This window comes from Manis javanica, chromosome 17 (genome assembly GCF_040802235.1).
Source record: "Manis javanica isolate MJ-LG chromosome 17, MJ_LKY, whole genome shotgun sequence".
In the NCBI taxonomy this organism is placed as follows: Eukaryota; Metazoa; Chordata; class Mammalia; order Pholidota; family Manidae; genus Manis; species Manis javanica.
This window is the reverse complement of record NC_133172.1, coordinates 4,979,770-5,110,698: the sequence shown is the minus strand read 5'-3', so window position 1 is coordinate 5,110,698 and position 130,929 is coordinate 4,979,770. Positions and strand designations below refer to the sequence as shown.

Here is a 130,929-nt window from a genome sequence, read left to right as displayed (position 1 = left end):
CTTTAAAGTAGCAAAGGGCTCTTCCAGGAACACAGCTTTCAGATGCAAACCATTCCTGGGCAGGACCCCCCAACCACACACTTTCCCTACTCCCACTCCAAGCCACCGTCTCCCCTGCCTGTCACCCAGGAGCAGGTACCAGGCAGCCAGCGACCACCCCTGCAGGCCAGGGCCCTCAGGATTCTGCAGCCCAGCTGATCCTGAACCGCTTGCCCGCCAGCCCTCCCCCATCTTCCCACCCCACAAGGCTCCTGCTAGGATCCTCTGTGACCCTGTGTGGAGTGGCAGGAAAAAGAAGTAATAAATTCTTGTTTCAGCTGCAGTGACCTCTCCAGTCATCTCCATACATTAAAATCCCACGGGAACAACTGAGATGGACCTTGAGGGGAGAGTTTCCAGGGAGAAGCTGACCGTGGTGTCCCCACATCTGTCCCTCTGGGCTCCACCTCCACGCTTCAGTCCCGTCTTGAGTAGGAGGGAGACCCACCTTGACGTCTCCGCCCTGCTCCCCAAGAGCCTCAGCACCTGCAGGGTCAGCACGGTGACCGATCAGAGAGCCAGCCACCTGAACGCCAACTCCAGGCAGGGCAGGACCGCTCAGCCCCACCCAGAACTTGGGGGCCAATCACCGGACTTCCCTGGAGAGGCACAGGCCCGCTCCCCTGCTGTAGTAGATCCAGGTGAGGCCGTAGGTGAGCAGGAAGCCAGCCCCCATGAGGGTCCCTCTGATCAGGGTGAGGACCAGGGGCCAGGAGCCTTGCTGCTCCGCAGTCACACATCTGCAGGAGGGGGGGCTTCCTGAAGAAGGGGAGAGGGGTGACTCTCTGTCCCCAGGCCCCAGACCCCCCCCAAACATGGGACTGGGCTACCCAACCCCAGCACCTGTCTTGCAGCTCAGTCTGCACAGAGAGGCTGAAGGAGCTGTGCTGGAAGCCCAGAGGGTGCTGAGCCCAGCAGGTGAATTCCCCGCCATCTGCAGCCCCCATGAGTTGCAGCTCCGGGATCCTGGGGGCTGAGGGCTCCCACCCCAGGAGCCACAGTGAGGCCCCGTGGCTCCGGGTCTTCAGGGCTAGGGGAGGGGTGCACAGCAAGGTGGGGGAGCCAAGGGCTCGTCTCTCCCCCACTCTTCCCAAAAAGCCGGGAGGAAAAAGACAGGGCCGGGGACAAGGGCTAGGGGCTGGCTTAGTCACAGCTGAAGGGACAATGACATCAGAGGTCAGGTGAGGCTGCCAGAAAGAAGGGGGGCTGAGCTGAGGTCCAGTGGGGCCTGGATGGAGGGATCAGACAGGACACAGGGAGGCTGCGGTGGGGGCGGAGGCATCCTGGGTAGGAGCTGGGACTGGGGTCAAGGGCACGGGGAAGAGGTACATGGCCTGGGAAGAGAAGCTCTCAAGCCGCACTGATTCATGGGAGTGGTCTGGCACCGTGGTTACATGGCAGCCTCCGAGCAGCCGAGAGGCACGGGCCAGAGGGGTGGCTACGTGTGCAGCTCTGTGGCTGGAGACAAAGTTGCAAAAGGAATCCGGATGGGGGCAGGATAGGGACGGGGTCGCAGGTGGAGACCCGGGATCATTGATGGCTTTGGAAGAAATGATCAAGTAGGAGATGAAGGAGAGTGGGTATCACAGGAGGCGAGGACAGACAGAAATGCAAGCAAAGGGGAGCAGAACCTGGACAGTCCGACCGTGGGACAGAAAGGGGAGTGTGGCTGCCCGGGGCTGGGGCAGGGATGGGGAGTCAGCCTTTGATGCAACGGGAAGCGGGGAGCTCCACAAATGGGTTTCAGAACACTGTGAGTGTGCTTAACACTGCTGAGCTGTCCCCTTAAAAATGGAGAAGATGGTAACCTTTCTGTTACATGTATTTTACTACAATTCCAAGTAAATTTGAAACTACCGAAAAGATGAAAGTACAGCTTCCAGTTATAAAAATAAACAGGTTAGTCCCTGTGGATAACAATACTGTACTGTGTGTCTGAAAGTTGCTAGGAGAGGGGATCTTAAAAGTTCTCACCACAAAGAAAAAACAAATGTAACTCTACGTGGCAACAGATGTTACTTAGACTTACTGTCGCAATCATTCAGCAGTAGATGGAGACTTCGAATCATTATGCTGTACTGCCCGAAATTAATATAACGTTATATGTCAATGGCAAAATTAGAATAAGTAAATAAATACATAGATAAGTGAAAACTAGAGAAAAGAAAAGGGGGTTGCCAAAAGAAACACTGGGCTGGTGGCTGTAGACTTTGATAGGGTGGGTGGGGGTGACGAGTGGGGACGAGGGTGGCATCTCCAAGCCCTGAGCCCTGTCACTGTCCCAGGGCAGAGGCTCTGTCCTACCTGTGCCGTTGCCCTGGTACAGGGGGGTGGTCACCAACCGTGGAGGGTCTGCAGGGGAAGAGGTGGTGAGGCGCAGCCTGGGCTTTCGCCCTTCACCCCAGGAGCCCCCTAAGTGGAAGGGGTGGTGCTTTGGGGTTTCCTCCACCTCCTCTGGGAAAAGGACCTCAGGACAGACACCCCTCCTGCTGACACTGCCTTCAGGCGCCCAGCCACCCCGCCAGCACTCACAGGAGACGCTGAGCCGGATGGTCCTCTCCGTGGCCACCTGAGGTCCTTGGAGTGTCACCTGGCACGTGAGGTTGGTGCCATGATCCTGGGGCCTCGGGGTGAGGGTGAGCACTGAGGAGGGGTCAGTCGTGGCGTCCAGAGAGTCAACAGCATCGCCCACCCAGGTGACCAGGAGAGGCCCGCCCCCTTCACAGGATCCTGGCAGGCTGCAGGTCAGGTTCGCGGGGCTGCCCGCCTGCAGAGACTCCGGAAGGTGGATGTCAGGTTTCTGGGTCAGGGCTGAGGAGGAGAGAGGGAGATGCCTGAAGCCCGGCGGGGCGGGGACCCGGAGGGTGACCCTGAGAGGGACCAGTGCCTCAGGGCCTGAGTGGACCCAGGTCCCGTATCCCTTCCGACCACCCCAGCCCCCGGATCTGGAACCAGGCGTGATCTGATGCACCACTCCCGTCCTAAGACGGCGGTCCCACGTCCCAGGGCCCTGTCCCGGGCCCCTGCATACCTGTCACCTGCAAATTCAGCCTCTTATCTCTGTAACTGTATCTCACACGCTCTCCTCTCTCCACTCGGAAGTAGTAGGTGCCTGTGTCGCTCCTCCTGGCGTCTCGGATGCTCAGGGAGCAGTTGTTGGCCTCGGGGTCCCCGAGGAGGCGGAACCGGCCCCGGGTCTCTGCCTTCACTGCTCTCCGCTGGTTGTTTGTAGCCACAGCACCGAGGAACAGGCTGTCCCCCTCCCGGTACCAGTAGGCGTAGAGCTCTCCAGCGGGAGCCCACCAACTCCAGGGGTAGGAGAAGGAGCAGTTAACGAGGACGCACAGGCCCTCCTGCACCGTCACCGGGTCCTGCAGATGCAGCTCATACCCTGAGTCCTCCTGCAGGGACCCTGGGGGGACACGGCGCTCAGCTGCAGCTCCAGCCCCGCTGCCCCCCACTCCGTGCCGCCCCTCCTCCTGGCCACTCACCGCCCCACAGCAGGGCGAGCAGCAGCGCAGTCACCATGTCTGCATCTGGCCCCGGTCGGGTCCCTGTCGGGGAAGGAAATGCCCTGCATGCGAGGCGGGGCCAAGGAAGCCCCACAGGAAGCCACGGCCACCACAGGGCTGTGACCACCCTAAAGGGGAACTTGGACTCCACGGGCCCTGGAGAAGAAGTGGCACCCTGGAATCACCCTGCCCCACGACTGGGGAAGATGGGTGCTCTCTTTCCCAGGGGTGCCTGAGTAGGGGAGATGCAGGCTCTGGGCGGCCAGAGCCCAGTGTGAGGCTAGAGCCTGAGTAGAGCAAAGTCCGCGGAGGACAGCAGAGCCACACGCTCAGCAAACGGACAGAAAGGGTTTGGTGACATCGGCCAAGCTCTGGAACCCTCTGCGCCCGGGGCCAGGGTGCTTCAGAGCTTTTCAGCTGAGAGTGTGCTACTGTGATTTATAAGGAGTGTGTGTTTGGTCCTGTCCAGGTTCCCGGCACAAAGCTCCGGGAACCCTGGCAGTTTCCTGTGCTGAGAGTCACAAAGGTGTGTCCGCTGTGATAAGGAGGGGGCTTTGGGGAGGCGCCTGGGGCTGCTGGCCGGAGGAACAGACCAGGCACCTGGAGGCTTGGAATTTTCAGCCACACCCTGATAGAGTTCCATCACCGAGGGCCACAGAGGTGATCGATGGTGCATATGTAATGAAGCCTCCATAAAAAGGCAAAGGGAAGCGGGGGGGCGGGGGGGGGAGGGGAGAGAGCTTCTGGGGGAACCAGTCGCCTCCGTGTACCACCACGTGCCACAGACTCCATGGGGGCAGAAGCTCCTTTGTTTGGGACCTCATTCTCTCTCTCTCTTCATCTGACTGTTCACTTGTATCCTCCGACGTCCTTATAATAAATTGTTAATCTTGCCAGTAAACTGGTTTCTTGAGTCTTTTTAATTTCTCCCGGAAATTCGTTGAACCCAGGGAACGGCAATTTCTAACCGATCCACCCAAAGAGCAGGTGACAACCTGGGCTTACAATGGGCAGCTAAGCGGGGCAGAGGGCACTGCGCTGGGACTGAGCCCGTAACCTGTGGGGTCTGATGCTGTTTCCAGGTAGATGGTGTCAAAACGGAGTTTAATTGTAGGACACCCCGCACGTGTCAGAGAATTCCCTGGGTGTGTGAAGAAAAAACCCGCATGTTGCAATTGGGAACAGAATTATTTTGAGTTGACATTTTGTTTTTATTTTAAACCCATTAGGCCAGTGTGAGCTGCATTGACCCTGCATGACTCCAAGGGAGTTCTAACACAACCTCTTCCCTAACCACCTTGCCCACGCGCCCCCCTACACCTCGGCGGCTGAAGCTGCCAAAAACTTTCCTGTGAAACTTGACTCTGATTCCACCCTCGCAGCCCTTCCGTGGGCTTCCAGGAAGACCCTGACATCTGTTTACGCTTTATAGCCAGTCCCCCTCTGATGCGCGTCCATATAAAACGAACATGACCAAAACCACCTGTAGGGTAACCAAAGTGCTGTGTCTTAGCTTGGGCTTCCCGAACAAAATATCACAGACTGGAGGCTTAAACAAAAGGAATTTATTTCTCCCGGTTCTGGAGGCTGAGAAGTCCAAGCTCAAGGCGCTGGCTGATTCAGTCCCCAGGTGATGGCTGTTCCTGGCTTGCAGACGGCAGCCTTCCTGCTGTGTCTTCACTCGGCAAGAGAGCTGTAGCACCCCAGGCCCTTTTCTTCTTATAAGGACACCAATCCCATCATGGGGGCCCCACCCTCATGACCTCATGTAAACCTAATGACCTCCCAAAGGCCTCCACCTCCAATACCCTCACACAGGGAGTTCAGGATTCTGGAGATGCAGACACTTAGACCAGGACAACCCACCCGGGAGCTGTTTACTCAGAGCTTCCTGTAGCAAGGCAGTCAGCCAACACCACCTGTGTTTCAGCAGTGACCCCAAAGTAGGCAGAGGCGCAGGAAAGCTTCACAGAGGAGAAAAGAGAAGGCTTCAACCAGCCTGATCAGAGGCTGTGGGCCGGCGCTGAGTGGAGGCCGGGCACCCTATGTCATCGTCAGGGGGTCTCTGGTTGGTCTTAAGCAGGAAGCAGGCACAAACACGGGGGAAGCTGTCAGTTATTAATCAAGTCCTGGCCATCTGGGGCCGATGGTACGGGGGTTATTGGCTGGCTTCCTGACTAGGTTGCCAGAGATAAGCAGTGGACTGTGGGTGAGGGTTCCATGTGTACATGTGGTCCGAGCACCATCTGTCTGTACATTCAGTTTCTCACAGTGGAGTGGGGCAATTTCCACACTCAGGAAGGACATGAAATTCATGTCAGGGAGAGGACCTATAATCTTATTTTTCAAAACAGATCAATGACCTTTTGGATATATGAACAGAAAACCCAGGGGTGGTCTAGAGGATGAGCAGAAGAACAGGCTGACATTTCTCTGCCTAATAAAATCATGTGACAAAGGAAAACTGAAGGAACAAAATAGCAGCAGAATCACAGAACCCAAGAATGGACTGATAGTTACCAAAGGGAAAGGGACTGGGGAGGATGGGTGGGAAGGGAGGGACAAGGGTGGGAAAAAAGAAAAGGGGCATTACGATTAGCATGTATAATGTGAGGGGGGGGCACGGGGAGGGCTGTGCAACACAGAGAAGACAAGTAGTGATTTTGCAGCATCTTACTATGCTGATGGACAGTGACTGAAGGGGTATGTGGGGGGGACTTGGTGAAGGGGGGAGCCTAGTAATCATAATGTTCTTCATGTAATTGTAGATTAATGATACCAAAATTTTAAAAAATCATGTAAATCCTAAAATGGTGGCTGACAGAGAATGCACTGTGGCTGGCACTGGTCTCGGTGGCAGTGGAGGTGGTGGGGACAGGAGCTGGTCTTCCAAGATGGGCACAGTGACAGGAACCCCACAGCTAGAGTGAGGCTCCAGGGGTGGAGATGGACTGTGGGGTTAATATCCCATCTAGGTTGCTTTCTTCCTTGTAGAGTCATTCCCCACCGCTGTTCCCAAATTTGTAGCATGATACACATGGTACCATTGGATTAATAGGGCTGGAGAATGCCAGAAAATAATGTTTGTTCCCACATTGGGGGAAAGGACATCAGTGTGCTTTTGACAGTTAGGACAATGACATCATCCACCACAATCCTCCCAACCTGTATACAAGGAGGGTTGGCAGTTTTGCATTTACTGTGTTATGGCAGGGGAGCTCCAGTTATATTCTCCAGATATTACAATCCTGGTGGGCTGCAGGGTTTGGGTGACCTCTGGTTTGTACCATGCCTAATGCTAAACTGTCTGAGGTTATCAATCTGGCATACGACGAATTTTGGGGCATAATTGAAGGTAGACAGAAGGGGCCAAGAACAAAGACATAACCCCCATGTAAGAACATGGTCATGTTTCTGGGCAGCTGCGTCTGGGGAGGTCTTTCCCTGCCCACTAGGTGAGACCTCAACCTGGATGGGGGAGGGTTCTTTACTCTGATCAAGATGGAATTCATGAAGAGGTCGGACAAATGTGGGTAAGGAACTCATTAAAGCGAGAGCAGTAGTGAATGGCAGCCTCAGAGCAGGCAGCAGAGAGAAGTAAGAAAAGAGGGAGGGAAGGGAGGCTCATTGAACCCCTGCTCCGCACAGAGCAGATCCCTTGCCAGCTCCCAAGGCCAGGGTCGCCTGGTGTCCAGAGTCCGCTTGAATCTGCAATGTGAGAACTTAAGCTCCTACCACCCCAGAATTTGGGGGAGCCACAGAACACTGAATAGGGTGAGATTATGTTCTGAGAACTTCCCAAAAGCAAACAAAGGATCAGGCAGGCTGCTAAAGGGCATGATCGTAAGCTGCAGTCCCGTCCGGGTCACCAGGCGATTGGGAACTTGCAGGCCCAGATCAGAGAGCTCAGTAGCCCCTCCCTACTTGTCTGGAGTAGAACAGAGAGAGAAGACTAGTGCTTAAGTCTAAAAAATTGAATGGAATGGTGAAGCAACAAAGACACTTACCACTGGGAAAAAGTGCTAAAAAATTTCCTAAGAGGCTTGGAAAAGCACAAAGACAAAACACGGTAAGTTGAGCAGTGAGACTTTATTTAAGGCAAAGTACACACTCGAAGAAAGGGGAATGTGTGTAGCCTTAGAGAGGAGGTGAGCTTAAATGCTTAGGATTCATGTCTTTTAAGGATTTCAAGAATGGGGCAAAAGGCCAGGGTGTGTAGGCTTGACTTGTGGTCTCATGACGTCTGTCTCTGGTGAGAGACATTATGTCACCATCCATAGTCTGTCTTCTAGATATTCTGTAAGATAAACTTAACACAAAGAAAATGTTTTAGTCTTTTTCTTCTCCAAGATAGTGGTCACCCTCAAGCAGTGGAAGCATACCATTTAGGACCTCTTGCCCTGCCTTAAGGTCAGTTGTTAGCTAATTACCATAAAGGATGTTAGGAATCTTCCCTCCTAACTTCCTAGTTTTTTAGAATGGAATCTTAGCCTTAAGATGGGGTCCCTTCTGTTCTTACTATATTATTTATATCTTGGGATTTTTCATCATAGGCAGGAAAAATTAGTCATGATGCATGCCCCATGTCCCTGCTCTCTCACTAATTCCTGGAACCAGTTATAGGGGCCAAGCGCAGGCCACCCCAAGATGTGCCACTGTGACTATCAAGCTGAAAATAATCAAGGCCCAAAAGATTCCAAGGACACTTGGAACCCCTCCCACTCCACATCTGCATAAAAAGAGTTTAGGTGGTAGAACTGCTCCAGGAAGAAAGCTAGCACCACAGGTAAACACATTATAATATAGACCAGGGGGGACAGAGAGGGAGGGTCGTGGCTAAGTCTGTTAGACTGTCTCTGTGCCCCATTGTTTCTGTATTTGGTTTACCAAGCCTTTACTCTCTTCATATTCCTGTGAATTGATCCCCTTTTCCTTTGAAGTCTCAGGCCCCTACTCTCTTCTCTTTGGTTCAGGATGACATGTATGCCTCCTTCTCCCTGACTGTCTTTGGAATTTATCCCCGTAGGTATGTAATAAAACTTTGGTTTCTTTCTCCTGTTAACCTGTCTCCGGTCAATCTGATCCCTTAAACTGGGTAGAAGAACCTTGGGGAGCAGAAGAGAATTCCCCCTGCCCAGCACTGGGGATGTGAGCTTCCACCACAAGAGAGATTTTGCAGATGTGATGAAGTTGAGATGGGGAGATGACCCTGGATGAGCTGGGTGGGCCGTAAATGCCATCACAAGGGTCCTTAAAAGACAGAGGTGGAAGGGTATTTGACCACAGAAGAAGAGAAGGCCATGGGATGAGGGAAACTGAGCTTGGGATGAGAAGGGGCCACAACCCAAGGGATGCAGGTGCCCTCAGAAGCCAGAAAAGGCACAGAAACATTCTCCCCTGCAGAGACCTGAGAGGGGTGGGTGAGACATTAAGAAAAATGCAGAAATAGCAAGAAAAACACAGAAATCAAAGTTGGCATCATGAGGTCCACTGACCGCTGATGGTGGACCAGTGACGCCATTTCATTTCATAGGACAGCTTATATACACAGGCTCACATTCGTGAGCCCCACCACAATGATATCACTTCCGGTGCTCTCACTTCCGGTGCTCTCACTTCCGGTGCTCTCACTTCTGGAAGTGATTTCACTTCCTTTACCAGCTTTCTACATCCTTCCGGCTCTCCACACTCCCCTCGAACCTCCAGAAGGAACTGGCCCTGCATTTGTCTTGACTTCAGCCCAGTGCAAATGATTTTGCACTTCTAACCTCCAGAAATGAAAACATTTGTGTTGTTTTAAGCCACTGAGTTTGTAGTAACTTGTTCCAGCAGCGATGGAAAAGGAAGAGTACAGCACGCTTCCTTTAGCCACACCTACAAGGTTCTAGTATAGTAATGGTGGACGGCAGCTGGAAGAGGACACCGAGGACTTGGAAGTGTGGCACCTACAGCCACAGAAAACTTGAGGCCCAGCCCAAAGCCACGCCACATAAAGCCTTGACTAAACATAAAACGTACCTCCACACCTCGGTTCCTTTCCCTCCATACACCTTGTCTAGCTTCAATAAAAAATTGTTGAAAACATGCTAAAAGGAAAAACAAAACACCACAGGGAGGATATAAGGGAACTCTGTACTTTCTGCTCAACTGTGCTGTGAGCCTAAAACTGCTCTAAAAAATCAAGTCTATGAAAATAACAACACTACAGCCTGAAGAGTCAAACCATGCATCAGACCCAGAGTGAGACACGACACAGATGTTGGAATCATCACCCAGGGAAGTTAAAATAGCCATGATTACTATCGTGAAGCTTCTAAAGGAAAAGGTAGACAACATGCAAAACCAGATGGTAAGGTAGCAGCAGAGGCCCTAGGTAGACTCGAAAGCACATGCTAGACATGAAAAACACCGTGACAACAAAATGAAGAACTCCAGTTTGTCTGCCCGATGGAAAACTCATTCCCTCTCCTCTGCAACGCCAAGATGATTCAAGAGGGAAGAGCCCTCGGCACCCAGGGTCCTGGCTCAGGGAAGTACCGACGTCTCTAAAACATGACATATTCTAATTCATGACAACATGAAATATCTCTTATGGCGGACTTCCTTCATTTCTCAGCAACATTTTCCAGTTTTTAGGGCAGAGAGAAACTATTTTGTTAGCATTGCTTTTAGAGAAGGGATGGCACTTAACATTTCACTTTCTGACATTCCTAACATAGACATAGAAATTATTTCTGTAGGTTGATTTTCAATATAGCTACTGTGCTAAATTGCACATTAGTTTCAATAATTTGCTTGGGTATATCTTGGATTTTCTATGTACATTCATCCTGTCACCGGAAGCCATGATGTTTTACTTCTTCCTGTCCAGACACAGTGTCTTTTAGTCTTTTCCCTGCTTCCTTGCGCCCTCTATGTCATTACCATGTAAGCATAAACATCCCTATCCCTTGCTTGACCTTAGCGAAAAGTGTTCAATATTTCACAGCTCATTACAACTAGAAGCCCATGCTGTGTAAGTACAGTGAATCCAGGGTCACCAAAATAAATACCAGATGATAGTTTGTATTTACTTTACATTCAGGTTTTTAACACATTTTTAATTCATTGGTTACAAGTCAACATGTGGAGATAGCTCACAATGACCTAAATGTCTAACTCTTGAAAAACTTGCAGATCTGGCCTTCCCACATGACAGCAGTCAGCTGGGGCTGAGCGGGAACTGCCGGCTCTATTTTGTCATTGTACTGGCCCTATTGTTTTTCTTACTCTAGGTCTGCAACACTCAGTTTCTATACTTGCCCTTCTATTGTAGAGACTTGATTTTGTATTTCCTGGGAAAATAGATGCACTGACCCATGAAACAGAACTCTCTCTAGCCAGAGGTTAGCCAGAGGTTTCTCAACACTGCGTCTTGTTCAACGGGAGGCAGGTTGGCAATCAAAGTCCAAGTGTGCCCCCTGCTGGACAGGGATCACTCAACACGCATAACGGGGAAATCATGGGAAGACCAGGATCCTCAATTTAGATGCCCTGTGCTCAGCTCTCTTCCAAAGCAAGTTTGACAAATGATAGAGTGGAAAACGAATATCTCATGAAAGAACTATGTAGGATATTTTAATTCGCTGACTTCATGGAACAAAAAATGGTAGACTGAGGGAGCTTCCGACCTGTAACGAAATTAAAGAAAATGTTATTAGATATAAGGAATAAGACAACACAATACAAATGGAACTAGCAGATCTCAGAGAAAAAAAATTAAGGACCAAATAATAAGAATGAAAAATCAAAACAGTCTTAGAGCATAATAATACAATACTTGGCACGAAGGAAACCAAAGCCAGTGGCCTAGAGTCCAAGTTCAGGAAAATCACAAGAACCAAAGGCCAAAAATGATGAGAGGGGAAGTGAGGGCTGAGGAACAATCCAATCAGTTAGTTTTTTGTTCACTTTCTTGTTAATAACTACAAAAGCTGGGGAAAGCAGATGGTTTTTCACGAACATGGAAACTGCAAAAACATTCTCAAGAATAGACAAACACATTATATAGATCAGTAATTAAAAAATAAACTGAAAGAACTGTATTAACTCATTTTGAACTCTCAAGAAGCAGGCAATTCTGATCCAATGTAAACTAAAGATACAAACCCGAAGCTTCTCAATCATCTGTATAGAGTCAGGGGTGCATAATACAAAAATCGAACATGGTGACACAAAAATGGAAAACTACAGATGTCTCTCTCCCTAATGAACAGTGATGGGAAGAATCCCAAGGAGATGACTCACAGTAGAAACCGCCAGTAAATTGAAAAACATATACCATGGCCAAATGGATCTCTTAAAATTAAGGTACCTTTCCCAACAAAAATCCCTGTGTATAGGATTATTTCCTTGACACAAAATCTATTTCTCTATCAGGTCACATAAAACCAAAAACAAATTTATCTTCATTGTAAAACACTACATCGGCCTACCTCGGGACTGAGTTCCTTGGGCCACTTCCCCACCACCTTTACTCATTCCCAAAACAATCTTATCAGTCTGAGAGCTTCAAATTCTCTCAAATATTGATCCCAAATTACTCTGATCCTCTCCTCTGAGCTCCAGATGCATAAATGGAAGTGCCGACTTGGGTATCTCGTAGGCACCTGAAATTCATCCTGTCCAAACCCCGTTCCAGATTTCTGCTCCAAGCCTGTTCTCCCCAGGCTTCCCCATCCCAGGCATTAATTCCGTTATCCAGCTGCTCAGGTCAGAGACGTCAGAGTCACCCTTGTCTCCCCTCCTCCTACAGCCTCAATCCAGTCAGAAACCCTCTTAGCTCTACATTCAAAATATATCCAAAATGCATCCTCTTCTCCTTCTCTGCCCCCTCTTCCTGTGTCTTTCTCTTCTGATCAGTAGAGATCGAGTGCAGCTGAGCAGGATGGATTCCCGCGCAGGGAGGTGGCCTGGATGGGGCGTGTCAAACAGACAGCGAAGGATGTCGACCCAAGAATGTCCGAGAGGAATGTCAGACCTGGACAGGATGAGGAGGGCATCTGCGTGTGTTTACACTCCGGAGGACCCTGCAGGGTGACGAGGGAGTGCTTGGTGCGGTGGGGTGAGGTGAGGACATCCTAGCAGGGGAAGCAGAGCCCAGCAGGCCCAGGAGGGCAAGCGCACTGGGGAGCTGAGATGGGGAACTAGCTACCCTCAGGCGGACTGATCCAATAAGAAAACAGATTATAGATCATGGCCAGCAGGTTTCCCATTCTCATTTACACACACGGGAAGGCAGAGAACCAGAATGACCCATGTGGCAGTGGATTGGAACTAGAGATAAAGGAATGAACTCATGGATTTCAGTATTTGTTTTATGCATGAATTAATGAATGAGTTCAGACAAGAGACTGTTCCCAATCAGGTCAGGAACAAGACAATGGCACCTGCTATCACAATCACTATTTGACATTCTAACAGTACGGTTCTTGGTTGTGAAGGAAACCAGTTTAGGTTCACTTAAGCAAAAAAGGAATTCATTCATAGGACACTGGGCAGCGGACAGATTGGATAAGAAAGCCAAAGTACCAAATTTAGAAAATGGGTCAGAACCCAAGGCGACAGTGAAAAGAGAATCGTGGCCAGGTTTGCCTGGGGACAGCCTGGTTCAGCGCCAGGGCCGTCAAAGTGAGCCCTGGACCCTTCCTGATGTCTTTATAAAGTCTCAGTGTGTGTGCAGTCAGACACCTGCCCACGAGCCACTAGGTTTCAGGGAGAGCAGAGTGTCTGGCCTTTATGTCCTCAGTGGCAGCAAACGGAACCTCACAGGATGATGGAATTCCCAAACAGACGTAGTGGCCAGCTGCTCGGGGCAAACAGTTCTGAGAGTGCTGGCCAAATGCAATTACCAAACGGAACCAAATTGGAGGTATAAATCCTGGAAAGGATATATCCTTATTATTTGCAATTAGTATGACTGTATCCCTGGGAAGTCCAAAATTAACTGCAGAAGGTATTAGAAGCAATAGGAAAACTCATTAAGGTGTCACGTTACACCAGTTACTCAGTGTCCGCACTATTGACATTTGGAGCTAGATAATCCTTTGTGGCGGGGGTGGGGGGGTGGGGGGGGACGTCATGTAAGATGTTCATCAGTACCTTTATCCTCTGCTCACTAGATGCCAGCATTGTCCCACCCTCTTGCCAAATGTCCCCTGGAGGGAGAGCAAATCATCGCCCACTTGAATCGGGTTGCACAATTACTTTATAAAAGCCAATTACATTTTTACACTAAAAAGTGACCAATTGAAAATTATAATGGAAAAATAATTTTTGCTCATATTTAAGTTACCTTAAGATCATGGGAAACCCATCTAGAATGATAGTGTATGGTGTGAGATACGGATCTAATTTTACCTGTTGATTTTTCAGAAGATCTTGATTAGCATGCTTATCTTAAATCTTGTCAAGTCAGAGAACTTGATAATGATTCCCATTTTCTGTAAATTCCCTTGGGCTTTCTAGGTAAAAGACCATGTCATTTGCAAAAGATGACAATCTTGTCTTTTCATTTCCCGTAGTTATACCACTTATTTCAATTTCCTGTCTCACTGCCTGTCCTAGCACTTCAGAAGCAATTATAATTGTGTTAATAGTGAGACTCTGCCCTGTTCCTGGCATAAATGGGGAGATTTTAGAATTCCACTATTATCTATATAATGCCTCTCAAATTTCTTTAGTTTTGGAGATGGCCGTGTTCTGTTGGCTTTAATATAATTATTTTCTAGATATTCTGAAATAGCGATTTTGGTTTTTCTCTTTGGCCTAGCATCAGATAATGTTTCTCTTCCATTTTTGCTGTGTGTATGTGTGATTTTTACTATTTCGCTATATATGCAGCGACTCATTAATTATATTAAATAGCTCCACTATAGAGTGTGTCTAGTTCCGTTTGCCATCCAATAAAGGAGTCACTAGCCTCATGTGGCTACTGAGCACTTGATATATGGCTAGGTGTGACTGCAACTGAACATTTAATTTTATTTCACTTTAATTAATTGAAACTTACATAGCCATATGTGGCCTGTGGCAGCCATAGCAGACAGTACAGCTCTAAAATTTACGGTTATCCATTGATTCTACCCTAGCTGAGAGAAGACATTCTCTTACTACAGCTAAACGTGTGTATTTCTCCTCCTGTGCTGTGTTTTTCCTGTTTAAATTGTGATGCTATATTCTTTAGAATGTAGATAATCATGGCTGTTAGAGCATTCTTGTGTAATACATCTTTTATGTTTATGAAGTATCTTTCTTCGTCCTGTTTATGGCTTTTTGTCTTAAATTCAACTTTTTCATGTATTACTCCACTTACCTGTTTTGAGGCCATGCTTCCGTTTCTTTTCCATGTGTTTGCAAAGCCCTGGCCTGGCTTTTCATTTCCAAGCTTCCTGAGTCAGTTTGTTTTAACATGTCCCTTGTAGTTCCAAAACATAGTTGGGTGTTACTGTGTGAGCCGTGTGATAATTGCCTTTTTTTAAAAATATGTAAAATAAGCACATTTAAATCAATTCCTTTGGCAGATATATTTGACCTGCCTTTGATCAGCATTTTAATGTCGTGCTTTGTTTTTATGGCTCCTTCTGAAATTCTGTTTCACAAGATGGTCTGTGTTTTCTTTGCATTATTGCTTGCTCATTTTTCACTATCGGCAATGACAAAATTGGGATATTTCCAGTTCCTCTCATCTCCTCTCCTTCCCCTATGTGCCCAAGTTCGGTTAATTTTGCTGTTTTTCTCAGTTCTTCTGGTTTTTACTTTTATGCCTTAAGATGCTCATTCTCCTATTGTTTGTTGACTTTGTTTCTCCACCTGTGAAAATGGAAATTTCATGTTCTCCTGTCATTTTCCACCTTTCATCTTTCTCGATTTCTGTCAGTATATTATTTTCATAGGGGAGTGACTTACATCTGTTCTCTGACCACAAATCCCACAGCTGCCTTACTCTCCGACCATCCGGTAGGTGGAGTCAGCGTTTGATGGGTCCAAGGCCTTCATCTCAGTGAGGCTGACACCACTGGCTGCATGCGCCATAGCCGTTCTCTGCTCCAGTCACTGTTGCTCACCTGCCCCTTCAGAGACTGAAATGTCAGGAAGTTAGTTCTCCACGTACACTTACATGATCTTCAGTTCACTTTCTGTTTTTAATTGAAGTATTGTTGAAACACAGTCTTATATTCATTTCACCCTTTACTAACAGTTCTTCTCCTGACGCTCGGAAGGGTGGTCATGGCCGCTCCAGGCTTCTCTGCTGCCTGCAGTCCACAGCGTCAGAGCAAGTGGGTCCCTCTCCCTGTCATTCATTCACCAACTCCAGAAAATAACGAAGGGCGTTTTTTTTTACATGCCATGAGAATACACTATAAACTAGTGTTATCAAACTGGTGTAATATTGGAATAGGAGTAGATAAAAATGGATCAAAGGACACAATAAAGAATCTAGAGTAGATACAAGCCTACATGAGAATTTTAAATATAACATCTGTGATAATTCATTTAAACAAGAAAGGACAGTTTATTTAACAAATGGGCCTTGGCAAACAGAACTATCTGGGAAAAAAAAAAAGAGTTTGGACTCCGATCTCATATCATGTCATATGCAAAAATGCCTGCCAAACTTAAACATTTAAAAAAGTCATAAAAGGATTAGAAGAAATTCAAGGTAACTATGTGGCTGTGGAGGTAACTTTCTTAAGAAAGAAACCCAAAGGCTCGGTGGAAATAATAGTCATGTGATAATAAGGATAGAAAACAGTTTGTACGAAAACCTTAATCAGTGTAATAAAGGCCACAGGTAGTAAATCTTTCAATACAGAGGGCAGGTAAAAATCAAGATTGTTAATCTCTCTCCTCCAACACCAAATGCAATGGTGTAGTTTTTCCCCTACATATATGTATAACAATAATATTATACCAAGCAGTAATAGTAGTGCAAATCCATTCAGGTTCCCAGACCCGATTCCAAAGTGTGTAAATATGTGGGAGGGGGGTCTTCCCACACATATTTACAGCAAGCAATTCTCGAACACCAGCAGGGTGTTGGGGAACTCAACTTAATCCTGATGCTATCTGCCTGGTGACGGCACTAGCTTCCCAGGTTAAGGGCTCCATCCTACAGGACTGCCCTCCAGCCCCAACTCCAGACGCTGGTCACGAGCCCTGGGCAGTTCCCTGTGCTTCTGACCTGCCAGCTACAGACTGGAGGTTCCCACGGCCTCCCCCTTAGGTTCAATTAATTTGCTAGAGCGGCTCACGGAACTCAGGAAGACACATTATGTTTTCCAGTTTAATAAAGGAGACAAGGTAACAGCCAGATGAAGAGAGACACACACAGGCCAAGGTCCCAAATACAGGAGCTTCTATCCTTGTGGAGCTTGGAGCCTGGCTCGGTGGCACATGGAGGCGGGTCTGGTCCCCCAAGCACGGAAGCTCTCCCCGACCCAGAAGCAGGATCCGACAGGGCAGAGCAGGTACAGGAGAGAAGAGAGAGAAAGCGAGCTCTTCTCAGGGGGTTTGCGAGCGCTTCACTGCATAGTCATGATTGACTAAATTTTTGGCCATTGGCTGATCCAACCTCCAGCCCTGTCCCTGGGTGGGGTCCAAAAGTCTCTCATTAACATGACAAGATGCCCATTTCACCTTTAAGACTCTGCAGTGTTTTCAGGACCTGTGGATGACGACCAATATACTTGGGAAGTATATATTTGGTCATATGAATGACCAAATATGTATTTCTTATGTTTCATTATATTGCAAATATCTTTACTCCTATAAGAAGTCAAAAGGACAAAGAATCCGATAAAAAAGGACCAAAAAAGGGGACAAGCAATTTAAGGAAAAGCAAAGCCAAAAGCTAAACATGAAACAAATGCTCAAATTAACCAGGAGTTTGAAAGTGAGTATTCGATGTCACTTTACACCTGCGAACTGGCAAAATCATAAGGAATTTGAACACCCTTAGCTGGCATGGATGTGAGGAAAAAGTACCCTTATGTGTGGAAGCAATCTGGCATCATCTATTAGCATTACATTTACTTATTCACATAATCTCAACAACCCCGCTCCTGGGAATCTGCCCCACCAAACCAAAGACAGCAATATGGAAGGATAAATGTCATCATAGCATTATTCGTGGTGAAAAAACCAAAACAAAACAAAGACCACACAAGACTGGAAATAAAGCAAATGTCCATCAGCTGAATAACCTTTGATACGTCAACACCACTGCATTCAAGGCAAATAAAAAGACACATCACAACCGATTGGATGAAGAAGCAAACATGAGCATTCAGTCACCTTCCGTTAAGTGAGATGTTAAAAGACACTTGAAGAACTGTAAAACAACGCTTCTTTACATGGATTCTTAATTTCAATAAAGCAGGCTTTTAAATTAAATACATTCACTGTTTTTAACATGTTTATCATTGTTTTTATATATGTGTTAGTACTTAAATATTTTGACAGTTCTCATTGGATGAGGATTACAAAGAAACCACACATTTAATTAGAAAATAATTAGACAGCCCAGTAAGAAAATTGGCTAATGACCTGAGCAGACAGCACACAAAAAAAGACCAAATGGACACTGATGATATACAAAGGTTCTCAATCATTCTATTATTTAAAAATATATAGTCACGCCAGTAGTAATACAGCAGTGAACATGGAAGTTCTAATAGCTCTTCAAGATCCTGATTTCATTTCCTTTGGATAAATATCCAGAAGTGGAATTGCTGGGTCATATGGTAGCTCTACCTTTAATTTTTCAAGGAAGCTCCATATTGTTGTCCACAAGGACTGCTCCGCTTTGCATTCCCATCAACAGTGTGCAAATGTTCTAATTTCTCCTCATCTTCGCCAGCATGTTATCTTTTGTTTTGTTTTGTTTTGTTTTGTTTTGTTGATGATAGCCCTTCCCACAGGTAAGAGCTGATATCTCATTGTGACTTTAATTTGCATTTCCCTACTGATTAGTGACGTGGAGCATTTTTTCATGTAACTGTTGCCCATTTGTATGTCTGCTTCCAAGAAACATCTATTCAAGTCCTCAGCCCACTTAAAAATCAGCATATTCATTTACTTTTAAATTGTAGAAGTTCCTCACATATTTTGAGGATGAACTCCTTATCGGACATAGGGTTTGCAGATATTTTCTCCCATTCCCTAGGCTGTCTTTTGACTCCACGGATGGTGTCCTTTGCTGTGCAGAAGCTTTTCACTCTGACGTTGCCTCACTTGTTTGTTTTTGTTTTTCTTGGCTGTGCGTTTGGTGTCATATCCATGAAATCATTGCCAAGATCCATGTCCTGAAGCTTTTCCCCTACGTTTTCTTCTAGTACTTCTAAGACGTCAGGTCTTAGGTTTGAGGCTTCAATACATTTTAAGTTGATTCTTGTGCCTGTCATGTAAGACATTAACATGAGGGGAAGTTGGGAGAAGAGTATATGTGGGAATTTAGGTAGTATTCTTGCAACTTTTCAAAACACAAAAAATAGATCAACATAAAAGAGTTAAAACTGTAGTTTACTTTTAATATTTTAACATCACGGAGTGTGGGAACAAAGATTTCTCAGCACTTTTAACAGCTATTTTTTTTTCTCTGTTCACCACACACTACCCAGTTCTGATACTAAATAGATGCTCACTTTGCCAGTAAAGGATCCTGGTGATAGTGTCATCACCAGGTTGTTAAGTTTTCCTTCCCCACTAATATAAACTGACTGAAAGAAAGGATTACTTCGCCAGGAAGACTTGGCCAAAAGTGATGACATAATTTCATTAAAGCCGTACTACAAACTCAATCTTTGCTGCTCTCTCTGTGGTTTCCAAAGCACGTGTAAGATTGTCACCCTTCATTATGTATTTTTTGGTGAGGTATAACTTAGATAGAGAAAGATGATAAAACAAATGTATTCACACATGTCAGGAATAATTCGAAATATTCTTGTTGTCATATAGGTCAAGAAATGAAATACATACAACATCGTGAATCGCCTCCATGTGGCTTCCCCAGGAAGATTCGCTTCCCTTGACAAGTGAGCAACGTTCCAACTTTTTGATAAACTTGCCTTCGCTCTTTTAATGGTCACTTAATATAGTTTTCTTTTGCTTGCTTTTAAGATTAAATATTTGTGGATGGACCAAGACAGTGTACTCTTCTGTCTTCTTATTTTCTCCCACATCATGAGAATTGTCCAAGTTGCTGTGTAGCTCTAGGCCATCTCTTTGCATTGTTGCATAGTATTCCTTTGTGTGGCCACCCTGCACCTCATTTATCCACCTGACTCTAAGAGGCCAGGGGTACTGCTTCCAGATTGGGGCCATGACAAAGGATGCCAATGTGAACAGTGTTGCACATGCATCTGGTGTAACTGTGCACAAGTATCTCTAGGGCAGCAAATAACGTATCTAACAAAAACACATATTTTTTAAACAAAAATCAATGAGAAGAGTAGTATTGTTTTACATTTTTGCAAGTATTTTTAATGCCTGGCTTAATGGAACAGATTGTGGCACTTCTCAGCCTCTGTAATTATGTGAGCCAACTCCCTATAATAAATTTCTTCCTATGCATCTATATCCTTTTAGTTCTGTTTCTCCAGACAACCCTGACTAATACCCGTCCTTCAACACTATAGCTCTCACTGGCCAGGCAGCATCCTTCCATCCCCTACCCCATCAGGTCTGAGGGGCACCCATGGCTCCCCACTGTGGCTTGTACCTAGATTCTTCAGCATCCCTTACTGGACCTCTTCAACTTGCCACACCTCTGTAACTAGTTCCTTCATAGTTTATATTTGATTAGACCCCTGGCAGTGCCATCAGCCTCCTGAGATCCTGACAGGCACATCTGTACATTTACCATTGTCTTGCTCTGTGTACCTCAGAGGTCCCACTGGAATTATTATCCCTGTGTGACTGAAGCCCTTCCTCCCGAGGGTCTGACTTTGCTCTTCCATGTGTCATAGTACCAGTTTTATTTTGGTTCCCCTCCTGCCGGGCGCCTGTTGAAAACTACAGCTCATTTTCACAATCGGAATAAGCAAGTGCTCATTGGTCAAAGGAATGTCCTGCTTCTTCTCTGTTTTCACTTTCTAAACTTCAGCTGCAAAGTTCCTCACTCGACTGTCACATCTTTCATGATTTTGTAAAGGGGTGGTTGTTGGTGTTTTACCCAGTTCTTTTCAGTTGTTTTCAGCAGAAGGATTGATGTTAATAACCTGGCCTACCATTTTTAAAAATGATAAAGTTCTGCTATCTCATATTTTTGTCCCTTAAGATTTTTGCAAGCACTTGCTCTTCCGCATTAATCACTAGAGAAGAATCTGTCCTTAAATCTCAGATGAGAAATATGACGATGGAGCAAGGCCACTGACTCTCAGGATCTCAGAATTGTATCAGTCATCCATTGCTGTGTAACAAATTACCCCAAAACTAAGCAGCTTCAAACAACCTACGTTCATTATCTCACAGTCTGTGTGGGTCAGGGACCTGAGCACAGCTTGTCTCTGCTTCAGCTTCTCACTGGGCTGTAGTCGAAGTGCCCAAGGCCCATAGCCTCACCTGAAGGCTCTGCCGGGAATGACCCACTTCTAGGCTCATTCATTGTTTCTGTGCAACTGTCAATTCCTCGCTGGATGTTGGGATGTGAGCCTCAGTTGCTTGCTAGCTATTGGACAGGGCATTCTCTCGGCTTCTTGCCACATGGGCCTTTGCAAATGGCAGTCAACCATGGCCACGGGCTTCATTAAGACGTGAAAGCCAGAAAGACAATAGAGAGACTTTGCTAGCAAGACAAGTCCCAGTCAGTCTTTTGTAACCTGTTCTTGGAAATGAAGTGATATCCCATCACTCTTGCCATATTCTGTTGGCTGCAAGTCCGTCCCTGGGTCCAGCCCACGCTCAAGGGGAGATGGGCTACACAAGGGCATGAATACCAGGGGGTAGAGATCACTGAGAGCCATTTTAGAAAGCTGACTATGCTAAAAAAACTGAACCATTTTTAGCCCAGCTTTCAACAGCTACGTGCCAATTTCAGCACCCTGGTAGAATCAGAATGATGGCGAATTTTTATAACATGGATCACATATGAAATACTTCCACTCTCAAAGCATGTTGGTTTGGCTGCAGGGACCCCTTGGAGATATTTCAGGTTTGGTCCCAGGCCACTGCTTTTAATAAAGTGAATTATTATCATCGAGTGAGTCAAACAAATTTTCGGTTTCCCAGTGCATATAAAAGTTAAGTTTACACGGTACTGTAGTCTATTAAGTGTGTAATAGCACTATTTCCAAAAAAGCAATGTATATACCTTCATTTAAAAATACTTTATTGCTAAAAAAAAATGCTAATCATCATCTGAGCTTTCAGTCATGATCACTGAACACGGATCACGTAACAAATACGATAATGAACAACTTTGAGATACCGCAAAGATGACGGAAATGTGACACAGAGACGCGGAGTGAGCAAATGCTGTTGGAAAAATAGCTCTGACAGACTTGTCCGACACAAGGTTGCCACAAACCTTTGGTTTGTTAAAAATGCAGTATCTGCCAGGTGCGATGAAATGAGGTCTGCCTACTACTTCTGTGCGTTCATCAAAACCAACCACTTTCTCTGCCAGCAACTCTCAGTTGCCCGCAAGTCCTGATATGTTAGCAGTATTACCTGATGAGGATACTGTAAAATCTTCTTTGTTCTTGTTCAAGGGGGTCTTTGGACTTAGAAGAGCTTCTTTGCCATTTTGGTTGAATATCTTGTATGTATACAGTTCCAAAATCTCTTGTACCTCATGAGTTTGATTTTGGCTGAAGAATAATGAAGAGAGTACAGCCCACCATCTTCGGCTTATGGCCAATAATTCTTTCAACTGATACTGAGCTCTAGTCGTTTTTGGACCCCCATCATAGTATGTTTGGAACAAATATTAAACCAGTATTTGTATATTTTGGAACAAATCATTGTATGCTTATCATTTCTAATTCATTCACTGCCTTGGCCATTTTTGTTCCATTCTCAATGATAAAAGCTAATTTTCCATTTTATGTGCATTGTGTAAGCCATATTCACTGACACATTAAGAAGACCCAGAATTAGCTCAGCAAACAAGTAGAAATATGGTTAATTTCATTATAAATTAGATAAAAAGACACCTCCCTGTTCCTTCATGTACAAGACTCAGAATCTGTATATATAATAATTCCCTGCACAGTCTAATATAACCCAGAATAATTTCTCAAAATAGGTTTTCTGGAAAGAACTATAAGGAATAATAGCTTGAGCAAATGCTGAAAATCATTCATCTTGCACTTCTGAAAGTGGTTGAGTGTATCACGCAGCTTGGCTTTGATTTGGCTTTAGTAGATTCAAAACTAAAGGAATTTATCTTTTAAAAGTATTCCTATAAAATATGTTGTTTTGAAGTTTAGTGAGAACATGTGTTTGGAGCATCTAATTTCTAGCACTTTCCCTTTTTTATTTTTATTTTTTTCAGCGCTCTTCAAATTCATGAGTATGTCTGGATCCAAGCTGATTTATCAAAGAAGTTGTTATACATGATTTTAGAGGGTTTTGTTTCTGCTTCAAGAAACTTAAGTCAGCAAAGTTGTCACACTTTTTAAATTCATCTTCACAAATATGAAGGATGTTCAAGTTACACTTTGTCTTTTAAAAAAAATGCCCGGCCTAAATGGAATTAAATAACTAAAACATCAAATAGTTATTAAAGATTATTCTTAATAATATGAATGATAGAATATCAAATAATCCTTCAAAGGAAGCTGCCTGCCACAGAAATGATCTCTGAATTCCCATCCAATCTGATCTTTGCTGTTTTGCTTCACGTAAATTTACATCTTTACGATAATTTGTCAATTCCAAGAGGTGAAACATCTCTTCTTAATGGTGTCTAGATAAAGCATCGCTAATATTCATACCAACACTCAATTTCCTGAGTTGGATAACTCCATGGAAGTTCTCAAACTTCGTCCGGGGGCATGACAGGCATGGTGCTGTGGACAGATCTCCCCCCTCAGGACCGAAGGACTCACTGGTTCTTTCCACTCCTGGGAGTGTTGAGGGCTTGGTGCTGAACGCCTCGCAGAGCTGGCCTTCAGAGAAGGGAGTGACCCCCCCACAGGGCATGACACCTTCCTGGGGGCAGCTCGTACCCCACCATGGGCCAACGTCTAATATAAAGGCCGGGTCCCCTTGCCCTGATTCAAGACAGATTCTTGACCAAGCAGCTCCAGAGCACCTAACCCAGGGGACTGGCTGAGGCTTTTGCTGAGCTTCTCCCGCTACCTAACCCGGCTTCCTTCACTCCCCTGCGAGGACAAAGCCTGACATCTGTCCCCAGTTAATATCCTGAACTCTAATTTCTTTTTCAGAGTCTTTTTCCCTGAAAACCCAACTTGCAGCCCACAGGCTTTCACAATCATCATTAATTACTTCAACTGTTATCTTGTAATTACACAATTACTCCCCTGTCCCCAATTCCTGCAAGTCCACAAGGGGCAAGCTGCCATTTGGGATTATTTAATAGCGCATCGGGAGCATCAGGCACCACAGGTGCTCTGCCAGTCTGAGGATTCCCGCCCCCCTAAGCATGAAGTGGTGCTGCAGGATTATCATGGGCTTGGGGCTGACCCCTCACATGGAAGGACTCTGATGTTCTTCACGACCTTGAGCCTTCTTTTCTCCAGTATGTAAAGGTCCTTGACTCAGACCTACTTCAGAGCAGGGTGAAGTGTCTTGCTGGGTAACAGGTTCTATTCCAGGAACTTGAGGGTGGCCTTGGGAAAGGCAGATGTTTCTATTTGCCATTGGCACGCTGTTCTGAGGGATAAGACTAGAACTGTGTCTCGGAGTGGATGGAAATGCTGGTCCCTGTAGCTTAGGGGTGTGGTATTGTGGAGGCTGGTATTGGGACTGACCAGAACGATGGATCCTGTGTCTCCAGGGCTGATGGGAAGGACGGATCCTGAGTCTCAGGGATTTGTGGGAACTGGAAGCAGTGGTTCCTGTAACTCACTAACCAATGAGATGGAGGCCTTATGTTTCAGGACTAACGGTGTTACGTACTCTCCCAGAGGCTTAAGCAAGTCCCAGCCTAACCCACAGGCCATCCTTTATTCATCCATCCCTCCTTCCGTTCGCTTGGCAAACATTCTCCTAAACCCTTTTAGCTACACTCTTTGCTGGGTGATCCTGAGAACACAGCGATGACTCAGACCTAGATCACGCCCTCAGTGAATTCCCAGGAACAGACCTAGACACCAAGAATCACAACAGGAGAGGATGAGACCAGGACGAGGAGACAGGTGGTGGAGTTACAGTCCTGACCCAACTACCGGGCATCTGGGTGAAGGCAGAGTGGCAGCAATTCTGAACCAAGTCAAGGAGCTGGGCTGACAAACTCCTTTTTATCCATGCAAATTTGTGTGCAAGTCAAGTTAAATGTGTCCCCAATATCAATCCCATGTTAAGCTGCACATTTTCACAGCTTAGAGCCAGAGAGACCTGGGTTCAAATCCTACCTCTGCCATGCACGTTGTGAACTTGGTCAACTCACTATTTAGAATGTCATTTCCTCCACCCTTACACGTAAATAAAAGTTCCTAATAATACTGCTGTGATGATTGAATGATATAATGTATAACATATACCCAGCCCAGGGCCTGTTACCAATAGACACTGCATAAAGGGTATGTATTGCCATTTTTGTTATTCTTAGCATTAGTAATTAATAACAAATTTTGAAAGACCTAGGAGTGAGTGTTCATCAAATATCTGGGTTCAGAAGCTTAAAAGCATTGGAAGGAATCAGTTTAAAAAAGCAGTATTTGCATATGTAAGTATTAGTTTATGTTTAAAAAAATCTCCCAATTGATTGAATAAGTATGGATAAATAAATTTTTCCAATGGAATATTATACCACCACTAAAACGAAAGAGGTAGCTCTGTGAGCATGGATATAGGAGAATCTTCAGGAAACAATGTTAAAAAAAGCAAAGTGTAGAATAATGTGGTCCCAAGTGGGGACAAAAAAAGAATGGGGCTGTAATATATCTGCACAAATGTACAGAATTCCTCTGGAAAGATACACAAGAAACTGGTAAGCACAAGCCGTCCCCAGACACAACTGGGTGGCTGGGGTTGGGGTGGGAGGGAACAGCATTATTCACTGTTGGAGCCCCAGAAGGATACCCACCATTGTCTGAATGTTGCCCCTAAATGTGCCCTGGCCCCTGATGTACACTAAGTTCCAAGCGGGGCACAGCATCTCCTTTACCCCATTCTTCCTCCCGGTTCCCCACTGGGAACCCCTGTCCCCGCAATTCCTGGGTCAGAGTCCTGGTGGTCTATCTTCTTCACCTCCTCCCGCCCCGTCGTCCCCCACCAGAGCCTGTCAGTCCCAGTCCCCTGCCCCGCCCCAGTCCCCAGGGTCCCAGTCCCAGCCCCAGCTCTGGCATCCTGCTCCCCAGCCTCTCGGCCCCTCGGTCCATCCCCCACAGGGCCCCAGAGGGGTCTGCCTGGCGCCCAGGTCCGAGCCTGTCCCTCCCCTGGCTCTCAGCCCTCGGCGGCTCCTGGTCACCCTGGGAGAAAGTTCCCAGCCAGGCCTGCACCCCGGAGCCGGGCCCCGCACCCCGGAGCCGGGCCCCACCCACCGCCGCGGGGCCGCGGGGCTGGACGCCCGAGTCTCCACGGCTCCCGGGCCTGCCGGCTCCGCTCTCCCCCCGGGATCGCCCGGCCTCCAGCCTCTGGACCTCGCCGGAGCTCGCGTCCGGCTGCCTGCTCCTCGGCGGTTCCGAGCTGACCTCCCGGGCCCTCGGAGGTCAGGCCGCAGCCGCCGCCTTCTCGGGGTCCCCGCGGCGCGGGCCTCTCCCGGGTCACACCTCGTCGGCCCGGGTCGGCCCCCGTCAGCCCGGATTGGGACCGTCTGCGCGGGAGCGGCCTCCTCCGTCGGACTGTAAGCTCGGTCTGCAAGGGCAGATCTGGGTCTCAGTCACCTTTGGGGGCCCCCGGGGCGGGGCGGGGCGGAGGGCGGGGCTGGGGCGCTGAGCGGGGGATCCGGGAGCGGACCCCAGGGGGCGTGCGGGACGTGGGGAGCCCGGGGCCGCGGGCAAGTGCGCGGCCCGGCGGGCGGGGAGGAGCAGGCGGGACGGCGGCGGGCGCGCGGGGCGCGGAGCCGGCACCCCGGCCGCCGGGGAGGCGGAGGGAGAGAGGGGGCGCGGAGTGCAGCGCCGCGGCCCGCCGCCTCCCGGCCCCTTTTGTCCCTTCCCTCCTCCCTGCGTCACGCTCCCGGCCGGCCTCCCCGCCCCGCGCCTCCTCCCCGGGGCTGGATGGAATTTTTTCCCCTGGACCGGGGCCAGCGCCGGGGCAGGGGGAGGCCGGCGGCCGGCGGGCGCGGGGAGGGGCCGGCGGGGTCCCGGCGGGGAGCCGGCGGGGTCGGCGGGGAGCGGAGGGGCGGCGGGAACGCCGGGAGGAAGGGGAGAGGCCGCGGGGCGGCGGAGGCGGGGAGAGGATGGAGAGCGGGCGGCGGCGGCGGCGGCGGCGGCCGGGCCGGCCGGGGGCTGCCGGGGACCCCGTCCCTGCGACGCGGGAGCAGCGGAGCCGTGAGTCTGTGGGAGGGCGGCGGCCGGCGGGTCCGGGGCTCCGAGGGAGCAGGCGGCTGGGCCTGGATTACTGGGTCCTTGCGGGGGGTGCCTGGGACCCAGACTCCCTCCCGAATCCTTGGGGGAGGCGCCGGGATTCCGGGGTGCAGAGGGGGAGGGGTCCGGGAACACCCCTGGTCCCAGCGCGAGGGGAGGGCTGGGCTGGGGTAGCTCGGGGCGGGGGCGGGAGCGGGGGCGGGGGGCCGCGGCCGGAGGCCCGCCCCAGTCCTCAGGGGAGGCGGAGGGAGAGGCTGGCTCCGGAGGCGCCTCTGGCAGCGGAAGGGTTAACGTCTGGCTGGCGGGGAGGGGGAGGGGCTGGGAAGGGGCTGCGGGGCTTTTCGGGGTCAAGGGTGAGCCGTGCTGGTGGGAGGGGGCCGCGAGGACGGGGGAAGGTGTCTGGGCTGCCAGACAGGCCAGGGTCAGCGGCGGGGGCAGCGGCTGTCTGGCGCAGGAGAGGCCCGGCATCCAGGCTCCCTTGGGGACCTGGGATTCCGGGCCCCAGGCCCCAGCCCCCTCCTCCCTTAGACCTGGGAGTCCGCAACCCAGCCCCCTCCCTCGAAATTCCAGAATCCGAACCCCTAGGCCCCTGCACCCCAGGACCTGGGCCTCTGGGCCTCCAGCCCCGCCTTCCCTTAGACAGGGGAGGCCACACGGCAGCCCCTCCCTCCCCGGAGCCCCAGAATTCGGGCCCCCAGCCCCTTCCCCCCTGGAACCCAGGCGTCCCCACCTCCTCTTCGGCCCCAGCTGGAGTCCAGCCCTCCGGGAGTTAAGGGGGCGGGGCCGTGGTTGCCATAGTGCCAGACTGTTTGGGTCTGCTCTCTGACCCCTGGGGGCTCCCCAGGGTCTGCCGAGAGGGGGAGGGGGACCCGGACCTGAGGGAAGTCCAGCACCAACCCCTTCCCCAAAACGGGCCTACGGACCCAGGGACTTGGCGTGTCCACCAGCGCCTTGTCCAGTGACCTTGAACAAGGCCGAGACCCTTCCCCCCGGGTCTCAGTTTCCCCCAGGGGAAATTCGTTGCGGGAGCAGAGAGATGCTCTGGTCCCGCAGATCTTTAGGATTCTCCGCTTCCCCTGTCCCCCCACCCCCTCCCCAGGCCCCAGGCAGCCCCGGGGCATGCTGGGAACCCGGCCTGGGCTCGGGGCCAGGCTGTTGGGGGGGCGGGGGCCGCCTCCCTTCCCCTTCCTCCCCACCTTTGCCTGACTCTCGCCCCCGCCGGAGGGTCCGGGAGCTGGGGAAGGAGGGGAGGGGGCTGAGAGCCGCGGCCGTGGTCCCGTCTCCGGGCCCCCACCTTCCCCCTTCCGCCCCCGCCCCCTTCCCGCCCCTCCACCCCCCTCGGCAGGTCGCTACCCCAGCCCTGGGCCCCTTCTCCAACCACCCCCAGCGCCAGACCTGGCCCAGGGCCGCCAGGAGGAGGGAGGGAGGGAAGGAGAAAGGGGGAGAGGCAGGGGTACGGGCAGAAGGGCGGGGGGTGGCGGGGAAGGGGTGCCAGCGCCCTAGAAGGGAGAGAAGAAGATGGAGAGAAGGGGGAGAGGAGGGAAGGAGGGAGGCAGAAACTGCGGGAGGAAGAGACAGAGAACGGGAGAGACAAAGAGACGGAAGGAGGCGGAGAAGGGGCGGCGGGGAGGCAGAAGGTAAAGCCGAAGAAGGAGCGGAGAGGAGAGGAGGGGACGAGGCCGGCTGGGGGCGCTGGAGGGAGGGAGGCAGGAGGGAGAGGCGCGGGCAGGGCCGAGGGCTGCTCGGCTGCGGGGGGATGTGGAGGCCAGGTAGGGGCCGGCCGGGCGGGTCAGCCCACGGCAGCACCGCGGGAGGACCAGGAAGGCGGAGATGGGGTGTGGGGCGGCATGTGCAGGACAGACAGCTGGACGGAGGGGAGGCCCAGGCACGGACTCTTGGTCCAGGGCTGGGCAGGGTGGGTGCCGGGCCCTCCCACTTACCGGCTGGCCTTGGCCGGGTCTCTTGCCCTCTTGGGGAGCTCAGTCTTCTCACCTGCAGAATGGGGGTGTTGTTAGCTCCTCGCTGCCCTGCGTGGGAGATGTCGGAGGCCTGGGGTGTTGCTGGTGCTCGTGGATGACAGCTATCCCGTGATGGATGCTGGCGGTCCGAGAGAAGGGCAGGAAGGGGCGACAATACCTAGACCTCTGCTGCGTCTGCACAGCTCCTGGCTTCCTGAACCTGACAGGTAGGCAGGGAAGCCAGTGGCTCAGGGGGGGCCAAGCTCCTGAACCCAGGAAGCCAGGAAGGCTGGGCCTTTCCCAGGGACGCAGGCTTGGCTGGACTCCCAGATCTGAGGGAGGAGGGGGCTCAGGGCCTGGACTCCAGGGACTTTGGTGAGGAAGGGGCCAGGAGCCTGAACTCCTGGGTCCCTGGTGAGCGAGGGGCCGAAGGGCTGATTCCTGGGTTCCTGGGGGGGGAGGGGCCGGGGGCCCGGATTCCTGGGTCCTGGCACCCACCCGTAGAACCGACCTTGCGGGGCCTTCGCCGCACACAAGCTCGTGTCTGTGGGTCCGTGTCGGGGGCTCACCATCGCGGCTGGGGCTGCCCCGGCCCTCCCTGGCCCTCCTGGCCCCCATGTGTCCGTCCATCGGTCTGTCTGTCCGCCTGCCGCGCCCCCCGGGCTGAGGTAGGAGGTTGTATAGTTGAGGAGGACACCCACGGAGATCACTATACGGCCTCCTAGCTTTCCCCAGGCTGCGCCCTGCACGGGATGGCCCGGCGGGGACCCTGGCCCCTGACCGCCGCCCTGCCCCGCTGGGCTCAGGGGGCTGCTGCAGGGGCCCTGGGAGGAGGAGCTGGCTGTCTCTCCTGTCTTGTCCCTGCGTTTCCGCCCTCCCCCTTTCCTCAGAGTTTCTCTCCCATCAAGAAATCTGTTTTGCTTTCTGCCTGTCAGTCTCTCATCTCGGTGTCTCTGCACCGTGGGCTCTCAGGCCTTCCGGTCTCTGTATGTTCTCTGTTTCTCTGCACATCTGTTTCTGCCTCTCGGGCACTCACAGCGGCGCTGTGCCTGCCCATCCCTGACCCAGCCCCTCACCACATTCCAGCGCTGGGCCCCCATGCACCACACTGCCAGCCTCTGGGTCCCTGAGACCCTTTAACCTGTGAGGATGTCCAGGGTCACAGGTGAGGTTCTTGGGAGCCTGGCGTCCGGCACAATCACAGGTCTGGGGATTGCCCGCCTGACCCCTAACCTCTGACCCATCAAACCCCTCCTGCCTGAAAACACAGAACCTGACATTTGATCAGCAACTAAAATCCAACCTCTGGCCCCATACCACACGCCCCTCCCCCATCCCATGTGACCTCACAAAGGTCACCAGTTCTCCCTGGGCTGAGACCCTCCGCTATGGCTGGGCTCCCCTCGCTGAGCACTGTCCCATTGGCCCTGGTGGCCCTCTTGATATTCAGGGCCCCCGCCTGGGCCTGTCTTTTCTGCTTCACATCCCACGAGGAGCGTCTCCGCATCTGCCAGATCTTCACCGGCATGGAGGGCCCCGAGCTGGAGACGTGCGAGAAAGAGTTCACCGCAGCCTTCGAGGGCCTCAAGGACGTCCAGATCAGTGAGGAGCCCCCGCCACGTCCTCCGGGGCTTGGGAGTTAGGTGGGGAGAGGCCAGAAGGCCTGGAGAGAGACATGCAGAGAGGCAGACGGATAGTGAGAAGCATCCTCAGAGGAGGATGGAGATGGGGGGAGACAGACTTGAGAGGAATAGTGAGTTGTTGGGGGAGCAGTCTGAGAGAGAGACAGACAGTGTCTTAGATGTCCCAGATTTTGTCCACACCGGGGATGTGGTGCTGGATGGACGTGCGTCCCCCAAGCCCCATCCTCATCCCCAGACTACAGTGAGAGAGGCCACTTGCATGACGTGTTCACCCAGATGACCCACTCGCTCCAGGAGCTGGCCGCCGCCCAGGGTAAGTGCAGTGGAGACGGTGGTGATGGGAGGCGTGGGCTCGGTGCCCCTAGGAGATGGATGTGTGTGCAGACAGGGTCACCTGCAGGTGTCAGCGATCCGGAGGAGGTGGTGCCAGGCAGCCGCGCGAGCTTGGTGGGTGTTGGGGAGAAGGGGTGGACAAGTACTGGCAGGGAGGGGAAGGCATGGTGTAGACATGACAAGAGTCTGAAACCCCCCCGGGATCAGGTAAACGTGAGTTATGACCTGGCTGTGCGGCACATCCTCTTCCTGGCTGTGGGGTTCTGCTCATGTCATTGTCTCCTCCTGGGCCTCAACCTACCCACCTTAAGGTGGAACAACTTCCTTGTTTCCCAGGAGGGCTGTGGAATGGAGCCAGAGGGAGGGGTGCTGATGAGACAGATCCCCAGGAGGAGGTCTTCCGGGATAAACGCTATTCCTTATGGTTAACACTGTGTCTGTACTTGTGCGGGGCATTTGGGGACCGGAAAATAGGTAGGAACAGGGAAAGGATCATCCCAGTCACCCTGAGGAGAGACAGGCCCATGTGACAGCCTTGGAGAAACACCGCATGTGGTCATGTGGAGGGGCCTGAGGACGGTGGGGAGGGCGGTGGGGAACACCGGGAGCCGAGGGGCAGTGTTAGCAGGAATCACACCGGGTGCCCATGATCCCAGGACACAGGATCCCTTCAGTGTACCCAGACAGAATGGTGGCAGGCGCCAGGGGGCCACCTCCGAGGTTTGGGGCCCAGGGCTGCTTTCTGCCTCTGTGGTTACACCTTTTGTTTCTTGCTCCTGCCCACCGAGCTTTTTAGCAAAGCTCCCCAGAGGTGAGGAGGTTCCCATCCATCCAGGTGGGTTGGTCTGAGGGGCCAGCATGGAGATGGCTTCAGCTGCGGGTCCCCCACCTCCAAAGAGAGGCCTGAGGCAGTGAACCAGCAGGGCACTCAGAGCTCCAGGAAATACCCTTTCTCCCCACAGAGGCCCCGAAGGTTTGCAAAGGGCAGGAACCAGTCCGGCTCTGGCGTAGAAGACCCCTTGAAAGCTGTGTGCGGGAGGGACTGGAGGCTAGGAGGCCTGGGTGGAGGCTGCGATGGTGGAGAAGAGGGGATGGGGCGGGAGGGTGGGGGCTTGGGTCTGATGGGTTGTTCAGGGAGGCTTAGAGGACAGTGCCCAGAGTCCAGCCCCATGCTGGGTGGGCAGTCCGCCATCCTGAGATGGGAGCCAGGAGAAAGAGCATCTGGGGGCAGATGCCGCGCTGGGCCAGGTTGTAGTGACTACGAGGGACCCCAGGGTGCATCCAGGGTGCAGCGAGATAGCAGGTCCAGGATTCAACTGAAAGATCAGGGAGACTTGGGAGTCAGTCCTGAAGGAGCAGGCGGCAGGGAAGGGCAGGGTCAGCTCCGGGTGTAGGGAGGTCCTTGGGGGTCGTGTGGAGGATGACCCGGAGGCCAGGAGAAGCTGGTGCAACACGTGCAACAGATATCTACTGAACGTATACGAAACAGCAGTGGGACGCAGCTGTGATCAAAACTGCAGACCACCAGCCCTCGGGTTCCTTACAGGGCAGTGGGGGGGCGGACAGAGACAGCAAACATCAGCAATCAGTAATCATCAGTGACGTACTATCGCATGTCAGCTGTGGGGGTGTGCTGTGGGGGAAAATAGAGAAGCGGAGGGAATGGGGTGGCCCATGGGGCAATTATTTTAAATAAGTTGACCAGGGAAGGTACAAATAGGAAGGTCCAGCTCAGCAAAGACTTGAAGAAGAAGACAGCCACGCAGATAATCTGGGACAGAGCGCTCCAGGCAGAGGAAGGAGCCAGTGCAAAGGCCGTGGGGCCAGTGGGGCTCCAGTGGAGTCACGGCGGGAGAAAGCAAGGAGACGAAATCAGAGGGGCGGCAAGGGGCCACGCGACCTGTGAGACCCTGCAGGCCTGGGTTCTCGAGCCCCAGTGTTACGGCAGCATCTCCTGGCACCTTGTCAAAATGCAGATTCCTGGGCCCCACCCTCGTCTGACCCGGAGGTCTGAGGAAGGGCCTGGACATGGACTTTCTCAGGTCACGCTGCTGCTCTGGGAATACATTTTGAGGACCCCTGTTGTGGGCCTTTGGACTCACTTTAGCTTTTGCTCTTGAGATGAGGGACCCATTAGAGCATTTTAGGAAGAGAGAGGAGGAGGGAGGATGTGACTGCGGCCATGTGGGTCAAGGGCAGACCAGGAGACCAGAGAAGGTGGCTGCTGCTGGTTCCATGCTCAGGGGTCCAGGTGGGCCGAGATGAGGTGGGAGGAGGGGAGGGTACAGGAGAAGGAAGATCAAGGATTTGACTGTGTGCAGGGGAAAGGCTGTGTCTGCAGTTATTCAGGTTGATGCCCCTCCTAAAGTTCAAGCCCTATGAGGTGGGGTTTTACAGCCCCATTGTCCAGATGGAGAAGCTGGCGGATGGGCTGGACTGTGAGGACAGACCGGGGTCTCTCTCTGCTGGGGCAGAGCGGTGCTCAGTGGTGGCAGGCAATGCTGCTTGTGTATCTAAACCATGGGGTGGACAGTCTGGTGTAGACAGGACGGTCCAACACCACAGGAAGTGGCTCCATGTGGAGGCTCTGGAGCCCAGGCACCTTTGTTCTGACCTACCTACGTGACGTTGGGCCACCTCACTAACGTCTCCATGCCTTGGTTTCCCCATCCAGCAGCTGGCCCCTGTGTAACACTCACTGGGTGCCAGGCATCATCAGAGGGTACCTGGCACACTGTTTGGGTCAGAGCAGCTTGTGTTGTACGGCATTAAACCCTCCCCGCCAACCCTATGAGGCAGATCCCAAAATCATCCCCGTTTTACAAACGACGGAACTGGGAAGGTTAGAAACTTGGCCAAATCCCCCAAGGAAGAGGGCTTGGGGTGGCCATCTCAGATGTGAGACAGGTGTGCTGGACGATGGACGAGCCAGGCTCAAACCCAGGTGGTGGGGAACAGCTGACACTCCTGAAAACGTGTCCCTCCTTTGGGGAAGACTCGACAACATCCACCCACACCCCCTGGTGGTTCACCTGATACATCCCAGCCCCTTGGCCTTTGGACGTTTCACTCCACCCCTACTCTATTCCCAGGTTTACTAGAGATAGGCACTCACCCATGGCTCACTTGGTATATCCCACACTCAGCCTCCCTGAGAGTCACCTGGCTTGACCCACAGATATTCCTCAGACAACCCCTCCAACATCCTGGCCTCTCATCTGAGCACCCCATTCTGACTACATCCTCCTGAGCTTCCTGCCATCTTCAGACCACACTCCTACTCTGTGGCCAAGGAGGGACCTCCAAGTCTTTGGCCCCTCATTCTGAACCCACTCCCAGGCTTCTGGGTCCCCTCTCTCCAGCTTATACCCAGTGGTCATCACTTTAGCCACTCCGAGCAATATCCCCAATTCCCTCCCTTTCTGTATGGTTTTATGTCACAGAGGAGCCCTCAGAGTCTTAAGTAAGCTAGAAGTTGATGTCTCCCATGTAAGTCGTGAAGTAGGCACCTAAGACTAGTGTGGCAGCTCCATTTTCTGGGGGATCCAACCCCCTTCCAGCTTTTTGCTCTATCATTCTATGGTATAGCCCTTATCCTCACGGTGCTGTATGACTGCTAGAGCTTCAGCCATCAAATTCAAGTTTCAGGCAGCAGGATAGAGGAAGGGGAAGAGATCAGTAAGGTAACACCATTTCTCCTTTAAGGCTACTTCCTTCGACTCATATATGACACTTCCACTTAGATTTTAATTATCAGAACTTGGCCATGTGACCACAACTAGCTATAAAGGCAAGTTGGGAAATGTAGTCTTCATGTGGAGGTGAGGTGGGGAGCCCCTTCCTAGCTGAAATGCAGTATTATGTTACTAAAGATAAATATTTGGAGGCCACTGGCAATCCCTGTGTCTTAGTTTGCTAGGGCTGCTGTTAGAAAGTATCACAGTCTGGGTGGCTTAAAGGACTGAAATGTGTTTGTTCAGGATCCTGGAAGCTAGAAGTCCAAGATCAAGGTGTTAAGTGTCAGCAGGGTCAGTTCCTTCTGACGCCTCTCCTTGGCTTGTAGATGGTCATCTTCTCTTTCCCTGTGTCTTCACATGGTCTGCCCTGTGTGTGTGTCTGCGTCAGAATTTCCTCCTCTTACAAGGAAATCAGTCGTATTGGATTAGGGCCCACCCTAATAACCTCAGTTTAATTTAATTACCTGTTTAAGACTCTCCAGATAGAGACAGGTACTAGGGGTTAGGACTTCAATGTACTAATGTGGGGGAGAGACAATTCAGCCTATAACATCCTATTCCATTGCTGATTTCCAAAACCACCTCCACCCGTAAATCAAGCCAGCCATTCACCTCAGAAGCCACAACCCTTACAGTTTGGAGGCTGTCACGATGTTCAAAACTCAAACACCCGTAAGGGCAGAGAACGTTGAAAAAGGAATGCAACTGGAGTAGAAATGAATTGTTCTGGAGACCATGGGGCAGTGGCAGGTGTGTGTTCTGCCTAAAGAGGGTGGCTGCTGCTAAACTCCACCTAATGGCCTCATGGAAATATGGTCTCTGTTAAAGCTCTTCCAAATTTTGTAAAAGATGCCAAACATTTTATGTGACTTCCCAGAATTTTATCTGATGGCAACCAGTTCATTTAAAAAAACACTTTCCAGGCCAATTATAACACATCCAAGGTATGGACTGGGGCCATAGGCCACCTGTCGCAGTCTCCATTCCGGTTGGATCCCGGAATCCATCCTGTGTGTACTTACTGAGTGCATTCTAAGACTCAGGGCCCTTTCCTGGGCTCTGGGACACAGCAGTAAAGGAGGACATGTTTGTTTACCTAAGAGACACACTTAAATGATTGGCATATAAAATATATGTAATTGCAAACTGGTGATAGCTGTTAAACTACAGGAGACAAAAACAGGAACTGGATTAGATTAGCTATGTGGTCAGGGAAAACCTGTATGTAGGTGATACAAGATACCTGGTGGTGAAAGATGGGTAGGAGGAGGGGAAAAGATGTGCCAGACACAGAAACCAGCACGTGCAAAGGCCCTATATGCTAGAGAACGTGGCTCTTTTCCTATCAGGGAAAATGAAAGGTGGACAACCAGGGATGGGATAGAGTGGGTGGGAAACCCGGCCTGAGCATGCAGGGCCTAGTAGGCGTTTTAAGGAATTTGGTCTTCACCCTCCCCTCTCCCTGCAGCAAGCCAAGGATAGATAATGCAGAGGACAGTTCCATCATGCAGATAGTACAGAGGCAGGAAGGAGACTTCGGGGTTTGCTGGCCTCCTGGGTAGGCAGGTGGGAGGAGGTAAGAGGAGGGACTCTGGCCTGTACCAGAGACATGGGGCCGAGGAAGGGGCACAGACACGATGACAGCTAGGCCTGCTGAGCTCGGCGGCCTTGGGGAAGGGTCTTCACTACAAGGCATCCTTCCACTCTCCAGGGTCCTTTGAAGTTGCGTTCGCTGATGCCGCGGAGAAAATGAGGAGGGTCATTGTAAATCTTAAAGAAGGTAAAAATGGACTCCATCTCCCCCAGGCATACCCATTTAGGCAACCGCTTTCCTAAGACTGTAGTCTTCTCCCTTCAGCCCAGGTCCCTGTGATCTCTGAGCTCCTTACCCAGCGCGGACCACGCTGGGTCTGCTCCCTGCCCCTTCGACGGAGGGCTTCCTCCTTGGGGTTGGGGATGAACCCCTTCGGGTGGGCTTGACCCAGATTAGTTCGGTTCTCTTCCTGGATCTGTGTACACATGCGCAGTTAAAGGGTTCCTTTTTCAACCGGGCCTCCTAAACTGGTTACTTCTAGCCTGACCACACCTCTAACTGGGCCCCCTAATTAGACCCGTCCCCTCCGAGGATCGCCCAGTGGGTGGAATACCCGAGCCTGGTCCCGCCTCCTTCGCACAAGCCGCGGGCGTGCTGCCCTCCGCCCACCTCCCTCCCCGGCACTGGCTGTAGATGGCGGGTGAAATGCTGCAGTCTCGGCTCCACCTACAGGTGGAATGCTGCAGCCTTGGCCCGCCCCATCGGTGGGCCGCGGAGGCCGTTTTCTTTGCTCTTGCGGGGATGCATCCGGCGCAGTAACATCCTCTTGGGGAGATAAGGGGAGCTTGAGTCGGGCACCTCCCGTGACCCTCGGATACTAACGCTTCCTCTCTCCGCAGCGCAGGCCTGCATCCCTCCCTGCGGTAAGCACTTCATTCTGAGCTCTCAATGGCGGGGAACGGGAAATGGTCGGGGCCAGAACCTGGAACTTGAAGTGGGGGAGCATGGGTGGGCCTCAGAGCCGAAGGAGGCCCGAAAGAGACTGGGCAAAATTAAGTAAACCAGGTATTGCTCACAAACCTCATATAAGGCGGGTCCGAAAGCCAAAGCAAGCCAATAGGAATCCTAGATGCCGGAGAGGTGAAAGCCAGCCAGTGAGTGCAGGGAAGGTGGGGCCCCGATTCTGGACAGAACCCTGGGAGGGGGCCGTGGCTGGGGGACGCACAGGTTGCCCAGACTAGTTCCCGCCCCGCAGGACTGCAGGAGGTCGCCCGGCGTTTCCACTGCCGCGGGTGCTACTCCAAGGTCTGTGACCTCCCGCTGGACTGCCCAGGTGAGAGGGGCCGCCCAGAGGGCGAGAAGGGGCGGGGCCACCCGGGGGCTGACGCGGACCCCCCTTCAGTTCAGGACGTGACGGTGACTCGGGGTCGTCAGGCTATGTTCTCTTGCACTGTGAACTTCCAGCTGCCCAAGGAGGAGATCACCTATTCCTGGAAGTTCGTGGGAGGTGTGAGTCCGGGCGGAGCCGCTGCCAAGGGCTGGAGGCGGGTTTTGCTTCCCAGGAGGATGAGGAGGCCGGACGCAGGGTGTGGGGCTTGGGGTCTTGCTCGAGGTTCAGGCTTCCTGCAAGGAGAGGGATCAAGGCTCCGAAGGCAGGACCGGGGCTTGGGCTGGCTTACCGCGTAAGGGTTTAGGGCGGGAGAGCGAGTGAAAGCCCCGGGGGGTGGAGCCAAGATGGGAGGCGGGGCTAGTGGAGTGTCTGCGAATACAGAGGGTGTGGCCAGGGCTCGGGGGCGTGGTCTGTGTCGGGGGTGGGGCCTGCGCGCCGCCGCTGGGCAAGTCTGGACTGTGAGAATGTGACCTGGGCTCGGGCGGGACCCCCTCGTCCCTCTGCTTCATGCCGATTGTTCCGCAGCTCCGCACTCAGGACCTGACCTACTTCCGAGAGATACCGCGGGCGCAAGGCAACCTGGCGCGGATCCGGCCGGCGCAGCCCAGGCACGGCGGAACCTTCTCTTGCGTGATCATGCACGACCAGCAGCCCCTGGCGCGGCTGTATTTCTTTCTTAACGGTGCGGGCGGGGCTGCACGGGGGCGAAGCTGCGCGGGGGCAGGGACACCTGCTGACGTGCGCGTCCCCGTAGTGACCGGCCCACCCCCACGCGGGGAGACCGAGCTCCAGGTCACCTTTCGGGATGTGCTGCGATGGTCGCCCCGTGAGGCGGAGATGATGGAACCCTGGAGGCCTAGTCTGGGCGAGCTGCTGGCCAGGCCCGAGGCCCTGACACCTAGCAACCAGGGCCTGCTCGCAGCTGTTGCGGCCATAGCATCAGCCAGTGTGACAATTCTGGCGTGGTGAGTCCCTGGGACCCTGGAGCCCCAGTGTCTGGCTCCCTCCTTGCTCAGACCCTGGGACCCTGGAGCCCCAGTGTCTGGCTCCCTCCTTGCTCAGACCCGGGAGTCTGAGCCCCCAGTCCCTCCTCAGTTATCTGAGCACCCCCGGCCCTCCTTTCTCAGACTCAGGAGTCTAGGTCCCCAGCCTCCAAGCCCACACACCTTTGGGACCCACGGGTCCGTGAGCCAGATTTCTGGCCCCAGCCTCTCCCACACGTACAAACACTGCTTTTGTTTCCCCAGGATGTTCTTTCGATGGTACTTCAGTGGCTACTAACAAAGGTATCTTTTTCTTCCTCACCCTATTTACATCCCTAAAATAAAGAACCTCTTTCAGCTCTGTGGATTGGTTCATTTTTTAAAGTGATCCCTGCTGATTCAGGAGAAGGGGCAGCATACCCCACTATGCTCAGGTGAATCTGCCCCCATGGTGACAGTAACATGTATTGCTGTCAGTGCAAGCCCAGACCCTCCACACACTCACACCCCCAATTTCTGGCAGTTCTCCTTAACCCTTACACCTGCAGAAGACACCCTCAATGGAGTCCTTGATGTCACCCTGAAAGCTTGCTCCTGCCCACGGAGGAGGAATTTCCTGCTGTCATAAGGGCACCACCATCCGCCCAGCTGCTCAGTCAGAAACCTAAGAGCCCTGTGAATTCCTCCTCTGCTTCCAATCTATTTCCTTTTTAACTCCTGAATAGCTCAAGAAGCTGCCCTCTCTTTATGCACCCAGCCACCACCATCTCTTGCCTGGATCACTGCAGCAGTGTCCGTACTGGCTTTTCATAGTTTTAATAATTTAAATATAAGTTGTCCCTCCTGTATGACAATAGAAGTCAGAGGTGTGTGTCTGGGTATCCTTAACGATGGATCGCCCCCTTTTGTTTACTTACCTAGTTGCTCCTGGAAATCAGACAGCTGCCTCTTAGTAGTTTCTGTATTTGCAAACCTGTTAAAGTGTGTGAAATTCAGTAGGTACTTGGTAAATGTTTCTGTGACTTGAAGAGTGAATGAGAAAAGTGTAAACAGTTGGCACGTGGTAGTGGCTACGGTTGTGGACAGCACAGCTGCAGCATTTTTGGCCTGAGCAGCAGGAAGGATGGAGATTGCTGGAGATGCAGTTTTTGTGGGGATTAAGGAGGAGGAAGGGGAGGACAGATGCCAAAGTGGGTTTAGTTATTAGGTATCCAAGTGGGAATGTCTTGGAGGCAGTTGGGCATAATAAGTCTGGAATTTAGGGACAAAGTCCAATCTGAAGATAGAAGTTTCAGAGTCCCATCTCCAGGCTGGAGCACAAATGAGGCATTCAGAGCCGTAACACTGGATGAACAGAAGAAATCATTGTAGGTAAGAGAAGTGGATAAGAAGAGGTTTCTCTGAAGTTACGCAGTCAGCAACATTAAGAGGAACCAAGAAGGGAAACTGGGGAGCAAGGCGTCTGTGGTATTCTGAAAACAAATGAGAGAGGAGAGAGTGATAACTGTGTCCGATGTTGCCAAATCATGAAATAGGAGGCCCAAGAATCGGCCGCTGGCTTTAGTTTAGCACCATGGATATCATTGGTGAACTTGACAAGAGCAATTTCAATGGAGCCATGGGGGCAAGTACCTGCTTGGCAGGGGTTTAAGAGTCAATGGGAGTGAGCAGCATTACTCAGGGAAATGCAAATCAAAACCAAATGAGAAACCACTTCACACCCACTAAGATACCTGTAATAAAGTGAGGTAATAACAAATGTTGGCAAGGATGTGGACAAATCGGAACCCTCATACTTTGCTGGTGGGAATGTAAAATCGGTGCAGACACTGGAAAACTGGCAATTCCTCATTAAAGTAACGAGTTAACAATATGATCCAGCAATTCCTTTCCTAGAGGATTCCATTCAGGAGAATTAAACCTATGTCCACACAAAAACTTGAACGTGAAAGCTCACAGCATTATTCACAATAGCCAAAAATTGGAAACATCCCAAATGTACATCAACTGGTAAATGGATGAAATGTGACCCATCCCTGCAATGGAATATTATTTGCTGATACAAAGGAATGAATCAGTGATACGTGCAACACCAAGGATAAATCTTGAAAACACCCTGAACCAAAGAAGCCAATCACAAAAGAGCACATCACATGATTCCATTTGTAAGAATTGTCCAGAACAGGTTAAACCTATAGGGACAGGAAGTAGGGTGCTTTGGGGGGTGATGGTGGGAGTACGTAGAGGGGTGAGGAGTGACTGCCAGGAGCTAACCGGGTTCCTCTGCATGATGAAAATGTCCTAAAATTAGATCATGGTGATGGCTGCACAAATCTATAACCTTACTAAAGACCATTAAAATACATGCTTTAAGTGGGTGAACTTTGTGGGAGGGAAATTGGAGACAAATACAACTCACAAGGAGTTTTGCTATAGAAGTGGGCCAGTAGCTCAAGGGGAAACAGGTCAAGACAGGTGTCTTAAAAATCAGAGAGGAAAGGGACTGAGGAAGGTGGGTGGGAAGGGAGGGATAAGGGGATTAACGGACATGACGATTAGCACACATAATGTGGGGGGGCACTGATGGACAGTGACTGCAATGGGGTGGGGGGGGCTCGATAATAAGGGTAATTGTAGTAACCACATTGTTTTTCTTGTGAAACCTTCATAAGAGTGTATATCAATGATAGTTTAATAAAAAATAATAAATTTCAGCAAAAGAATAATAATGTAAGGGGGCACGGGGAAGGCGGTATAGAACAGAGAAGACAAGTAGTGACTATAGCATCTTACTACGCTGGTAGACAGTGACTGTAATGGGGTCTGTGGGGGGGACTTGATAGTGGGAATCTAGTAACCACAACGTTCATGTGGCTTCACGTTAATGATACCATAATAAAAAAAAAATCCGAGAGTGAGTGACAGCTCCTTTGGATGTCGGTGGGACAAACCCCAGAGAGAGGAAAAAACTGGAGAGCAGGTGAGAAGCAGGGTGCAGAGAGCTGAGGTGAGGTCTAGTGCCCAGGTAGCGGCCTGGGGGTGGGGGCAGGCTGCAGGGCAGTTCATCTTCAGGAATGGGGGAGGTGGCCTACACAGATGGCAGGAGTGGGGAGATGTGGAGGCGGGGACTCTGAAAGTTCTTGTCACCTGTTCTCCCAGTGAGATAGGAAGCAAGCGAAAGGTGAGGTGCTGGGGTTTGGGAAGAGAAGGGTGAGTCAGCTTTCTTAGTGCAGGAGTGGAAGGAACACAGCGCCTGACGGGGTGGGCGGGTAGCAGGCACTCCCGAAGGATCGGTGAGGTTGAGCAAGCTCACCCTTGCAACAACCCTGACCCGTGGGAGTCACGGCCTTATTTTCCCAAGAGGGAACCGAGCCTCTGAGGAAGGAGGCCGCCCTGTCTGGGCTCAAACAGCTGGCACCCAAGACTGAGCCCCAAATCCCCAATTCTCAACCACACAGCCCCCTCCATTCTCAAAAAAGGGGGAAGCTCAAAAGAAAATAAATAAAATTGTTTATTACATCCTAATCACACAGTACAAATGGAGATTAAATAAGAACAGGGAGAAAAATGGGACCCAAGGCAGCATGTGGGCACCGTTGTCCCCTTGCCCCTAAAAATCTACACCCTGATCAATAAATACCCCTCCCCAGAGACCCCGAAGTCCCGGCCCCAAAGCAGTCCAGGCTGAAGAATCTTGGGTCAACCCCCTCACCTCTCGGAGGCGGGAAACTGAGGCCCAGGGAATCACGCAGCAAGTTCGTGGCTCCCAGTCCCGGCAGGTCTCCTCGTGCCTCCCCTGAGCTCCCCTGGGCGGGCACTCCGCGTGCCTGACTCACACCTGCACGCGGTAGCCCCCTGCCCGCCGCCGGCAGAGCCTCCGCACGCCCACCCAGTAGAGCGTCAGCATGACGGCCCAGTACCCCACGTAGGCGCCGGCCCCCGCGGCCAGGTGGCAGGCCTCGGCGGCCCGGGAAGGGCCGCTCCAGTCGGCCCGGGCCTCGTGCACCACGCTGCGGACCAGGCCCCCGAGCAGCAGCAGCGCCCAGAGCGCCAGCGGCAGCACCGGGACGTAGTTGGCGGCCAACTTCCGCCGGCCCGACGTGCCCCAGCCGCTCTGGTTCATGGTGGCCAGCGCCAGGAACTTGGCGGGCAGCAGGCCGCACATGTAGAGGGGCGCGTAGAGCGAGAGCAGCACCATGCGCAGGCAGCCGCGCAGCCAGGCCGCGAAGGCCGCCTTGGCCAGCGCCACGCCCTGCACGCACAGCAGCACCCATAGCAGCGCCCACGGGCGCCCCGCGTAGAACAGCCGCAGCACCGTGGCCGCCACGAAGAACGGGAAGAGGCCCGAGACCACCGCCTCGTAGGTCATCCACGCGTGGTGCCGGTGCCACCACAGCGCGTTGTACAGCCACTCGCGGAAGTACGACTTGGACCAGCGAGTCTGCTGGCTGAGCCAGCGCAGGAAGGACGAGGGCGTCTCCGAGTAGCAGCGGGACCGGGAGGTGTACCTGGACCGGGGAGGAGACAGGGCGTCGGCTCGGCTCTCCCTGGGCCCAGGTCTGGCAGGAATCCCGGGCCAGAAATGCCCACGGCTGGTGGCCACTGGGGGAGCTTGCCTAACATCTGGGCCTCGGTGCGGCATATGTGAAATGGGACGAGAGCCGTTGCTACCTAGCAGGGCTACCGTGAGGACTGGACGCCCATTAAATGCTAAGTGCTTAGGGCGCGGACATTGTACTTGCTCAATAAATGCAAGTTGCCGCTGCTACCTTTAATATGACTAATATCACTGTTGCCATTACTAACATCATTATGGTTACTGACACGATTACTAAACTATCACTAACCTATTACTAATACTCTTGAGCTTGCTATTATGGGCGGGTGTCATGGTGAGGAGCAAGCCTGGCTGGGTTCCCACCTGGGGTAGCCCGAGTGTTAGAGCTCAAGGGAACCATCCGCCTCCTTCCGGTGGCGGTGGCAGACATCACTAATCAATCCCTACCCGGTTCCAGCCAAGCCCACACAAGGCCAGGATCCCTCCCATGGGCAGTCAGCAGGTGGTCACCTGCTGCCGTTTGTTAGGAGGGCTCAAGCTATCCTGTCCCCACGAGTATTACCTGACCGTGTCCAGTCGCCTTCCTCTGTGTCACTTGCCACCCTGCAGGGCCTCCTTGCTTCTACCCTTGCCTCCTGCAGGCTGCTCTCTACAGCTGCCACCAGGGTCCGTTCCAACAGGTCACCCCTTCCCCCAGCCCCTCCATGGCGCCCTCATCTTAGTTCAAAGCTCTCACCTGGCCCACAGACCTTCTGAGGGTACCCCACTGACTCCCCATCCTCCTCTCCTGACCACCCCCCTTGCTGTTGCTCCAGCTGCTCCATCTCAGCCTCCATCCCTACCTTTCCTCCACACCCTATTTAGCATTTTTCTGCCTACTCTGGAACTTCCTGTCCCCTTATTGGCTTTATCTCCAAAGCGTGGATTATTATCTAACATACAATAAATTCTACTTATTTATCTTGCTTATTGTCTATCTCCCCAACCAATGCAAGCATGAATTTGTGTCTCTCCTGTTGACTGGTGCATCCCCAGAGCTGGAAGCACCTAATGAGCATCTGCCGAGTGAGGGATGCATGGGTTCCCTTGGTGCGCCTCAAGTTCTCTCTGGCCCTTTCACAGGGTCTGGCTTTGTCGAAATTACTTCCTCCTGAACTTCACCCAGTGAAGCCCAAATCTCACCGCACTGCACGCCTTCTGCGTGTAGCACTTGCTAGAACGCAGGTGCCCTCTCCTGTCTCACGCTTCCTCTTCACAGTCGCTCACTAGTCGGATTCCACTCCAGCCGTCTCTTTCCCTTCCACCTCCCTTGGAGTCACCTGTGCTCTCCGTGGCAGAGCCATCTCCCCATCGCACGCTGTATCTTTTAGGTGGAATTTGCCACCTCACTTTGACTCAGTCGGTGGAGTCCACTGGATTAGGCGATTCCATGTAAATGCTGTCCCTGCCCTTCAGGGTGTCTCCATTCTCCCCTAACGTCTCACGTAGGGCCCGTTGTCCTGCCAGTTACTTGGGGTTTGGAGAATTCCCAACACACACACACACACACGCTCACTGGGATACTCATTGCCCCACCCCTGTGCAGCCACACCCGGTCCCCTCAGCTCACTTGGTGGCGTAGCCCATGCTCAGCATGCGGTTGGTGAGGTGCCGGTCATCCCCAAAGGTGCAGTGGGTGCCCAGGAACTTCTGGTTGTACCAGGCCTCAAGGAACTGCTGCAGGAGATTGTTCCTGTACAGGCCTGGTGGGGGCAGCGAGTACAGGAGCATCAGTCCTCTGCCGTCACCAACACCTTCCCCAGTCTCATCTCCAGCCTCCAGCCCCACCCTCAGGCAGCTCAATCCCAGGCTCAGCCCCATCTCCAGCAACAGCAGCCCAATCCTGCTCTCACCACCAAATCCATCCTCAACCCCAGATCCATCCCAGACTTACTCCAATCCTGTCCCCAACCCCCCCCCACACACACACACTCTGACAGCAAACAACCTCAACCACGTCCTCAGCCCCATGTCCATTTCCAGCCCCAGCCCCAGCCCCATCTGCAACCGCACCCCTGACCTTGACTCTGACCTCATCCCATCCCCTTCTCCAGCCCCTGTTCCCCATCCACACCAGTTCTCCAATCCCATTCCCAACACCTCCAACTTCCAATATTACCCCTCCCCCTAATTCCTGCCCCAGCCCCATCTTTGTCCCTAGTCTCAATCAAATCCTCACCCTTTCTGGCTGCCCTGTCCCTCCCCACCCCATCTGTGGCCCTCCGAGCCCTGTCGCTGCTCACCCAGAGGACCACTGATGCAGGACACACAGTGAAAGTAGCTCTGACAAGCCCGCTCCACATTGAAGGCCACCCAGTACCGCAGGCTGCTTAGGAAGCTGACCCAGGAGTCCAGAGGGTTAAGGATCCGCACGTCCCCACCAACAGCTCCTACCCGGGGGTCCTCGTCCAGCACCCGTGCCAGCTCCAGAAGCGCCATGGGGTCCAGCCTTGTGTCTGAGTCACAGACCTGTGGGGTGAAAGGGGCCAGGATGAGGCCGGAGCCCTGCGCAGTGCCGGTGCTTGAGAGGACGGCACCAAGCGGTGGGGAGCCCCTGGACACTCTGAAGACAATCTGAACATTCCTCTGAATTCTTTAGTCATTTTCAATGCCTAATCACATTTTAAGATGACCCCCCCTCCCAAGCCAAGACCCATGACCCATGCCCTTGTATAATACCCTCTGCTGGTGTGTGGGTGACACCTGTGACTTGCTTCTAACTGACAAATTATGGCAAAAATAATGGGATATAATGACATGATTTTACCTCAAATAGAAATGGTGAGTTTTGCAATGTACTTAAGATCCCTAATCTGTTGTGATTTCCTTGGGTGGGCCTGACCTAAGCAGGTGAACCCCTTATAAGCCGGTTTAGAAGTCAAAGACTTGAGCTCTTGCTGGCCTGGAAGAGGCAAGCTATCCCAAGTTCTGTACTGCAAGAAAATGAATTCTGCCAACACATGAGCTTGGAAGAGGCCCCTGAGCCTTAAATAAGACCCAACTCCAGCTGACATGATTATAGCCTGATGATACCCTGAAGAGAAGGATCCAGTTAAGCTTCACCCAGACTCATGGCAAGAATGAGATAATAAATGTGGTGTTTCAATTTGCCAAATTTGTGGTAATTTGTCATGCAGCACTAGAAAACTATTACAGTGTATGACTGAATGAATCTCTACACCGAATGGATGAGTGAATGAACAAAATGAATGCATGATCTCCATTTTGGTGGGCGGATGGATGGACGGGTGAAGGAGAGAATCTCTCCACTGAATGGATGAATGAATAAAGGGAGGAAAGAAGAGGTTCATTACAATCTCGGCAGTGCACGAAGGACCCCAAGGACGACTTGGGGTGTCAGGCTCACGGGGGCGGGAGGGTGCTGTCCACTCACCTGCACGTAGTCCACCAAGTCTCCGAGCGCCTTGAAGGCAGTGTACATGACCTCGCGCTTGCCTCCCCAGCGCTGCGCTACGCACACGCACCTGCGCGTCCTCACCAGCGCCTCCACCGCCAGCCTCCCGGGATCCTCAGCCTCCACCTCCCGGTAGGCGCCCGCGTCCGCTGCACCTGCCGCCGCCGGTTCCCAGGGCTGGTGGTAGTTGCCGTCCCACACGTAGGTGGCAGGGTCCTCGTCGGCGAAGACCTCGCGGAACATGTCCACCATGTAGAGGTCTTCGGCGCGGTTGCCGTCCACCACCATGAGGACGCGCAGCCGCGCGCGCGGGTACTGCAGGGCGCGGGCGGACACCAGGCACTGGCGCAGGTACGCTGGGTCCTCCTGGTACGCGGAGATGGTCAGCGCCACGCTGCGCGCCCTGGCCGCGTCCGGGGCCCCCCGCGACGCCGCCCGCCGCGCTGCCGCCTCCACGCGCCGGTGCTCCAGGTATGCGAAGAGGCTCTGCGCCACCAGGTGCGCGGAGAGGAAGGCCCCGTAGAGACCGAAGGCCAGGAGGCCATAGCTATCGGAGGCCAGCGGCACGCCGGCGGCGTAGGCCCAGGTCATGAGGCCCAGGATGAGCAGCGCGAAGGCGATGGTCAGCACTCGCCGGGCCAGGCCGGAGCAGTGGCGCGCCGCCGGGGTGGGCTTGGGCACGTCCTGCTGGGCGCAGAGAGACGAGGGTAAGGGGAGGAAGAGCCGGAAATCCTCCTCTGGGGAGGGGAGACCTTCCCCAAGCAAATGAGTGCATTCCTTTTTGTAAAGAAAATCCCCTGCGTACCACAAAGTTATTTTCATTAATGAAAATAATTATGGAAAACAATTATCAAGGCTTAGTGCCTGATTATATTGATACGAATACCTTCCCCCCACATCAATAACAGCTCTTAAATCCAGGAGGATGACACTCAATGGGGTGTCACAGATTAATGAACAGGGGTTCTCCCCTTCTTAATGGCACATAAAATAACAATGCATCTTACAATCAAAGGTTTCTTAGTGTTGAGGCAATAATTGTAATAATAATATACATCTAAAAAAATACTGCAGTGTGATATGTACCAGGCCTCACTATAAACCCTTCATAGGAAGTAACTTTTTTTTAGTCCTCACAACAGCCCCAGGAGGTAGGTACCACTATTATCATCCCCATTTTACAGATGAGGCAACTAAGTGACACAGAGGCGCAGAAACCTGCCCAAAGTCACACCTGGAAAGCAGAGAAGCAGGGATTTGAAACCTAAGAATCAAGTCCCTGAACGGCAACCGTCTAGGCTGGCATTACTCCTCAGGGAACCCCTGTGGGACAGTGGGGACTGTCACCTTACAGATAGCAAAACCAAGGACCAGTCAGCAAGGAGGAGTGGCTTGTTGTAGGTAATGAAGCCCACAGGTGGAGGGGTCTTAACTCTGACTTCTCAAAGGCATGGCCTGTTCTCCACCATGCAGCTCCCTGCCAGGGCCAGGTGCCCAGGACATGTTGGACTAGCTCAGACTCAGAGGGGAGGCGTGCCTCCGTTTTCTCATCTGTTAAGTGGGCATTTAGCCCTTTGCATATGCCAAGCACTGCTCCATGTGAGGCAGGTCCTGTTACGGAAGAGGACACCAAGGTGCAGAGAGGTATATTTTCTCGTCCAAGGTCACTGAGGCAGTCAGGCTCCCTCGTACTCTGTGGTGAACTGCCTCTTGTGTCACCAGCTCCCCCTCATGGGCTGTTACAAGTTAAGTGAGTCATCAAGACAGGCATCTACGCTGTCCAACACAGGAGCCACCTGCCATATGTGGCTACTGAGCACCTGAAATGCAGCCGGTACAACTGAGGAACTGAATTTTTAGTTGCATTTTATTTAAAGACTTAAACTTAGAAACTGATATTTGATTCAGTTATTGGAAAGCTTGTAAGTGTGTTTGGAACGAGTGGGTCTGTGACACTTTTTCAACTGTGAATTTTATGAAATCTAAATACAGATCAGATATCTCCAATGAAAACATAGCACCTGCATGAGATGTGTTACACATCCGGATTTGGAAGTGCAAAACAAAAAAAGGGAAGTAAACTATCTCATTAATGTATTTATATTCATTACCTACTGAAATAATATTGTTGATATATAGCAGGGGTGGGCACACTACAGCCCTCAGGCCAAATGCCTACTGCCTTTTTCACTCCAGCCCCTCATGCTAAGGCTAGTTTTTATTTTTTAATGGTTGAAAAGATAAAAAGAATAATATTTTGTAACACATATAAGAAATTCAAATTTCAACATGATTAAATCAAGTTTTTTTGGCCCACAACCGTGCTCATCTGTTTACATACCTATGGCTGACTTCGCTTTTCTTTTTACTTGTTTTAATGTGGCTACTAGAAAATTTTAAGTTATGTACATGGCTCACATCATGTTTCTTTAGGACAGAGCTAAGGTAGAGCTTGTAGCTGGTGCTAGTAACCACTGCTACCATTTCCTCTGGAGCCCTCCTCCATCCCTTTGCCCTGAACCTGGCCCTGCCTGAGTTGATATATAAACAGGGGTGGTCCCGTTCATGCTGGGGATCACCCATATAAGTGGACATCTGGAGAATTCTAATCCCAACAACACTGAAGAGCACATGTGTATGGGCTGTGGACACCCGCACCCCCACATTTACACGGAGAGAGACACACAGGCTGTGCCCACATAGGAGGCACTCATGTTCTAGATGACTCCAGACACCTGCTCTTAGAACTTGGTGATCCAGAGACCCAACAGCCAAATAGGTGAACATGGGGACACAGCCCTCCAGCAGGAAGGAATACACCGCGAAGAGACGCCTGAGAGTCTGAAGCAACGGGACAGTGTCCGAAGAAATAGTAGCGGTTGAGATGGGACCATATAAAATTGCCATTTTTACAGTTCGAAACTAACCAGATACCGGCGATTTCACTTAGCTCAACTTAATATTTATGGGACACATAAAAGTAGAAATGCGGACCCACGTGTCGGGCAAGCACAGCTCTTCCCCTCTCCCCAGCTCCCCGGCGCACAGACAGACCCGTATTTACAGCAAAATAAGCGTGGACACGTCCATCTCGCGCAGGTCTAGGCGCGATGGCCCCCTGCGCACCGGGGGCGCCCACCCCGCAGCCTCCCGGGGTCACGGCCCCCCACGCGGCCGCCGCGCGCTCGGCACACACCTGTCTCATGGCCGCGTCGCCCCGCGCTCTCCTCCGCCGCCGTCTCCCCGCGGCAGGAGCTGGGGGTCATTTGAAGCCCAGCGCGGGCGGGGGCGGAGGCGAGGCTGACGTCAGACCGAGCCCCGTCAGGGGCTCTGAGGTCACGGCCGGGCCGGCGGCCGCACCCCTTCCCGCCAGCGCCCCCCGCCGCGCCTCTCCGCCCGGCCCCGCCCCGGTCCCCCTACGTCGCCCCCATCGCTCCCCAGCCCCGGACTCCTCGGCTCTCCCGGTCTCGGCGTCCGTCTCCATCCCCGCGGCTCTCCCGGCCGCACGCCGGGCTGTGCGCCTCTCGCCCCCCCTACCCCCCGGCCCCGACCCGCTGCCGGGCCGCGGCCCGCCTCCTCTCTCCCGCAGCCGGTCCCCAGGAAGGCTCTGCGCCCGCGGGCCCGTGCGGGGCTGACCGCCCTGGCTCGCGAAGCCTGCGGTCTGGAGCTGCAGCCGAGGGGTCGCCGGTCGGTGCAGCGCCTCGCCGGCGGGGCTGCGCGTGCATGTCCGTGTGCGCGTGTGCCAGGGGCTGGGGCGCGGGAATCTGTCTCCCCGGGGGCTAGGGGTGAACTCAGAGAGTCGTAACGGTGGGGGTGGCCCCTCTCAGAGCCCAAAGAGACGCGTCTGGGGCGTCGGGCCCTGAGGGTCAGGAGACTCAGTAAATGTCATGGTTTCCATGCGTTTCTGTGTATCTAATTCTCTGTGTGCTCCTCCTACCGTGAACTGATAAGGTCCATCTCCCTGCGGCTGCCGCTCCCTGTGTCCCCCTGCGTCCTGACCCTACATCCCCCTCCTTCCCTCTGTCTTCCTCTGAGTCCCTGACATTTTGTCCCCGTCTCCCTGGCTGGTCCCCTGTCCATCTGTTGTCGGGTTCTCCCTGGGTGCTCCTGTCCTTTCTCCATGCTTCCCCAGCTCTGTCTTTTCTGTGTGCATCACTCCTCTGAGCTTGTGTCTCCCTCTTACACTGTCTCTCTCTGAGTTTCTCCCCGAGTTGCACACCCTTCGTCTTTCTCTCTTACTCTCCTTGCGTTTCGCTGCCTTTTTTGCATATGTCTGTCTCCTTCTCTCTGGCTATCTGTGTGCTTATCTTTTATTTTTCTGTCTCCCAGTTTTTGATCTGTCTGTTCCTGCCCCCCTCAGGGGCCGGCTCTCTCCCCCTCCTCTGCTTCCCCAGCATCTCTGTGTCTCTGTCCGGGGGGAGCTGTCTGTGTGTGTGTCCCTGCGTCTCTCTGATTCCCCGCTTCTCTCTGTTTTTCTGTCCCGAAGTCTTCGCCTCTCCCTGCTGTTCCATCTTGCCCAGCCTGGAGGATGCAAAGTCCTCACTCCCCGGGTTTCCCCGGGTTTCCCCGGGGAGGCAGGGTGTGGGGGCCGGCCCGGGTCACGGCCTCGCTGTCAGGGAGAAGAGGGCCAGCTCAGGGCCCAGCGAGGGGCACCGCCCACCCCACCCGGGCGGGCTGCGTCTCCGACGCTGCTGCCAGGAGCCTGGGCCCCCGCCTGGTGTCTGGCTGTGTCAGGATGATGGGTCCTGCGGTGGGCGCGGAGCCCAGAGCCAGAGAGGAGGGTGATTCCTCTACCCCGGCCCGGGGTGGGGAGCAGCCCAGGCTCCATTCAGAGCGGGGCATTTGGCTGCCCAGCCCCCACCCCGCCCTGCCCGGGTGGAGCAGCTGTATAAAACCAGATGTTTCTAAAACCAGAGTGTGGATGAGGGAGGAGCGACCAGGACTTTAAGCCCCAATGGTTTCTTCCTCCAGACCTAGGAGGCCAGGTCTCCAGCCCCCTCCTCCCTCAGACTGAGGAGTCCAGGCCCCCAGACCCTCCTCCCTCAGATCCAGACGTCTAGTGTCCCAGAATTCCCTGCGGGGATTGATGACCAAGGCTGGAAGCAGCCAAGACAAGAGCTACAAGACACAGATGACTGCCAGCACCCCCACAGGAGGCAGGCACTGTGGCGGCATGTCTCCGTCCTGCTCCCCTCCCTACAGCCATCTGTCCCAGAGCCCCCAACTCAGTGGGGGCCGATCTCTGGTCCCTGCCTTGGGTCCACAGTGGCCCTCTCAAGCTCTCCATCATCACCAGAAAACCTCACGCTGTGGTTTGCAGAACACCACAACAGAAGGAACATTGAGTGGGGAGATAATAAGGCACAAATGGAGAAAAGGGAGAAAACATTTGTTCCCTGTAAGGACATTGCCCACACTGCTGATGGGCGGGGCTCCTGGCCTGGTGATGCCAGGCACCCAGAGATGACTCAGACTGGGCCCTGCCCTTGAGGAGATGCCAATCTGGTGGAGGAGACAGCTGTGTAAACAGAAGACCACAGACCAGTGCAAGGATACCCCAACCCAGCTGGAGAGTCAGGGAGGGCTTCCTGGGGGAAGTGATATCCTAGAGGAGATGGGTCCTGACGAGGAGTTAGCCAGGGTAAGGGCAGGGACAGGGCTACGGGGCAGTGGGAGGGAAGGTGGAGCAGAAGGGCACGCAGGGCAAGAAATGCCCTGGCCAGTCAGGAAAGTAGAGGCAGGTGGACATTATGGGGGCATAAATGGCGAAGCACAGGGGTGGGGTGGGGTGCACGGCAGGGTCCACCACATGCAGGGGTGTGAGGCTAGGACTTTGTCCCCAGGCACTGAGGAAGCGCGGGAGGGCTGGAAGTAGGGGAAGCACAGGAGCAGCTCTGGGCACCTGGAGGGACACTCTGGCGGGGCACATTTGGCCAGGGAGTCCCGGTGGCAGGTCATACCAGGGTCTTCTGTGGGCGAGGGGGCTCTGGGTCCGAGCTTGGTTGCAGGTGGAAGCTGTGGGGTTGGAGGACACTCGAGGGCAGAGTGGGCTTGTGCAGAGGTCCACGAGGAAGCCAGGGGAGCAGGGAGTCTCGGAGGAGAAGGGGGCCACGGAGCGGACCCCCTGGGCCTTTCCCCTGAGCTCCTTCTGACCACGTCCGCCTCATTTCGGGCAGATACTCCTCTGCGTGGTTACCTGCCTCCTGGGCAACTAGGAAGGGACTTAAAGAAACCTGTGTTGTATTAAATGCTTCAGTCCAGGTGGGTGATTTCTCTGCAGGGTGTACTGAGAGACTTTTGAGAATCTAGATACAGAGAGGCAGTGGAGAGGGGAAGGGAGGAGGGGGTAGGTGGGGGGCAGAGGGAGGAGTGGGGGGGAGAGGAGGGCGGGGAGGCAAGGGGCTGGCTTACCTGACCACGCCGCTCAGTACGGAAACCTGCCCTGCGCGGCCCTGCCCGGGGAATCCTGATACCCTCCCTGTACCTCCTCTACCTGTTCTATTCTCCACAGTGTTGATAAGTTCCTGCACAGGGTGTAACTGCCCGTTTATGATCTTTTTTGAACACTGTGTGTCTCCCTTGTTAGAATGCAAGCTCGGCCCTGGCAGCAGTCTTTGCCTCCCTTGTTCTTGACTGTTTCGCAGGGTCTGGACTGGCACCTGGTACCTAAGAGGTGCTCAGTAGGCGTGTCCCCTGAATGAGCAAGATTGCGGTGAAGAGTCAGAGCGGCAGGTGGAAAGAGGACAGAGAAGAGAAGGAAAAGGAGAGAAGACGGGGAGGGAGGGGAGGGAAGCAGAAGGGAGAGAGCCCTGCGCTGGGGACCCCTACCCAGGGGCTCGGGGCCCCGCGTCAGGGTGGCCAATCCTGAGAGCCACGGGTGAGGAGCTCCCCGGGCGGTGCAGCCCTAGGCAGACGCCCCGGGATCAGCAAGGACCCAAATCTGGACGCGACAGCCTCTGGACTTCCAGGAACTCGGAGGGCCTGGCCCGGGGCTCTCAGGGGACCCTGGATGGGCCCAGCGCCCCCGCTCGCCCCCGACTTCTGGGAAACACCTAGGCCTCCAGGATTCTGCGGAAATCCTGGGGGGAGATGACTGCCCAGCCACCTTCTGCCTGTGGAAGCCGTGGGGTCTCTGGGGCCCTGTCTGACCACCACCCTGCCCCCCACCTCCCCTCACCAAGCTGAAGATGCTTCCTCCACGGCTGCTGCTCGTCTCCTTGGAGGGAACAGACAGGAAACGCTGGGGACAGCGAGAGGGAGGCGTCTGCTTTCCGCAGGCAGCTCTGTGCCCCACCAAGGAGCAAGGCCGGAGGGGTCTCATTTTCCAGGAGAAATCAGGGCCTGAGAAGAGCAGTTTCCTGGCCAGAGTGACGTGGCAAGGAGGCGGCAGAGCCCGCTGAGATCACGGGGGGAGGGGGCTGGGGGCCTGGGGCTGAGGAAGGGGGTGCTGGGGGCCTGGGGGCCGAGAGGAGGGGCATCTGGGAACTGTGGTTCTGAAAGAAGAGAGATCTGGGCCCTGGACTCTACTGTCCGTTACCTCCGAGCTCCGACAAGAAAATTTTTGAGACCCAGGCTGCTCTTGCCAAAGTGGCTTTAGCTCTATGCGTCCCCCACTGCGTTTCCCGAGTCCCCGTGGTGCCCTGTCCACCGTGAGTCCTCGGTCTGCTCCAGAACACAGGAGTCTGAGTCAGAAGATGGACGTGAGGACAGGGAGCCTGACGTTGGCCTGGGCCCCCCAGGGAGGAGCCGAGAAGCCCTTGTGCCCCCCTGAGCCTCCCCTCTCGTCTGTGAAGTGGGGGTATCTCAGGTCATTCCTCACAGGGTGGCCCTTCAGATGAAGGGAGGACATCTTGCTGGCAACCCTGGACTTGAGGTGAGAGTCAGCTGTTCCTGAACCCCCACAGCAGCTGAGGGTCTTCATGACTGACTCAGAGGGCAATGGGGGGACCTTCCTCTCTGGTCAGGGGAGTCAAGCAGGTGGGGGCTGGGAGGAGCCCATGCCCTGGAGCCAGAGGCTCCTGGGTCCCATGGCCCATGGGCCCCTCCACCCACAGACGAGGGGAGCCCAGAGTCATGTGGACATGCACAGACAGACCTGGCTGGCCATCCACAGAATCCCCAGGCCCCAGCTTCCTCTGTCTCAAGCAGGGTGTGTGTGTGTGTGTGTGAAAAGACCCTCCCACTCCAGGCTATTTTGAGGAGCCTGGTGCAGCAGGAAGCCCAGAAAAGTTTAGGGAGCAGACTGGCAGAGTGCAGTCTAGTGTGTCATCGAGGGGGTGCCCTGTGGACTCCAGATAGAGGAAGTGTGGAGCAGAGGCCTAGAGGCCCCCTGCCAGTTCCGCAGCCACTGCCACCTGGTAGCCTCAACCACAATGCCTTCATTTCCCATTAATGCCTGAGACAGAAAGAGGAAATCATGCCGCCATGGTTCTCTGCCTCCTGCTGGCACACAGGCTCTGGGCCTTCTGACCCAGGTCTCATCCTGGCTGACACTCTCCCGATCTCCGTGATTAGTTCCATTTACCAAATGCTGAGACTGGGACTCGGCGAGACGAAGGAAGGTGCCCAGGAGCAGGTAACCAGGAAGCGGAGCCACCACCTGTTCTTGCCACACGCAGCCATGGCACAGCATCTTAGTTATTTGTGGACATTTGCTAAAAATACAGAAGACAACCCCCTCATCCCATATATTCTGAGTGAGTGAGCTCAGGGCCCCAGAAATGACTTGAACTAATGCCCCCGACTTGTAAAGTTTGAGAACCATGGTCCAAGGCTTTCAGAGCGAGGTTGGCTGAACGATCCCCCGATCTGTTGATTGCCGAAGGGACGTTCCATGCAGAAAGAAGGCTGTGAGGCCGCGGAAGGGCAGGTCTGACGGGAAGGCCCGCGCCGCTGCAGTCCAGGTGTCCGAGGACAGGGAAAGCAGACAGAGGGCAGGCGGTCTCCAGCAGGTGGGAATACCCGTGACGTTCACGGCGGCCGTGATCTATACGAAGCCCCGGGCTGCCTGCTCCACATTTGGTAGCTGTAACCAAAAGATCCCTCTCAGATAGTTATTATAACCCCCATGTTAAAGAGGAGAAAATCGAGACTCACAAAAGGGAACGGACTTGTCCAAGGCCACACCGGCAGTGCCAGAACCGGAACGTGAACACGGTCCTCACAGATCCTGAGCGTGCGCATTCTGCGCTGCGGTGTGCCTGGTGGGGGTTTAACAATCAGCTCCCCAGGAGAAAAAGGCTGTGCGTGAATCCGTATGTTTGTGATACATCTTACTGACTGTACAGGGTATGTAGCACACGGCTTACAGATAATAACACGAGACAGGAAACGCAATATTGTTAAGTTCCAACAACGACACATTTCAGGAGACTTGATATTTCTTGCAAAACCCGGGACCAGTTTTCGTCATTCTGTCGCCAACAGCAATGCCGTGAAATCAGACTACAGATAAATGCTCGACTGCTGTCCAACCCAGCAAAGCTGCAGCTCATGCCGCTGATGAGCAAGTGTGGTTCCAACATGAGTGCTGGCTGATATTTCTGTTCTGTCCATGAGAGACAGGTGTGAAAGGAAGAAGGTGTATGGGTGGGGCTCTACGTGTTCATGAGAACACAGCACAGCAGCTAGGGAATGAAGACTTTTAGGAATGTCTGGCTTTTTAAAAATATCATTTATTTAATTAAATTTTATATGATTAGTTTTTAATAATGGCTCGTAAAATGCCTGGCATTTTCACCTCTGTCTCCTTGTGAGCCGGTCTGAGCCATCTCAACCCATTACTGGCGCTGCTCCCACTATATATGGTGGGGGAATAAGAGATGATTTTCACTGTCTTCCCTGAGTTCTCTGTCAACTCAGCCCTTCTCAGCTGCTCAGCCACAGAAAATCCTGAAACGCATCCTCTGCCCCCTTCTGTCCCAGGAAAGTGCCCCTCCCCCTCCCTCCCATCCTCCTCTCGGCCTCTCTCCTGCCCTCCTTCACTTCTGCCTCCATCTCTCATGCTTCCTCCCTCTCTCTCTCCCCCTCCTTCCCTTCTCTCTCCCCCTGCCTCCTTTCCCCTTTTTCTCTCAGTAAAATTTTTACTGAAATATAACATACGTCAGAATGTGCACGTATCACAAATGTTCACATCAACGCGTGTTCACAATGTTAAAACACCCGTGTAACCGGCACCCAGAGCAAGAAGCTGCCCCTTCCTGGCGCTGTAGGCGCACGTGAGCACACACCACACTGCACACATGCTGTGCGCGCACACACACACACAAAAACACTATGTGTCCCTGCTCTGGTCGGCATAGGTTAGGCCCCCTGTCTTTAAGCTTCCCATGATTGCACAGCGCCTCCTCTTTCGTGCCTGGCTGCTTCTGCTCAGCATTGTGTCGCTGAGATTCCCCCACAGCTGTGCGTGCTGCTACGATCTGCCCGTTCGCCTTCCTGGACACCAGCATTTCCTTGTGTGAACACACAGTCTCTTTCCATTACACAGACAGTCCTCTATAGAGGGATTAACAGACCCATCTCACAAGTGAGAAGACAGAGGCGCCAAGCCAGGAAGCCCTCGGGGACGGGCGGCTGGGTCCCCAGCCCGCCATCACAGTCACCCAGGAGCTGAGGTTCTCTACCCCTCACGGATCTGTTTTCCGACCTGGACAGAGCTTCTCAAGCTTCCGTGATTCCTGAAGGAGCAGAGTTGAGGGACAATAAGCAGAAGCGTATCTGGGGCTGCTTGAGTGACAGGAACAGGGGTCCTGCCGGATTCCCAAACAGCCAAGCCAAGGAGATGACGCCTGAGTCACGGCCATTCGGGGGCAGACTGGAGCCTCCGGAGAATCTATCCTGACCCCTTATCTCCGTGCCCCTACTGTCTGTGGCCCCCTGCATGATGGGGTTGATTTGTGACCTTCTGGGCTGAGAACAGCACTGGCTATCTCAAACATATTTGTCAAAAGCAGAGAGTGGACTGGGAACTCCAAGACCAACAGGAGAGCTTGAGGGCACCCGGTCCTTCAGACCTGTGGGGGCTGGGGCTGTGGCTGCCAGGCCCCGCGGCCAGAACACAGAGGCAGGCCGGGCCCAGGACAGCCTTAGTCAGCCTGGAGTGTGGCAGGGGCAGGCGGGGGGAGGTCCTCAGTCGTCCTAGAGCTTCACCGGCCAGGCCCCTGGCCTCTAGCCACCTGCAGGTATTTATATTTAAATGGACTAAAATTAAATTGGGTTTATCATCTAGTTCCTCCACTGGAGAGAGACTCTGGGCATGGCTGTCATGAAAAGGGCAGGTCAGCGAGAAAGGAAGTGGGGAGCCACTGCGGGGAGGTGTGCCGGCCCCGTTCGGGCGCGGTTCTCTGGCCCCGGCCGGGTGTCCTACGACTTAACTCAGTTCCTGCACTATCCATGCTGAGGCAGCATCGGATCCCACAGGACTGCCTGCCGTCCCAGATGCCAGCCACAATTCCAGGTCGTCACCTGTGCTTCTGACCTACTGCCTGTGAATCAGAGGTTTCCACAACACCCTCCTTCGGTTCGATTGATTTGCTAGAGTAGCTCACAGAACTCAGGAAACACATTTACTTACCAGATTACCGGCTTATTCTAAAGGACATTAAAGGCCATGAGTCGGTAGCCAGAGGAAGAGCTACACAGGGCCAGGTTCCAAACAAATGAGCTCTGTACCCGTGGAGTTTGGGGCCCAGCATGGTGGCACATGGAAACGTTCTGGTCCCCCAGCCTGTAAGCTCTCCAAACTGCATCCTTTTGGGGTTTTATGGAGGCCTCATTAATGAAGCATGGTTGATTAGATCATTGGCCATTGGCTACTGATTCAACCTCCAGCCAGGTCAGGAAGGTGGGACTCGAAGTTCCAACCCTCCAATCACACGGTTGGTTCCCGACAACCAGCGGGCACCCTTAGGCACTTCCCCAAAGTCACCTCAATACTATACCGAACACACCCTCACTGCTCTCATCACAGGAAATTCCACAGGTTTCAGGAACTCCATGCCAGAAACTGGGTTGAAGATCAAGCATAGCATATAAATCACAGAATCACAGATGTTCCCACAATTGCTGGCGTGCAAGCCACCTAACAGGCAGATTGCTTGGCTAAAGAAGCTCTTTGCCATCCAAGAGAAAATACTGGGCAAAAGGTGTGCAGTGAAAACAGGCCCTAAAACAAAACCTGGCACACGCATGTTCACCGTGGCACTCTTCACAACAGCCAGGGGGTGGCGACGACCAGAAGAGCTGCCATGGGAGGAAAGGAGAAACAAAGTACAGGCCATCCACACAATTCAGCCGCAAAAAGTAATGAAATACTGGCATACGCTACAACGTGGATGAACCCTGACAAGGGAAAGAAGCCAGACACAGAAGGTCACGATATTGCGTGATTCCATTTAGATGAAATATCAGAAAGCGCAAATCAGAATTTTGGGCACAGAATTTCAATTTAGGGTGATGAAAAAGTTCTGGAACTTGATGGGGGTGCTGGTGGCACAACGGTGTGAATGCACTTAATGCCAGTGAAATATACACTTAAAATGGTTAAAATGCAAAAGGTTATGTTATGTGTATTTTATCACTATTTTTGAAAAGCAGAAAAAAGAGAGGAAAAAGTGTACGGAAATCAGAAAATAGATGGGTGACAGCTTCAGTGACTCAGTCAGGCAGACCTCGGACTTTCTTCTTCCCGTGACTCTCTTCTAAGGGCTGTAAGATATGCCCCTTTTCCACCTGTTTCTGCACCCCTTGCCCTTGGTGGGCATGAAAGCCCCATTCCCTCTGCCATTGCGAGAAGTCAGGCATAATACTTGGTTAGTTTCCAGAGATGGGCGAAATAGATCGGTGAGTGACCACAGACCCCGTGGGGTCCAGGTCACCTTGTGTGGATTCTGTGCTAGAGGAGGTGGGTGCAGGCATCCCCATTTCGACTCATCCCTGTGGTTTCTTGGCCAGACAGTTGGAATGCCCTTCTCCAGGCGTGGGGTGGGCTCAGCACTCGGGGGATGGAGAACATGACGGTTACAGCAGTCCAAATACGGGCTGGGGAGGAGCTTCAGTTAGACTGGCCATGCAAACCACACGCCAGGCTCTTGCCAAGAGCTTCCCTTCCCTTCTGGGCCTTGCAGCAGCCTTCCTCAAATGGGGACTGAAGGATGAACTAGGTTCATAGGCTGGCGATGACACACGGGGTGCACTGAATGATGGTAGCATGGTAGGTTTTTAAAGTTTTTTTGCAGATGAGGAAACTGAGATGTAGAGCATTAAGTTGATTGCTTCAAGTCACCCAATCGCTCAGGCTGTCAAATCCCAGTAAAGGCCTCTTTCTGCGGCTGCCATTCCCTCTGCAGCGGAGCTGATTCAGCGCTCACTTTCCACATATTCCAAGCTCCTGAAATACAGCCAGTCCTATTTGAGAGGGTTGTATGAGTAAAACACCCATCCGATTTCCAAGACTTAGTATGAAAAAACTAATGTGAACTATCTCATCAGTAATTTTTATATGGACATGTTGAATGATGATAATTCGGCCATATAAAATTAAGTAAAATATGTTACAAAAATCACCTTCTCCTGGTTCTTCTTGCTTTGCCGAGGCGTCCACTAGTTTAAGGTTGAACTCCCTTCTTGAGCCTCTGTGCTCGACAGTCTGAGAAGGGACTTGTGCGTGTCTCCCCACCCCCACCCGACCACAGAGACACCCTGAGAACTGTCTGTCCCCAAGAATCTCTAATGCAATCATTTACGTTGATGCAATGAATCAAGAAGATTCTGCAATGACAAGAGGGGACACAGCAGAGAGGAAAGCTGTGCAACTGTGAGTGAGTCCGCCAGCATTTGAAAGTGGGGAAGAAAACCTGCAATCTACACGACCAACACAAATCACACTGGCTGCCATTGCTTGAGCCCTTCCTAGGGGCCAGTCACTGTCCCGCACCCTCACCTTTCCTGCCTCTGAGCTCAAGGGCAGCACTGGCTGACCGTCATCACTGAGTGGCAGCGGAATGACCTCGGGCCTTGTAAGGGGAAGTGCAGCCCTGCGGCTGAAGGCTGCAGTCCTGCACAGGCAGAGCCGAGTCCTGCTGCGGGTCCCGGGACCTACATGGGGGGACATCCAGGACCAGTCCCTTCATGTAGACACACCACCGCTCTGGAAGCTCCTGCTTGCTGTGCCTTTTGGCTCCCCATTATCCGTAACCCTCACTTGGGCCCCTCTCCTTTCTCTGTAACGCCCTGGCCCTCGTCTGTCATCCCCACCAAACCCACCCTGTCTGCTCCTGCACCACCGCCCTCTGCTTTTGCCCCTGTGACCAGAAAACAAGTATTCCTGCCCAAGACCCATCCCCTGCTTGTCCCCGGTTCCCTTCCTTTGCTCAAGACTTACCCGCCTCCACCTGTCCCCTCTCTCCTGGGCACCCAGGTTTCCCCAACTCCATCGCTCCCATCAGCACCCCAATATGGTCTGGCGCTTCTTCCCTTTCAAATGTCTTCCCTTTAACTTCACATCCCCCTACTTTCCAACCAACTCCTTGGCTGGCAGCAAAACATCCTGGAAGAGCTGTGTATGTTTGCTGTACTCATTTCTTCACCTCGTATTTCTCTACATGACTCTGGAGTCCTCTGACCCCACATTCCCCTGAGGGTGCCCGTGTCAAGCTCCCCAGCCTCTAGGGATGCATTTCTCACCTGGACTCTTTGCAGACTATGGTCCTTGCGTGGTTTTAAGTTGTAGTGTCCTGAGAAAAATAAGGACGGTCGTCCTAAAAACATTATTCCCAAGGCCCTCTATCAATTAGGGTGCTTTCAAATATAAGTAATTTACTTTTTACAATTATACTGAAATGTCTCAAACCAAGACAAAACGTATGGTTTACTTCACAACAATTTTGGAGATAGCACTAGGTTCTGTCTGAATAATATCAAGTACCACATTTTAGTTTTCCACTTTATCATCCCCAGTATGGTGTCTTTCTTCTGAAGATTGCCACCTCATGGCTGCAAGATAGCTGCCAGAGCTCCTGACTTCACACTGCAGCATTCCAAGCCAGGGGGATGGGAAATCACTGAAGATTTTTAGTCAGAAGTAGGATGTGTTCAGATGCGTATTTTATAAGCACTTCTTTGGGGTCATACATAGAAGACGCATTTTAGAAGTTTCCCAAGGGAGGAAGGGTAGTCAGTGTGGAAGTGACCAAGAGTCAAAGGGAAGTCAAAGTCTTACAGGGAATTAAAATGACGAGAAGGCAGAGGGCACCACTCTGCATAGGCAGGAAGGGCTCAGGTGTCGAGAGAAAACAAGAGACATGCGACCCCACCGAGAGAAACTGCGGATGAATTTCCAGGCCTTAGGAGTCTCGCTGTTCTTCCTGCATCAGGGCTTCCCGGGCGCCTCTGCATGGTTCCATAAGCCCACTTTACTAAACCACAAGCAGGTTTTGTTCCTTTGCTACCAAATGTCCCATGATTAACGCAACAGCATTTGCACAACTGGATGGAGCAAAGTGACTAAGGTTAAAAAAAAAAAAGTGAAGATTCAGATGGACTCAGATTTCATTGCTTAATTTGGGTAAGGCCAGAGGGAAAATGGCATTAGGGTTTGCCTAGGTGGGGTAAGTTCCTGCCTGTGCTGCAAATCTCCCGGACCCTCTGGGAGCCGACAGATCTCTGCGAGCCGCAGTCGTTCAGGAACTCACAGCCTGAGGCCGTGAGGCCAGCCTGCCGGAGCTGGGGGCCCAGGTCTACCACGGACTAGTCCTGCAACTGACCAGCATTTTCTGTAAATGGCCAGAATTATAAACATTTTACGTCTTGCAGCCCACAGGGTCTTCATCTCAACTAGTCACCTCTGCTGTTCAGCACAAACACAGGCACAGACAACATGTAAACGATGAGAATGGTTGTGGGCCAACAAAGCTTTATTTAAGGACACTGAAATTGGAGTTTTACATCATTTTTATTTGACCGAGAATATCATTCTTTTGATTTTCTTCAGTCATTAAGAAAATGTAAGAACCATACTTGGCTCATGGGTTATACAAAAACAGGTGGCAGCCAGGACCTCCTCTGATTTAACTTCACTGAGCATCAGTCACCACATCCGTGAACTGAGAACAATACCCTCTTACAGAGGACATTTTTGAGCAGAACAAATAATACAGCTGATGCAAAGGTAGCATGGCTTAGCATTAGTTAGCATGGATGCTTGGGCAACACATCGAACCTACATGCTAGAAAAGAATCTCTTCATCTCATGTTTCCCCTTCTCTCTGGGTGAACCTACCCAGGTGTTGGGCTTCAACCACACCCCAATGAACAATCCTCAAATCCCTGCCTCAGCTCAGATCTTGCTCTTGAATTCCAGACACATCCTCTTCATCTTTCCCTCAGGCCCCTTTTCAGAATTTGATCTCGTCTCCTTCTCCCGAACCGTGTTATAGAATGAATTGCATCCCTCCAAAATTTATGTGTTGAGTTTCTAACCCCCAGTACCTAACAATGTGACTGTATTTGGAGACAGGGCCTTTCATGGAGTAATTAAGTTAAAATGAGGGCATTAGGGTGAGCCCTCATCCAATCTGACTGGTATTCTTATAAAATGAGGAGATTAGGACAAAGACCTGCAGAGGGAAGCCCACGTGAGGGCACGGTGAGGTGAGGAGACATCGTCTGAGAGCCGAGGAGAGATGTCAGAAAAAAATAGCCCTGATGACACCTTGACCTTGGAATTCCAGCCTCCAAAACTACGAGAAAACAAATCTCTGTGGCTAAGGCCTTGGTCTGTGGCCCTTTGCTAAGGCAGCCCTAGCAAACCAATTCTGTTCTCTGGTTTCCTCATGGGATTCCATACCAGTGATGGCCCCCAAGTCCACCCAATTATCCCAATGTGGTGACTTTAAAGAAAATAACCACAAAATTCTTTGAGAAAGAAGTAGGTCTATGCTGTCTCCCCTTGAACCTGGGTGGGACTGGGACTACTCTGGCCCGGTGGAATGTAGTAGAAATGATACCGCATGACTCCGGAGGCGAGGTCAGAAAAGGCAATGAAGCTTCTACTGGTTCGCTTGGGACACTTGTCCTGGAGGAAGGCAGCCACCATGCAAGCAATCTGATTCCTCTGAGACCGCCCTGCAGGGAAGGCCTCGTGGAGGTCCTCAGCATGCCAGTCACCCTGACCCGGGCACCAGACCCGTGGATGAGGGAGCCTCCAGGTGACTCTAGTCTGCAGCCTTCAAGTCACCCCAACCTTTGAGTCTTTGGAGGCAGAAACAAGCACCTCCTCTGTCTTATTCTAATTCCTAACCCACATAATGAGCATAATAAAATGGTTATTCTATGTCACTATGTTTCAGGGTGGTTTATTATGCAGCAATAGTAACTGGAACCCAAATCAAAGCATTTGGAGGGTGGTGCCCCTGGAGAGGGCATGACCTTGCACCTGTGTTTGACCCCTGACACTCAGAGGACTGAATTCCTGTCTTCCACAGTAGGCCGGAGGTGAGGGCAATATTCAGACATAAGTTTCTAAGGAGAGGATGCTGATAAAATATCCAGGGTACTTTCTGGAAATCTAAGAAGCCCTGGGTTTCTGTCACCTGATTGGTTCCCTTCACTGTCCCTCCCCCCATCCTTCAGCAAAGCAACTGCTGAAACCCTTGCAGCCTGAATCACTCGGCAGAAAGCCAGGAACTAGCCACAGGAGAAGGATCTCAGCTGGTGGTAAGTTGAGCATCCTTTAGAATTTAGAAATTATTATTTGAACATCTACTGTGTGGCAGATGCCTCCTTAATTCCTGGACTGGACTGTCCAATATAGAATCCATTTGCCACATGTGGTTAATAAGCTCTTGCTTGTCTAACCTTAGAAGTGCTGTAAGTGTAAAATGAATTCGGTATACTCAAAGACTATGCAAAGAGGATGGGGGGGGCAGGTACAAGCCCTGGGACACCCCAAACTTTAGAGGTAAATTAGAGGAGGAAGAGCTAGTAAATGCATAGATGCTGGCAAGCTCTGCAGCCTTTTCCAGCCCCAGGTTCTGCCAGACTCCCAGCTCCCACCCTTCCCCACCAGGAGAGCCGCTTGACCCATTGTTTGGTTAGAATTTAAGTTCAATTTTAGAGTTTGGTTGGAGTTCTTGGATAAGTTACTGGTAATATGAAGTAATCTGTTACATCCTGTGGATTCTGGGCTGGCGGAAGCCAGCAAAGGGGGCCCTATGTCTACATTCAACCCTCTGCTTTTCTGCTTGTCTCTGCCTGATCCAGAGCTCTTTGGGCTGCAAAGAAGTTTCACCCACCACAGTGCTTCAGTTTTGTGGGATAAAGAATATGAGAGTAATAAGCTTGTTAATAATATTTGTGTGGTTATTAGAGACCATGCATTGTGTTAATTGCTAAATATGGGGATCCAGTTTTGATCTACATGACAGCTCACAGTGGTCATTATTTCTAGTTTTCATAAGAATAAGGGGATGTTCAGAGCAATCGGGAAACCTTCCAGTGAGGGAGATGAGGCGGCCAACTAAGCTATAAAGACAACCAAGAGTGTGTTGTGTGTACACGTCACGTCATGGCATAAGAAAAATGTGTCTCAAGAAGGAGCAATGGGTGAGGTGCGTCCTGTGTCACTAAGATACCAGGATAAGAACCGAGGCGGGACCGGTGGAGTCAGTCATGCGGGGGCCCTACATCCCTGAGGAGAACACAGCCCATGGAGCGCTGAGGACTGACATCACTTTGGAGTGTTCAGGAGAAAACACAAGGTGAGGAAGTGCAGACATTCCCTTCCAAAGTTTGGCTGTGACCCCTCTTCACAGAAAGAATTCTCTTGAGAGAAAGAGGACTGAAGCTGGGAAGAAATATAAGCTAAGGATTTTTTTTTAAGGGAGGGGATGTGCTGTTTATGTGACAGTGAGAATGAACTAGTAGAACGAAAATCTTGTGGGGTCGGGGGGTGGGGTTGGCAGAAGAGAAAACGGGCAATGCCGGAGGGAAGTTCTTGAGAAGGTGCGAGAGAGACTGGGGTCCAGAGCAGCACGGCAGGCGGCCTTTGGAATAAGCAGCTCCTCATTCACTGTAACTGGAGCGGGTAGACTGACAGGTCCAGGGGCAGGAAGGCTAAGAAGTTGTTACTATCTTCTCATTAAAATGTGAGGCGAGAGCATCAGCTGAGCGCAGGGGCTGGGGTGCGGGTGGGGTTGTTAGGAAATCTGTGGAGAAATGTAGAACTGAAACAATTCTTTCAAATATGGAAATGCAAATTCACTGGGAAAGTGGAGTAAGCTAACAGGGACTGCTGGGTGCCCGCTTGACATCTGTGGTCATCAGTCCAGTCATGCTTTTGGATTAATCATTGCAACACTGGGCAAGTCCCTTCCCCTGCCAGAACCATGGTTTCCTCCTGTACTACATGATGGCATGTGTTAGGGGCTCGGCAAATAGCAGCTGCTGTAATCTCCGGTCATCACCTGTGGCTCACAGGTTCTCCTCCCCTGCCCCCTGAAACTGGAGGGGGCCACTGTCATTTCACAACTTTGCCTCATCAGCCTTTGTACAATCATCCTTCCTTGTATCTGGGCTCAATCTGGTGTGACTTGGTCCAGAAGCAGACACTACAGATTTTTTGATTCTCTTTCTTCAGAGTAAGAAAATCTATCCCAGAAGCCCCCCATGATTACCTTCCCATAGTGTGACTGCCTGGGATTTGGGCATGTGTCCACTGATAAAACAATTTCTTGCAAAGCAAAGGGGATGCCAGCTACTAGTGAGACTAATCAGGAATTGCCCCCAAAGATGGAGAGAGGGACAGCTACCCTGACGGTGGATGACTGAACAAAATGTGGTTTGGGTAGAAGGAAAGAATGAGGGAATGATGTCGGGTGGGCAACAAGCAATGCCTTTCATAGCTGTGGAGTGGAGAGAGGACTTGCAATCAGATCAAGCTGGACAGAAGACCTTCCACCACTTACCGCTTAAGTGACCTCTGGCAGGTTTCATGACTGCTATGCACACCCATTCATTCTTATGCAAACTAGAAATAATGATGAACACTATAGAGCTGTCATGTAGATCAAACTGGACCCCCGTATACAGCAATTTACACAATGCACTGTTAACTGAACCGTATTTGTGGTTCTTATAAGAACCATGCAAATATTGACAAGCTTATTACTCTCATATTCTTTATCCCACAGAACTCTAAGCTATATGGTAGGTGAAACTTCTTTGCATCCCAAAGAGCTCTCCATCAAGCAGAGACGAGGAGAAAAGCAGAGAGCTGAATGTAGATACAGGGCCCCTTTGCTGGCTTCCGCCAACCCGGAATCCACAGGATATAACAGATTACTCCACATTACCAATAATTTACCTATAAACTCCAACCAAATGCTAAAATTGAACATAAATACTAACCAAACAATGGGTCAAGGGGCTCTCATGTTGGGGAAGGACAGGAGCTGGGAGTCTGGCAGAACCTGGGGCTGGAAGAGGCTGCGGAGCTTGCCAGCATCTGTGCATTGAGTCATAGGTGGAAGATGTGTACCCACGGACTGGGTCCAGTGCTTCCCTCACTGTGCTGAAGCCGCCTCCCACCAATTTCCTGTCCGCACACCCTCGGGTCAGTATTCTTCTGGTAGACAGGAGCCTTGCAGCAGCATATCCTCTTGGTTAGGTAACCAGCCTGATAGGCAGCACGCATGGGGAACCATCTTTCCCAAAGCAACAGCCATGAGAGTGCCGCTTTTTAAGTATGACTGGCCACAAGGTTCCGTAGAGCAGGTTATCCTGGTTGGAGTGGGAGCTATAGGGAAGTTGATGTTGGCCACGAGTAGGAAAGCTGTTAAAATGAGATGGCTCCACAGCTGAGACACGGCCATTGTTGAAATGTTTCAGGTGTGGGCAAGATGGAAACCAACATATCCATCTTTCTGAACGGATCTGAAGAGAGGCACCAGGAGACTGCTGGCTCCACGGTTCTGCAGATCCTCCCGCTGGTAGTGCTTGCAGTCACCTTTGTCCTTGGCGTCCTGGGGAATGGGCTTGTGATCTGGGTGGCCGGCTTCCGGATGCCACGCACAGTGACCACCATCTGCTACCTGAACCTGGCCTTGGCTGACTTCTCTTTCACGGCCACTCTACCATTCCTCATCGCTTCAATGGCCATGAGGGAACAATGGCCTTTTGGCTGGTTCCTGTGCAAGCTGATTCACATCGTGGTGGACATCAACCTGTTTGGAAGTGTCTTCCTCATTGCCTTCATTGCTCTGGACCGCTGTGTGTGTGTTCTGCACCCAGTCTGGGCCCAGAACCACCGCACTGTAAGTCTTGCTACAAAAGTGATCATTGGACCCTGGATTCTTGCCCTAGTCCTCACCTTGCCAGTTTTCATCTTCCTGACTACAGTAAGTGATGGGAATGGGAATATATACTGTACTTTTAATTTTTCACCCTGGGGTGAAGACAGGGTGAAGGTGGCCATCACCATGTTAACGGTCAGAGGGATCATCCGGTTCGTCGTTGGCTTCAGCATGCCGATGTCCATTGTCGCTGTCTGCTACGGGCTCATTGCTGCCAAAATACACAAAAAAGGCATGATTAAATCCAACCGGCCCTTGCGGGTCCTGACTGCAGTCGTGGCTTCCTTCTTTCTCTGCTGGTTCCCCTTTCAACTGGTTGCCCTTCTGGGCACAGTCTGGCTCAGAGAGATGCTGTTTGAAGGTAAGCACAAAATCCTCGATGTCCTAGTCAACCCAACGAGCGCCCTGGCCTTCTTCAACAGCTGCCTCAATCCAATGCTCTATGTGTTCGTGGGCCAAGACTTCCGAGAGAGGCTGATCCACTCCCTGCCTGCCAGCCTAGAGAGGGCCCTGAGTGAGGACTTACCCCAGGCCAGTGACACGACCACCAAATCTTCAGTTCCTGCAGAGGTAGAGTTACAGGGACTGTGAGGAGCCTGGGGCACATGTTGGAGCTCTGTCTGCTCCTGCCCTGCTCCCAGTTCAGTGCCATCTTCACTTTGGGTCATCCATGAAAAATACTTGAGTGCCCCCAGATTTGGTGAGAAGAAACAGACATATGGGTACTGTTGGCATCATGTTTTGGGTTTTGGACCCCAGCCTATATCCTGGTGTGAGTGGAGGTAGGAAAACAGCACAAGGGAAGAGAGGAAAAAGCATGACGGGGAATTTGTAAGGCTTGGTTGAGAGAGTATATTAAGGGGAAAATGTTACTTCACCAATAAGAAAGATGTTGGCTATATGCTTTTTTCTAAAGCTGTTTTTTTATCTGACTACAGAAGTTTCTTTCCATTCCTGGTTTACTAAGTTTTCTTCTTTTTAAAGTCATGCACGGTTGTTGGACTGTTCAAATGCATATTCTGCATATATTAAGATGATCATATTATTTTTAATCCTTTTTTTTTACATCATCTTAAATTACATTGATTAATGTTTGAATGTTAAATTGCCCTTGCCTTCCTAGACTAAACCACACTTGGTCATGATGTGTTTTATGTATCTATAATTAATCTCACTAGATTTGTTTAGAATTTCTGCATTTATGTTTATGTAAAGATGGGTCGGTTATTTTACTTTGCTCTAGTGTCCATGTCAGGTTTTACATCAAACTTGTAATAACCTCCTGAAGAACTGGGAAGTGACTCCTCTAATTCTATACTAAATTTTATGAATGTTTAGAGAAATGCACAAGTAAAGCCAGTTGGGTCTTGGGTTTTCTTTCTGGAAAGCTTTTAATAACAAGTTCAGTTTCTTTAATAGTTACTGAATTATTCAGATTTTCTATTTCCTCTTCTGTCAGTTCTGATAAATTGACTTGCAAGGAGTTTCATCCAAGCTGTCAAATTTATTGGCATCAAACAGTGTAGTAACTGTGTACAGTACCCGGGTGGTTCCCTTCCCTTGATGAGAAGGGATTTGGGTCTGTGTTGTTCACTGATGGATCCCCACATTCTGTGTGTAAAATAATGCCTGGTATGTGACACTCAATAAACACTTACTGAATTAATTAATAAACAATAGTATCGCCCAGGTGTCAAATGACAACCTTTAATGTCTCGTTAAAATTATCTCCGACCCTCATGCCCAGCAAGCTCTCAGCCCCCTGCGCACAATTTTTACAAATTCCCATGTGCTTTACATGTGTATGAGTTGCTGCTTCAAATAAAGCACTCTGGCTAACGGTTGCCTGTGACTTTGTTTTGAAATACATCAGTCCAGGACAGTACTGGGCCTCTTTTCTTTTACCCACAAGTCACAAATGCTACTTGATTGTGCAACAGCTTCCTGACGCACTGGCGAAAGAAAGAACTCGAAGAAACATTTGGTCGTCTCGTTACCAAAGTCCCTTTCCACGCCACTGCTCACTCAGCCTTCTCCCTTTCACCCTCATGCTACCCCAGAGTTTTGCATTTTCCACTGTGGAGCAGTTCACTTATTTCGTTTGCATTTTTTGACTCCGAGAAATGCTCTTTAGCTCCCGATCAATGCATTCTCTTCAACACCCGACTAAGGAACGACCAGAGAAAATGAGGAGCAAGTGACAAATTCAAGAAGGCAAAGCCAGGGGCTGTGAAGGGCCAGTGTGCGTCCTTGATAGAACCAGGCTTCCAAACTGGCCGACCATGAACTTCCTCCCCTGCCAGCGAAGGGAGTTCTCACTGGCCTGCTCACTGGCCTTGGTGAGCTCCAACAGAATGCCGCCTGCTGCAGCCTCTCCATCTTTCTGTTCCTCACTGGAGGTCTCCCTCGTGGATGCCCAGTTCCAGGGCATCACCTACTGAGGATTCTTTTAAGTTTATGGAACACTTAACACAAAAAGATACTTCTAGGCCTGACTGAGTCTAAAACTCCAAAAAACCTCTGGAGCTGTCACCTTGGGAAGGATGGGAATCCGTCTCTTTGGGGAGCGGAGTACACGGGGATGTCGAGTGGGCAAAGGGGTGGGATGTGACAGGGACTGTCAGCTTCCTACCCAAGATTCACCGCACTCCTTCACCACGGGAAGTGTGGGGAAGTCCATCCACCCAAAACAACACTTTTCTCTGCCGTCCTTCCAATCAGACGTGAGGAAATGCTAAGCAATGAGGTGCGATGGCTGTTGTCACATCAGTGCACCGGCCGCCTCCTCATTCTCTTCAGTGCTTGCTTGTATCCCATTGGGCTGATGCCAGGAAAATTCAGTCAGTCACATATCAATAAACTTTCATGGTATTTCTAACCATTTCTCCAGCCTTTGCCTAAGATCATTTGTACATTGTTCCTAATCTTTTGCTGTTACTAACGACGCTACTATGAGTAGCTGTGTGCACACACGTCCCTTGCATGTGTGTGGGCTCATCTGTAGGGCAAATTAAAAGATGACACATAATTTGGTGGATTTCCTGCTCTTATCTAGGGCTAGGGCTGTACAGCCCACTGCGACCTCTCCCCCAGGAAGACAACTTCTCCTGGTGTATCTATGGAAGCTGGACTGGCTGGCCAAGAAAGATCGATCCAATTGAAGAATTATTGTTAGTTCCTGTGGTTTTGACAGTGGTATTGTGCCTACTGTTTTTTTAAAGTCCTTATCTGTTTAGAGATACAGATTGAAGTAATTAATGATGGACTATTTGAAATCTGCTTTAAGACATTCCAGAGTAGCAAAAAGGGAAAGAAAAATGAAATAAAACTGCAAAATATTTATTATTAGTGAAGTTGGTGATTCACTTTACTACTTACTTTGGTGTATACATGAAATTCCTGTTAAGACTTTTTTAAAAAAGACTCTCCTAAACCCAGCAACCCCACATACCTTCAAGTATATGTATTTATGCTCAACAGCACACGCGTTCACAAAGGTTCACTGCAAAACTGTTCATAGCAGCTCAAACTGCAAACAACCCAAAAGTTCATCAACACAATGAACAAACTGTAGGGTTTTCATGCAGTCAATTACTATTTGGCAACAAAATATTTTTAAGAACTGCATCTACATGGATGAATCTTAGATATCAGGTTAGGAAAATAAAAGATGACATAACAGAGTATGTACGGCTTTCCGCTTACATGTAACATTTTTAGGGATACACAGCCATGTAGGGAACTCAGAAGGTGGAGGACTGACTCCCGTAACAGGCAAGATAGCGGTTCTAGCTGGAAGGGAGGGGAAAGCACACTGTGACTGATGGCTTAAGGAATGCAGAGAGTCATCTGTCTTGACTTGCTGGCGGTATGTGGGTGTCACTTTTACAAAGCTACATTAATCTTCCTGTTTATCTTATTCCATTTTTCCTAAGGTTTGTTACAGTCCACAGTTCATAAGTTAAAAAAAAAATAGTTCAGTCAAATTCAGCCTCCTTTTCCTGTACACGAGGAGTTTCACAGCTTCGGGATTTAGGCTGTTTGCAGTAGGGGGACCCATTCATATAGGCACTGCAATCCTCTAAACTTGGACTTGCTAGGACAGGGATAGCTGAGGCATCGGGGGTCAAACGGGGTCAAGAGGCAATCCTGGCAGGACTGGCTTCCGTGTCATTCTGTCTGGCTCAAGGGCTAATGAAAATGAACTCTTGGAAATTGAGCTCCACCTTGTGGCTACTACATCACAAAACAAGGACGTGGAGGTCTGGCCTCATCCTCGGCTCTGCGACCTCGTGGGGAGAGCTTCGTTATTGTCCCTGTGAGCTCCAGAGTGAATTTCTAACTGCACCTGAACAAGGGGCTTAAGTCTTCTCAGATCCAGGAAGTCCCCTTCATTCCAGAATGTTCCTTCTGGAGCCTGGAGAGCGTTCCTGTTTCTCATCCCAGCCTGAGTTACCACTGCTCCTAGTTCAAAGGAAATCTGGGTAAATGTTTCATCATCTTGGGACACTGAGGATTGTTCAACTGCGTGGTTCCCTCACATTCCCATCTCGCGCCTCACCCAGCTCCACATACCATCGAGGTGCTATTTCCAAAACGTGGCTCTACGACTGCAGCTCTTTCATCAGGACCACTGGGTTAGGTCACTGCGGCACTGGGCAGCTGATTGCTATGGTGCAGCCGATTACTAATGCGGGATTCTGTATTTATTCCTGAGCCTCCCTGGTCACTGTCATGAGTGACCATCCTATTCTTAGCAGCTGAATACATTCTCTCTTTAGCAGAGAACAGACTAAGAACTGATATTAGATCTTGGATACACAGATTCATCCCAGCCCTCACCCAAGAACAAACAGTCTTCCCATGTGGGGCTAATGAACCAGCTGCTGGGACAGCGTTGGGGCAGAAGTTGTTAGCAAAATGAATCTGACAGAAAGGTTGCTCTTCCCAGCCTTTCTTGAACAAGCCAGAGGGTCTTGTTCAAGGCCCTCTGGAGCTACTCTGGCTCTGTGGCAGATGTGGGCAAGCTAAGCGGTCAATATTCTGTTCTTCTCAAAGGAGAAGTTCTCAGGAACAGTTACCAGAATTCCTAATGAATCAGAAAATCTTTCCCACCCTTCCCACCTCCAAATTCTCAGCTTCTATAATCATGTGAACCAGTACCTTGTAATAAATCTCACTCACACACACACACACTATTGGCTCTCTGGGGAACTGCGACATATTAAGGCATCACTCCAAGTTTGATGGGTATAATGGTACAGTGGCTATAGCCTTTTAAATCCTTATCTATTGCAGACACACATTAAAGTATTTAAGGGGGAAATAATACAACATGGGATATTTGATTAGAAATAGTCCCAGGGAGAAAAAAGAAAAGCAATCATGAGAGATTGACAAAGCATTTTAAATTTTTGAAGCTTTCTACTCTTGCCTATGTTTCCATTTTCCATTTTAAAGTCCTTAAAAAATAATCACCCTTTGACCCAACAAACCCACTCCTAGGTATATGTCCTACCAAAAAATGTGTGCTTATGACCACCAAGACACATAATATGTGAGGGAAAAACACAGCTAACAGTGTGTGCCCCAGATTATGAAATATGCATATATTTCATAATAGCCCCAGACTGGAAACAACCCAAATGTCCATCAACAGGAGGACAGATAACGTAGTATATTCTTTATGAATTACTGTGCAGCGATAAGACTGCATTAGCCTACACAACATGGATTAATCTAAAGGTCATCATGTCAAATGAAAAAAAGCCACATATATCAGAATAGAGATGTTATATCCCATTTACATATAGTTTTCTAAAGATAAAACTAAAACTATACTACTTCGGTATTAAAAGTATTTTTAAAAGGCAAGGGATTTATTACATAAAGGCCAAGACAGTGATCACAGCTAGAGGAAGAGACCAGATTTGATCTGTAAAGTATCTGAAAAATACACACAGTTAGGCTTCGGGCTTTTCCTTCCTGGCCCGTGTTGGGGCACATGGGTATTTGTTTTACAAGGATGGGCTTAAGCTGTACATTTATGCCTTAATCACTTTTCTGCATGTTATCTCCCACAATAAAAAGGTTATTATTTTTTTTAAATCCGTTCATCTTGTGTCCCTTTCCCTTTACACTGAAGAAGCCTCCTCGCTTCTGGAGTCCAGGCTGCCTGAAGTAGGCAACCTACCGTATCAGAGCCATGGTACGGTTATTACTAAAGATTTTGCCACATTTATTTACATACATACATCACAGATTTCTCTCATTTAAATTCTCTAGGAAAGTAAATAACCTGAATGAGAACTTCGTTATTCACTGCATGTGTAAGAATTCTCTCCTGTATGCCTGTAATCTCATGCTGGAATGGCCTCCATAAATGCTTTCTCATTTTCTCTGTATCTGTATTTCCTTCCTGTGTGACATGTCCAGCGTCTGCTGGGGTGTGACTTGACACTAAACGATTTCCCACAGTCACTGCGTTTGTAGGTCTCCCTCCTGTATGGGTTCTCTGGAGTCTGGCTGGACCAGGCGTCCAGGTTAAAGCTCTCCCACATTCATTACATATATGGAGTTCTTCTCCTGTCTGGGTTCTATGGTGGAGGCTGAGCAGTGACCTCTGGCTGGAGGTCACTGCATTCGTGCAGTTTCTCACCCGTGTGACCTGACGGCTTTCTGACCTTCAGTCCAGGCATGAACTCTCTGACGTAAAGTGAGTTCTGAGTGACGCGTGAACGCTTTCTGGCACTGACTGCATTCCTAAGTGTCTCTCCAGTATGAATTCTCTGATGCAGAACGTACTCTGACTTCCAGACGGAAGCCCCTGGACACTTTACATGAAAAGGGTCTCCTCCAATGTGAGTTCTCTGGCATTCACTGAGCTGCAACTGGGATCAGCAGGAGAGAGAAATCTGGGGAGTCGAAGCACACCAAGAGCAAAGCAACTCTGGCTTCACCTGACATTGCTGCCACTCATGTGACCTTTATGTGTCCCAAGAGCTCATGAAAACTCGAGCTGGAACACAGTTTCCACCTCGTGGCTGCCTGGAGCTAAGACACAACTAAGGAAAGGGAAGTTCTGCTACATCTCCCATCTTCATCCTCTCTGGGAAAAACTCAGGGGGACTTGCTTACTTCCCTGGCAGCCTCTGTAGGGTGGGTTTTCTGGGGCCCTCTGAGTAAATAACCTTCCAAGAAATCCAGGATATTCTCATCCATGCAGAACATATATTCCTGAGACTGGCGCTCACCTCATCCCTCACTGACACTAGACCGAAGAAGTCATGAAGGTTTTACTGTCTCAGGACACTGTCTGGATCATATCCCAGCACAGCGTCCAGGAACTGCCATCCCTCCCAGGTGAAGTCCACAACCACATCCTTAAATAACACACTTAACTGTAACAGCAGATTCTTACTTCAAGTGATGTTTCATTCAATGATATGGAAAAAATGTGAATGAACTTATTATATCGTTTTCAGAACACATTATACACCCAAAGTTTGGGGGTCTAGTTTTGCCTTACCCTTTATGGGAGAAATTTTAAGCTCATTAAAAATACCCTGCCATTCAAAAATCAACCAAAGTAACTCACCACCTTGACAAAATAAAGGATAAAAATCCTATCGCCGTGACAGCAGCTGCATGAAAAGCATGTAACACAGGTGTGTGTGCACATGCCAAAACTATCAAATGGTACACTAAGATCTGTACATTTCATTGTAGACATATTTTACATCAAAATACATGTAAGTAGTATAAACAAAACTAAACCCTAGTTCATGCTGGGGTATTTAGGAGGCAGTGTACTAATGTTTGTAACTTACTTTGAAATACATTAAAAAATAAGAGAGAAAGGGAGGGCTAGATGGAGAGGTCGTATTTTTGTTTGTTTGTTTTTGGTGTTCTGAGACTCAATTTCCAACATGGTGAGGTGGGGTTTCCTGACATCTACAACAGCAGTTCTCGGGTGTCCTACAATTCAACTCAATTCTAAGATTATCTACCTGGAGAAAGCATCAGATCCATGGTTTAAGGGTTCAGTCCTACAAGACTGCCCCCTGCCCTCCCACCACCTCACTTCAGATGCCAGTTCCAAGCCTGGGTTGCTACCTGTGCTTCTGACTGTCTGGCTGTAAGTCAGAGGTTCCCACGGCCTCCTCCTCAGGTTCAATTAATTCGCTAAGAGTAGCTCACAGAACTTAAGAGAAACATTTTAGTTACTAGGTCACTGGTTTATTATAGAAGGATGTCGCTCAGGGACAGACAGATGAAGAGGTGCACAGGACCAGGGATAGGAGAGTGTGGGGGGCTTCCTTGCCCTCTCCTGACATAACTCTCTGCCCAAATCTCCATGTGCTTATCAACCTGGGAGCTGTCTGACCCCAGTCCTTTTGAGTTTTTATGGCAGCCTCATTACTTAGGCACAGTTGATTAAATCCTGGCCATTGTGAGAGATTAACCTCTAGCCCGTCTCCCCTCCTTCAGGTGGTGGGGAAAGGGAGGGGTGGGGACTGGAAGTTCCAACCCTCAAATCACATGGCTGGTTCTCCAGGCAACTGGCACCCATCCTTGGTACTTTCAAAGGTCACCTTTAACAAAAGACATCTTTGTCACTCTCAACACTTAGGAAAGTCCATGGTTTTGGGATCTGTGAATCAGGAACTGTCGACAAGGATCAAATACATCATATGAGAAATACATTCTGGTCATCTGAATGACCAAATATGTATCTTATAAATCACAATATTGCACAGGTGATTAATAAAGTGCAGTAAAATGTTAATTGTAGCATCTAATTGGTTGGTGTATGGGTATTCACTGTAAAATTCTTTCACTTTTTCTGTGCATCTGAAATTTTTTATAACAAAATATTAGGAAAGCACTAGAAAAACGCATATAATAAAACTTAATACCTTTTAATGATGAAAACTCTTAGCAAATTAGGAATACATGTAATCTGAAAAATAATATCCATACAAAGCAAACCTTATACTTTTTAGTGAATTACTGAAAGTTTCTGCACTAGGTCAGATGAGACAGGATGCCTGTTACCACCACTTCTATTCAACATGGTACTGCCCATTGCAATCGGACAAGAAAAAGAAATAAAAGGCAAAAGAATTGGAAAGGAAGAAATTTATCATTTACTGAGGACATAACTTTTCAATGTAGAAAATATGTAAGTATTACAAACTACTAGACTTCATAAATCAATTTCTCAAGGTCAGTAACCATAAAGTCAGTCTTCATAAACCAACTGTATTTCAATATACTAGCAGCCAACTATTAGAAAATGAAATCAAATAATGCCATTCATAATAGCATCAAAGCAGAGCAAATACCTAGAAATAATTCTTTAAAAGATGCGCAAGATCTCAACACTGAAAACTACAAACCTCTACTGAAAGAAATGAAAGAAAATCTAAATAAGTGTTCTTGACTTGGAAAATTCTGTTTCATAAAAAGGTTGATTATCCCCAAAATTAATCTATAGAGACAATGCAATTGAAATCAGTAACTCATCAGGTGTGAAAACTGAGAAGATTCTAAAATTTACAGGAAAATACCAAAGCCACAGCAACAGGGCAGTCTGAAGAAAGGTATGTAAGATGGTGAAGAGGTTAGCAAAGAACAATGGAGGCTGCTGCAGTGGCCCAAGTGAAGATGACGATGGCTTAGACTGGGATGGCGCCATGGCAATGAAGGGTGATGGATCTGAGGTCTACTTTGAGGGATGATGGGAAGTGTGAGAAGTGGAGATATGCCCATCAGTTTCAACTGTCTGTGGCTGTTTTTGTGTGACAGTGGCAGAGTTGAGTAGCTGCAACAGAGACTGGCCCACAAAGTCTAAAATACTTACTACCTTTCCCTTTACAGGAGTTTGCTGACCCCTCCCCGGAGAAGCTGGGGGAAGCTCTTAACTGAACGAGGGGAACTGTGGAAGGAACAGGCTTGAGGTGAGATCAAGAACTTGGTTTGGTAAATGGCAAGCTGGACACACGCAAAGAGATGCACCCTGAGGTACTGAGGTCTTCAGATGTAGGTGATGCTCAGAAGAGAAGTCCCGGCTGAAGAAATAAAGAAGCCACCAGCGCATATGTGGTGTTTAAACCTGTGGTGCTAGATCACAGTTAAAGGAGTGAGGACGGACACAGGATGGAAGGAACGAGCCTGGGAGACACGACAAACTCACAAAAAGAAACCGAACTCTCGAAGAAGTGGTCAGGAAGGCAGAAAACTCAAGAGAGAACGGTATTCTGAACACAAGTGAGGTATTTCAAGGGCAGAGGAAGTATGAACAATGTTAGATGCTGCTGAAAAGTCAAGGAAAACCGGATCATGGGATTTAACAACATGAGTTATTGGTGATCCTTATGAAAACCACTTTTAGAGGAAGGGCGGGTTTAAGAAAGCAAGCAGGGAAGAACCGGTCATACAGACTTTGGGTACCTCTTTTGATTTTTTGATGAAGACCTATAAAAATACATCTTGATGCCTAAATGCCAGAAAACATTTACTGACTGCAAGGTATCGTCTGTTTCCTCTTAATGAAAAATATACTTCAAAACAAGGCCTGCTCCCCTGGGATCACAGCCTCCATCGGCACCAGAGGAAGCCTGGCAGCTCAGCTTTGGAGCCTGTGGCCTAGCAATGTTTCAGCATTAGGCACTTCGAGTGACCTGTGAACTACGTATTTGTCCCTGATCCCTGTGGCTGCGGTCTTAATCTTCTATCTCCTCTTCTCTGCCTTTTTCCCACCTGACTTTTATCTGTGCGTAGTGTTACTTTTAATTGTGCACATTATCAGAAATTTCCTCAAATCCTCTGGAAAAACAGCTCACCTGGGATTCAGTCATTTTCAGCTGCTCTTGGGAAATGGCCAGTGACTCCAACATCTGCTCAAATGACTTTTTCGGCTCTTCTCTGAATCTTGGTACAAGTTCTCTGGTCACAAGGGCCACGAGCAAGAGGACACTGTTGTTCTGGGACCTCTGCCTCCTCACATCACAGGGCCTGTCTTCCCAGAAAGTCAAGACCCGTGGACTTAAGGGGAACAATCACTTGAGACGGCATATTAAGTACAGGCTCAGAATCTCTGCTTTTATCACAGAGGCCTTATTGTCACGTAAACTTCCAGGCTGGGTCTTCTGGTCCCTCTGATCAGGTTGCTGGGGACAAAAGTAACATGCGGTTTGACACCCAAATGTCTAGTATAATCAATCCAAAGGCCCTGGGAATACAATGTCTAAGGCTGAGATGCTCTCAGTATTCACAAATATATCCTAAGCATACCTGTGTATTGCTCACTCTCCTTATGAAGTTAAATTAAAATTTGACTCTTTGGAATTAGGCTTGGGGTTGATTAATGATTGTGCATTGAGTCCCCTATACAGAATTTTATTGTTGTTAACAACCATTTGATCAATAAATATGAGAGATGCCCTCTCAAAGAAAAAAAAAATTTTGACTCTTTGCCTATACATTAAAATCTGCAACTTCAAAAGTGTGGTCTATTGGGAAACACATAGTAAATGGAAGAAACTGACTTTTGAGAACAGTGCAAGAAAATAAACTTAAAGGCAAATCTCATACACAAACACTGATAATACTGCATGAAAATAATAAATTAAATCCAGCACTGTAGAAAAAAGCTAATTTAGGATTTCTCCCAGGAGTATAAAGTTGATTTAAAATCTTAAAGTGAATAAACTCATGACAACAATAAAAGAAATCAAATCCTGAAAAACATTTGATAAAATTCAACTCAAATAACACCAACAAAATCTTGGCAAAGCAGAAATAGAATGGAACTTTCTTAATCCACAGAACAGTATCTATCAAAAAACCTACATCAAACCTCATATTTAAGGTTAAAACACTGAAAATGTTCCCTAACTGAGATCAGGGAGACAGGTGGCAATGTTTCCATTCTACATTCTATTGATTGTCCTCGCCAAGAAAAAGCAAGAAGGAAAAAGTAAGGACACGAAAGGATGGAATACAACTGTCAAAATTTGCTTTTGTTACGATTGTTTATAAAGAAAAAAATCCCAAAGACTCTTCAGCTATATTAATAGTTTTGCAACATAGCTAGATATAAAAACAATATATAAAGACTAACGTATTTCTATATAGTAACAAGCAATTAAAAATAAAAAAATAAAATTCCTAAAAAAAATTGATAGTCTTTTTAAGAGTGCTAAAAATAAGCCACAGAATGTGAGAACATATTTGCAACATGTATGGCCAGTCAGGGCTCATACATAGAAAATATAAAGAAATCACATTTTTTTTAATGGGCAATTTTTTTAAAAAACTGGGGCAAAAGATTTGAAGAGACATGTCATAAAAAAGAAATTCAATGTCCAGGAAACGTAATACAAGGGGCTCAGTCCTATTGATAATCAGGGACATGTAAATTAAAACTACAATGAGATAGTACTAAGAATTCTGCTCATGGTACTAAAAGCAAAATATCTGACAATACCCAAGGTCGGCAAGGATTTAGAACTTCCATGTGCTGACAAGGATGCAAATTAGAAGAGCTCCTTTAGAGGAAACATGGCAATTTGTTGACTGTTACGACCTACAACACAACTCTTGAGTAACTATTCTAGAAAAATGTATACAGACTTGTGAACCCGGATATGTACACAAGAATGCTCACAGCAGCAGTTTATAACAGCCAAAAATGGGAAAAAATTCCACTGTCCATCCACCATAAAATGGAAATAAACTGTACCATACTCATAATGATGAATAAACTATATAACAATGAATCAGCTAAAGCTACATGTAACATAGATGAAGCTCACAAACAATGTTAAAGGGAAGAGGCAAGACACAAAACTACTGCATGTGACTGTATAAAAGAAAGAAAAAATAAGAAATAGAAACATTTAAAGGTGCAAAAAGCCCTACAGCAATATAAATATTAGAAAAGTAGCAACTACCATTTATCAAGTAGCTACTCTGTCACCACTGTTGTAAGTCCTCTTGATAGATTGGTTTCAGTTAAGATTTCACTCACAGTCTCTATGAACTGAGTTTATGCAAATGAGAAATTGGAACCTCAGAATCTATGTAACCTTCCCACTGTCCCAACTAGTGGTTTAATTGAATAACACCAAGATCTAACTCTAAAATCCATACTCTTTCCACCAAAATCATTTCAAGATTTTGTGACTGCTTTCCTAAAATATCTGGAAAAAATTCTGAAAACTACTTATAATAATGAAAATTCAGTAATGGGCTCAGATAGATATTGCTTTTTGTCACACCAAATTTAAAATAAAAGTCTAGATGGCAAAAGGAAACATATGCAATAGAAATAAAAATATAATTACTAAAAATAATACAAATATCCAGAATCTACTTAAGAAAACCAGAAAATTTTCTGAGCTGGAGAGACCAATTTGTATTAAATGTATATATTGTTCCATCCAAATTTATGTACAGTTGTGACACCAGTCTAAATTCCATAGTACATTTACTTAAAGGAATACTAAAAGTTGTTTTCTAACGTAAAAACATTTTTAAAAGAATTAACATGTGAATATATATATGAAAATTCAAGTAATAGATCAATTAATAACTTTTTCAAAAGCCTAAAATAAGAAACATACCCAAATTTTAACAATTATTGTCTCTAGGCAGCATATTTTGCAGAAACTGGCTTGCTTCTCACTACCTGAGTCATAATCAGACAGAAAGGAAATGAGACTCAAGTGAAACATATAAAAACCTCAAGGACAAAAAGGCAGAAGCCACACCTTTCACAACACATTTTATTGCAGATTGATTTAATATAATTATTTCAAAGTATTCTCATTTTTCATAGAGTAAGTGGAGAGAATAATTTGAGGTCAATAGAGAGTCGAAAACAAACTTGAGTAGGAGATAGGACATAATAGATCAAACTGTGTCAGCTGTGAGAATTAGCCCTCCAAAAGTCTGTTCCCATTATCCGAGGCAGGGGACTCAAATTACTGACCTTCAGTCCCCATCCCCTGCCCATCAAGACCTTCCCAACTCATGCCCAACCCCAAGGTACACAAACACAAACGAGCCTGTGCAACCACTCACGCCCACATTGCTCTCTCATCCTGAACCAAGTCACTCTAATCTTGGACAGACCGCACTTAAGTCGTCACCGGCCCACACAGCCACCACTGACCGTCAGGTTTCTGAAGCACTGACTTCCAAAATCCCCAGGGAGTCATCCCCATCCCACACTGACACCCTCTCCACCTCAGAACTGACCCACGCGCTTCATACCCCGACTCGCACTCAAGCCTCCTCTCCTGTAACGCAGACCCTCCAGCCCACCACCAACCCCGAGACGCCCCCAGGCTGCCCTCAGCAAGCACGGTCCGGCCAGCCTCCACCAGCGATTTTTTAAGCCTCGTACCTGTATCCAAGCAACTACAGACGCCCCAACGCGCCACCAGAGGTTTAAAAGGACGCCACACACCACTTCCGCTTCCGGCCCTCCACTTTGCTGACCCCTCACCCCCACCCCGCCCCCGCCTTGCTCATTCAGGAGCAGTTTGATTTAGAGGGTGCCATCCTTCTCAAAACTCATACTCGGAGAGTGACCCGGCCGCCCACGCTCAGCGGCTGCACCAGGGGAACGGCTGTCCTGAAGGACGTGCCTGACAAAGAGGAAACGGCTCTTCGTGCCACAATCCCGGGCGGCCCGGTGCCGTCCAAGCCGCTTCTTCCCACTGGCCTCCCAGGGCCTCGCACGCAGAGCCAGCAGGGGCGGTGCGCATGCTCAGTTGCACCGGGGCTCCGCCCCCGCCCACCCAAGACCGGAAACGCGAGCCATTCACTGACCTGAATCCGTTGCCGCGCTTCCTGCGAAGACGTAAAGGCCGCTTTCCAACGATGAGCTGTCTAGCCGGGGAAAGGAAAGTGGACAGGGGACGATTTCGGGAAGACTTGTGATGAAAGGCAGTGTGCTCTAAGGGAGACACAGTAGACACATGCATTAAGAGAAATAATTCTAGGTAACAAAACTAATAGAGACGGCAGGAGCTCTAAAAAGGGTTCATTGAGCCCTTAAGAGATGCAGCCATAAAAAGGAGTCCCAGGACAGGCAGTTTCTGCGTCACCAGCAGCAAGGCCAGTTAACAAATTACTGGACCGCCAGACTCAAGAAACAGGGAACATTTAGCAGGGGTCTGAAGGAAAGTAAGTTGTATTAAGTTTACATTGGCTACAGTTAAGGAAGGCAGGTGAACATGGAGTGGGGAACGTGGGGGGATAGTTCACAGAGAAGGCTCCTGGTTAGTTGTTGGGTGACGGAGGGACTGGTCACGTGTGAGAGGGATGCAGTGCTCCTGGGGACCTTCTGGATAATTGTTGACATGACTTCATCCGTCTCTGGTTGGCTACAGCCTGAAGTTATTGATTGCCTTCCCTTGTCTCCCCCATTCTCCAACCTGGGTCACTTAATTTTAGGACCTCAGAATTTTTTTTCCTTATCATAGGATACTTGGAAGTAGAGTTCGTGGAGGAGGAAAAGATAGAGGAAGCACTGGGGCCAGTAGGAGGGGGAAGTCAACAGCAAGGACAGGCTTTCTTGATATTCAGGAAGGTGGGCCAGGGCTGGAGCCAGGTTCAGACGCCATGGGCCCTGCACGTTTGCTGAGGCTGGGCCATGTATAGCAGTGACAGGGGCAGAGAGCAGGGTTAATATCAAGAGCATGGCTTCTCATCTCCTTAGGGTGGGAACTGTTGAGAACACTAACTCTGAAGTGGGGATGTGAGATACTGCATTTCTGCAAGCATTTGGTGAGCCCCGCAGATGAAACCAACCAGCCCTACTCCAAACTCCAGCCTGTTACACACCCTGGGACATCAAAGAACTAAAGTCACTTAACCAAAAGAAAACTATATGTCACTTGACCGCTTCCAACCTACGTGTGGGTTAGTGATGTCACACGAAGTACTTAAGTTCCTCTACACACCGCAGAAGAGGATTTTGTGATGTGATCCCCAGTGACAAAGTGGAGTCCCAGGCTCAAACAGGATTAGTATATTAAGGTGACCTGCCTCTTGTCAGCAGCAAAATCTCTTCGTGTACACTTTTATAGTTGTTATCACTTGGAAATTCCAAGTGTTTTAATTTCTATTAAACTATTTGATTTCTCAGGAGTGGTAGTAATATGGTTGTGTAGGGGATGTATGATAATATATTTATAAGTAAAATGTCATCTTTAATTTCAAATGATCCTGAAAAGATAAGTAGGTAAATAGAAAATAGGTAGATATCAAAATGGTGACAATTGCTGAATCTATTTTGTAGGTACACAGGGCATTGTTACGTAGATTTTCAATCTTTTTACACTTAAAATTATTAGAATGCAAAGTTGGAAAAATGATTTTAAGTATTTCTTCTTTGATCCATGACATTTAGAATTTATTTCAGAATTTCCAAAATTATAGGGATTTCTAGCTAGTTTTTGGCATTGACTTCTAAGTTCATGTGAGCATACGAGACATTACAGTACATTATTTAGTCCCTTGAAATTTGCTGAGATTTGTTTCATATCCCAGAACATGGTATAAGTACATCCTTGTAAACCACCACATTTGCTGGGTTGTTGATACCACAGCATAACTGAGCCTGTACTGATTGATGCAGGAATTGGTACCTAGAAGTGAGGTGCCACCTTAACAGAAATATAAAATGTATGTGCTGGCTTTGAAGCCAGGAAGAAAGAGGTGAATGAACTGGTACTAGAAGCTGAAAAGATAGAGACCATCCCACCCATGGCAGAATGTTTTGTCAAAAATTCTTACCTTCAACAATTTGGGTGGCAAATGATTCTAAATCATCTTATGGGCTCTAAGTGGAGAAATGGAAAACAATATTAGTTGTTTGGCTAGATTGCTATTTTCTAGAGTCAAAAAGGGATTTCTATAAAAAGATGACTTCAGAAAAGAATTAGAAAGTTAAGAGGAAAGAATGCAAAGAACTATCAGGAATTCCAGTATTTTCAGGGTAAGCATCAGGTCACATCTATATCTGGTAAGATGTAAAACTAAGAAAATCTTTGAGTGCAACAAAATCCAATTAAAACTTTGGCCATTCAGATTAAGATCCCTCATGAACATAGATGTAAAATTCATGAACAAATTATTAGCCATCAAATCCATCAACATACGAACACCAACTTCATGATCAAGTACCCAGGAAGGCAAGGATGGTTTATCACTTGAAAATATGACATCTGGTGTGAGTCATGCTTGAGCAAGCCCACTACAGTTTATTATTCCCACTGATTACAACTGAAAACATTTCAAGCACCAAAAAACCGACTACCTGAAGGCCCTTTTAAAGAAAAAAATTTGCAAGGAGACTGGAGAAGAAAGAGTGGAGTTGAGAAACAAAAGATGTATAAGTGGATTTCCTCACTTTTTTCCCTTACCTCCCATGACCATGTCAATTTGGGGAACCGTGCAGCTGGAGTACAGAGCAAAGATTGAGAAAAACCATTCATAACGGTCAGAAGGCATAGAAAAGTGAACCCTGTGAGCCAGAAGGTGGGGGTCGGTGGAATCCATTTTCTTTTTCTTCTTTTAGCTCAGTCCTGCCTTGAGGGCTGGCTCCAGTCTCAAAACTGTACTGCCGCAGTGGTGGCAATGCCTGGAGATTTAAAACCCTGAGGGAAAAGCTATCCCTATGGAGAGAAAAACTTGGAAAAGCATTCCCTTTTTTGCAAAGAGCACAGAGGAAATCCCACCATCTTAAAATCTTTTGTCTCACTGCTTTGCGCTGGGAAATCATATCAGTAATTTGAAGAGAGGTGAGCCTAGTGCAAAACTGCCTGACATCACGGGAGACTAAAACAGGGAGAGAACTCCACCTTTCCAGCCAGAGTGCTAGGAAGTACTAGTGAAGGGGGTCTCAGGGAACCAGAGACTGGAAAGAATAATGCTGACCAAGGGGAATCCCCTAATTCTGTGTATGAAGAGATATAAATCCCAGACTCCATGTTCAACCCTGTGGCGCAAGAAGCATAGTAAAGTGAAACAAACTTTACTGTGATGTAAACCAGTCCCTAATGTGGGGGCCCGGCCTATGGCCGAGGCTGAGCCCCACTCTAGCTGGACAACGCCCTAAAGATGGCGCCTGCTTCCTGCTCACCACCCTTTCCCCTCTTCCCTGTTGGGGATTGGCCCAGCAGACTTCCGTACCCGTGCACAGCTCGTGCTGCCCGCTTAGAGTGGCGCGTGACACCTATCCGCTTAAAGGTCACGCATGATACTGTCCCGGATTGGTTGGGTGACTGAATATAAGGGAGCCCGCCCGCCGGGAGGGAGAGGAGCTTCCGGACAACTGCTGTAACCGCCGTGAGAGATTGGACAATAAAGCCTAGAGAAGAATCAAGACCTTGGGCGTGTTGCTTCGGTCCCTGAAGGGTCGCGACACCTAAGGCCTAGAACACTCAGTGGCTCAAATGAGAGGCACACCTAAAATCCATTCAAGGACTCTGAAAAGCACGCTGACATTGAATCCACTACTCACAGAAGGATGTGTGGGCTAAATATAACCAGGCTGCACTGTAAAGCAGAAAGAGCTAACACCCCCCAGGGACCCTAACGGGCAGACTCTCCCACTGTAATAGAAGTATCCAGGGTCCACCGCAAAATCACTCATCATACAACGTGTATGTACTTCAGTGCATCTCCAAAGAACCAGGAAAACGTGACCGATTTTAAGGGGGAAAAGATGATCATCAGATGAAATACCTGTTGGCCTCAGAGTCAAGGAAAAGGCTTTTCAAAAGGCAGTTATGATAACGTTACCTCATGAGGTACATATGAACCCTCTTGCAATAAGTGGAAAGACAGAGCTCACGTTCCATGTGGACAAATAAAAGCTATATAACAGAACCAAATGGAAATTTTAGAACTGAAAAAAAATTCTGGACAAAAAAGGATTAAAGTGAGGATGCCAGAGGAAAGAGTCAGGGAAGCTGAGGATAGAGCAACAGAAATTTATCTTACCCTGATCATAATTATTGAAAAAGATTGAAGACTGAAACGTTTATGGACTTAGACGCGGCTCCAAACTGGAAGGGGCAGGGAGGGATTCCTCAGCAGGTTTCAGAGAGCGTGGCCCTGAAGACACCCTGATTTTTGGACTTTAGCCTCCAGACTGGAGACAATAGTAAATTTCTGTTGTTTTTAACCACTCGATTTATACTTTGCTATGGTGGCCCTAGGAAACTAATAAACTAGGTTTTAGGAGAGAAGCGCACGAGGCCATAGCTCCAGGCCACATTCCCCAGTCGGACCATTCCACCGCCAAAGATGGTATTTTAATCGTCATTTCTTTGAAAATAACAGCTGCTTCCAGTTTTTCAGAACTCAGGGACAGAAGAGTTGTGATTACTCATCACTCTTAAATGCCAATATCATTAATGTGTTTTTTTTTCTAAGTGACAAGCAGAAGACAATTTGTTTTAAAAAATTTATTATTCTAGAAGGCTGAAGAGAGCTACCAGATCCATTTAAATATACCAGTAAACAGTAAAAGAGGGGGGGAAAAGCACAAACTGTGTTATATTACAGTCTTGTTTAATCTTAAGCCCAAATACTTGCCTTGCAATTTATAGGATATACAAAAATGTACAATGTTGGCATTTTTTGGTGCATACTACACATAAAACCTGGAACAAGAATTTCACAGTAAACAACTTTCTTTCACAATCTTGTGAAATTTGAAAATTATACATGTTTTACAAAAGTACAGAGACAAAGCACACACATATATATATGGGACTTTTCTTCACTTATATTGTAACTGTACAACATATTCAAACATGAATGAAGTGTTATTTGGCATGCTAAAGTTATCTGCTCTTCATAACTGCTGTGTTCTATTTTCTATAAATAACATGGCAATGTGACAGAATCCTATTTTTTACTATAAAATTCTTTATATATAAGCCATCTTTCCCGCACTATGGTCATTACACTAGTCACTCTCTTTAATAAACATTATCTGATGCAAAAGTGCAAGAAGTTTGGACTTCATGCCACAGGCACCCCTTATCACAAGTCTTCATTTCTTCTGTATTCTTTGGCATGAAAATCCATGTTTGGAAGGTACTCCAGCATTCACAACATTAGTGAGGTTTTTCCTCAACAAAAATGAACTATATTATGAAGACCTATAAAAAATATTTGCTGGACTCAAAAAGTTTCATTTCTGTGTGATGTATCATGGAATTTCACTTCTCAAAAAAGGTTCTGACTTTTCAACGCATTCACATCGCCTTTCTCTAATGACCCAGCAGACTACACTTATTGTGGATAATTTTCCATTATTCTCTGCATTTAAAAGATTTCTCTCCTGATGATTGGTGCAGGCACATGGTGTGGAGGGGTCACAGGGAAGACAGTGTAGCACAGAGAAGATAAGTAGGGACTCTGTGGCATCTTACTACACTGATGGACAGGGACTGCAATGGGGTATGATTTAGGGGGACTTGATAATAAGGGTGAATGTAATAACCACATTGTTTTTCTTGTGAAACCTTCATAAGGGTGTATATCAATGATACCTTAATTAAAAAAAAAAAAAAGATTTCTCTCCTGGGTAAGTTTCCTGGAACTTACAAAGGTCAAAATTAATGAAATACCTGAATTTTCACTGCGTCCATAAGGTAACTCCTCTGTGAATTCTCACCTCCCTAAAGCCGTTCCAGCACTGTGTTCCTGAGATTTCTTTCCTGTATGAATTTCCTCATGGGAACTGAGAAGGAATTTGACAGAGAAAGTTTTCCCACACTCGCTGCACTGATATGGTCTCTGGCCTGCATGACTTACCTGATGGACACTGAGGTCTGATTTCTCAAGAAAAGCTTCCCCACACTGAGTGCACTGATACGGTTTCTCTCCTGTGTGACGTCTCTGATGTCGAATGAGCTGTGACTTCTGGTTGAAGATTTGACCACATGGAATGCACCCATAGGGTTTCTCTCCAGTATGGCATCGTTGATGGATAGTAAGATGGCTTTTTTGGCGGAAAGCTTTGCCACATTCACTGCATCCATGGGGTTTCTCTCCTGTATGAATCATCTGATGTCTACTGAGCATTGCCATACTGCTAAAGGCCTTCTGGCATTCCAGACACACAAAGGGCTTCTCTCCTGTATGCGTTCTCTGATGGACAATGAGCATTGCCTTTCGTATGAAAGTTTTCCCACATTCACTGCATTCATAGGGTTTCTCTCCTGTATGGGTTCTCTGATGAACAATGAGATGTGACTTATCAATAAAAGCTTTTCCACAGACACTGCATTTGTAGGGTTTCTCTCCTGTATGAATTCTCTGATGTGTTATGAGGGATGACTTTTTATTAAAGGCCTTCTGACATTCCTTGCATGCATAAGGTTTCTCTCCTGTATGAGTTCTTTGATGAACGATAAGCTGTGACTTATCTATAAAAGCTTTTCCACAGTCACTGCATTCATAGGGCTTCTCTCCTGTATGAATTCTTTGATGCGTTATGAAGTGTGACTTCTTACTAAAAGCTTTCCCACATTCCTTGCATTCGTAAGGTTTTATTCTTGTATGATTTCTCTGATGTACAATGAGCTGTGATGTGTGTACAAATGCTTTTCCACATTCACTGCATTCATAAGGTTTCTCTCCTGTATGAATCCTCTGGTGTGTTATGAGGTGTGAGTTTTTACTGAAGCCTTTCCCACATTCCCTGCATTCATAGGATTTTCCTCCTGTATGGAATTGCTGGTGAACAACAAGCTGAGACTTACTACAGAAAGCCTTTTCACATTCTCTGCATCCATAGGGTTTATGTCCTGTATGAATTCTTTGGTGGATAATCAGGTTTGACTTCTGCATAAAACCTTTCCCACAATCACTACACTCAAAAGGTTTCTCTCCTGTGTGTGTTCTGTAATGCAATCTGAGCTTTGTCTTTTCCCTATAAGCTTTTCCACATTCTTTGCATTCATAGGGTTTCTCTCCTGTATGAGTCCTATGGTGTAACATGAGATGATACTTTGTTCTGAAAGATTTCTGGCACTCAGTACATCCGTAGGGTTTCTCTCCCGTGTGAGTTCTCCAGTGCAGAGTGAGATGACATTTTGTACTGAAAGCTTTCTGACATTCACTGCATCTGTATGGCTTCTCTCCTGTGTGAGTTCTCTGGTGTATTGTGAGCTTTGATTTATATCTGAAGGATTTTGGACATTCACTGCATTCATAAGGTTTCCCTTCTGTGTGAAGTCTGCGATGTCTTTTAAGACTTGTCACCACACTGAAAGCCTTCACACACAAATTGTGTTCATAGTACTGGGATTGAGTGTGGGAGGTTTTCTGTAGTAAATGGAGAAATGATTTCCCGTGGCCATTTAACTCATCCAAGTTCATTTCTGCATAGTTTTTACTTTGAAAATTTGAATCTGAATTTTGTTTCAAACTTAGTCCTCTTGAAAAATATTTAAGAGGTCTTTCTATAAATGGAACAAAGTTTTGGCTCAGAGAAAATATTCTTCCCAATGCATTATTTTCACGATCTTTCTTTACAGGTTCATCCTTCTCGATTTCTTCCTGATTCCAATCATAAACTTGCCACATTAATTCTAGAAAAAAAAAATCAATGAAGCCTACCATTATCATGAAATGGAGAAGGATGCAATCTGAAGTCAACAGCCAAAGAAAATGGAGTGATACAGCAGGTGTGCAACATATGTCTGAAGGAGGTATCTAATAAAAGAAAGATAATAAATAATGAACTGAAGGACATAGTTGTCATCGAACTTTGGAACAAATGTGTGAATATTTGAAAGCGTAACAGAAGAGGTCTGTGAATATGGATGAGAGGTGGGGAAGGCTGGCTGTGTCCACCAAGCTGTAGAAGAACTGTGTAGAAGCTAACGACCAAATGCAGTAGGCAACCATCTGACCCAGCTTACAGAAGACAAAGTATGTTTCCTAGGTGGCTAGAAAAGACAGTCGTGCATGGAAGGGTGGAAAGAGAAGGAGGCATCATGCATACTGAAGACTTCATTCACCCACTCTAAAGTGAGTAGCCTTGCAATGCTCAGAGCATGAGAAAAATTATTAGGGCAACTTAGCAAGGGTCCCAGCCTACGATGATCAACTGTTACTCTGCTTTCACTAACTCCCACCGCACTGGTTTCACTCACCAGGACTTGGGGATTTTCTCTCCACTATTCCTTGTTCTCCTTTCCCCAACTGGGCCACTGCTTCTGGCTTGGTCGCCTGATAACCTGCCATGGAGTAATCACAGAGAACCTGAGCAGTATTAGGGAGTGTGAGGAAAAGTTCTGTCTCAGACACTGGGTAGTTTAAAACCAGGCAGAACAAAAACTTGTCATTTGGAAAATGAAAGTATAGTCACTGATCATAAAGAAAAGAAGTTCGATCACCTAAATGAGTCCAAGCCCAAAATCACTGTGGCTATCAGGATACCCACAAACTGGAGCAATGAAAACAGAAATGCAGTGATGGGCTTATGCTAGGGTGCTTAGGAAAGCTGTCCTTACCCAGTGATACTAGGTTGCGATAATTTTCTAACATCACATCCCAGTAGAGGTTCTTCTGAACAGTGTCTAGCAGCTTCCACTCTTCCCAGCTGAAATCCACAACCACATCATTGAATGACAAGCCCTGTAATGGCATAATCATTTTTAATCTGGAGGTAATATAATGGAATAAAATTTAACTGACCTATAGGACATTATTCTCATTATTTTACCCAGGCAAGTTTATAAATAACTATTTCCCAGTATCTAGTTTTGGTTTGCACTTTGTGGCTAAATTCATTAAACCACCCTTTGTGCATTCTTCATTCATTCACTCATCCCATGTCAAATGTCATTAAAACTTTCAACTACCAGAAAGCCATCTGCAACCCACCTTAAGAGCATTTAATGTCACCTACGACGCATGTTGCCATACAAAAGGACATAAAGCATGGTCGTGCCTTCAAAACAGCTCTGATCTTGCAGAAAGGCAAATACACTCCTTTACAGAGGGTTTAAGTATGTCAAGACATTATGAAGACTTACAAGAGTAGTAGTCACAAGTTAAAACATGGGCACAGTTAGGTAGGGAAATAATAGTTCTGAAGGAGGTCAAGCTGGAGCCGCTCCCAGCATGATTAGTCCTGGGTCCATAGGAAGAGGCTGAAGAGCTGGGGGCTGTCAGAGAATAGATGCGCCCAGGGAACAGGTAAGAGGCCACTGCACAAGTGTACACATTTCCTGCTGACACTTGGTAGCCACTGCAGTGCTTTTCATATACATAAGTATGTTACGCTCCGAATTGCCTTTGACAAAGTGTGCTTCCTATTAAATTCCCATACTCAGAAAAGCCGACACACAGCTCTCACTACGTGCTGTGTATCACTCTAAACATTTTACATATTTTAACACAATGACCTGCACAATAACCCTTATGTAAGCACTATGCTTATCTTCTTTTCATAGACAAGAAGAGATTTCTTTTAAAGTTTCCGATCTGTACCTTTTTCATCTCCCCCATTTCCTTATTTCCTTAAGGGTATGGCCATTCACCGGGTCCACACTCCAGAAGAAAGACTGGAAGAAGAAGACCTATCAAAGCCATTTCTTCACACCTAATGCCCAGGAAATATTTACTGACCTCAAGGAATTCCTTCTTATACACAAGAGTAAATCTTCAAACATGTTTTTACCCTTTTGTGACGGTTTCCAGTACTACCACAGAAAGGTCAGAACTCGGCTCTGAATCCTGCTGCTTACGTCACAAGGTCTAATTGTTAGCACCTTGCAACACTGACACGCAGGCAGCTCTTGCTTCCCTGACTGGCTACTGGGGGCCATTCATTCTGGCTCCCAGTCCAAGGACATCCCTCCCAGCCACACTGTATCTGTATACATTGTTCTCTTTATTATACACATTGTTTATAAACTTCTAGAAATCTACTAGAAAACCAATTGGAAAATCATAGACTTACCTGGGACTTGGTCATTTTCCGCAGCTTTCAGGAAATGCTCAGCACTTTTAATACATGTCCTGAAATTCCAATAAGGGTGTCTCGCCAAGGGCATCCTCAGCAAGGATGAATTTCTGGACCTGAGACCTACTTTTCTTCCTTTATAGGGAGCTGCCTCATTCTAGGAAGCCAGCACCTACAGACCAAGGAAAGATTTGTTTGGCATGGACATAATGATAAAAGCAAGTTCCTATACCTGCAAGGAACTGTTTCAAGCATGTTCTTTTCTCACTTAATCCTCACAACAACCCTGTGAGGTACAGACTACAATGATTCCACTTTAGAGAAAATCAAGAAAGGAAAGGTCAGCACCTAGCTAATAACTGTTGGACCAAGGATTAAAATACAACCCTCAGAACTGATAACACCTCTGACTACCAGGAGAGTTACGAGAATTATATTTCCACCTTAACCAACTAAAAAAAAAAATGGGGGAAATAACCTGTGACAACTTTCAGACACAAGTCAGAGAAGAAGGGAAACAAACAAGATGAGGGTGTTGTGTGCCGCGGATCACTGTCGGGAGAGGTTTTCCAGATGCAGCACACAAAATTCAAAGTCTGAGGAAGCAAAGGTGGCTCGAGTTTGCCAGGAAGAAAAGAGAGAGACAGAAAGACAACTCACTCCGTAAGGCGCCGGAGGGGCCTTCTGAGTCTCTGGCTAAGGAGTGACGACTGAGGAAACGGCCAAGGCCACTGCCCAGAGCAGGTGGGACAATTCCCAGGGCTCCCGTGAGAGCAGGAATGGTCAGCGATCCCACCGGCCGGGCAGAAAGACCTTCTCATGGGCAGGGGCTTGAGTCCTCAGAAGAGAACTGCCTCTGTGCTGGGAATAAAGCAATCCTATAGGCAGAAGACTCTTTCGGCCCCACCAAACAAAGCTTAGAAGAAAGCCCCCAGAGACTCAAAACTGTTTCAAAGTGACTTGACTACATCCCAGAGCAGAAGGAGCTAAAGGAATAGCAAACCCGGCAAACAATGTAAAATTGACAATATCTGACATCCAATAAAAAATTACTAGACATGCAAAGAAGCAAGAAAACATGACCCGTAGCTAGGGGGGAAATCAATCAAGAGCAACAGACACAAAGGGCCAAGGGGACAGAACTGGCAGGCGAGCGCACCAAAAAGCGCTGTGATATTTACACTCCGTATATTCAACAAAGAGAAAAGCACAAGCAGGATGAAAAAAATGAAATATTTAACAAGTACTGTTGAAACAAGGATATTCATGTTTACCTTATACCAAAATTAACTACAATGAATTATAGATATGAGTTAAACCATAAAACTTCAAAAATTTAAGTCACCTTGGACTAGGCAAAGATTTCTTAAATAGGGCACAAAATCATGATAAAAGAAAGGAAAAAACTGATACATTAGACTTCCTCAATACTAAAAAATTTGGTATTAAAAAGACAATTAAAAAAGTTAAGAATCAAGCCATAGGCTAGAGTAAAATATTAACAAAACATACACCTGACTAAAAGACTTTTGTCCAAAAAAATATAAAGAACTTTTCCAACTTAGTAAAAGAAGAGACAATCCAATAAAAAAAAAGGAACGAAAGATTTAAAGACACTTCACCAAAAAAAAGAGATGACAAATATGCATATGAAAAATTGCTTTAAGTTGTGCAATGAAGGCAAAGTAAAACCAAAATAAAATATTGCTACAAACCTGCTAGGATGGCTATTGTTTAAATGACTGAAAATACTAAGTACTGACAAAGATGTGAAGTAAGAAGAATCCTCTTGCGTTGCTGGTAAAAATGCAAAATCGTATGGCGACCTTGACTTGCACATGAATGACACTGCAGCTTTATTGGTAATATCCAAAATCTACTGAAAAAAATCCATCAATTGGGGAATAGGTCACCATACTGTGGCATGTCTATACCACTGGATATTACTCAGCAACAGAAAGGAATGAATGAATGGCATATTGCAGAAGCATGGATAAATCTCAAAAGCATTACTCTAAGTGAAAGAAGCCAGGTATCAATGAGTACTTGCTGTATAATTCACTTGTACGAATGAGAGAATACCCACAACTCTAAAGAGCATGCAAGTGACTGGGAGGAAGAGAGGATGGGGGTTATGGTCTCAAACGTAAAGGGGCACAAGGAGTCTCTGGGGTTGATGGCAAAGTTCTATATATTGATTCAAACAGTGGGGACACAATGGTATACCTTTGTGAAACTCATGGAATTGAATGTGCAGAACTGGGGAATGTTATCGTATGTGAATAATACTTCGATTAAACTAACAACCTGCCTACAAAAATCAAAACAAATACAGGCTGTCTGCCTCCGAAGACAAAGTCTGTAACCTCCGCAATGTAGTCTCAGCTAAAATCTCAAATCCATGTGCCCCTTTTAGAGACTTCATCTCCACACAAAACCCCAGCTGGGTCTCTTGTGTTTTCTAACCAGTGCTGATTGTTAAAGAATTAATTCTGGTTATGAAAAATTAATTTAATGCTGAGAGTAATGTTGAGATGCCAGGACACCCTAGAAACACATTAATGCAACTTAAATAGTTTCAGACCACATTGCTGAGAACTCTGAAGGAAAATGCAACTCTGTCTTACGTGGGATATAAAAGAACTGAAGAAAACATCTGGATTTTAAGGACAACATGAGACAGAAATTTATGGGCCAATCTCATTTACATATATATAATACCAGGAAACTATAGCCACTGATAGTAAGAATATTAAGAAAATTGAATATATGAAGAATTATACTATGTACAGTTAACTTTATTCCAGGAATGCAGGGATAGCATAATAAGAGCCAGTTAATTATCTAAAAAGATGAAGACATACTCAAATTACCATAGCTACTCTCACTAAAAAAAAAATCTTAGTCAACTAGAAAAAAAAAATCACAGAATTTCTTTAAACTTAGTGACATGACAAGAATAACCATTCTCAGAATCTTTATTCAAAAATGTGCCACAGATCAAACCCAGAGCAGTAAAATGGGGAAGATAAATTGAAGGAATGAAGATTGGAAATTCAGTTTGTTTTAAGATCAAAATAAACATGTGTTCCAATTTCATATTCAAACAGTAAGACTTAAAAGAAAGAAAAACACCACTATTTACACCAGCAAAACCTATAAGGTACTTGGAGAGAAAATGTACGAATTACAGTTTTATTATAGCAAAAGGATACAAACCAGATACAAATCATAACCGGTTAAATGGAGAGATGTAAGAGTGAGGTCTGGGAGGGTCCCAAACCGGAAGCTTCCACTGTCCTTTCCCTTTGGAATCAGGGCACATTATTCATCCAGGATATCTATGCATGACATTATGCAGGCTATTGTCAACCACAGAAGCTCGCCAAAGTTTTAGTGTTTATAGTTTTTATTAGTCTCATTAAACAAGCACAACTGATCTAACCATTGGCCATGTGACTCAATTTCCAGCACCCCTACCATCCTGGAGGTTGGGCTGTTGCCACCTGGCTCGAGCCCCAATCATTGAATCACATGGCTGTATAAACAGCCCCATCCCGACTCATCTCACTAACATAAACTATCTACAGACCCACCCTGAGTCACTGCATTAGTACAAACAGCCAGGGCCCACCACGAATAACACAGACACTTCTGTCACTCAGCACATTCCAGCAACCTGGAGGATCCCTCCCAGAACTAGGGTCAAACTGTTTATTACAAAATAACTAGCAAAAGACTAGCATCCCAATTAGTTCAACCATTGCAGAAAGCAGTATGGAGGTCCCTCAAAAAACTAAAAATAGAAATACCATTCGACCCAGGAATTCCACTCCTAGGAATTTACTAAGAATGCATAGGATCCCAGTTTCCTAAGAATGCGTAGGATTCCAGTTTCAAAAAGACAGATGCACCCCTATGTTTATCGCAGCACTATTTACAATAGCCAAGAAATGGAAGCAACCTAAGTGTCCATCAGTAGATGAATGGATAAAGATGTGGTACAGATACACAATGGAATATTACTCAGCCATAAGAAGAAAACAAATCCTACCATTTGCAACATGGATGGAGCTAGAGGGTATTATGCTCAGTGAAATAAGCCAGGTGGAGAAAGACAAGTACCAAATGATTTTACTCATCTGTGGAGCATAAGAACAAAGCAAAAACTGAAGGAACAAAACAGCAGCAGACTCACAGAACCCAAGAATGGACTAACAGTTGCCAAAAGGAAAGGGACTGGGGAGGGTGGGAGGGAGAAGGGGAATAAGGGGCATGATGATTAGCACACATAACGTAGGGGGGCCATGGGGAAGGCAGTATAGCACAGAAAAGACAAGCAGTGACTCTGCAGCATCTCACTATGCTGACGGACAGTGACTGTAATGGGGTATGTGGTGGGGACTTGATAATGGGGGGAATCTAGTAACCACAATGTTGCTCATGTGATTTTATATTAATGATACCAAAATAAATATAGATGAATGAATGAATGAATGAATAAGACTAGCATCCCAAATATGAGACTACTTTCTAAAAATGAGTAAAGAGAGATAAACTTTTCAGGTTTAAGATTTGCCAAGGAACATATAAAACATGATCAGCCATGTTAGTAATGAGAACTGTACATATGGAGACGATGAGATGCTTCCTATACCCAAAAGATGGTCAAAAAGCAAGAAAAAATAGTAAATGCTGGAAAGCCTATGGATCAGACACTTTTATACACTGCTGATGAGAGAGTAAGGTGGTACAAAAGCAACTGGCTTTTCCTTCTAGATGAAAATTCACCTACTTTATAGATCAGAAGTTCCACTTCCAGGTATACACCCTAGACCAGACAAACCCTCACATCAAGCAGATGTGTAAGAGTTCAGAACTTCGCTACTTATAATAGCCAAAACCCAGAAATACAAATGCCCAACATTAGGAGAATGGCTGCATGAATTATTTATGTGATGGAATTGTTCTATTTATAAAATGCAATTCATAGTAATAAACTTGACCTACGCGCAACATGGATGAATCACAGGCATGTAATAAGTTAGATGCTTCAGAAGATCCTAGTATAATATCCTTATTATAAAATGTACAAACAAGAAAAACTAAAGGGTGCACTCTTAAGATATCCACATATATGTGATAAAACTATAAAAGTCAAGGGAATAATGTGTATTAATTTGTGAATAGCGGTTCCAAAGTTTGGGAGGGTAAAGTGGAGGTGCTAGGTACATGCAACAAGGATGCAGGGCTTTTTGATTTTCAAATAATCAAATATGACCCTCATTAAACAAAATTATAAAGAAAAGCCAAGACTATTCTCATTTCCTAAACTGAACTAGCATATTAGAAAGGATAAAAAGATAACATACGCCCAGTCCCTAAAGTTGTAGAAAAACCTGGCACACTGTGTGGAAGCATTGTAACTGCATGTTACTGGAGAGGGCTGGTAAACCTAAAGCAGAAGACTTTGTAATATGTATTTAATCGGACCTGCTTTTATAAACTACAAAAAGAGAAAAATATCCATATGTAGTTTACTTTAAAAATAATTTCAAAACATTAGTTGACAGTAAATTCAATGTGGCTTTTATTCACTTTTTATTGACGATAAGCACATAATGATATTGTGATAAAAAACTTAGATCTTCATTTAATATCAAATTCATTTGGATAGAGGGTATATATGTAATAACAGTAAGTTAACAGAATTGTTTTAAATAGAAAAACTCCCATTAGAAAGATACACATTTGAATAACAGCTACCTTTTGTCAAGTGATGGACTTAATATCTGTCTCCCCCAAATTTATGTGTTCACTAATCCTCAATGTGCTGGAATTCAGAAATGGGGCCTTTAGGAGGTAATCAGGGTTAGATGAGGTCGTGAAGACAGCGCCCTCATGAGGACCTGTGAGGTAGACCTCAATTTCTTTGAATGGGAAAACAGAACTTAACCCAAAGTCACACAAACAAGCAGAATCCATATAAAGATCTAAGGCTAACGTGATTTATTTCAAGCGCATACAAACACACGTGTACATTAGCGCGCGCGGACACACACACGGTGTTTATGGAACGATTTTAATAATTTATGGCTGCAGGTGGCAGTACAAGCGATCGCTTTGCTATCCCTTCGACTTTTCTGTATGCTTGAAACCTTCCGCGTAAAACGCTGGTAAGTACCCCATGCTCAGCACGGCCCAAACAGCTGTCCGCCCGAGGTCTCCACCTCGCCCGCGCGCACCACGCTGCTCCCCACCCTGCACTTCACTCTCGCACCTTTCACGGCTCCCTAGACACCTGTTTTCACAGGAACCCCGGGCCCCTCCGACGCTGCACCTCGGACCACAGTAATCCCAGCTGACTACCCCGCAGTCCCTACCCGCACCCGGCCGGGGCCGCGATGCGAAGCCCACCCGTCGCTGTCAACGAGAACGATCTCTTACGGCCTCCTCCACCGCTCCCCTAAACCCCGATGCACGCGCAGCCGCCCACAAAGCCCCAACAACCTGGAAGCCGCTTGAACAACCACCCCGACGAGTACCCACCACAAACGACATCTCTAGACACGGAATCCCCACCGTGCGTTCTTCCAGCCGCGCGCCCACATCTAAGGTAAGCTCATTGCGGACCCGGCGGCCTTCCGCGGGGGTACGCGCCGAGCTCCGGTACGCCGCTTCCGCATCCGCTTCCGCTCACCTGGCCGGCAGGCCCGTGACCTGGACTCTTTCGCACACGTGGTGTCGTTTGGGTGATCTTTCTACGAGCGCCAGCTCTGGTCCCTGTTGCAGTTACCGCGGGGCGATGTGGCCGCGCCGGCCGTCACGCTGCGGTGGGAGCGGCCATCTTGAGTCGTACGCCGTACGGAGGGCGAGATGGCCATTCCAGGCGGTCGGATTCGGCCCACGAGGCGCGCCCGAAAGGTGCAGACTCAACCGATACGTTCTGTTTCAAGAATTCTGATCCGCGGTGCCTCCACCTTTGCAGCGGCTGTCAGCACTGTCGCGGGTGCTCAACAGCGTGCCAGCGCTGTCGCCTGCAGTCCTCCGACCTGACCGAGCGCTGAGCCAGTCCCAGGCCAGGGCCCCGCATCAAATGGCCGCGGCCACCCGGTCTGGAGAATTTTCGAAGCCGCAGGAAGGACGCGGCCGTGAGTGGAGGTTTGGGTCCGGACAGCAAAGTGCGGGCTTCCGTGACTGAGTACTGGGAGCGTTTGCGGGTGTGTGTGTGGGGGGATACTGGTAACGTCAGACTCTTGAGAAAATGGAGGTTCCGAGGCCATTGTTGGGTGCGAAGGGGAGGATGGTTCGAGAACCCTCGGGACGCGCGTCGTGATGCGACCGTGAGCGGGACGCGGCAGGACCGGCCGGCGGGCAGACTAGGGCCCCCGCAGCCCACGCCAAACACTGCTGTACCTCGTGTCACAAGCTCCAGACACGTTAGGGGGCCCCGTGTACCCTCAGCGTTCACCACCCGCCCAGCCCTTTGTTTCTGTGGGCGCGGTGGTAACAGGAGTCCGCGTCCTTGTCCCTCCCTGTAGATAATGATCCCAGCAGCGGTAGGAAGTCCGTCTCTCGCCCGGTGCGCGGCAGTGCCAGCGCTCAGCAACCCAGTGTCTGCGTGGCTCTGATTTGGGACCTTGTTCTGCTGCACTGCTCTGCTGTTCTCCCCTGGGCGGGTTCTGCTCTGCTATCCCTGGGAGTTCTCGAAGTCTTACTGATAAAGTAAGGCCTCCTACCGTATTTTTCTGCAAGACTGACTTTGTTCTTTTAGTCTTTTGTATTTTCAAAGAAAAAATTAACCCAACTTCCACCAAAAGAAATGTGTGGGTTTGTATTGGGATTCAATCTATAAATCACTCAGAGTATTGACATCTGTACAAAAGGAAGCCGTAAAATCCGCAAACACGCTGTATCACCCCATTTATTTAGATCTTTAATGTGTATGCATAATGTTGACGTTTCTTATGGAAGTTTTGCACAGTCATTTCAACACACTTGAATTTTTTAATGTTCTTGGAAATGGTACTTTATAACTTCATAGTTGAACTCTGTTGGTGGTATACAGATACATACAGTTGACCTGTATATTGATATTATACCAATATATCAATGGTGTAATAGTGTTTGTGTAGGTTCTTGTAAGTTTATAGCTTCGTATTTTCCTGCTGCCTCAAATCCCCATAAACAGGCTTTGAGTACATGAACCAGGCAAGCAGGCGCATCAGTGTGAGAAGGTTGTCCCCTGTGACACATTCCCCGTCCTGCCCTCCCCTGTGACCTACTGTCATTCAAACACACCAGTGAAACCTCCAGTCTGTTCGCATATATTCCAACCGGACCCCACAGTAAGGCCTTGCTCACGGGTCCTTGCTCTCACCCCACCTGCCTGGCTGAGGCTGATCCCTTGGGGCTCTCTGCCGTGTGACCTCCTACCAGCATGCAGTGACTGGGTCTCAGGACTTGCGAGTATAATACATTCCCCCCCCAGCACCTCTCCTGAGGGCCCCTCTTGTGGCTGCACGTGGCTGTCACCTGAAAGAACACAGTACAGTTATTCTAAATGTTTGCGTGAACAGTCATAGTATCCTTAGTGAGTTTTCCCCATCCTTTCCAATTTCTAAACCTGAATTTTTCTACCTATTGCCCTGGGTGAGCACTACCATCCAATTTTGAAAGGAACTGATGATGCAGTGTTCTTGTCCTCTTCGTGATTTCAAAGTTTCTCCTTTAAGGATGATGTTTACCAAAGATGTGTGTAAATTCCCTTTATCAAATCATGCCTATGTGATTGAGCCTCCATAAAAAATACATTAAAAACTAGAGAGAGCCTCAAGGTGGGTGACACGTCCACATTTCATGAGGGTGGTGCATTCCGGCTCCACAGGGACAGAAGCTCTTGCATTTGGGACCTTACAGGACGTCACCCTTGGGCCAGACCTAAGTGAACAGGGATGTATTCATTTGGCTTCATTGCCCTTTTGAGGGTGCAGGGAAGTCTTGGCTGTTTGGAGGAGTTTTGAGGTCCTTGTCAAAGAACAAATTCCCTGGGCAAGGCCAGGGAGACCTGCCAGGGCAGAGTCCACGGATGCCTCTGGCAAAGGGAAGGCTAGAGAGGGGAAATTGGCCTGGGGAAAGTGTTCCAGGGCCCTCTCTGTGTAGGAATCTTGACCATAGAAGGGGAGAGGAGGAGAGTTCACTGGGAAAGGATAAATGGGGGTCCTGGGGTGTTATGGCTTGATCTGAGTGGTGTTACATTGTTCACCATATTATGTTAAACTAATGTGTGTGTGTACTGTGTTTAAGGTACATTTCTGCGTATTTTACAATACAAATGTTTTAATAATTGTACATACTCCCACCTTCACACAGCCGGCATTTGGGTAGAATGGCTTCTAGTTATAGGAAACTATTGCCTTTGTTCCTCTTCTCCTCTCTACCCTCCACTGCCTTTCGCTTCTTTCCCAAGTCTGAGGGTCCTCAGGGGCCAGGTTAGCACGTAGTACTTTAGGAGGAGCTCACAGCGCCCAGTAATGTGAACAATCCGAAGGAGATTCTGTCAGCCACACCCAAGTGCCGGCTGAAGAAGCCAAGAAACTTCTGTGAAAAGAGGACGGTCCGAAGACCTATCACTGTTCCTCCCTCTTTTACCTTCTGGGTTTCATGGGATGAGCTCAACTGTTCAGCCTTTACGTTTAGACGACCTTGCTCTTCAATTTGACCAGCCTACGGGACTGTGGTTGTGCAGCAGGCCGGTGGCCATGCGGCAGCTCATGCAGTGGGGCCCACTCTGCACTTGGTCGTGTGATCTTTAACTACAGTGGAGAGTCTGTTCCTGCCTTACATGGTGCCTTCCGCTCTGTGGGCTTCCTGACGCAGGAACTTTGCGGCTGTCTTGCTTGAAACCTTGACTGAAGTCCAGTTTCTCTTTTTCATCTTGCTGGTGTTCTTCAGTATCTGGCCTCATTCTTCTCCAAGTACCACGATCTCAAAGGACTGGAGTCATGAAGGTATTTTTTTTAGGGGAATATTTTTTATTATACAGGGTTCAAATTGTGGCATTTGGAGGTGAAGGTTCATGATGTCTGCAATTAACTTTGAAATAGTTCAGTCAGATGAATTGGATAGAGGACTGGGGGAGATGGACAGACAGATGATGGGTAGAAAGTTAATACACAGAGCAAATATGACAACATTTAACATTTATTGGGTCTATGGGATGTATGGAAGAGTGTCTGCTGTACTGATCATTGAGTTTTTATATATGTATGAGAATGTTCATAATAAAAGCTTGGAAAGTTTTTATAATAAGTGGACTATCAGTTCAGTGACTGAATTTTCTAATAAAATGCAGCTGATTCTCAGGTTGTTTGCTGTGTGGAAGGACATTGGAAAATAATAGAAGTTCTGTCTGTCCTATTTCAGATCCCTGGCGTCCATCTCCCTGGTCTCGCCTGACATGAATCTGCTCTGAACTCACCTCTGGGGAGAACCAGGGCTTCTGTTCTGTTCCTTGGCATTAAAGCCTGTGGAGAACGTAACGAGTTGGTGCTCTTTGGAGTTCGTTAAGCTTCCTGGAGGTGTACAGTAATGGTTTTCATGAAATTCCGAAGTTTCTAGTCATTGTTTCTTCAAATATTCTTGCTGCCCTGTATACCCTTTCCTCTCCTTCGAGGGCTTCTGTTATGTGTGTGTCTGTGTGCTTGAGGGTACGTATACCATAGAGCTCGGAGCCTCTGCACGCACTCTCCCATTTTTGCTTTTTTCTGCTCCACTGTTCCCTGTTTCTCACCATACATAATGTTCATTGACCTGTCCTCCTGTTTGCATATTCTGTCTTCTCCCAGCTCCGATCTGTTGAGCCCCTGTAACATCTCTGACACCAAATGCAATGGTGTATTTTTTTCCTACATATATGTATACCAGTAACAATATTATACATAGCAGAAATAGTAATATAGCCTCATTCAGGTACCAGGATCCAATTCCAGTGTGTGTGAATATGTGGGAGGGGGTCTTCCCACACAAACTGACACCAAGCAATACTTGAACGCCGGCAGTGTGTTGGAGAACTCAACTCAGTTCTGATGCAATTTGTCCAAAGACAGCACCAGATCCCCATGTTAAGGGCTTTGTCCCTCAAGATTGCTCTGCACCCCCCACTCTGAACACCAGTCGCAAGCCCCAGGCAGGTACCTGTGCTTCCGACCTACGGGCTTCAGGTTGGAAGTTCCCACGACCTCCCCTTAGGTTCTATGAATTTGCTAGAGCAGCTCACATAACTCAGGAAAACACGTTTACCAGTTTAATAAAGGATACAAGTTAACAGGCAAATGAAGAGAGACACAGGCCAAGGTCCCAAATAAAGGAGCTTCTATCCTTGCAGAGCTTGGGGCCTGGCTCGGTGGCATGTGGAGGCAGGTGGTCTGGTTCCCCTACCAAGAAGCAGGATCCAGCCTAGCATCTTAGGCCAAGCAGAGCAGAGAGACTGAGCAAAAAGCTCTTCTCAGGGGGTGGTGAGGGCTTCACTGCATCGTCATGACAACTAAACTATTGGCTGTTGGCTGATCCAACCTCCAGCCCCACCCTTGGGTGGGCATCCAAAAGTCTTTCATTAACCTGACAGAACACCCATTTTACCTTTAAGACTGCAGTATTTTCAGAAACTGAATGAACATGAAATATACCTGGGAAATACATATTCGTTCATTCATATGACCGAATATATAATTCTTATGATTATACTGTTGTAATGATTATATATCACAGCCCCTTTAGCAAACTTTTTTTATGTCTGTCTCTGTTGATATCGTCTATTTGGTGAAACATCGTTATCGTTCTACCCTTTAGTACTTTACAGATGGTTTCTTTTTAATTCCTTGAGCATCCGTACAAAAGGTGACTTAATATCTTCATGTAGTAAGTCTCACATCTGAGGCCACTCAGAGACCATTTCTGTGGTTTCTGTGGACCATTTTCCTGGGCACACAGGTCATACGTTTCTGACCCCTGGTGTGTCCCAGGTTTCTCCTGGAGCGGGACCTTCAGTCACACGGGGCTGCTCCCACCTCGGGGCGCGCTGCTGTCGCCACTGCTGCAGCTGGTGAGTGACATTCCTGAATTAGTTCTGTAAAGGGCTTTCCCTGGAGTATGAGTCACCGACGCCTCTGCTGGTTGGCCAATGAGCGAGCAGAGATTTCCTCAGCTGCCTTCAGCCAGCGCGTCTGCCACCCTTTGCCAAGGCTACTTCGCGGCAACGAGGCCCTACTTCAGGGCTCTGGAGGATTACAAGTTGGCCTCAGCTTCTTTCCTGCAAGGTTTCAAGGTCGGCCAGGTGCGATTTATTGAAGCCCTTGAGGCATATCCTGCGTGTGTGGGTGGCCGTCCAGAACCTCAGACCTTGTCAGAGTGTTTTATCAGAGTGCTCCTGTGAGCATCTCATTCCTCGGATATTCCTGTAAAAATTATGGCCACACTCTTCTTTCCCTCAGCTCACATTGCCGCCTTATGCCATCTATGGCAGTGTTAAACAACTGAAACTGATTGTTTTGAACAAATGGTTTTCGCTACTCTAGTTGTGAGGCTGTTTATTTTCCAAGGCTGGAGCAGAGCTGGGGAGGGGGAGATGGGAGGTAAAGTTAGAACTTCACAAAACCAACTGTTTTTACTGAAGTTCAAATTTTTTTCTTAACTAAATACTATTCAGATTGTTGTAAGCATTTGGTTAATCTCTGGAATTGTGAAAAAAAAGTTAGCTATAATAAGTTGGCCAGTATTCATATTGCTATGATGGAGGAGTTGATGTTCATAGGCTCTTACCCTGCCATTTTGGAAGCTCTGCCCCATCACCTCATTTACTTTTGCACAATTATCTAACAGGATGTAATCGATTAATACTATAGGTAAATATCCTAAATCTTTGACTGATTAAACTGATTCCCACAGGTTATAATTATTGTTGGCACACAAAGCCATTACTGCCAGTTTAATAATTGCCCTAACAAACCATTAAAAATTCTGATATGTCCCAAAATTATCTGTCCAACTTCACTGCTATGCTTCGATCAATTATGTCAAAGAAAAAAATGTCACAAAGCATCAAGATTAGCTAACATGTATGCAGGAATGTTTGTATTTCATTGTCTGTCTTCTAAATAAAGCGGAAAGACCCACAGGATGATGTTGATGTCACAGAAACCTTTTCATCTCAGGACCTTGGATGGGTGTGTCATATTCTGGACATCCATATATTCTTGCCCAGAAAAGTGAACAGCCAGATTCTTTGAAGCAAAGAGAAACTGTGGGAAAGGGGCTGTCAGTAATTTGGAGTTTTTTTTTCCACCACTTAAGAGCAGAATCCTGGTGCTTGGGGATCTCGAAGCAACAGTATCAGGGGGCTGAGGGTGGGATAACACGCTGCCAGAAAGGTGGTAAGGTGCGTCAGCCAGAGGTGAGAGTGGAAGAAAACATTATAAATTGTAAGGATAGAGTTAGTGAAGTAAAAAAAAATGAAGGAGATGGCCAGGAGGAGGACAGTTTGAGTGGCTTTTGCCTCAGGAGAGAATCTGTGGGAACTTCTGAGCGTGTGAATATGTCTCATTCTCTGGTGGTGTCTGTGTAGGACAAGTACCATGAAAACAGTGGCCACAGTCATGAGTCCCATGAACACAACATCTGGAAAAGTCATCAGAACTGTGATTATTGTAGCACTAGATGTAGTAGGAACGTCAGAAGAGCACAGTCCATAGTCCCATGTCTCGGTAGAATTGTGACTATGCTGAGGAGCTTTTAAATTTACCGGGACAAAGACATTTATCACCAGGTTGCAGAGCCAGCATAGAAAGCACGAAGAGCCGACGTTCTTCCAGACTCTCTCTCTGAGCCCCACCCACCCACCAGTCCGGGGGCTAATGGTGACTGCCTGGAAACTGCTCAGGAGGCAGGTGGTGCAGAGAGAGAGGCCTCGGGCCATTCGATGGATATAATAGGCAAGTTTGCATCCAGTGTTGCCCAGGATGTCCGTCACCCCCCACATAAATATCACCTGGGGGATCCCCTTGAAGGAAATCACCAGGAAGTTGGCCACAGCCATGTTGGTGAGAATGACGTGCACGGGCCTCAGGGCGCGGCTGGCGCCTGATGCAGACGCATAGGCTGAGAGGAGGAAGGTGTTCCCCAGGACCCCAGCCCCGGTCTGGGTCAGCAAAAGCAGCCTCAGGACCACTTCACTGAAAGTCATTCTCCTTGGCTCATGGGGAGAAGCAGCTCAGAAAAGAGCCCGAACATCGTGAAGTGAGAACTCCGTGTAACAACACGAGGCACAGGTTTGTTCCAATATCACCAGTTCTGAAACAGACTCTAGGGCCCTCAGGGACTCCCCTTTCTGAGGGCAGAAATCACAGTTCTGAGGTGGGAATTCCACACAGTGAGTTGAGAATTGCTGCTCCGAGCAGCCACCCTGGCGTGTTTCTGCTTGTGCTCATCCAGCCATACAAGGTGGCTCATTATTGAGTCTGTTTCTCAAATCCTCAGGCGCACGTGTCCAGGACACAATCTCCAAGGTAAAGCCTTAGCTTTCATTTCAAAGTTTTCTGAAACAAAGTGTGGTGGGTGCTCAGTCCTCATATACACACAGTAGAAGTAGTGACTAGCTATTTTTTCTGGAGCCAAATTAGTTGATCCTAAAAATTAAATGGAAAGTAACATGCAAGATTAGGTAGGAAAAACACAAAAATACTATGAGCTATGGAGTGGTTCTATTAGCCATGAAAACATACTTCCATGTCTCTATTACTGAAACAGTATTGTACTTGCATACCAACAGAGAAATGGAATAGATGAGAAAAGAAAGATATCTAAATCAGTAAATGAAACCATTCATATTAAGTATTACAAGAAAATATGGGTGAACTCCTCTAAGATCTGAGCATAGGGAAAGGTTTTCTAACCATGACTCAAAATCAAAAGGCAATAAAATATTGATAAAGTCAACTACATCAAACTTTAAAGTGAAATATTTCATGGCCAAAGCACTATAAAGTTAAAAAAGAAAAGGCACACAAGAACATACGCACAGATCAATGGAACAGAATAGAGAGCCCAGATATAAACCCACACATATACAGCCAATTAATATATGATAAAGGAGCCATGGACATACAATGGGGAAATGACGGCCTTGTCAACAACTGGTGTTGGGAAAACTGGACAGCTCCATGCAAGAGAATGAGACTGAATTATTGTCTATTCCCATACACAAAAGTAAACTCGAAATGGATCAAAGACCTGAATGTAAGTCATGAAACCATAAACTCTTAGAAGAATCCATAGGCAAAAATCTCTTGTATAGAAACATGAGCAACTTTTCCTGAATGCATCTCCTCGGGCAAGGGAAACAAAAGCAAAATAAGCAAATGGGACTACATAAAACTAAACAGCTTCTGTACAGCAAAGGAAGAAATGAAATAGATGAGAACAGAAGGATACTTAAATCTGTAATTGAAACCATCAGTAGAACAAAAAGGCATCTTAAAGTATGGGAGAATATATTCATACATGACAGATCCGATAAGGGATTAACATCCAAAATATGTAAAAAATTCACATACCTCGACACCCGAAAAGCAAATAATCCAATTAAAAAATGGACAGAGGATCTGAACGGAAGGAAGGAAGGAAGGGCAGCTTCTGTTTCTAGTAACAGCTAAGCCAATTCTGCTGAACCAACTCTTCTGCAAGTAACAATAATATGTTCTGGACAAGGCATTTTTCTTTAATGGCTACATAACGAGTTAGTTTACTAAAACCTGAACAGCAGGTATTTCCTGAAAGAGGACTGATGCTTGGAAGATGTGTGGGTTTTTGAATGACTTCGTTCCTGAGGGCAGGTTGTAGCTGACTTCACACAAAAGGCCTAAGGTCCACACAGATCTCCAAACTCCTACTGGTGTAAAGAACCAAAGGACAAACACAGCTCAGGATAACTACAGAGGCTGCAAAGCATGGAGAAATCTGTGAAAAAAGAGAGCCACAGAGGTGGTACCACAAACATTGGCTATAACCTCTCCCCAAGTCCCTGGCTGACCCCTGAATATGTATGCATGGGGCAGATGCCAAATACTCCCCCTAAGCCTAAAATAACTGAACTGGGATTTCATAACATGGAGTTTGAATTCAGTCAAGTTAACTGTCTGCTGAAAGAAAAGTTCACTGTATTCTTTGGAGAAACATAACAAAATACAGTCTCTGCAATGTATCAGTATACAACCAAAAAGTGCTGAACATAAAAAGAAACAAGAAAATGTAACACACTCTCAAGATAAATAATAATCAATGGAGTCTACACCCAAGATAACCTACAAGCTAGATTAGCAGACAATGATTTTAAAACAGTTTACAATTATGAGGGAGAGAATAAGGAAAAGTCAGTGAACAGAAACAGTAACCATATATGGAACCAAATGAAAGTTTCAGGAGTGAACATTGGGCTTGAAACAGAGGCGACATTGGGCTTGAAAACAGATCACTAAAGATTAAGCTTCCGAGAGAGAGAACACAGACTTGGGGGCAGAGTGTGGAAAGCATCTGTGAGAAAGGATTTGAAAAGTATGAAACACCAATTAACGGATCCTCCCACAGGAAAAACAAATGACAAAAATCGGATAAAATATTTAAAAACACCTATTCAGAGGCACCAGAAAGCATCTGGAAGCACAAACTGGAGGCATGTTTCAATGATGACTAAAACTGCAAGGATGTACGGCCAGAGGCTGAAGGTGTCGTTGCAGAACCCGGTCTGCCGGCAGGAAACAGCAGCCTCAGCCTCCCAGGGATCCAGAGAGCAGGACCCAGGGATGGGAAAAAGCTGGAAATTTAAGGGGGAAATCGTGGAAGTGGGAGAAGTGAAGAAGGATAAACACCCAAATCTAAATAGGAGTTCTTCCCAAACCCCTGAGTGACACCAACACTGCACAGGGGCACAGCTGAACCCAGCGGTCTGAGGAACATTCTGGAACTTTAAAATTATTTCAAATGTAAAAACATTTCTAATGCTTTTCTTAACCATTTTTTTAATGCTTAAAGCTGGTTGGTAATGAAAACACTATGTTTCTAAGCCTTAGAGTTCACACTAGAGTATTCTTCGAGGTAAGTTTACATTCTAAGTGTTGAAAGAAAAAGAAAACTGATTAAGAGGTACAAACTTAACTCACTGGAGCATGAATCACAGCGTAGGAAATATAGTCACTAATATTGTAATAACTTTGTAGGATGACAGGTGGAAGCTACACTATTGTGGTGAGCATTTTGTACTGGATATAAATGTCAAGTACTTTGTTGTATTTCTGAAAGTAATATAATAGTGTATGTCAACTATAAAAATTTGTTCAATTAAAAAAAAAACAACGACCATAAAATACCCAACATTTAATATATGAACTTAGTAAAAGAAATAGTCTCTTGGCACCCCCCAAAAAAGCATAAAGAACAAACTAAAAATGCCACTTTTAATTGCTGTGTGTCTGGCATAGGCATTTCCAACAAGTCTCTTCCAACTATTGCTTTCTTTTCAAATTACTATTTTCCCACATTTTCTCTTCTGAATGAATAATAGGAGCAGTTCAACTTTGGGTTGTAATTTCTCTAACTTCATAGAAGAAAATGAGAAAAATGAACATCCCCATAATATCGAGATATTTTTCCCTTTCTTCACTGCTCTTCAGAACTGATTTTTGACTTCCTTCCAGCTTGTACATTTCTTTTAAACTTGTTCCATTTGTTGCTATTCTTTGCCATACTGACTTCCTTACTTTCTCATTTTTCTTGCTCCATGTATGGAAAGCTACTGTGCATCATCTCTTACATAGCTGAACGGTCATGTCACAGCCCCCGTTTTCCCCCTGAGTCCCTCGGACCCCCCAGCAGGGACATTACACTGCCAGTAGCAGTGAAGAGGTTGTCTTCTCTCCCCTTTCCTCCTGACGGCAGCCTGGCTTCCTCGCAGAGAACTCTCCAAAGCAGGCCGAGGGATCCATGTTCACCTGGATTGTATCACCTCATTTACCCGGATAAACTTGCGCTGGCTTCCAGTGGAATTAGCATTGAAGACAGAACCCTTCCCACCGGCCTGCGCTCCGGGCTTCCTCCCCCTGCCCCCGTGCTCACCCAGGACCCTCCAGCTACACGGTGGTCCTTTTGATGACTTGAGTTTTTCGAGCTCGCTCCTACTTGTAGGACATCTGACATTCTCTGCTTTTTGTCTATAACATTTTCCACAGCCTCGGTACCAGCGCTACTCTCAGTCCTTATTTTGGTCTCAGTTATTGTCACTCTGTCTGAGAGGCCATCTCTGAACCTTGATTCTAAATGGGGAACTGCCAGTTATTTTCTCTTGGAGCCAAAATCCATTTCCTTTTGTTCAGGTCTCTTTCTGTGGTTACTATATAAGACTCTGTAGTTAATTTGTGTTTCAGCCCATGAGGTTAAATTTACTACCAGCAGGATACATGTTTGTTCTGTTGTCTCAGCAGAGAGCCTGGCCCACAGCAAATACTCTTGAAAAGATGGTGATTTACTGATTTTCATCTGCCCCTTTCTCAAGCTTCCCCCCATGCAGCTGTCCATCACATTTCTGGAGTTTGCACTTATACAGGAAGGTACATGCCTGAATTTTTGACGTAAGTTTTTTCCTAGTTAACACACACACACACACACACACACACACACGCACACACACGCACATACACACACACACACACACATGCACAATAACAGCTTTAAATAATCCTGAAAGTGAATTTAGTGTCATTCCCTCCAGCAAACAACAATGTTTTTCAAAAACAGTCAATAGCAAATACTTCCAAGATTCTGCGTTTCCCATATTTATATAAATAAGGATTAGCAGGGAGCAGAAAAATCATACATGGGCATAATACGTGACAACAATACATAGTGACAGTATTGTTTGAATATGAGACACTCCACAGACAAAGAGGAAAATATGTCTCGAAAAGTAAAGAAAGCAACCAGGGCGTAAAGACAGAAAGAGAGGTCAGAGACCTGGGTTGGTGCCCGGGCCCAGTCAGACCTACCCGCCTCATGGCCACCATGTCTCTGCCTCTCATAATCTATTTATGTCTTGGTCCTCGTGTTTCTCCTTCTGCATAAACTGCAACAAGACCCACTTGCTTGTCTGTGCTGAAGACACTTTTCTGTAAAGGAACAATGTTGGTTCCACAAGGGGCTGGGGACCTAGAGACAGGTTTGCTGAACCCCTATAAAAACCTCTCACACTCACCTTCGTCAACATGGCCGCCTTCCTTTTCTCCAGCTATGGGGGTATTGCCAGGGCCAGAGACTGTAGAACATGAGAGAGAACAACAGAACCGGGTCACAGATCAAATCAGTGTTTCATTCTGGAAAGCTGACATGGTCCGAAATATCAAATGCCACCGAAGCCCAGCCCTGCCCCAGGCTCCCAGTGAAACACACACTATCACCTGTGCTTTGTGAGACTAGAAAGATGATACAAACAGTGAACATGTATGAGCAGTGACTCTGCCCAGGCACAGCTCTCGGGGGCTTAAATACACTGACTCACTTAACCCTCTGATAACCCCCTGAACCAAATACAGTATTACTCTCACTTGACAGACAACAAGAATGACCCCCAGACAGTTCAAGGGTCCTGCCAAGACTAGTTGGTGGTGGGTGTGGGAGTTGACCCCCACACCCCACATTCTAGGGACCCTGTCTTACCCGCTGTTTTGTTTTAGATTAAAAGTTTCTGAGTTGAGCCCAAGCTGTCCGCTGGGTTTGTTTTTTCCGCCAGGTGCCTGGTGCCTCCTGGGTTTCTGTTGATGAAAAAAATGTTTAACTGACAGCAGCGACGAGGGGGTAAATAAAACCTTGAGTATTTCAAGTGTCACGGAGGCAAGTGTCAGAAATAAATACAAAAATTAAAGTAAAATGGAATTGTAAAGGACGGGTCAAGTACTGGTGAGCCAGGCATGACCAGACCTGCTGCTTGGAGCCAGACGCAGTGATGTTGCAGAAACTCCCGGCTTCAGGAGTGTTGGGAATAATCCTTCTATCTCAAAGGAGACAGACTCAAAGACGAGAGGAGGGGAAGAAGATGGGCTTGCAAGAACCAGTTCACGTAAGGGGGAAACATAATGAGAGATGTGAGAGGGAAAAGTGGATTTCTAACCCATTGCCCAAAAAGTGGCTCACAGTCTATCCAGAGAAATACCGACACGTAGAATTTGTTGATGACCTTCTGTATGTTGGGCTTTATGGCTCGATACAGCGTCTCTGTGTTAAGTTAATACTGAGTGTTCAGTGTCAAAGAATATTCTTCTATTTTGCATGGATAGAAAGTGAGGCAGAAAGAATTTTTTTAACTTTCTCAAGGTCACTCAATTCCAGTGAAGAGCAGGCTAGATCTCATCTGACCTGAAGTGTGTCCTGTTGTCTCTATTCATAAACACCATGGGAGAGGATTAATTCATGGCAACACTGGTAAACCTGGGCGTCTAGAGACAGTCTCTTTCTCTGTGCCTCCCCCATCACACACACACACACACACGCAGAGTGCCCCTCCCCAGAACCTCCAGCACAACACGTAGAGACCTGGGCAGCCGGCAGAGTCACACACAGATGGGGTGGGCGTGATCACAGTCGTTCCCAGCCACATGCTTCATCTTGCTGCAAAGTGCCGGCTCTAGAAACATGCAGAAGAAATCATCATGACCCTTGTTTGCTAGAGACGTGGTGTGTGCCAGCAATGTCACCCCTTTTTATAGCCACTCCGTTTACTATTCAGAGTGACACTGTGTGCCTACCCCCAGCTTGGGAAGCTGAGACATGCTGTCAGCAGCCCCCAAGCTCTCATCTTGTAGCAGGCAGAGTCAGGACCTGAAAATAAACTGTCCCTGGCCCGAGGGGTGATGTCCTATTCAGTGCTGCTTGCAGAGGGGGTCTTTGTGGTGAAACCCCCGTGGCACCCACGCCCACCTGTTTGTCCACCTCCATCTAACTTCTGAAAGCTGTGTGTGTGTGTGTGTGTGTGTGTGTGTGTGTGTGTGTGCACGTGTGCGCAGATACCGGGGCCGCAACTGGAGGCTGAGGCAAGGCTGTCCTGAGAACCAAGGGAAATCCTCTGTCCTGTCCAGTTCCTCACCTGCCTTACTGAGTCTGAGCCCTAACGAGACACTCACCAGGGTGGATCTGTTTCTGGAACGGTGGCCGTCAGTGAATGTGTGCCTTGTAGAGCCAACGCACTTATGTGCCCACATTCCCTGAGCTCATCTCCCCCCAGGAGCTGCGATTACCCCGTCACCTGTGACATACTGACACCTTCTGCAAAGGGACCGTGGTACTTCTGCGAGGCGGCTGGAATTGTTAGTCCCAAGGCAAGTCAGCATCAGCAGTTCCCGGGATTATTAAAACATGAACTAATTAGCAAAGAGTGCAGGTCCGAGGAGAACTTTCCGAGTCTGCACAATTAACTGTGTGTGTGTAAGGAACTGGGGCGCAGAGGGGGCTCTCTGGGCTGTGCTGGGACCGCTGCACCAGTCTACAAAGAGGATGTCATCTCCAGGTCCTGCTCCCACTCGGGGTCACAGTGATGAGATCTGTCTTGTTCATGCAGGACTCTTCAGTGCTGGCTTTCACTGTTAAGGACACGGCCTCTGCTTGTGGCACTGAGACATCCACATGTTGGGGGAGCTCTGACACAGCACCTCTTCTCACATTCTCGCAGGAGCCTGGGCACCCCTGCCAGTCCCACCCCGCCCTCGGGCCAGTCCCAAATTCGCCTTCTTGAATTGTCCCAGGGCCAAGGCAGTGTGGTCCAAAGCGCCTCTATTCGCCACTTTGGCCTGAGTTCCTGCGTCCCTGCTGTGAGTGTTGAAGGAACCCAGATTCTCCCTCCTCATCTTCCCTTCCCTCCACTGCCCATGGGGAGCCGCAGATTTTTCTTGATGTTTCTTTTTATGTGTACTGATTCTTCTATATTTTAAGTCAGTTACATGATACCCACCTCCCTCCCAAGACTAAAATGATGAGATCCATGTTCTCGTTACCTTCCATCTTCTTTCCCCATTTCTCTACCAAATTTTTATTTTATAATTTCCACGTCACCGTCCTTTTTAGCACTCACATTTGGCTCTGTTGCTAAAATTCCCATACTCTAGTAAAGCCTTCTATCTCTGGTTAAAGGTCCATTCATCTCCTGTGGGCAGAATTCACGTTCCAGTAATTTCTTGGTGGGAAGTGTACACCGTCCATTCTCGCACAGTCAGCAGGCTTCGTCTTTCAGATCCTCTCGTAATTTGTATGTGAGTCGAGGACTTTTCAGCAGTGTTCTGATGATTGCCAGTGCCTACCACCCAATTCACGCTGCACATCCACCAAGTAGCCACAGAATCCCGCTGGACTGTCTGACTCTCCTACATATTGTCTGTGGATTCTCCAGCTTTCCACGTAGGTAGCCGTAGCGTCTACAAATAATTACAATTTGGTTTCTTCACTTCTGATTTTTAAAGCCCTCAGCGTGCCCTGCTGTCCCACTGTGCTGCCTAAGGCCTCCAGCAGAAAGTTCTGCAGAAACACTGGCAGCAGACCTGGGCGCTTCCCTGCTGAGCTAGGGAGCCTCTCTAAAGCTTCGTCATCAAATATGTTAGTTGTAAAGGTTTTGGTAGCTAGTATCCACCAAGTTAAAGAAGATACATCTATACTTGTTTTGCTAGGCCGTTTTTATCTGCATTTTGAGTGTCAGCATTCTTGCAGTGTTGTTTTGAAATATATTTTTACTGATGTAAAAATTCACATCATGTAAAATTAACCATTTGAAAATGTACAATTCAGTGGCATTTACTACATTCACCGTCTTGTGCACACACAACCTCTACCTAATTCCAAAATGTTTTCATCATCTAAAAGAAACTTCAGGCCCATTAGGCAGTGTTGATTCTCCCTCCTCTGAGGCCCTGGAATCACCAATCTGCTTTATGTCTCTCTAGATCCACCTGTTATGCACATTTCATATAAACAGAAATTACAGTATGTGGTCTGTTGTGCCTGGCTTCTTTCACCGAGCATATTTCTAAGGCTTAGTCAAGTTCTAACATGTATCCATACTTCATGTGTATAGGTGATTACTATGCCATACATGTATATGGCAAATGTATAGATACACATCACATTTCATCTATTCAGCCACTGGGGTCATTTGGGTGGTTTCCCCCTTTTCGCTATGAATAGTGCTGCTGTGAACACTCATGTACAAGCTTTAAGTACCTGTTTTCAATTTGGTTGGGTCTGTACCTGAGGTGGAATTCCTGGGTCACATGGCAATTCTTTGTTTAATTTTTTAGAGGGACTGCCAAATTGTTTTCCACAGTGATGGAACCACTTTACATTCCAGCTATGTTCTAAAGTTCCAGTTTCTGCAATGTTATTCTTTTTCTTTTTTTTTTTGAGAGGGCATCTCTCATATTTATGGATCAAATGGTTGTTAACAACAATAAAATTCTGTATAGGGGGGTCAATGCTCAATGCACAATCTTTAATCCATCTCAAGCCTAATTCTTGTCAGTCTCTATTGCGTCCCACCACCTAGGGCGACGGCAGGAGAACGATCACCAAAGGCCTGGTTCGTTAGGAATCTTTATTATGGGCGTCCGAGCATCCATCTAGCGAAAGGCAAAAGCAAAAAACAACAACCACACACACTTCCTTCAGGGCAGCAGCTTATATAGCATATCCCAACCAATCAGCTGACTGATCACGCAACAGGTTCAGTCTTATTGGGAACATGTGGAAAGCATGCTATGAGCACGAGCACGGAAATGGGGACAAGCCAATCATGGAGACTTCCTTATGCGCTGAGCTGTAGGGCCAGGAAGGGTGCTGGCTAGGAAGCAGGCGCCATCTTTAGGGCGTTGTCCAGCTACAGTGGGGCTCAGCCTTTGGCCATAGGCCGGGCCCCCACATCTCCCCCTTTATTGTTTTATAACCAAAGGGCTGTCGGGATCATTCCTGTCTTAGGTCGTCCAGAGTCTGCGGCATTCTTACCCGTCCTCAGGCAACAGACAACTTAGGTCTGCGCCCTGTCTTAGGTTGATATGCGCAGCTCCCGATCTTACCCGTCCTTGACTACTGATCCAGCATATTAAGCCATACTCTAGGGGAGATGCCTTCCTCTAGCGCTGCCATGGCCTGCAACAGGACCTTCCGTTCTCCCCGTTGCTGTTTTTGTATGGAACAGACTTTCCTCCCAAGCAGGAGGAGGCCCACAATTAGCAATATTCCTATGACACCTACACCTGACCAGGCTTTGGTGGCGTTTAACACAGCTTCAGCTATTTGAGCTACGGAGAGCATCTCTACCTTCTTGGAGCTAACATTCAAAATTTCTAACCGTAGCTGAGTGGTGAGCTTGTCAAGCTCACTGGACCAATTTGTGGTTAACATCTTGCCTAACTGTCTGGACAAGTTGGCAGCTTTAGAGTAATTATGAAAAGGAATACCAGTAATACACCCCCGTATAAGAATGGATGCAGCACACAGACAAAATCTCCCCTAAGAGGTCCAGTTGTTCTTGAAGAAGGTTCATGCGTTGGTTGACCAAGGCCATCCCACTCTTACAATGGCCGTTGATGATGTTCTCTGTTGTCATTGCCGAGGCAGTGGTCTGGGACAGACCATTCAGCGTCTCTGCGGTAGGAACGGTGATAGTCAGGGTGGCGGTGGCTGCAGCTGCAGCAGCCACCGAGGTGGCAATGGCCAAGGCAATGGCTGCAGAGATAACGAAGTCTCTCTTGTACCGGGAGTGGCAGAGGCCACGCCTTCACCACTCCCCACAGCATTCTCAGCTCCGCCGTCGCCTGCTGTAGGATCCACGGCTTTCACTGTTAAGGACACGGCCTCTGCTTGTGGCACTGAGACATCCACATGTTGGGGGAGCTCTGACCCAGCGCCTCTTCTCACATTCTCGCAGGAGCCTGGGCACCCCTGCCAGTCCCACCCCGCGGTGGATCCACGGCAGGAGCAGAAGCAGTGCGATCATCTTGTACCTCCGCTCCGGGGTTTTCCACTCTGCGTATCAGACGTTCAGGCACCCAAATGGGGTTCTGCTGGTCCTGTGGAAAAACACAAACCGAGCCTTGGGTCCAGATTATCACTGGGTCTGGGCCTTTCCATGTTCCTTCCAACACATCCTTCCACAAAACTTTAGGCATGTGTTTTGGATTGGATTGTTGGCCGTGCCGCTCTGCTGCACTGCGGCCATTTTTGTCCAGTGTTAAAAAGTTTAAAGCGAATAATATGATGTTTAATTTGTCTCTGGGGGATCTAAAGTCTTCTCCTTTTCCCCCTTTTTGTTTATATAAGGCATTCTTGAGGGTGAGGTGGGTGCGTTCCACCATTCACTGACCCTGAGAGTTGTAGGGAATGCCGGTAGTATGTTTGATGTCTAGAGTTTTGACTAAGGTAAGGAATGGTTTGGATGAATACGCTGGCCATTGTCCATTCTCAGATGCTTGGGCTTTCCCCAGGCCGAAAATGCTTGCAAACAATGGGAAATGACATCCCGAGATTTCTCCCCCATGTGGCAGGATGCAAAGATAACACCTGAGCAGGTGTCCACAGACACATGAACATATTTCATCCTGCCAAATTCGGGGATGTGAGTGACATCCATTTGCCAAATGTGGTTGGGAAGCAATCCTTTTGGGTTAACCCCTATGGGGGTAGGGGGAAGAAGCGATACACACCACTTGCAGCTGACCACTATGGCTCTCGCCTGTTCTCTAGTGATCTGGAACTTCAGGCGGAGGGTGGTGACATTAGCATGAAATTTCTTGTGAAATAGATTGGCCTGTTGCGCCGGGTCTGTTACCACAAACATAGTAGATTCCCTAGTCAGGGAATCTGCGCGATGGTTTCCCTTGGCGAGGGGCCCCGGAAGGGAGGTATGAGCTCTTATATGTCCAGTGAAAAAGGGGTCTGAACGATCCCAAATTATCTGCTGTAGGCATCTAAGAATATTTAAGACGGATGAGGAGGGGTTAATGTGACCTGCGCACTCTATTGCAGAGACGGCATTCACTACATACTGGCTGTCTGATAGAAGGTTAAAGGGTTCCTTTGGAAAGAGCTCAAATGCTCGCATCTCTGCCAATAGTTCTGTCTGTTGGGCCGAGGTAGTCGCGAACTTGAAGGTCCACGAGCCATCATCAGTGACTATGGCCCCAATGCCAGTTTTAGAACCATCAGTGAACAGTACTCTTACTTTAGGTATGGGTTTATGTCTGGTGTTTCTCAGGAAAACAACTGGGTTAGACAAGCAAAACTGTAGCCACGGATGCTTTGGGTAATGATTGTCAAAGGAGGCTTGAGAGACGGTGTGTACAATGGCCCATGTGTCACAACAAGAGGCAAGGCACTCTAACTGTGTCGCTGAGTATGGAGTTATGATAATAGAGGGCGCTATTCCAAAGGTTTTGACTGCCACCTTGATTCCCTTGAGGATTAAGTCCGCTATAGACTGTGGGTACCAAATCAACGCCTTTCCTGGTGAATGAGCTAAATACAGTGAAAAAGGGGTCTGAACGATCCCAAATTATCTGCTGTAGGCATCTAAGAATGCCCACAGAAGGGGTCCCTCTTGCCAGAGCACGCCTGTGGGGCTATGATTGCTGGGAAGCGTAATTAAGGAAAGAGGTTTCTGATAATTTATTCTATCCACTTGAGCAAGTTCTAAGCGGGATTGGACGAGTTCCAATGCCCTTCTTGCCTGATCAGTGAGTGAGCGGGGTGATGTTAGATCTGGGTCACCTCTCAGTATAGCATAGAGAGGTCGGAGCTCTTCATCAGTAAGCTTTAGGTAGGGTTGCACCCAATTTATATCACCAAGCAGTTTCTGGAAATCATTAAGATTTTTTAGGTGATCTGTCCTTATAACTATTTTCAATGGTCTGGCCAGGGTGCTTTCTAATCTCATTCCTAAATAACTCTTGGCACTAGTCTTCTGGATTTTTTCTGGGGCTATAGCCAGGCCCCATTTTTGGGAGTGCGACTGCAAGAAACAGAGACCTTGCTCTAGTTCCCTGCTGCTCTTATGACACAAAAGGATGTCATCCATATAATGATAGATGATCATGTTAGGAAACTTTCCTCTGACAACTGACAAAGCCTTACTCACATATAGCTGACACATAGTGGGGCTATTGGCCATTCCCTGCGGTAATACTCTCCATTCATAGCGCTCATCTGGGCGGTCATGGTTAATGGCAGGTCTGGTAAAGGCAAATTTGGCACAATCTTCAGGGTGAAGGGGGATAGAAAAGAAACAGTCTTTGATATCCACAACTCTCGTTTCCCAATCCTTAGGCAGGGCCATGGGCAGTGGCAAGCCCAGTTGTATTGAGCCCAGAAGCACCATCTGCTTATTTACAGCTCTAAGGTCGTGTAAAAGCCTCCACTTCCCTGTTTTCTTTCTTATCACAAAAATAGGTGTGTTCCAGGGGGAGGTAGAGGCCTGAATATGCTTGGCAGCAAGCTGCTCCTGTACTAAAGTGTGGGCTGCTTCCTTCTTCTCTTTAGTAAGGGGCCACTGAGGAACCCACACAGGATTCTCAGATCGCCACTGAATCTTTATTTGCTGTTCTCCTTCAGTGGCCCCAAGGAAAAACCCAGCCCAGGCCTTCCAAATCGACTGGGCGTAATGTTAGACAAAGGAATGGGCTTTTCTCGACCTGACAAGTTCTTCCCAAGTCCACCTGTCCCGGGGTAGCCCTGTCTTTTCATAATGCAGTTAGACTGTTCGCTGTAGAAAGTTTCCATGGTCAATTTGAGATTCATTTGGGTTAGTACATCTCTTCCCCATAGGGACACGGGTATGTTTAGCACGAAGGGTTGAATTATCCCCTCGTGCCCTTCTTGGTCCATCCAAGACAGTGGAGCAGCACTACATAGGGGCGCTTGGGCTATCCCGAGTCCTCTTAAGGTTTGTGCAGCTCGATTTGAAGGCCATTCCTTTGGCCATTCATCTTCCTTTATGATACTGCGGTCTGCTCCTGTGTCCAGCAATCCTGAGAAATGCCTACCTCTGATCTCTAAGGTGTGCATGGGCCTGGTTCCCAAATCCAATGTAAGACTAGCCAGCAGAGCCCCAGAAGACCCAAACCCTTGCTGTCCTCGAACAGCATTTTTATGAGCATACAAATCATGTTTGCCAGGAAGCATAAGAATTTGAGCAATGCGATCTCCTGGGCTAATAGCCGTGATTCCTCGTGGGAAGGAGACCATAATTTTAACTATTCCTTCATAGTCTGGATCCATAACTCGTGGGTGTACTACTAACCTTGCTTTGGTAGTGGGGCTCCGGCCCAATAAGAGACCCACTACTCCTTTTGCCAAAGGTCCCTTAAAATCCGACTCTACAACTTGAACTCCCATCTCGGGGGTCAATACGAGTCTGGTGGCGGCACAGATGTCCACTCCTGCGCTTCCTGCTGTTGCTCTCCATGATCCCTCGGTGCTGGGTGAACTCCCTGATCTGTCAAAGGGTGGTGAGTTCTGGGTATCTGTTGAACCACCCCATACATTTGCGGACCCTGAGGTGGAGGGCCCCTCCTCCCGTTTTTTGGCTCTTGAGGGGGCAGCGGTCGGCCTTCCACATCCACCACTGATCTACACTCACTGGCCCAGTGATTTTGTTTTCTATATCTCGGGCATAATCTTGGTTTGGGTCTGCTAGCAGGTTCGTTGGCTTCCTTCAACTTGGGACAATCTCTTTTCAAATGACCCATTTGTTTGCAGTAGAAACAGGCCCCAGGAGGGGTTGAACTGCCACGAGCATCTCTCAATCCCTGAGTTATGGCTGCGGCCATAACCTGTCCTTGCACCATGCTGTCATTAATGTCCCTACAAACCTTAATATAAGTACTCAGATCTTTGTTCTTCCAGGGTCTTATGGCCTCCCTACACCATTTGTTGGCCTGCTCATAGGCCAGCTGCTTCACAAGGGGCATGGCAGTATCAACACCACCAAATATGCGACCGGCTGTTTGCATCAGTCTGGCTAGAAAGTCTGCATATGGCTCATTAGATCCTTGCAGCACCTTTGACAGCTGACCCTGTAGGTCACCTGTGCCTTGCAGCGTCTTCCAGGCCCTCACTGCTGCCGCGACTATTTGCATATATACCGCTGGGGGGAATCCTACCTGATTCTGTTGACCCAAATATGGACCCATGCCCATCAACATGTCTAAGTTCCATTGATGATTACCTGCTGCGGCATTACGCCGAGCCGTGTCCTGTGAAAATTCTTGCCAGGCTGTCCTACCAGGCTGTCTTAAATGTCAGAGAGGGCTGCTCTTGCTACATTGGCCCAATCATCCGGCGTCAGGTTAAGAGAAGCTACTGACTCCACTAAAGAAACAGGGAAAGCTGCCTGGGGGCCATACGTTGTGGATGCTTCCTTCAGACTTTTAATGACCTTGAAATCTAGGGCTTGATGATGCCTCTGTTGTGTATTAGGGTCTTCAAATACAGGGAAAGCGGCACTTCCTTGTTCTCTCAGCCACTCCCTCCACCCCCCTCTTTCTAGTCCTTGATTGCAATCACACGTGATACGGGGGCGGTTCTGCAAATGAAGCCGGAGGAAGAGGGGGGGCTGACTGCACCATTTTCAAGGACGGTTTCAGGGTTGTTGAGAGGGGGTGTGTCCTCCGACTCCTCTTCCTCTTTCTGTTGCCTCAGCTGCGTTAGGGAGGGATACCTGCGGGGGGATAGGGCGTTCCTTCCTCTGGGCGATTCTAAGTCTCTTTATATGCTTTTCTAATTCCTCCCCCGATAGCTCTCCTTCCTCATCTGTAGATCCTCCTCGCTCGGACCCCCTCTCTGAGGTCCTAGCGGAGGATCTTTCCTCCCAGACATCTTCCAGGACTTCCTCCCCCTCTCTGATGGCCTCTCTGCAGCTTGGCTTATCCTCCTTAAGGCACCCCCTGACCAGACTCCATATAGGAATCGTCCCTACCGGGAGCGGTTCCGCTTGATCTGCTTTGCGCAGATCGTTACCTAGTCTTTCCCACAAGGGGGCAGTGATCCTTCCCTCATCCAAAAAACACTGCGCATGCTTCTCAACAGTATGTAAGAAAGCCCTCGCGGTTTTAGCCTTTAATGGAGTTCCATTAGCCCTTAGGAGTGCCTGGAGTGTTTCCTCCGCCCGCATCCTAGACACCTCTGAACCCATAGCGTGGAGGAAAGGAGGTTGACTCTATGCTAAGTTGAGGTTACGTGCACCCGCGCTCGTACCCCTGAATTGAGTCTCCTTACAGCCTGAGAGTCCTCGCTAACTGGTTTTTGTCGCTTCCCACGAACTTTAGTCTACGTCGCTTTACCTGCGAACTTTCCACAGCGCTCTTATTCTTTCATGAGGAAACGCAGAAACATATACAGACTAAGACAGAACAAGACAAGGAACACAAAGGATAAACACACACACCATAATTGCTTGCATTCACACGACCTAATGTTGCTTTCACTTTGTCCCTGACTATACTCACCACTCTCCAAAATGTCAGTCACTCGTGTAACTCTTCCAAAGGGTGTCTGCTCGGATCGCCACAGGGTGAGAAGTTCCACTCCGTCCTCAGACGCCAGGTTTCGGTCCCGGGTTTCGGCATCAGCTATCGCGTCCTGCCACCTAGGGCGACGGCAGGAGAACGATCACTGAAGGCCTGGTTCATTAGGAATTTTTATTATGGGCGTCCGAGCATCCATCTAGCAAAAGACAAAAGCAAAAAACAACAACCACCCACATTTCCTCTTATATACCATATCCCAACCAATCAGCTGACTGATCACGCGCCAGGTTCAGTCTTATTGGAAGCATATGAAAAGCATGCTATGAGCACGAGCACGGAAATGGGGACAAGCCAATCATGGAGACTTCCTTATGCGCTGAGCTGTAGGGCCAGGAAGGGTGGTGTCTAGGAAGCAGGCGCCATCTTTAGGGCATTGTCCAGCTAGAGTGGGGCTCAGCCTCGGCCGTAGGCTGGGCCCCCACAAGTCTCCTATCTTCTGAAGCATAAAGAACAAGTTCCTACATGGTGAACGAATTCTTACCTAGTGAATAAGTGAATTCTTACATAGTGAACAGTACAAGGGCAGTCATCACAGAAACTTTCAGTTTTGATCACACATTATGAACTATAAACAATCAGGTGAAATATGAATATTCATTTGATTTTTATACTTGATTTATATGTGGATCCCACATTTTTCCCTTTATTATTATTATTATTTTAACTTTCAATAAAATGCTGAAGTGGTAGGTAGATGCAAGATAAAGTTAGAAAACAGTTTAATGTTGTAAGAGAGCAATTGTAGATAATCAGGTGTGTGCCTGTAGACTATGTGCTAATCCGAACTAGACAAGGGCAATAAAACATGCACGGATGCAGAAGCTTTCTCTCAAAACAGGGGGGCGGGTGAGGTTCTAAGCTTCACCACTATTGTTCCCCGATTTCTCACCTGATGGCCCCCCTGCAACTGTGCCTGTCTTAGGTTGTTCCTCCCTTGAGGAATCTTACCCGTCTCTGGCTAACCAGTCATCTTCCAGGGCCATACAGGGAAATGTAAAGTTGGTAAGTGAGAGAGAAGCCATATTGTTTGAAAAGGTTAGCTTTTTACTTCTTTGCAGGTTTATGCCCTGTGGCTTCTATGCCCAGCACTTGTCTCGAGGTATCTTTACCACCTGGAGGAATTATGACACTTGGTAAATTCAATATGAGGCACGAATCCTATTTAAGGGTGTAATTAGGAAGGAAGAAGAAAAGCTATAGAGGTAGCATATGGAAGAAAACATGGGAGGATTGATTATTTCTTTGACATATCTTCTTGTAGAGTACCTTAAGCATGTATAGGTTTTAAACTACTAACTAACTTGCGCACACATATTAACATAATACGAATACGGTGACATAAACAAAGCAAATCTATAATTACCAGCCATCTCCAGTGAAGCCAAGAAAACCATTTAGGCACCCTAGGCATTTGTGAAAATTTGTCTATGATATAATGGATATTGTCCAACTGTTCTTGAACAGTCTGAGAGAAATCAGACAAATTAAAGCAACCCATTTCTGGGATCTGTTCACATCCCATATGTTCTTTTAACCGTAGATAGTCTATAGTCATGAGATTTTGGAGCGCTACAACTTGCACCCCTCCCAACTCCTGGTTGAGTTCCAACAGTACAGATCCGGTCAAATTCGTTGTCTCACTGTATGCACATGCCAGCCTAGACATCTCCCTCCTCATTCCTATGGCAAGTCCAGGAAACGGTAGGGTGTACGCAGCCACAACCGCAGCATCGCCTGGATCCCTGTGGAGGCTTTTTGATGATCATCCCCCAGCACGAGTCCTCCAGAGAGTGCTGATGCCGGAAGCTCCTCCTCATATCGTATCTTAGTTCATTTTCTGGGTAGCCAAGCTAGGCCTTGATCTTCAGCATAGAAACAAACAGACCCTTTGCCCACCCTTTGACATGCCCTCTATACCACTGTGCAGAACTCTGCAATGTTATTCTTAATATTAGTGAAGCAGCAAGCATTTTAGGAAGTGCTGAGAGGAAGTGTTTGTAGTGCCCAAGGACAAGTTTCCATAATAAATGCAGTGTTCCCGTGTGACACCGTCCTAGAAACGTACAGACATGAACTCACCATGTGTAACACCAAGTGTTTTCCCCCCTTAAGTCTCAAGTGTTCCATGTTTTCAGTATTTCATGTAAATCTTATATTACCTTTGTATATTTAAGAAATATCCCCGGTGCCTCCACCTTTGCAGCGGCTGTCAGCACTGTCGCGGATGCTCAGCAGCGTACCAGCGCTGTCGCCTGCAGTCCTCCGACCTGACCCGAGCGCTGAGCCAGTCCCAGGCCACGGCCCCGCATCAAATGGCCGCGTCCACCGGGTCTGGAGCCTTTTCGAAGCCGCAGGAAGGACGCGGCCGTGAGTGGAGGTTTGGGTCTGAACAGCAAAGTGCGGACTTCCGCGACTGAGTACTGGGAGCGTCTGGTGGTGGTGGTGGGATACTGGTAACGTCAGACTCTTGAGAAAATGGAGGTTCCGAGGCCACTGTTGGGTGCGAAGGGAAGGATGGTTCGAGAACACTCGGGGCGCTCGTCGTGATGAGACCGTGAGCGGGACGCAGCAGGACCGGCCAGCGAGCAGACTAGGGCTTCCGCAGCCCATGCCAAACACTGCTGTACCTCGTGTCACAAGCTCCAGACACATTAGGGGGCCCCATGTACCCTCAGCAGTCACCACCCGCCCAGCCCTTTGTTTCTGTGGGCGCGGTGGTAACAGGAGTCCGCGTCCTTGTCCCTCCCTGTAGATAATGATCCCAGCAGCGGTAGGAAGTCCGTCTCTCTCCCGGTGCGCGGCAGTGCCAGCGCTCAGAATCCCAGTGTCTGCGTGGCTCTGATTTAGGACCTTGTTCTGCTCCACTGCTCTGCTGTTCACCCCTGGGCGGGTTCTGCTCTGCTATCCCTGGGAGTTCTCTAAGTCTTACTGATAAAGTAAGGCCTCCTACCATATTTTTCTGCAAGACTGACTTTGTTCTTTTAGTCTTTTGTATTTTCAAAGAAAAATTAACCCAACTTCCACCAAAAGTAATGTGTGGGTTTGTATTGGGATTCAATCTATAAATCACTTGAGTATTGACATCTTTACAAAAGGAAGTCGTAAAATCCGCAAACACGCTGTATCACCCCATTTATTTAGATCTTTAATGTGTATGCATAATGTTGACGTTTCTTATGGAAGTTTTGCACAGTCATTTCAACACACTTGAATTTTTTAATGTTCTTGGAAATGGTATTTTATAACTTCATAGTTGAACTCTGTTGGTGGTATACAGATACATACAGTTGACCTGTATATTGATATTATACCAAGCAAACTTCATACATGGTGTGATAGTGTTTGTGTAGGTTCTTGTAAGTTTACAGCTTCGTATTTTCCTGCTGCCTCAAATCCCCATAAACAGGCTTTGAGTACATGAACCAGCCAAGCAGGTGCACCAGTGTGAGAAGGTTGGCCACTGTCACACATTCCCCATCCTGCCCTCCCCTGTGACCTACTGTCATTCAAACACACCAGTAAAACTTCCAGTCTGTTCGCATGTATTCCAACCGGACCCCACAGTAAGGCCTTGCTCACGGGTCCTTGCTCTCACCCCACCTGCCTGGCTGAGGCTGATCCCTTGGGGCTCTCTGCCGTGTGACCTCCTACCAGCATGCAGTGACTGGGACTCAGGACTTGCGACCCATTTCCCCCCCTGCACCTCTCCTGATGGCCCCTCTTGTGGCTGAACGTGGCTGTCATGTGAAAGAACACAGTACAGTTATTCTAAATATTTGTGTGAACAGTCATAGTATCCTTAGTGAGTTTTCCGCATCCTTTCCTATTTCTAAACCTGAATTTTTCTACCTATTGCCCTGGGTGACCCTTCCATCCAATTTTGAAAGGAACTGATGATGCAGTGTTCTTGTCCTCTTCGTGATTTCAGTTTCTCCTTTAAGGATGATGTTTACCAAAGATGTGTGTAAATTCCCTTTATCAAATCATGTCTATGTGATTGAGCCTCCATAAAAAATACATTAAAAACTAGAGAGAGCCTCCAGGTGGGTGATACGTCCACATGTCATGAAGGTGGTGCATTCCGGCTCCACAGGGACAGAAGCTCTTGCATTTGGGACCTTACGGACGTCACCCTTGGGCCAGACCTAACTGAAAAGGGATGTATTCATTTGGCTTCATTGCCCTTTTGAGGGTGCAGGGAAGTCTTGGCTGTTTGGAGGAGTTTTGAGGTCCCTGTCAAAGAACAAATTCCCTGGGCAAGGACGGGGGGATCTGCTAGGGCAGAGTCCACGGATGCCTCTGGCAAAGGGGAAGGCTAGAGAGGGGAAATTGGCCTGGGGAAAGTGTTCCAGGGCCCTCTCTGTGTAGGAATCTTGACCATAGAAGGGGAGAGGAGGAGAGTTCACTGGGAAGGGATAAATGAGGGTCCTGGGGTGTTATGGCTTGATCTGAGTGGTGTTACATTGTTCACCATATTATGTTAAACTAATGTGTGTGTGTACTGTGTTTAAGGTACATTTCTGCGTATTTTACAATACAAATGTTTTAATGATTGTACATACTCCCACCTTCACACAGCCGGCATTTGGGTGGAATGGCTTCTAGTTATAGGAAACTATTGCCTTTGTTCCTCTTCTCCTCTCTACCCTCCACTGCCTTTCGCTTCTTTCCCAAGTCTGAGGGTCCTCAGGGGCCAGGTTAGCACGTAGTACTTTATGAGGAGCTCACAGCGCCCAGTAATGTGAACATTCCGAAGGAGATTCTGCTGGCCACGCCCAAGTGCCGGCTGAAGAAGCCAAGAAACTTCTGTGAAAAGAGGACGGTCCGAAGACCTATCACTGTTCCTCCCTCTTTTTCCTTCTGGGTTTTGTGGGATGAGCTCAACTGTTCAGCCTTTACAGAGGCACTTAGACGACCTTGCTCTTCAATTTGAGCCTACGGGACTGTGGTTGTGCAGCAGGCCGGTGGCCATGCGGCAGCTCATGCAGTGGGGCCCACTCTGCACTTGGTCGTGTGATCTTTAACTACAGTGGAGAGTCTCTTCCTGCCTTACATGGTGCCTTCCGTTCTGTGGGCTTCCTGACGCAGGAACGTTCGGCTCTCTTGCTTGAAACCTTGACTGAAGTCCGGTTTCTCTTTTTCATCTTACTGGTGTTCTTCAGTATCTGGGCCTCATTCTTCTCCAAGTACCACAATCTCAAAAGACTGGAGTCATGAAGGTATTGTGGCTTTTAGGGGAGTATTTTTTATTATAGGAGATTCAAATTGTGGCATTTGGAGGTGATGGTTCATGATGTCTGCAATTAACTTTGAAATAGTTCAGTCAGATGAATTGGATAGAGATTGGGGGAGATGGACGGACAGATGATGAATAGAAAGTTTATGCACAGAGCAAATATGACAACATTTAACATTTATTAGGTCTATGGAATGTATGGAAGGGTGTCTGCTGTACTGATCCTTGAGTTTTTATCTATGTAGGAGAATGTTCATAATAAAAGCTTGGAAAGTTTTTATAATAAGTGGACTATCAGTTCAGTGACTGAATTTTCTAATAAAATGCAGCTGATTCTCAGGTTGTTTGCTGTGTGGCAGGACATTGGAAAAGAATAGAAGTTCTGTCCGTCCTATTTCAGATCCCTGGCATCCATCTCCCTGGTCTCGCCTGACATGAATCCGCTCTGAACTCACCTCTGGGGAGAACCAGGGCTTCTGTTCCGTTCCTTGGGATTAAAGCCTGTGGAGAAGGTAATGAGTTGGTGCTCTTTGGAGTTTGTTTAGCTTCCTGGAGGTGTACAGTAATGGTTTTCATCAAATTCGGAAGTTTCTAGTCATTGTTTCTTCAAATATTCTTGTGCCCCTTATTCCCTTTCCTCTCCTTCCAGGGCTTCTGTTATGTGTGTGTCGGTGTGCTTGAGGGTACGTATGGTATAGAGCTCGGAGCCACTGCACTCATTCTCCCATTTTTGCTTTTTTCTGCTCCATTGTTTCCTGTTTCTCACCATACATAATGTTTATTGACCTATCCTCCTGTTTGCATATTCTGTCTTCTGCCAGCTCCAATCTGTTGAACCCCTGTAACATCTCTGACACCAAATGCAATGGTGTATTTTTTTTTTTACATACATGTATACCAGTAACAATACTATACATAGCAGAAACAGTAGTATAGCCTGTTTCAGGTACCGGGACCCAATTCCAGTGTGTGTGAATATGTGGGAGAGGGTCTTCCTGCACAAACTGACACCAAACAATACTTGAACGCCAGCAGTGTGTTGGAGAACTCAACTCAGTTCTGATGCAATCTGTCCAAAGACAGCACCAGATCCCCACGTTAAGGGCTCTGTCCCTCAAGACTGCCCTGTACCCCCAACTCTGAACACCAGTCGCAAGCCCAAGGCAGGTACCTGTGCTTCCAAACTACGGGCTACAGGTTGGAGGTTCCCACAACCTCCCCTTAGGTTCTATGAATTTGCTAGAGTGGCTCACGGAACTCAGGAAAACACGTTTACCAGTTTAATAAAGGATACAAGTTAACACGCAAATGAAGAGAGACACAGGCCAAGGTCCCAAATAAAGGAGCTTCTATCCTTGCAGAGCTTGGGGCCTGGCTCGGTGGCATGTGGAGGCAGGCATTCTGGTTCCCCGACCAAGAAGCAGGATCCAACCGAGCATCTTAGGCCAAGCAGAGCAGAGAGACTGAGCAAAATGCTCTTCTTGGGGGTGGTGAGGGCTTCACTGCATCATCATGACGACTAAACTATTGGCCATTGGCTGATCCAACCTCCAGCCCCACCCTTGGGTGGGCATCCAAAAGTCTTTCATTAACCTGACAGAACACCCATTTTATCTTTAAGACTGCAGTATTTTCAGAAACTGGATGAACACCAAATATACCTGGGAAGTACATATTTGTTCATTCATATGACCGAATATATAATTCTTATGATTATACTATTATGATGATGATTATATTTCACAACCCCTTTAGCAAATCTTTTTAATCGTATCTATCTCTGTTCATGGTGTCTGTTTGGTGAAACATCGTTATCGTTCTACCCTTTAGTACTTTAC

At 48.3% G+C, this 130,929-nt stretch overlaps 5 protein-coding genes and 2 long non-coding RNA genes across 15 annotated transcripts; 3 read left to right on the top strand and 4 right to left on the bottom strand.

The window, feature by feature from the left end:
• The first annotated feature begins 30,385 nt into the window (after nucleotides 1-30,385).
• Nucleotides 30,386-41,292, top strand: SPACA6 (sperm acrosome associated 6). Of its 4 annotated transcripts, none has more exons than XM_037026001.2 (9): nucleotides 30,386-30,804; nucleotides 31,081-31,158; nucleotides 36,627-36,695; nucleotides 37,349-37,372; nucleotides 37,705-37,782; nucleotides 37,852-37,958; nucleotides 38,365-38,804; nucleotides 39,087-39,125; nucleotides 39,371-41,292. In XM_037026001.2, the coding sequence occupies exons 1-8, from the start codon at nucleotides 30,591-30,593 to the stop codon at nucleotides 39,118-39,120; spliced, it is 1,044 nt and encodes a 347-aa protein (XP_036881896.2). In that variant the 5' UTR covers nucleotides 30,386-30,590; the 3' UTR covers nucleotides 39,121-39,125; nucleotides 39,371-41,292. The 4 variants fall into 4 exon arrangements, with proteins under 4 accessions (XP_036881896.2, XP_036881898.2, XP_073081657.1 ...); XM_073225556.1 differs by lacking the exon at nucleotides 39,371-41,292 and having other exon boundaries at nucleotides 30,388-30,804; nucleotides 38,365-38,521; nucleotides 38,594-38,804; nucleotides 39,087-39,185; XM_037026003.2 differs by lacking the exon at nucleotides 39,371-41,292 and having other exon boundaries at nucleotides 37,713-37,754; nucleotides 39,087-39,185.
• Nucleotides 41,293-42,344: 1,052 nt separating this feature from the next.
• Nucleotides 42,345-83,149, bottom strand: HAS1 (hyaluronan synthase 1). Of its 3 annotated transcripts, none has more exons than XM_037025739.2 (5): nucleotides 83,029-83,149; nucleotides 46,814-47,518; nucleotides 45,663-45,888; nucleotides 44,990-45,122; nucleotides 42,345-43,330 (listed from the first exon to the last, which is right to left on the bottom strand). In XM_037025739.2, exons 2-5 carry the CDS (start codon nucleotides 47,423-47,425, stop codon nucleotides 42,655-42,657), a joined length of 1,647 nt encoding a protein of 548 aa, XP_036881634.1. In that variant the 5' UTR covers nucleotides 47,426-47,518; nucleotides 83,029-83,149; the 3' UTR covers nucleotides 42,345-42,654. The 3 variants fall into 3 exon arrangements, with proteins under 3 accessions (XP_036881634.1, XP_073081959.1, XP_036881633.1); XM_073225858.1 differs by lacking the exon at nucleotides 83,029-83,149 and adding an exon at nucleotides 50,031-50,197 and having other exon boundaries at nucleotides 46,919-47,518; XM_037025738.2 differs by lacking the exon at nucleotides 83,029-83,149 and adding an exon at nucleotides 50,031-50,196.
• Nucleotides 51,713-54,216, bottom strand: LOC140847024 (uncharacterized). The gene is made up of 3 exons (XR_012126616.1): nucleotides 54,012-54,216; nucleotides 52,795-53,056; nucleotides 51,713-52,336 (listed from the first exon to the last, which is right to left on the bottom strand). It is a non-coding gene; the product is annotated as an uncharacterized lncRNA (long non-coding RNA).
• Nucleotides 64,309-70,028, top strand: FPR2 (formyl peptide receptor 2). 2 transcript variants are annotated; one of them, XM_017643072.3, is made up of 2 exons: nucleotides 64,309-64,549; nucleotides 67,721-70,028. In XM_017643072.3, the coding sequence occupies exon 2, from the start codon at nucleotides 67,732-67,734 to the stop codon at nucleotides 68,773-68,775; it is 1,044 nt and encodes a 347-aa protein (XP_017498561.3). In that variant the 5' UTR covers nucleotides 64,309-64,549; nucleotides 67,721-67,731; the 3' UTR covers nucleotides 68,776-70,028. The 2 variants fall into 2 exon arrangements, with proteins under 2 accessions (XP_017498561.3, XP_017498562.3); XM_017643073.3 differs by lacking the exon at nucleotides 64,309-64,549 and adding an exon at nucleotides 65,464-65,592.
• On the bottom strand, nucleotides 83,068-93,338 carry LOC108385579 (uncharacterized). Of its 3 annotated transcripts, XM_037025737.2 has the most exons (6): nucleotides 93,200-93,338; nucleotides 91,746-91,869; nucleotides 91,386-91,469; nucleotides 89,038-90,818; nucleotides 85,000-85,045; nucleotides 83,068-83,155 (listed from the first exon to the last, which is right to left on the bottom strand). In XM_037025737.2, exons 1-5 carry the CDS (start codon nucleotides 93,212-93,214, stop codon nucleotides 85,037-85,039), a joined length of 2,013 nt encoding a protein of 670 aa, XP_036881632.2. In that variant the 5' UTR covers nucleotides 93,215-93,338; the 3' UTR covers nucleotides 83,068-83,155; nucleotides 85,000-85,036. The 3 variants fall into 3 exon arrangements, with proteins under 3 accessions (XP_036881632.2, XP_017498560.3, XP_017498558.3); XM_017643069.3 differs by lacking the exons at nucleotides 83,068-83,155; nucleotides 85,000-85,045 and having other exon boundaries at nucleotides 87,649-90,818; XM_017643071.3 differs by lacking the exons at nucleotides 83,068-83,155; nucleotides 85,000-85,045; nucleotides 91,386-91,469 and having other exon boundaries at nucleotides 87,648-90,818.
• A 6,728-nt stretch (nucleotides 93,339-100,066) lies between these two features.
• Nucleotides 100,067-104,018, top strand: LOC140847047 (uncharacterized). The gene is made up of 2 exons (XR_012126644.1): nucleotides 100,067-103,212; nucleotides 103,628-104,018. It is a non-coding gene; the product is annotated as an uncharacterized lncRNA (long non-coding RNA).
• Nucleotides 104,019-106,547: 2,529 nt separating this feature from the next.
• LOC108388463 (vomeronasal type-1 receptor 1-like) lies at nucleotides 106,548-107,441 on the bottom strand. Its single transcript, XM_073226360.1, has 2 exons — nucleotides 107,099-107,441; nucleotides 106,548-106,876 (listed from the first exon to the last, which is right to left on the bottom strand). Exons 1-2 carry the CDS (start codon nucleotides 107,439-107,441, stop codon nucleotides 106,548-106,550), a joined length of 672 nt encoding a protein of 223 aa, XP_073082461.1.
• Nucleotides 107,442-130,929: the final 23,488 nt, after the last annotated feature.

Excerpts from the sequence above, each read along its gene's own strand:
- SPACA6 (XM_037026001.2), top strand. The coding sequence starts at position 30,591 with ATGGCTGGGCTCCCCTCGCTGAGCACTGTCCCATTGGCCCTGGTGGCC. Across the intron at positions 36,696-37,348 it reads CATTGTAAATCTTAAAGAAG|CGCAGGCCTGCATCCCTCCC; the intron begins GTAAAAATGGAC and ends CTCTCTCCGCAG. Across the intron at positions 37,373-37,704 it reads GGCCTGCATCCCTCCCTGCG|GACTGCAGGAGGTCGCCCGG; the intron begins GTAAGCACTTCA and ends CCCGCCCCGCAG.
- HAS1 (XM_037025738.2), bottom strand. Across the intron at positions 45,889-46,813 it reads ACTTGGTGGACTACGTGCAG|GTCTGTGACTCAGACACAAG; the intron begins GTGAGTGGACAG and ends TTCACCCCACAG. Across the intron at positions 43,331-44,989 it reads AGCATGGGCTACGCCACCAA|GTACACCTCCCGGTCCCGCT; the intron begins GTGAGCTGAGGG and ends TCCCCGGTCCAG.
- FPR2 (XM_017643072.3), top strand. The coding sequence starts at position 67,732 with ATGGAAACCAACATATCCATCTTTCTGAACGGATCTGAAGAGAGGCAC.
- LOC108385579 (XM_017643069.3), bottom strand. Across the intron at positions 91,470-91,745 it reads TCGCAACCTAGTATCACTGG|GTTATCAGGCGACCAAGCCA; the intron begins GTAAGGACAGCT and ends ACTCCATGGCAG. Across the intron at positions 90,819-91,385 it reads GAGAAAATCCCCAAGTCCTG|AATTAATGTGGCAAGTTTAT; the intron begins GTGAGTGAAACC and ends TTTTTTTTCTAG.
- LOC108388463 (XM_073226360.1), bottom strand. The coding sequence starts at position 107,441 with ATGACTTTCAGTGAAGTGGTCCTGAGGCTGCTTTTGCTGACCCAGACC. Across the intron at positions 106,877-107,098 it reads CACCATTAGCCCCCGGACTG|ATGTTGTGTTCATGGGACTC; the intron begins GTGGGTGGGTGG and ends TGACTTTTCCAG.